A 144,179-nucleotide genomic window follows, 5' to 3' on the forward strand; every position below is an offset into this window, starting at 1 on the left:
TCTACCAGACGCTAGCTCTCGGCCAGCGTGGCGTGAGCACAAAAGTTCCAATGAAGTCCAAAAAAGGGGTGGCCCACCTCAAAATCAGGTATCCGCTGAATCTTCTCTTCTTCACGGATCCGATGATATCAAATTTACACCACTAGGTGACCAAAAAAGGCTCGGAAGTTTCGAAAAAGACGGAAAAGAAGAAGAAACTAAACATCAATACCGACAAAATAACGTTAGCCGCGGACATTCCGCGCTGTTGCCGTCGCGGGAAAGTCGCCTGCCTGTGCGTGGGCCGAACGCGGCCACGATTATTTAACCGGCCGTCATGACGCCGGCCCGGTGTCGTCTGCCGAGCGCTTGCCGGTGGTCGGCAAATGGGCTGGCCATTTGCAAGAACCCGAGCCCAGCCCGACCTAGATGGCCGAGATCGGGCCTTCGTCTTTTTAACTCGCCATGGGCGTCGGCCCGACCTTCCGCCGAGCTCTTTTTTTTTTTTTTTTGCATGGGTAGTGCGATGGTCGGCGGCGTCGGGAGGAGCGCGTGCCACATGGGAACACGTCCCGTACGCACCACCCAGCCACCAACAAGAACTTCAGTATAACGTGCAATTGAATATGTAATACTAAGCGAATTCGCAATTATTACGTGTCATTATTCGCACTCTAAGGTCTCTAAAGCGGCATCTACCTAGCCCCCCCCCCCCCCTCCTGCTCACTTGAGCTTCGCACCGGTGGTTTCGCTCGCCCGAGGGATTGGATAAGGAAACCTACAGTGGAAGTGAAAGCGGGAAATAATATAATGCACAAACATTCAGAAAAGTAAAAAGAAAACTTTATGAAATAAGCGATTCGAACAAATTTTCACAGTTCGAACCGCGTGCTTCGCCGCGTAGTGCAACTCGACTCGGTACTAATGGACTCGGTACTACTCCTCCTCCTCATAATGCGTACGCACAACCTGGTCACGGCGGCTACGTACGAACACGGCGATCTCATCTACCATCAACCTGCTGATCAGCTTCTGTTGCCACCCATCAGACCACCTCATCATACAACGACAGCAAGCACAGAGGGCGCCACGCAGCTTCTGCATGTGGCGACACCGTGCGGATCCAGTATAAAGGGCCACCCATTGGAATACGCGACCACTGGGCACGGTGGCACCGAAAGAATGCGGTTAAACCCTCTGCTGTTCTTTGTGCAGGTGAGAAAGGATTACGGCAAGTGCTACCGTTCAAGCGATCCGTTCCTACTAGTGCTGCCGTGCCCATGGCTGTGTTGCTTGCTTGATGTTTTCTGCCTCCGGAAGTTACTGCTTTTAGGAGGGGACATTGAAACTAACCCCGGGCCCGAAGTTTCTCAAATCTTGAAACAACTTAAGGAAATCGCAGCTGATATTAAGGATATGAAAGAAAACCGCCTGGTAGAAATTGAAAAAAGGTAGACGCTTTATCGAAACTTGAAGACAAGGTCACTTTATGCCAAAATCGGCTTTCACATATTAACGAAGTTGTTCTGACCCTTGAAAAGAAAATAGACGAATTGGAGAACCACAGTAAAAGACCTAATTTGATTATTTTTGGTCTAACAGAACCAGAGAGTGAAAACGGCGAATCATTGGAAACAGCCGTAAATAAAGGTATCTTCCAAGAACTTCTCAAACTGAACCCGATAGCTATTGAGCGAATACATAGATTAGGTCGTCCGTCCACAAATAAGAAACGACCTGTCATCCTGAGGTTGTTCGATACAAGAGACAAAGCGTTAATTTTTAAACAATGCCACAAGCTGAAGAACACTACTATATCAATAAGTGAAGACTATTCGCGAAAAGTTCGAGAAGTTAGAAGGAAGCTGTGGGCAAGTGCGAAAGAAAACCGCGAGAAGGGTGATAAAGTTTCCTTAGCTTTTGACGAATTATACATCAATAGGACAGCTTATATTTGGAGCGAGGAAACAAATGAAAGAATTCCTGTTGTAAAAAACGACGCAGAAAAACCATACCGCCCCACGACCCGTCGTCACGCGCAAGCGCAGAAATAGGCACGAGCGTCGCCGATGATCCAGACAATGCATCAGAACTTTCGCGTTTAGAAATCTTCGAACCTGCCAACCACAGAAATTCAGTTTCAGCCAAGGATAAACGTCTGCGTATCGTGAATTTTAATGCTCGTAGCGTGGTGAACAAGATAGATTCCCTAGAAATTCGCTTGCTACAACACGATCCGCACATCGCAGTCATAACGGAAACCTGGTTGCGCAGCGATATAACAAATGAACTTGTTTTTCCACCCCATTACAAAGTATTTCGTAAGGATAGACTGCGCAGAGGCGGAGGTATAGCGGTTCTAGTTAAAGATCAAATCGGAGCCACGCTTATCGGTGATACTCCCGAACTAGAGTACCTATGCATCAGGTTATCATGCTGGGGTCAATGCTTTGTGCTGTTCGCATTTTATAGACCACCTGATGCTACACCAGAATACTTGAATAAACTTAAACAGCACATGTCTCTCTACCCAAATACGAAAATTTTTCTGATTGGCGATCTTAACTTGCCTGGTATCAATTGGGAGCTCCTCCAAACAAACAATAAGGCCGATGCAAATGCTAACATTATTTTTGACATTATGCTAACACATGATCTTATTCAAGTGGTTAATGAACCCACGCGTGTGCAAGGGTCGTCATGTTCTATATTAGATGTTATTTTTTTAAACCGAACTTTTTCCGAGCATACCGTGTCAATCGAAGATGGCTTATCTGACCATTACCTTATTGCACTTTCCTTGCCCATTGTCAAAACCACTGTTCCTAAAACTTCCTATACCAAATCTTTTAAAGATTACATCAGAGCAGATGACGCCAGCATAGTCGACTACATGGAAACTTGTCTTACGTGCTTTGCAGATAGTGGTAGTGGTGTGTCTGCACTTTGGACCGCGTTTACTACAATGTGCAGGCATTGCATAGATACATTCATACCCACTAAAACTAAGAAAGTCAATAAAAATACGCCTTGGATGACGCGTGGAATAATACAACTAAAGCGCAAAATTAAACGAATAAAAAAGAAGCATCGACGCACAGTCGATATCACGGAACTCCAAAAACAGCTGCCATGCGCCGTGCGCGATTCCAAAAATTTTTATTTTTCCACAACATTGCCCAACTTTATAAAAAACGCACCGGATAAGTTTTGGGGATACCTAGGCAATAGCAAGAAGACTATTACGTAAATTGCAGTTAATGGAACCATTCTTAGCGACTTGAATGCCATCGCACAACATTTTAACACTTATTTTCATAGCGTATTCTCCCGTACACGGTCAGGCCCACCTTTGAGTTCTGTAGTGTTTGAAGAGCATGAGGCGAGCTTTATATCTTACCATGGCATAGTGTCTATGTTACTCAATTTAAAAACCAAAACAACCCCTGGTCCTGACAACCTTCCGAATGTGTTTCTTAGGCGATACGCCGAAACTGTTGCCAAATTCTTAGTTCTATTATTCAGAGCACCTTTGTTAAGCGCGAAAGTGCCTGAAGATTGGAAGATGGCTCGAGTTGTTCCGGTCTTTAAGAAAGACGATCGATTATTGCTCGAGAATTACCGCCCCATATCATTACGTCATCGTGCTGCAAACTTTTCGAGCGCATAATCGCCACTCGCATTAATGAATTTTTAGATGAACACTCCATACTAACAAGTGCTCAACATGGCTTCAGAAAAGGTTGTTCTACTACCACATAATTAGTAACAATAATTGATTCAATTGCCAAAGCTTTGGATGCCAACGGTGCGCTCTGGTGTAATCTTTAAAAGATTTGGTATAGGAAGTTTTAGGAACAGTGTTTTTGGACTTCAGTAAAGCATTCGATAGGGTAATTCACAGAAAACTAATTTTAAAATTAAGGAACATTAATCTTCCGGACATCATAATTACCTGGATTACAGACTATTTGGATAATCGCCAACAGTATGCTTCAGTTGACGATCACAACTCGGGATATCTACCAGTCACTTCAGGTGTTCCCCAAGGCAGTGTCCTGGGTCCATTGCTCTTTCTTTTATATATTAATGACATTGTTACCGTCATCAAACCAGGAACACAAATAAGGCTGTTTGCAGATGACTGCGTTGTATTCCGTACTATTAAGTCCGTGGATGATCAGAAGGAACTTAACTCTGGCTTGAATCATATATTTTTGTGGTGCGAAGAATGGGGCATGGCTGCGAACATAGATAAAACTGTCTCTCTTCGCATAACGCATAAAAAGAATCCCCTGGAATACACGTATCAAATGGGATCTGTTTCATTAAAGCAAGTTGAGAGTTACAAGTACCTTGGCGTAACGTTCACTAATAAATTTTCTTGGAACCTTCACATTGACAACACGTGTTCTTCCGCCTTTCGGAAGCTAACCTATCTGCGACACAAACTAAGAAATGCCCCTTCAAACGTTAAGCTACTCACTTACCTAACCTATATCCGGCCAAAACTTGAATATGCTTGCGTTGCATGGGATCCCTATACTAAAGTCAATGTTAACAAACTTGAGAGAATACAGAGAAAATCTGTCCGTTTTATTTATTCTAAGTTCAAAAGTTCGGATTCCCCGTGAGAGCTGATGTTGGCTAACGATATTCCTTCGCTTGAACAAAGAAGACAAAAACACAGGCTAGACTTTTTACATAATCTAATTAATCACAAATTGGCTTTGGACCCTTCGCTATATGTAAGTCGTCTCTCCACTAGGTATACACGACACCATCGTCCGGATACACTGACACCTATCTATGCTAGGACAGGCAGCTATAAGTTCTCCTTCTTTCCCCGAACTATTTCTGAATGGAATTCGCTGCCCGCCCCTTACAATATGTGACTGTGTTTTTTTTATTTATTTAAAAAACACCTTACAGGCCCTGTCGGGCATTGAGTAAGGGGGGCAATGCAACAAAGAACTGTTAAGTACAATGGAAACAACTCAAAAATAAACCTATGTAAACTAATATAAGTTTTTGTTGTCTTTCTTCTTCTGTATAGAATGTGTTCCTGTTGAATGAGCGGGGCAGGTCCTCGGCTCTCAAATTCCCTTGCCTTTGATGTGCAATTTCCCTTGCCTTTTTTTTTCATCGTTCTGTTTGCACCATTAATTGATTTAGGTATTGTGTTTTGATCCTTTTCACTAAATGTTTGTGAGCAATATATCATTGTAAAGTCTATATATTTTATGAATGTATACGAACGTATCTTGTATATGTCTTGTACTCAATGTCTACCCGTCCTGCAAGGACCACAATGTGGTCTGCAGTATGTACTAAATAAATATAAATAAAATAAATAATCTCTGATGTCATGCTTTTGTATTCTTGAGCAGCGCGGAGGTAAACAGATGGCGCCACGGCGGGAGAAGGCAGAAGAAACGGCCGATTCGTCTCGTGGCGCGTGTGTCTGCCGGCACGAGAAGAAGCAGCTGTGATCTCCTGGTCGGCAGCAGCAACCATGCGTCGGCGTTCGAGCTGCTGCGCCCGACGCAAGCCGTCCTCGCCCCGATCGAGGCGGCTGAGCATGTGGAGCACGAGCTCCTCGTCGTGCACCCCCGTGACCAGCTCGGAAAGCCTGTCGGACGACGCGCCCGAGGCACAAGAGACCACGGAGCACGCGGAGCCACGCAGCGAAATCGAGAAGTACTCGCCCGCTTTTGCTTATCGAGTGAATGTAGTGCTTGTGCGGTGACGTGCATAACTGACGTACCTCATGTTCGTCTATCACGCGTCGTGTTGGTATTGTACTGCAAATAGAAACATGTAAGACCTTTACAAATTTAACCTTTAGCGAATTACGCGTATTATATGTAGCGAGTTGTTTTTCCCTCACACTGCTATCATCTTGGCTTGGATTATCCCCTTTTATATATGTCAACACTTTCTGTCATTATTTTCTAAATATCATTATACTCAATCGGGTGCTATTCTGGACACTGTCAAGTTCTGCCATATTGTCAAATTTTGCAATGGCGGCATCTAGAGCCAATCAGAGAGGCCGTAGCGGCCTTCGGGGCCAATCAGAGCTGACAAGATGGCGAATTCGACAATTTGGCGGAATCTGTCAATGTGCAGAGTAGCCTTCTGCTGGAACGTCTCGCGTGTAGCATCGCTTTTTAGTCTCCTGATGGGGGTTCACATTCTGCGTAGCGCACGCGATGCCCACGCAACTTTAAACCAGAATTTGCAACGCTTGTAGTGCCAGACATCGTTTGTCGTTCAGCCTGTCCTTGTCGCATTCGTGCTGCTAGGGTTCGTTTGTCATGGCCTTGTCGTCAGCTGCCCGGTCATCAAACCCGCGGCTCGCACGCCCAGCGCGGGCAGCGCCAGCAAATGGTAATGACAGTCACATTTTCACGAATCCTTTCCTTCTCTGAGGCATTATGATAGCGTCCGCTGGCAGCGGTGCATTCTATGGAGGGACACCATGACCAACACTAGAGCAGTTAAGACAGGTATAAAGTCTGGTAAAGACTTGTATAGTCCTTTACCGATAAATAATATCGAGTACGCGGTGCTGAAGTTGGTGCGAGAACTTGAGGCCAGTGTCGTCACTTGTCTTTCGCGCCTTTTCTGGCTTACCAAGTCGCTTCGCACGGCAGCAATAGCCGCTTTGGTATTGCAGAGCCCGTAATCTGCTAATACAGTTCAACCTAATATTCTTAGTTAATTTACATTTTTTAGAGATAATCTGGGCGCAAGGAGAACTGTCATGATCGATCAGGCAGCTCCTGCAAGAATGACAATCCAGGATTCCGCATCGTTTGTTCCGAAGACAAGCGCGGACTGGAACCACCTTCCTGCCTCCATCGTGTCCATCGCAGTACCCGAAGTCTTCAAGTCTGCTGTACATGATCATCTTCATTAACCTGCCTACTAAAAATGTATTCGTGTATAGCCATTTGCATTTTTGTATAGCCCCTCTCTCTGTAACGCCGAACGGCCCTGAGAGTAAATAAATGAAATGAAATGAAACACTATGAACCCCCACAATACAGAGGAGCATTCCAAGTCACCTCGAGTGCTCGTTTGGAGGAACCATATGTGACGTCCGTAAGAAAGTATTCTCTGTTCCACGTGTGCTCTGAGCGGCGTTCATAAGCATATTTCATCACTTATTCAGTAGCCAAGTTTTCCACCATTTAGCAATAGCCCGCGTTGATACGGTCGCCACGCGTAGGAGCACAGAAGTTGAAGAGCACCGCATTTTACGACAGGTTCTTGCGTGCCCCTTTCAACATCGAGCCCGAGATGGCTGGGCCGATGCTGCAGTTCCCTCTGGACCTGTATCTGCGCATGCGTCAGGAAGGGGGCAACGTGCTGCTGTCACCCTGGTACCTGGCCTGCATGCTGGTCATGATGTACCACGGCTCGGGTGGAGACACACGACGCCAGATAGCGCGCGTGCTCCACACGGACGACGACGGCGAGATCGTGTCGCGCTTCGACTGCCACGCCAGCCGCCTGTTCTGCCGGGACTACGGCAAAGCCCGACACACACACTCAGGTAACCCGTGCTCGCCTCGGCTGACCGTCAGCATATGTCCAGTGCAGGACGAAAGCCTCTTCCAGAGATCTCCATTTACCCCTGTCTTGCGTGAGCTAAAATATGCCTGTAGGTTACCCGATTTCATCACACCACATATATTTAATTCTCTGCCGTCCTCTACTGTATTAGCCTTCCATTAGTGCCTATTCTGCAACTCTATGTTAGATCAACGGTTAGCTCCTCTACACATTACATGGCCTTCCCAATTCCGTTTCTTCATAACCTGAATTAACTGGAAAATGTCGGCTATGCCTGTTTGCTCTCTAGCTGCTTCTCTTATGGCACATTCGATTGATCGCGTTCGAGCGCTCTCGCGGCGCGGTATACATTCGGCTGGTCGAAATCCAGCGCTCGGAACACATTCACCAGGTTCAGGTAGAGAGCCGCGCTTTATCTCAGAGTGTTCGGAGGCGCTCTCATCTTCGAACTTGGAGCGCGACCGAAATACGACAGAATGCTGATCACGTGGCTCATTTGATTGCTCTGGGAGCAGCTGAATGTTCAGCTGGGAAAGGCTTTCTCATGGCTTCATTCTTGGGTCGGCTCCGCAATGCTTCAGTTGGACCGCGGTAGAAGCCCCAGTCCAATTTACCATTACTCTCTCCCTGGCACGAAGCCTAAAGAAGCGTAAAGCCCGTCGATACGCCGCGCTCCCTCTACTGCGACAGCACCTCGATATAGTCAACGTAATCCTGTGTTACCCCATATATTTTACAAGTGTCCCACCATCGGACTGTCCGAGTTAATTCGCTTACACCGTTTTATGCGCATCCCGTGGACAGGGCTCAGTGTGACCTCGTACGCCGGCCTGTACCACGACTCGCGCGTCAACGTGTCCCAAGAGTTCAAGGCACCGCTATCGAGCCTGGACATGCACGTGCACATCCAGGACTTCGCCGAGAGCCCCGAGCAGAGCCGGCTGGCGCTGGACGGCTTCCTGCGGGCGCTGACGGGCTTCTGCTTCAACCGGGACGTCTTCGCCGGCGACAGCGTCGACCTGGACACGTTCGTGGTGCTGGCCAGCGTGTTCTGCTTCGGCTCACGCTGGTTCGCCGCGGGCGGCGCGACCTGCTCGACGGGTGTGTTCAGCCCCCAGAAGGACAGCCGGCGGAAGGGCTGCTGCGAGCGCGTGCAGACGCTGTCCATGACGGGCAGCTTCCAGTACGCCCAGTTCGCCGAGAGCGAGGGCGGCGCCTTCGAGGGAATCGTGCTGGACCTGCCGTACCAGGATCCGCGGCGGTCGCTCGCCATGTTTATCCCGGCGCAGACGTCCAGCCTCGCGGAGCTCGAGAAGCGGCTCACGGCCGCCATGATCCTCACCTGCTTGGCGCGCCTCGGTCGGCGGGGTCTGGTCGAGGTCACCATGCCCAGGATGAAGGTCAAGTGCCTCACCGACCTGAAGCACTACCTGCCCTCGCTGGGAGTGGTGGACGCGTTCGACGACTCCGCCGACTTCGTCAACATGGCGCGCATTGTGGGCCTCCGGGTGTCAGCGGCCAAGCACCTCGCCGTGTTCCGCGCAGGGCAAAAAGGTCCGAAGACGGCCGAGGCGCAAGCCATCGCCAAGGAGACCACTCACGCCTTGAGCGGCACCGACGTCTTCAAGATCACGGTCGATCGACCGTTCTTGTTTCTGGTGCTCGCACGCGACCCGGACACCGTGCTCATGCTCGGTTCTTTTACGCACGTTATCTAGCGTAACACCTTTGTCGGGGCCGAGACTATCAAAGCGCAGTTATTTAAACGTAGTGATGTATTAAATACGCTATTTTCTCTTTTACGAAACTGAATCATGCACGGTTGCAGAACAAAACCTCAATTCGCATAAAACATTTTATCCGTGGGTTCTCTCATTTTTCCCCATGTGCTAATTTTATTTCCGGTCATCCTTCTATATATGCGCCAATGAAGTGTCGATAATTAACTGTTGCACAAGCATATTTATTGCTTCATGTGCTCGAGATCACTATCGTCGCCACGCACGAAATCGAAAGAAAATACTCGTGCTGTAGCCCAAGATGGTAGCACAAGTAAATCGAAAATGAAATCTTCTAATATGTCAGTGACCAGCCAGATTTTTTTTTTTTCAGTGCGAACAAATTTGAGCTGCTCCGAGAAATTACGCAGAAGTCAGTATACGATAGTATTGTATTAACTCCCAGTCTAGTGGTCTCATCTCTTGCTGTATGTGATAATTAAATTTTCTTAGAGGAACTAATCTGTAATCTGAGGCTCTTATATAATAGACATTTTGTACCCCCGCTGCTCTCTGCTGCTTCAATGTGATCATGTGGCCAGCACATCTGCACTTTTACAAGCATCTAGGCTTTCAAAAGTGGTATTACGCATCCCAAATGCACACCCTAATTACAAGGGGTGTCGTAAATAATGGGTTCCAAATTTTGATCACCTTCATGCAGACAGACATTACGTGGCAGGTTTTTACAGCATTCGCCCATTATGAGCGACAACCAAGTGCTGCCACTGCTAGAACCGCATGACCAGGAACGTTTCCCATGCTTGTACGTGTTCGGTGTGTCCTACGTAGCTCGTGCCAAAATTTTAAAATGTGCAAATACCACGTAGCTGGACCAAACCAAGGTAATCTTTGCCATTACATGGAGCAAGTCTGACTGTTCTTTGTATTTTGCTTAATTGCATAATTATTTATCACCTGTTCAAATATTATATCCGGAGCAAAAGTGTGAATGAGAAAATTGTAGGCCATCTTCAAAAATTCCCCATGTAGCTTTCTGTTGCTACCCGCTACATAATGGTATGCCAATGCACAAAACCATTACTAACGACGCTAACTGAACTTTAGGTTAACTTACGCAGTTCGGTTAACCTTCTATAAGGCTACTAGCTTACAAAATTTTAATCCGACCCAAATTAGGACATAACTCTGTTTGGGTTCCTGCTGAACATGTTCTAACCGATTTTATTGAATCTGCACGAAAGTGTGCGATTAGATTTATATATACTGATTACTTTTGCCCTACTCGTGTAACTTGGCTAAAGGAAAAAAGCATGTCTACCGCGTCTTCAAGTACACCGCAATATTGCAAGGCTTTCACTGTGCCATATTTTATCATGCCTTGCCCAACTGTTCTCCCATCAATCCAGCTCATCGCATCTCTCAACACGTCAGCAATGTTAGAGCTGTAATCCCTGCCCGTGCCCCTACCACCACTCACCTTCAATCTCTCTTCATCAAGGCAGTCATCGACTGGAACAATCGTCCCTCAAAAGTCTTTCTTCATGCCATCCTGGCTTACTTCGAAGCCGCCACTGAGTCACTTTTCCCTAACAACTAATTTTTTCCAGCCATCCCTCATTTAAACCACTGTGTACAGGGTCCTTGAGACCTTGCCAATAATAAAGTTTCTTCCAAGGCTGAAAGGAAGCCCACGATGCACCAAAGTGCTGCACGACTATTCGCGCAGCACATTTGCAACAAAATATACAGATCCAATGCAGCTGTTGGAATCTCTGCGAAGTGAAGCTTTCGTGAAGGAGTTAATAAAATGCTAAACATTTGCCGATTTCGCCCCTCAGACTTTGGCGTAAAGCAAACTGGCACGCACACGTTCTCTCGCACACTACTGCTACGCAATGGGACAAATCTTGTATTGGCGACTGCTGTGGATATGTACAGTCAACCGCAAAAGTTTGCGGGATGTGCGAGCGCGTGGCAAAGCGACCCTCCTCCCCTTCTAGCGGTGACCCCTGGTGTCGAGACCGACGCCTACACGCATGCGCTTCCCTCCCAGACTGCAAGCGTGCATATTTCCGCGCTTCCTCCTTGCGCGCCGGCGATATACGAATGTAGCCGCGAGGTAGCCCTCTTGCGATATGCGCTGTGGCGGCTTCGACGGGCCAAACTGTGTGAAACGTGTTTAGAAGCATGAACTTGCGGCCGCTTTTTGTCGAGTCACGTGCGCTGACGCATAGGGCCGACCCGGTGGCGAACGCAACAAGTCATTTTTCTTTTTCTGGGCTGCACCTTCTCGTGGCTAATTCTCGTTGTTTATTTCTTTTTACGAACGGTGCGTTCTACCGCAGAAGAGCGTGGCAGAAGACGCGCTATATAGAAGGAGACCGGCAAGACAAAAAGTCGACAATTGATTTCCGTTGTATACTAAACGAAGTTCTACCCGTCGAAGCCGCCACGGCGCATATCGCAAGTGGGCTACCCGCGGCTACATTCGGATATCGCCGGCGCGCAAAGAGGAAGCGCGGAAACATGCACGCTTGCACTATCGGAGGGCGCGCATGCGTGCAGGCGTCGGTCTCGACACCTGGGGTTCACCGCTAGGAGGGGAGGAGGGTCGCTTTGCCACGCGCTCGCACATCCCGCAAACTTTTGCTGTTGACTGTACGTTAGTATGAAAAACTAAAATCGGCTTCTTGGCAAATCCGACATTGCGGTTATGTGCCATAGTATGGAAATCGTAATAATCAAGATGCAGTGATGCAGAAGAAGAAGCCGAGGTGCGGACGTCCCTCATTCAAGTAACATTCATGTAACATGTAACAATTCATGTAACAAAATTTTCGATTTTTACCTCCATTTTCTGAACACATAAGCAAAGTCTGCCCGACTCTTGGCCAATCCCCGCGAGTGGGTAAGCGCCAAACTCATCAAGGACATCATCATCATCATCATCATCATCATCATCGTCCCTAACATCGGCTCCGTCGTTTTTGAATGTTTGTGCAGCCATCTTTGCCACCATTACAGATATAAGCACATCGCTGGATTTGTGAAGTCACCGGGAATTCGCGGACACCTTTCTTTAAGGTGGGACATTTTTGGACTTTTACTGGCCTTTCTTGGTGCAAGACCCAAGTAGGCCTACTGGTCCCGCGGGGCCGCGATGGCGGACACGCGCATGGAAGATGAAGACGCTACCGGAATCCCCCACAGTGGGTGTGCGCCATCGCATAAGGAATACCATACCATACCATACCATACCATTAGAAGAGAATTAGGAAGATCTAGGTTGGCAAATTGTGACAAGCCGAAAATTTCGCTCCACCACAAGGATTGCTGGCGATGGGAAAACATCGCCGCAGAGCCAGCAAGAGCAAGGCAACAGCAGCAAGAACAAGGGACCTACAACCACTATGTTCAAAACTCGGATTGTCAAGGCATCAAGGATGCCCCAATTGCCCGAGGAGCACAGCCAAATCATCATCCGCCCACGAGGAGGTCTCAACTTGAGCAAAGTGAGCACCACAGCGATAGGCGTGGCGATTATTGAAGCATCGGGCCTGACTCCGCAACAAGCCCGAGAGGATGTCGTTTGCCCTAACTTCACGCAAAACATTGTGGTGGTTAGTACACCAGATCCCAGTCATGCTGCCAGGTATGTGCGAATCAGGTCAATCGTTATAGTGGAAACCGAATATGAAGTGAACGCCTACGAGACAGCTCCGCATACCACATGTAAAGGGGTGATTCGGAGAGTTGACCTCAGAGACAATCAGGCCACGATAACGAAGAACATTGTGCATGACTTTAACCCATTGGCATTGGCAGCCAAACGTATTAAATCCACGGGCTCGGTCATTGTTCTGTTTGATGGGCTCAAGGTGCTCAATTATGTCAGATAAGGGTCGACTCTTGTAAGGTGCTACCTGTATAGGAAGCAGTTTGATGTCTGTTATGCTTGCGGAAACATTGGACGTCGATCAGATGTATGTCCAACACCGGACGCGGTACAGTGCAGAGGATGTGGAACTCAAAACCCGGAGGACAATCACGTGTGTGCCTAACTGCAAATTATGTGGAGGGGACCACCCAAGTGGGGACAAGACTTGCCGACAGCGGTACCAAATTCCATACGTGGTGTGAATTCGACGACGAGAACGCAACAGATCTGCATCTTGGGCGACATCAGCTCAGCCGCAATGGGATGCCAAAACGGGCACCAGGGGGCGCACGCACTGAAGGAGCCCCACACGGTCAAGACGCCGCTCGCCGTCGAAGGGCGGAAGCCGCTCCAGATCACGTGAAGTGCAGGTGCGCTTCGAAGGAGGAGAGCAGACGCCTGGCGACAAGACTACATCTGGAACAACCTGGGCCGACAAAGTGAAAGGTACTGTGAGGACTGCGGAGAGCGGTGCGGGGCGGCCGGTCGGAGATAATGATGCCAGGGTAGAACAGCTAATTAAAGAAGCAAGGTATCTGAGAAAGGCAAATGAAGAACTTACTAAGCAGGTTGTAGAACTTCGCAAGAACTCGCAGACTAGCTCCACAAAAGTAGCAATAGCCAAACCGGTGAATAATGACAACAGTCAGGATGAAGAAAACACACCAGCTCCAAAGAAGCGGGCAATAAGCCCAGTAGAAACGACATTGTGCTCTGCTTTGGAAGAGATCAAGGGGGCGATTAAGCAACTTAGAGATGTCATAGATAAAACTACCTTCAACGTGGATAAGTTATGGAAATGGAGACTGACGGCTGAAAAGAGGCTTACCAAAGTAGAAGCGCAAGGCGGACGACGAATACCTACCCTCAGAAGCAGAAAGCGTCAGATCGCTCCCTGGTTCGTCGGGGGGTTCTATGAAGCGTACTCTAGCGGGTAGCAGCAGTAAGGTGGGTTCTATAAGCAATGGCTAGCAGTGGGAGCTTTACCGTGTAGCAATGGAATTGCCGAGGATTTTATCACAAAAAAGCAGCTCTCATGCAGGTAATAAAAACCTCTCCAGACAAACCGAAAATAATTATGCTGCAGGAAACCTTGGCGGATGAGATCAGCCTATCCGGATACAAAGCAACATGCAGGGGTAAAGAGCCGGGTAGGGGGCTAGCCATGCTCGTAGATAAGAAAATACCTTACATAGAGCATGATTCACGCCTTGGACTAAACAAATTAGAATACTTACTTGTAGAAATAATTTTGAAAAGGAATAGAAGCAAACCGCAAAGCCTCTTTTGTCTTAATGTTTATAGCAGCCTTAGCGACATGAAACAGTTTCAGGGCACTTCTTAATAAGAATATGGCTGTTACTAAGCACGCTCCACTCATTATTGGAGGAGATTTCAACGCCCCACATCAAACCTGGGGATATCGCTGGAATACTAAGAAAGGGCATGGACTCTGGCACCTAGCTACAGATCTTAATCTCTCCCTCATCACAGACCCAGCTTATCCCACTAGGTGTGGTACATCTACATGCAGGGACTCCACCCCAGACCTTACTTTTGTATCAAATTTAGTGAACGCTGGCTGGAATAACTCCAACATTGACCTAGGTAGTGATCATTACATATTACAAGTACTATTGGAAACACCAAGTAATGAGATAAAGCATTTTAACTACATTGACTGGGATCTTTTTCGGAAAGTGAAGAAAAGCAGAGCTGAGACAGAGACAGGAGAAAAGAAAACACTCCAAACTTGGACCACTCAGCTCAGGGAAGATGTAAAGGTGGCAACGAAGGATATTACCACAGAGGAAGATATCGAAATCATGGACAGTAGGCTGGTGCACTTGATTGAAGCCAAACAATCTACGTTAAGAAAATGGAAAACACAACGGCTGAACAGGAAACTCAGGAAGCTCATAGCATTGTTGAATAAAAAGATTGAAGAACACTCCAAAAATTTACAGAAACAACAATGGGATGAGCTTTGCAATTTCACAGATGGTCGAATCAGACGTGGTGGAAATTGGAACTTACTTAGACATTTGCTTCATGAGAACGACACGAAATCTAATAGGAGAACAGCAGTAGCACGACTCGTCCATCGTGAGAGTCAGGACACAACGGAGGAGGCCATTCTGGATTGGCTTGCAGCTGAGTATTTACCGCTTAAGGATAGCATGAGAGTACAGACCCGCCTGAATATACAGGGGAAGACTGTGAGCCTATGGATCGACTTCACAGAAAGCGAAGCTCGCGCAGCCCTGTACGACCTCAACAGTAGATCTGCTGCCGGTCCAGATGGCATTTCCAATAGGCTGTTGAAAATTTGGACGATGATTCTATAAAATATTTAACAGAGTATTTCAACGAACTCTGGAAAATGGTGATTATCCGAAGGAATGGAGAATTGCTAACACAATTCTTATTCCCAAACCAGGCAAGCAACTAAATCTAGATAGCCTAAGACCCATATCGTTAACATCATGTCTGGGCAACATGGAGCATGTCATACTCAATAGACCGACTAAGTATGTAGAAAACAAAAATGTTCTTCCGCATAACCTGATTGGTTTCCGTCCTGGACTTTCGACTCAAGATGCAATGCTTTTAATCAAACATCACCTTATTCTAGCTAGCCCGCTGCATACGAGAGCTCTTCTAGGCCTAGATGTAGAAAAGGCCTTTGATCGCATCAAGCACAGGGCCATATTGGATATCCTCTTGGAGATGGGATTGGGCAAACGATTGCACATATAGTCAAAGCCTTTCTTGGTGCCCGTTCTGCTTGTCTCAGGTTAGGCGAACTCCAATCGACAACTCTGGAACTTGGGAATCGTGGGACACCACAAGGGTTTGTCCTATCTCCCATGTTATTTAATTTGGCAATGTCAAAAGTGGCTCAAGGTCTCGCACAGATTGAGGGTATCCACTTTGCTATATATGCAGATGACGTAACAATCTGGAGTGCCGAAGGTAATATGGGACAAACAGAGGCCAAACTACAGGAAAGCATTTATGTGGTGGAAACAACACTTGAGGGTATGGGACTGAACTGCTCTGCTAAAAAATCAGAACTATTGGTACTACGGAGCAGTAAGTGTAGGTACAAGCCGAGCAGATATATCCCAGAGGAAGAACCCCGCATTGACATATATGCCAAGAATGGAGAACCAATCAGGCAGGTGGAGACTATTAGAGTGCTAGGACTTCTCCTGCAAGTGAATGGATCTAATTGCAGGATGATACAACACATCTATAACAAGTCAAAAGAAGTCATTAGGCTTCTGCGTAGTTACCAACAAGCATAAGGGGCTAGGAGAAGGCAGTGCCATAAGTTTGGTACATGCATTCACCTTTTGCCACTTCTCGTACGTGGCTGGCATGCTACAATGGACACAGGCTGATAAAAACAAGCTAAACGCTTTAGTCAGACGACTTATAAAGACTGCACTAGGACTTCCCATCAGCAAGGCCAATGATAGCTTATTGCGCCTAGGGCTGCATAACACACTAGAAGAGATAGCTGAGGCTCAACAGGTGGCCCACCAGGAGAGACTAATGGGGACACGACCTTGGAGGGCGCTACTTGAAGAAATTGGCATAGAAATCAACAACCACACCAACGAAGGAGAATTATTAACACAAGTGCAAGCGGGACTAAGAGGAACAATAAAGACGACCCCGTTCCCTAGGAACATGCACCCGACACATAACCTTGAGAGACGGAAGGCAAGGGCGAAGGCACTCCTTCAAGACATAGATCAACATAAGCAGCAGGCAGTGTTCGTTGACGCTGCCTGGGTTAAAAATAAGGATGCGTATACCTCCGTTGTTGTAGACACTCAGGGTAACATACGGGATGCCATCACAAGCTATACCAAGGACCCAACAGTAGCAGAACAAGTAGCAATTGCCTTAGCCATCCGGCTAATCGGTGGACACATATTTACAGCAACTCTAGAACAGCCATACACAACTTTACCAACGGATATGTGAGACGGATAGCAACAAAATTACTAGAGAAGGTCAACAGTGAGAGGATTGAAATCCGCTAGTTTCCTGCACATCTGGGGGTGGTGGACGGAACTCGGAGAAGCCTCAATGAGGTGGCAAATGAAGCAGCATGAGGACTTTCTAGCCGTGCTCTTCAAGACCGAGTAACTTACACTTCACCCGGGGAACACAGGGATCGATTATTAACATATAATGAAATCACGAAGCATAATTATTTAAGCAGGAGGGAATACCCAATGCCACACGGTAAGCTTTGCAGAGCCCAAGCGGTCACATTACGTTTGCTACAGACAAGAACATACCCAAGTCCAGATTTTATTAACAGGATCTATCTGGAGACGGAAACTCAAACCAATTGTAATAAGTGCAATGGCATCATTACTCTTGACCACATGCTTTGGCAGTGCCCCGCGGTCTTCACAGACTGTGACAAGGAAGAAGAATGGTGGCAGCAAATGTTACACAGCGAATCACTCTCTGACCAATTACGGGCAGTCCAGAAGGCCCGCGATGTGGCTGAAGGGCTCGGCCTGACAGTCCCAACGTGGGAGCGGCCCGCGTCAACCTATGGTTGACCTTCAGGTCCCAATAAAGTTCTTCATACCATACTATAGTGATCGAATTGGAGCTGGTTGGTGGCACCATGTGTACCTCTTGCTTCTTGGCCAGTCCCGTTGTGGGCACGTGCCATATAGTATGGAAATCGTCATCATAATCAACATGTGGCAACTGTCTGAAATAGCTAGTTGGTGTTGGCACGAGAGTGGCATATATGTGTTGTGGCTTACTAAAAGTTGCGATTAGTAGTTTCTTTTTTTTTTTTACTTTTGAATCTAGATGTGATAACTAGCATAGCCCAGTCAGTCGGGGCAGGCTGGAAATAGTGCACCTCTATCTATGGCAAAAGGTTTCTCGCTTCTTCTGCTTTTTCAATACTTCGCATCCAATAATTCGGTCAATTTTGCAGGTTACAGTTGTTAATGCTTTACCTAATTTAGTTGTTTCTCCCATGTTTTCTGCACGCCCGTGTTGTGTGGGTAGGTTAGTGTGCATTTCCTCTTCTAGCACAGCTGCTGCGACTGAGTGTAGCTGGCAGGTCCTGTCTTGGAGGCAATCTGCTCTAGATTCGAAGGCTAGCCAGCCAGATATAGTTCATAGCTTCGTGTGCACTATGTTCTAGTAGGCCTAGTTTGCCTTCAAGTGAGAGGCAGCATGAAGGGGAATTCATTCACCGCTCCTGCCACTCTTTATCATGCCAGTGTTCTGACACCAAGTGTCCGCGGTTATCGAGTGAGATGTTCGTGTTTGTCTGTGCACACGTGACAATGTGCTTGTTAATTTAGTTAGTAAGCGAATGTTCATAGTAGTTTATACAGCTGATAAAATGACTAACTTTACTATGTCTAGCTGTTTAATAATTTGCTATCGCAATCAATGCTTCGCTTGTTGGGTGAAACTGTGACCTCTTTCCCTTTTTTTAGAGTAAGTTTAAATCAACTCGGCGAGAACTTGGTTACATTCAATTACAATAACCTGAATGCTATTCTGCCATATTGCACTTCTTGTAGAGTACAAGTATTACGCTTAAGTTTGTGTCAGTACGCAAACCTTTATGCCAGTAGATAAGAGCATGCAGTTTACATGATGCAATGACTCGAACACAGTTGATTTCCTTTCATTCAACCCTGACGGGACTGACAAAACTGACTGAATTTAACATGATGCAGAAAGAATACCAAAACACACTGCTGATTCAATTGGAAGTATTTCCCCAATTCTAATAGGCCCCCAAATCAAACACGATGCCACTTTTTATGTGTCAAAAGTAGAAAACTGAAGTTAAAATCACATTGAAGCTCGTAAACAAAGTATAAATCTAACGCACAACCAAGGTTCTCGCAACAAAAATGGCCAAGGGTCTAATATGTGATGCACAATGACGACCAGTTTCTTGAAGTCAGCTTCGCGGCATGGGTTCGTAAAGCAAGCTTTGCCTTGCCACACTCCCGTTATGCGGTAAAGCACAAGAATGCCGCAAAGGCGGTTAGGTATCCTGTCCGATTACATTGCGCAGGCAATTTTCGGCCCAATTGTCCTTAAAGAAAAAAAAAGCGCATGTTAGTATCGGGTAAATACAGTAATCAGTCATTGTAAACTACGGTTATTGCATGAAAATCTTCCTATGGTAGGTCAAAAATAGGCGTTTTCAACGGGGGATGACGTTTGCTCAGCGCATTCACTGTCCCATAACCTCCACCGAGATAGATGCTGCCTTCAAGGCGTTGCCATTGGGGTCACCACAGGGGTCAGGTACGAGCGTGCCGACCAGCCAAGTTCGAATTACCCGGCGAAGGCTACTTTAAGGATCGAAACAACAAACATCTGAGCCCACAGAAATGCATGGGAGTTGGCCGGGATCAAATTAACCAAAACAGTCACAGTTTCGCCCGAAAGGTGAAGCATCTATTGCGATACCAAATTAATAGACAGCTACAGGAAGTAGGGATAGTAGTTTTATCGGCCGTATAGACCGGTAAACAGTTGCTTACTAGATTAACAAGCGTGGTGTCACGTGCGCTCAAGCAGGTATGAACACACCTCACTCGACGACGGCGGAACCTCACTGTCAAAACGCTCGAGTGAGGAAGCACGGCAGCGGCAGCGGACGAATTGACCTTTGTGCTGCCCCTCACTTCAATGCGAACTAAGCGGCAAAAACACAGCACACACAAAGCTGCCAGCACTCTGCGCCATCTGTCCCCATCAGGTATCAGAATCAGTTTTATTTCCTCAAGGAAAGGAATCGCAGATCAAAGATCAAGGATCTCAGATCAAATTCAAGATAGGGCCCGTGCGGCCGAGCCATACGCAGTAGCTGCCAGAGCAGAACCCCCTTCTCCTTCCCCTGGTATATTAAGCGCAACCGAAGACGGTGAACTTGTTCCCCGTTTTCCTCCCTTGTGCACGTGAGATTGAGCCGCCATCGTCGGCTCACCCTCGCATGCTTTCACTTGCGCATAAAATACAGCATACGGTGCGCGGCGACGATGTTATCGCCGTTGGACTTTGTACTGAACATCACGGTAACACCAACAGCAGATGTGTGCCTGGAGTGTCCATATAATTGCTATCGAAATAAAAAATTGAACTAACCTGAGTTGAATTAACGGAAGTCTACAGTATATGGAAGTTATGAGAAGAGTGCAGTAGGGTGCTCCAAATTAATTTTGATCACCTGAGGCTCTGTAACATGCACATAATGTGTACTAAACAAACTTTTTTTATGTAGAACTTATCAAAATGCAGCCACTGTGGCTGGGAATTGAACTCATAATGTCGTCTGCTGCAGAATGCCATAGCCATTGGTCCACTAGTGTTGGTAATGAACTAACAGGTCAGTATAGTCTGGTAGAATGCAGCATTACAAAATGTCACTTCCAACACTGCTGTCCATGGCTCCGTGCTGGTATTACCGTAAAGCATTATTGCAAATTCATAGATTCAGGCTAAATCCTACCATCACACTTAACAGGCAACAGAGAAAATGGTGATGACTGATCAAACAAAAAATTGGGTCTCAAAATACGCCTTGTGCTGGCAGTTGTACCAGGCTCTATAAATTATGAAAGTTCCTCAATGAGACTATCTACACTTGTCAATGACTACTTAGAGCAGTCACTGAGCTAGGGCTGCAGAATCTGTGCAGCTTTTCTTTATCCTGTTCTTTCCGAACAGGTGAAAGAGGAGAAGTGAATTAGTTTATGCAGGGACAGCTTACACATACAAAAGTACAGTATCATTGGGGTCGTTCAAGAAATAGATAGGAGAATCAACAACTCAAGGCAGGTGTGAACATATATAATTTATGCTTCACTGTACATGCTGGACTGAAATCGCAGATGAAAATGGTGAGCGACTCCTAGCTCTAAGCACAGCAGATGTTAAACTCGAGCTACCATAATGCCGCCTTCTGCTGCAAGCACTACAAAGGCAAAGGGGCTTCACGTGAGGCCTGCGTCAATGTCTGCGATGAGGACAGCTGCTAGATTTTCTGGTGTCACTTCTTTAGAGAGGAAACCTGAAAAATATGAAGTACATAGAGTCAAAATGTTGGCCTTGCCAATCAGCTCAATCTGTTCCCTACAGCCTGTTGTCCAGAACTGGTCAAAACTGGACGAAGACACAAGCAGATATAAAACACATGGATGAGCAGAACCAGAAAATTACATGAAATCAGTACATTAAAAGACAGATCAATGCTGTCTCGACAAAAGCACAGAATAAGTATATCCTTGCCCATGCTTACTAGAAGGCCTCCAAATTAGTGGGTTTGTCTCAAACACAAGAACATTAAAATTTGGTTCCCAAAGGGTGAATGCAGTGAATTAAATAGAAAGATGCTGGATTATAGAACTGTGCTCACTCCAGTCTTCCACTTGACGTACAGAAAAACAAACATCAATTCCTTCCTGCTTCTATCACTGCAACAATATTTGCCACATATGCGCAAATATCGTGCAAGATTATTTTTTACAGAATTGCTGGCCGCAGAGTGGCACTCGTGTTATGCTAGAAACCGTGCTTCTGGAATAAGGACATTTCTGGCAAGAGCTCAGCACACAATCTCGTGCAGAACCTGTGACCTTCTGCTCACTGAGACATCACTATGAATGTGGCTAGCCATGGCAGTTTAGCAGGGGGGCTCCAGGTTGACTTTGATTCAACAGAGTTATTGATGTACTGTGTAATCCACCCTTAAACCAAACACAAAAATTGGCACTCCAGCTCTGCTTAGAAGTCAGATTTCACAAAATTACCTGCCAACAAATTCTTTTTCCAAAAGATGTCTGCTTAGCAAGCATTGCGTCAGCCACATTTTTTTTTCATAAGTAAAAAAACACAAAATGTCGAAATTGTAGTGATCAGGCACACACTACACGTTGACCTTAAGAATGGGCGGCACAAAACTGAATTCTCAGTACAAGTGTGTCTTTATATTCTGCCACCACCATCACAGCAGATAACTGAAGCCACAATGATGTGCTCTCAACAACAATAAAAAAAAAAAAACATTGTTGCAGAGCCATTCTCTTGCAGGATGAGAAAATGAAAGATACAAGTGGGATTGATGTGCTCACTGCTGACTAGCTGGTGTGCGGGCTTTGCGCCGCCGTGTGAGAGCAGCTCGCGGCGGTATCGCTCGCCCGCAGCACGCCGGAAGGGGTCTTCACGAAACAGCTCATGCCAGGTCCATGCAGCAACAGCACGAGACATGAGGTAAGCATAGTACTTGGCTCCGTAGCCCACCAGGTGGCCAAACCGCAGTTGCCAGGCCTGCCAAATAAGGGACATGCAAGTGACTGTTTTAGAAGAAGCCCACCTATGCTATTAGTCTGTATTGAAGCTTTTGAGAAAGACATAGAGGATGACAAAATACACAAGGCATGCGATAAGCCATCTAGCACCAAGCTAACCACCGCCCAAGTAAGGTACTTCGCACTTTTAGTGAATGCTTGCTTCTTATCCTAGATGTCAAGTCAGTGTACACCTTTGGCCATCCGTAGAAGCATGACGATAGTGCTGTATCACTAGAACGTAAATTTGGGTAGTTGATCATCCATGGTGGGCAAAAATGTGTAAAAGAATAAACACTATGAAAATCGACATAAAGCACTGACTCCCGATGAGCTTATTTTGCCGAAGACAGACCCTTATAGACAAGACAAGAAAACCTTAATTTCTTCTTTTTCTTTTTTTTCACAATCATTCAGTTTCCATTATATGCAGAAAGGCCTTATGTGTGCCAATAAAGGATATAGGTGTGCTGACACACTGCTTGCCAAGCCTGTATATCAAACCTGCCTAGGTTATTTCTATTTCAATTCATTTACTGGCCCCCTCAACAAAGCACTTGCCAAACAAGGGAATGCATCCAAGATGCTCGGTGCCCATAAAGAGCCTGCATATCAAAGGGAGTCTGCAAGCCAAAAGGAGTGTCAAAGGGAGTCTGTGTGATTTTTTTTATTATGCCCCGTTTATACACACCGCTTTAATCCTGCAGAGCAAAACGAAAAGGCAATCAGAAACTAGCAGTACTGCTATACGGACATGTGATGTCAACCCATCTTGACAGTGATCACCCAACAGCACTATCAATGATGCATTAATAATGAAAAGATGATGTACCAGGTACATAATCTTTGATCTTTTCTTCTCATGTGGGTGCACGAGTTCAAAGTTTGCACTTCAGGTACAAGTTGCCCAATCAAGAACTATTCCCCTGCCAAGACAGCAAAGAAGCTTCTTTTTTTCTACACACCTGGGCAATAAGCCCACTGGCTAGAACAATATCACAGAAAGGACTCATGATACCTGTATGTCATCCCTTGAAATGTATATTTTGACAGAAGGTTCTAAAGGAACGAATCTGAATCAGATGCAATTCATGCAGGCAGTTCTCTAAAAAGGAAATAAAGTTAAAGGTGACTCAAAGTTTTACACAGAGATGGCATTTCACAGTGTATTTTGCTTGTGCCACTTTTGGATCGAGTGCCTGCAATGAGCGATGAGCAGGTACTCGAAAGCAAGTACACGAACAGCAAGTACTCGAGTAGCTGCAAATAGGTGTGCATCGAATCGGTACAAAAGTGTAACTTAGATCGTTGACACCCGCCGAAGCAGTGCTAGCTAGGCCGAACAGCTAAGGCAGGCATGGTATTGGGAGGCAAACTGTCGCGGAAAGTTTGCCACTCATCGATGATTGGGCCCGAAATCATCCACACGAGCTAGACTGAGGGCTGCAGAAGCGGTGAGTGTGTCTGCTCAATCTCTGCACTTACTGGACGGAACGGATTGAGCTTGCGTGCAGAGGAAAACACCAGCCTAAACTGCTGGCATTTCGCAGTCAAGGTCGTGTTTTGCAATAATGCGCAACGGGCAAATTCAAAATGTTCCTGTGGCCTTGCCCGTCGTGAAATTACAAGTAGACTGAAGCACAACAGTGAGCAAAAGCCTGCAAATGAATTTTCTGTGCTGTACGCATTCTAACAAACGTTGCATTTGCACTTTTCATGAAAATATCTGAGCAACAGCACTTAGAAAATAAACAGATTCCAGAGATGCATTTGTTTCCTTCTTTGCAAGTAAGGAACCTTTTCTTTTCAGTTTTGTCAACAAGGTTTCATGCAAATCACACAACTATTCAAACTCTTTGCTTCAAAATTATTTGATGCTAATAACTATGACCTTCGACTTCACTTCGAACCAAAAAACTGATGCTCGCACAAGCCTACAAGTTCTGTACTTAGCCAAGCACAATCTGATAAAGAAATGTCATAAAAGGTTGTCAAAAAGTAACGCATATTTTGTGTAACATTGCCTCTGAACACAAAGCTTCTATTTCGCAGAACAAACTGGCAGACATTAAATGTGACATATAGCATTCACATGTAAAAGCCGAATTAGCGCCTGATTTTTCAACTTCATAAACACCTTTACGATGCCACACATTTCTCCACCCCCCCCCCCCACTGAGAAGTGCCGACCTTTAATTACTGTCTTCATTCTTGGTCACAGTAATACTTTGCTTTCTGGAAAGCTCCAAGATGTTGAAGCACATTTGCCAAAAGTATGTCCCCGTATTTTATTGTGTACAAGCCGCCACCGCGTATAATTCGCATGTCCAATTACAACAGCTCGAGAAAAAAAAAATTCACATATAACTCACGGATATAACTGGGCACAATAACACTCAAATCAAAGTGAAAACAGCCTCCATTCGCAGATGCACGACTCCTCCACACCATATCTTCAACCAGCGAACCTGTTCTCCCTCTCTTTGACGATGCTGATAACCTTCAGCTTATGCTAAAGGATGGCCGTTGAGTGCAGCTCATCCTGATCCGAGTTCTAGCTTGCCTGAGCCATGTGCACAGTGGAAATGGCGAGCTATAAAGATCAGGAGAATGGCCGACTATGGAGGAGGGGAGAAGGGAGCTTCAACACACAGGGACGGGGAGAGGGTGGGGTTCCCTAGGAGAACCCTTCACTTGACGTGTAGCTTCACGGCAGTGCATCGCATGCTGCCGTAAAGCCCCACCTAAGCCAGTCTCAGCCTTTGGTGGATATATTCCACGATGAGCATACCAAAAACCATTTAGAAGGCCCCACACATTTTTTTTTTTCTGTTCTAATACGAAAGTCAATACTATTTAATGACAAAGGGCACCATAATACATGAAAATAAAATAAACCTCCTAAATTGTGGGATAAAATCTCCGCGAGCGCTCCCGTTGCATCCCACTTTTGATGCACAAGTGACTGCAGCACCGGCACTTCCATTGGTGATGCTCACACTCAACATTAGCTGCAATCAATGACTAAGCTTGATCTAGGTGTTCCTTTTAAGAGTGGACTGCACTGCACATTTGGAGAAGAGCGCTGCAGCCCTTTTGAGCACTTGCAGTAAGCGCTCACCGTGTTGGGCACGTAAGGAACTCCATAGTGCAGCCCTTGCAGCTCTGCCAGGACCTCTGTGGTGCTCTTGCCCAGTGGGTGACGCACGTGGTATCGCTGATCAAGCAACGCGTAGAACACCTGCAGCTGCGTCTCACTGGCCGCAAAGTGGTAGCGCATCTGCCGCAGAGACAGCGCCATGTTGTAGGGCATGGGTTCGCCCGTCTGGTAGTGGCGGGCAAATGTCGACACCACCTGCACCAAACCGCAGCGGAGAATGCCAGGGCAACCCGTGCTTCAATGCGGCATCGTCAAGCATAAACACTGCAACCTGATTAGACAGCGTGACTTCCTGGATCCTTTTTTATTGATCAAAGTTGAATGCACAAAATGAAAGCGTTCTGCATCTGCTATCTCTGGCAGAGGTGTTTTACACCACGCACCCAGTATTTAGAATGTTGGTTCAAGATAAAAAGTGGAAATGCTGAGACAAGTGCCTTTGCCTTCCGCCGTCTGCCTAACAGAACAATATGACAAAGTTTGGCTTGTCCAGCCAGTTGGTTTAGTCTAAATTCATTGCATTCAGTGTACTGCAACTAGAGCACACAGAACAGATAGAAGACAGAACAATGTGCCTGTGGCTTGTATACCTCACGTTTGCTATCTTTATGCCACACTGTGCTATACTCATGGAATTAAGTGTGACAGGGAAACTTTGAAGTCGAACATCCCATAAATGCAATTGCTCGAGAGCGCAATGTCATGGCGCTATGAATCTCGTTACTAAAGATGACGTGGACTCCGATGTGAACCCTCTGCATGCCGTTACTTCAGGTGTACCTGAGGTGCTGCAGGGCACTGTTCTTCACCCACTTTTATTTTTAATATGCACAAATTATCTACCATAGATATACCAAAGATATAGCAAAAACAGAAAACGTGCAAAGACTGGCTGTGCGCTTCATTTACAATAAATTCAAGAGAACTGATTCCCCATCTGCTTTAATGGCCTCCAACGAAATTAAACCTCTTCATATAAGACGGAAAATTGCTCGATTAACGTTTCTTCATTCACTCATCCAGGGTAAGTTTGGAATTTCTTCTTCACCTTATGTTACACCTTCAACTACACGAAAAACCCGTCACCAACATACCCATGCCCTAACACCATATTTTGCGAAAACAAACTTGTTTAAATACTCATACTTTCCGCGTACAATAAACGATTGGAATGCACTGCCTGAACAGATTGTCTCAAGTGACAGTTTTGAAAGAAATCTTACAAATGAATTTTGATGTGCTGATTGATGTGCAATGTATTTCCTTTGACTTGTTTCGCTCATTTGTGTCATGTATCAAACCTTTTGTCTGGGCAATAACTTCATGGCGTTTGTAAATATGCCTTGTTATCTGCCCTTCCTGCTTGGACCACATGAGGTCTGCAGTATTATGTAAATAAAAAAAATATATATATACATTTCCTCTGATATCCAGTTATCTGCAGGTGATTGAGTAATTTATCACTCGATTATTAACCTCGCCGACTTTAAAGCCCTTCAATGCAATCTTTGCTCAGTGGAATATTGGTGTAACACATGGCTCACATCATTAAAGGCTAAAAATACATTGCTAGTTCCATATCATAGGCGTCAGTCTTACACAACATCACAGTACTATTTTATTAATGACCCTCAGATTTACAATGCATGCTGTTAAAAAGTTAGGCATGAGCTTCCCTTCAATTCTTACGTGGTTGCTTCACACAACATGCTTAACTTATGAAGCTAACCATGCACTCAATTTTCTATGACGTAGTCTCCATTTACCTCCCTCTGTAGTGAAACTACTAGCTTGTCAAACTTTAATACAGCCTAAACTGGAGTACGCATGTGCAGCTTAAGACCCTCACCAAGATAACCCGATAAACACCTTAGAATCAACTCAAAACAGCATTGTTTGATTCATCTTCTCTGAATATTCCTCTCATTCAAGCGTTGCTGCCATGAAATTACATGTTAACCTTCCTGATCATTCAACATGTCGCAGTGTAGCTTGCCCTTGCCTTTTTCATAAATTTTATCACACAGCACTGAGAACCCCTGCCATACACTAGCTCATCATCCTTCAAGTTGCCTCAACAATTTAAAGCCAGTATAGCCTCTTTAGCGCATGCTTCCGCATACCAGTCATCCTTTTTCATGCGGACTTCAATGGATTAGAAAGGTCTTCCCAGCGATGCTGTGCACCACTCCGTCACTGCCAAATTCAAAGAAGTCCTTGTAAATATCTTCCACAAATAATTGTGCCCACCCCTCATGTAAAAACTCTTAATTGGGGTCTCTGAGGTATTGAAAATAAATAAATAAATAAATAAATAAATAAATAAATAAATAAATAAATAAACAAATAAATAAATAAATAAATGGTCGAATTTCAATATTATGAAGCAGACTGCCGATGTTACCGACATTTTTATCTATTTATTTATTTATTTTTATTTAAAGATACCTTACAGGCCCCTAGAGGCATTGTGTAAGGGGGGAGAATACACTCAATGATTATACAATAATTAGAATACCATATGTGAATACATATACAAAAAATACAGTGTAAGAAATGCCCTAACATGCACTAATGTGGTGTTAAAAATTGTACAAAAGACAAACCGAATGCTTTTGAACTGGGCTGTGGCTTAATGCCACAGTCAACTGTGGCAACTGTGGCCTAATGCCACAGTATAACAACCAGGCACTTTGGTTGTTCAGTTATAATGAACTTATAATATTGTGGCAAAGCAGTGTCTCAACAAGCCAGTGGATGGGCAAAAACTGCATGGCACATTCGCAGCGCATTCCACACAAATGAAAGCAATCAGAGCAGCGCTGCACCTCAATTTTATTTCTCATTGATATATTTTTAATGCGATTCTTAGGGTACTTCACCCACGTTCTGGGGGCTGTCAGAGGTTCATTTTCCCAACAATTTTGGGTCACTGGATATGTGGTGCGGGATGTGTGCCACTGTTCAACGAACCTCTTCGATGCCAACTTCGAACACTGGGTAGCGCATATGCGCCACCCAGGCTGTTCCATTCATCAATCAACCTGACGACAATTGGGCCCACTGACTATGTGCCACTAGGTATGTGTTGCTCTTCAAGGAATCTTTTTGAGGCCAACTTGGGTGAATGAGCATGCGTGTGTGGTGCACTTCAGTGACATCAGTTAGCCCGCTTCAAGCCAAGTTGTGTTACTGGGTATGTGAAGCTAGGCATGCGCCACCCTTCAATTAACCTTGGGGCACATCTTTCTTCTTCTTCTGCTGGCCCTGGCCCACCACATGAGCTGGTGCGAAGATAGGCTAGAAGGAAGAGGAATGGACGATGGGTGGATCGGCAGTTGGGTCCCTCGCAGCTGTTCAAATAAAGACGCGAAGTTTTTAACTTTTCTTTGTAGCCCACAACTTCTTAGATGTCAATTTGAAGGCGTCGAGCATGTGCAACTAGGTACGTGCCAACTCTTCAATGAACCTCTTTACAACTACTTGGGTCAGTGGGTATGTGCCACTGGGTATGTGTCACCACACTTCAATGAACGCCTTTTATGACTTGAGTCCCTCACTAAGGGTAGCTGGATATGTGCAGCTCTTCAACGAACCTTTTTATGCAAACTGAGGTCCCTGGGTATGTGACACTCTTCAATGAAAAAAAAAATAAACAGCAAAAATTTCTCTGGTGCCGGGTGGAATCGAACCCCCATCATATATAGTGTAGAACCTCATTCATTCATACAGAATTTTCTAAAAAAAAAAAATGTACTAACCAGGAAAACGTATGACCTGAAGTCAATAAAAGATGTGAAAGATGCAACTGTGGTTGACATCTACGTAACGCAAAGCGTTGTGCAATTCGTTACAGCATGAGCGGCCGACGCATGCCCAAGTAGCCCCAGATGTGCATTGTCATTTTTCCTCTTGCAGATTTTGTGGCTTCGGCAAGCTTTTGTTTACACTCCTCAAATTTAGCCTGAGTGAGCAGCTTCTTTTAGCAAGGCATTTTGGTGGCACGTTCTGATGTGACCACTTGGCGCGAATTGTTGCAGCATGAGACGTCAAGGCACATCAAGCGGCCCAAGTGACCCGAGATGTACATTAACGTTTTGCTATTGTAGAGTGTTTAGAGACAGTGACATAAAACCGAAACGAAGTTGAGCTGGTGGGTGACGCTGGAACATGATGCCTATGATGCCACCAGAGTGGACCATGACACTCACTTCAAGCTGCTTGCAGCAGGGGATGGCGGCACGTTTGGGTTATCACTTACTAAATGCATGCAGTATGCTTCCACCAATACCACACCCCACAAGCTGTGAAACAGATAAGTGAAGATAGTTATCGGAATAGAGTTAGTGATGACAGCTGTGAACACAGTGCGCAACGACCTGGGAGGGGATTTGCTCGTACTGGAATAGGAACTAGCATTTTCATGTGAGACAGGTAAGTGAGTATTGCAGGGAAGCTGCTGTGGTGGCCGATTACTGTTCTCAATTGTGCGTGCCTTGCGCCTTTTCTTGTTTACGTGACATCTGGCGGCTGGAAAAAGTATCATACGATCCCAGTTTGGCGATGCACTGAATGATGGCGCTGAAAGATTGTACGAGTTTGGCAGGAACACATGAAGCTATAAAAAGGAAGTGTAACTGTTTTGGGTTATTTCTCTGTGCTCTCAATTGCAAGTGTTGGCGCTGGGAAATGATGTGTAAGGCGTTCATATCAACCAGCCTCTACTGTATTCAGGCAACCTTGTTTGAATATATATATATATATATATTCACACGGTAGCGCTAGTTGACACAGCATGTCTGGTGGGGGAGCACGAGAGAGCAGCCTGGCTGCATGCATGCCTCGTACATGACACGTTTCGTCAGTTGCCATATGAAGTGTTGACACGTTGTTTCAATGCTAATTGCAATAACATCGACATTCATAGAAAGTTGGGCTCTGCCGGATTTTTTCTTTTGGCTGGAACACGCACTGCTGCAATCATGACGTCACAGAGGCAATCATAACTGTGTGACACTTCACCTGCTTTTCTTGTCAGTCATGCTCGTTGGCACAAGTTTGCTTTCTCGAGCGAGCGAAGCAAGCAAGCAAAATAAGTAAGCAAAGGCAAGGTAGGGCAAGGCAATCCAGGAGAATGAAGAACTTGGAAGTAACTGTTTATTGAGTGCACTTATGCTTTGAACCAATGCATTACTCAGGAGTGGCGAAACCAACACGAGCAGCTGCTGGTTGTTGAATTGTATCATGTGACCACTATTCTGCCTCTTATTTATAGCAGCTCTGTCATACATTATAGGTTACTTTGACATAACCGCATCCAGTAAAACCTCATTAAACCATACCCGCTTAAGCAGTAGTTTCGTTTTAAAAGTAGGAGTCAAATCCCTGACACCGCAGCCATTGAACATAATGCATTTTGATTCCGCACAAACTGTACCAGCTTATTGCATACGTATCACTCAACATGTAGTGTATTCACTTTTCGTCGTGAAAACACAGCGGTACATCGGCCCAGCAGAACAACGAGCATCAGAGATTGGAACGGTCTCCAAGCGTAAATGCAGAGGGAGCTTGGAAGGGTGAAGCCACATCAACATCAACATCCTTTCGCCGCCGTGCTAGAGTCGGAGAGCACTGTGGCCCATGTTGTGGCGTTGTGCAAGCCAGGACAAAAACTGGGTGCTCAGCATAGAAGGAAAAGTGGACATCATTCATGCTGTCGAACGTGGCACGAAGAAGTCGGTGCTGGCACGCGAAAGGGATCTACCGTTGACTACGGTGTGTGGCAGTCGGAATATGAACGAGAAGTTGCTAGGCAATGCTGCTGCGAGCACGAAAATACGTCTGCTACGAGGTTCGACTTTTCGAGGTTAGACTTTTTGCCATCCTTGCCTCTGTTATTGCCAAAGTGTTGCCTAGTGACAGCGACGAGGATGACACGGAAAGCGAAAGTACGGGCGATTCAGGCCTGACAGTGGCAGATGCTGCATGTCACGTCAGCCTCATGTAGGTGTTTGCCGAGAAAAGCTTGCTCGTAGCCTAAGTGAGTTTGAGGCCACCATCGTCGCTGCTAGCCTGCCGCAGCATCAAATGAAAATAACAGACTTTTGAAGTGCAATGTGAATAAATACTGCATGTTTTCTGTCCTTTCATTGTAATTTCTTGTAATTTCTTGTAATTTTGTTCTTGATAGGTAAGTGGGCGATCTCATGCTCTTTTGGTTAAGCAGTACTACAGTTTAGTACACACTTTTTCTGAGCTCCAGCAAACTATGGTTTAACGAGGCTTCACTGCAATTTGAAAAACCTACTAAAGGACTACTACACTTCACCCGATGGGCCTCTTTTTCTACATATGGTACAACAGTGAAGAAGTATAAACATTGGTATCGCTAGCATATATTCAGCAACAACACAACTATGATAGTGTAGATCACAAGTAATGTGATAAAACGTATGTGTAACTATGGTACTTGTTCAAACAGGCTGTCTATTCATGGTAGTCAAATAGCACCAAGCTGCCTGCTCAGCAAGTTTCAATAGGTCCACAGTGTTTTACCCTTGGGTCAGAGGAGAAGTACTCCATGAGGATGGAGGGCACTTCGGCCAGGTCAGTGGCACAGCGAGTACCCGTGACATGCTGGTAGCGAGTGCGCGCCAGCATGGAGTGCATGGCATGGCCCATCTCGTGGAACAGGTTGTCCAGGGATGATGGGCTAAGCAGAGGGGGTGCCCCCCATGGTGCACTGGCGAGGTTCAGCATCAGCACCACCACTGGAAGCTGGGAGACAGTGAACAAAATGACACAAATGGGGCAGTACAAAAGTGGCTTGGTGTAGGACGTACATTAGAACACAGTGGCAGGCAATAACCACAAAGCAGTGTTTGTGACTGCAAGATGGTTAAAGGGACTCTCAAGAGAAATACTAAATCAGTTTAGACTGACGACACATTCTTTCAAAACTCAATTGCAGCCCATATGGTAGCAATTGAGGCCAAGCTTTTCTTAGCTCCAATAAGTCAACAGGATATCAAGAACATTAAAGTTATTTTCTCATATTCGGGTTGTTATGGTGCAGGCAAAGATTTTGAAACTTGCTGTACTTCATGTTTGGTTTCTTTAGAATGCGAGGCAGTCCTGAGCAATTAACTAAACCTGAGTTAATGTTGCAAAAGTCTGCAGCATCACGGTGCGCTTGCGAAAAACTTCATAATGGCAGTGCCACCTGTATTTCGTTTATTGTGTGTTTTATAGCTAATCAAGTCTCTTCTAAATTTTCCTACACTTTACTTTGGAGCTTACGACAAGCCCCGTGACTGTCATGCATTTGTGTGCACTTGGCAGTACTGCAGCCATTTTTATTTTGTAGGTTTAAACGGCCCTGAAATTAACATTGCTCTGAGTTTTGAGCCTTTGTCAGCTTGTTCGTTCACCATATTTAAAATTTTGATGCTGTTTGAACTGGGAGGCAAAAGTTAGAAAGCTACCATCGAGCCTCATCGCTGCTGGCGACTGACTGAACCAACAGTCAAGACCTACGGAGGGCTACGGATCAGATAACCACCATGAAAAGACTAAAATTGAAGAGGATCACCTGATGAGTGCAAAACACTCTGATTATTCTGATTCTGATTATTCAGATTAACTGATTATTCAGGTGCCACGTGCAGTATTAGACAACAACACGGCAACAGTGCACCAGCTTGACTCAATCCATGAACGGTTCCAGGATTAAAGACAAGCTTGAGAGAGACACCACTGAAAGAGCATTCGAGGTGTAGTACACAACTCTGAAAGAGTACGAGGTCAACGTGAGCCACATCTAGGCCGAAATCTGCAGCACATGAAACCAGGATGCTTGTCTATTGGTGTTTGGGACACACTGGCTGTCGCAGAACCTTTAAAAGAACCCAAAAAAAGGTTACGGCAAGAACGATTATTCTGCTATAGCAAAAGCAAGGTTTACAGATTCAGTTTAGCTTCCTATTCCAATACCCTCATCAGAGCCAAAGAATTCATAGAGATGCTGTTACAGAGGATTCGTGCACAATACACAGAGGAACATAAAAAGTGGCCTGGCTGCTCATGAGTATGGATGTAGCAGGAATTCAACACGCTATAAGAGCATACAGCCCTAGTGGCATTACGATGCGTGGACAAAGGTGAGGACAGAGGTGAAGAACACACATAGCCAGAATTGGGGTCTGCTGGCCATCACTTCAGAGTCGCAACTACCCTACAAGGTGCAAAGGCATCTAAACACCCTCAATCAAATTTTTTATTTTCGGACCTTTGTATTTTTGCCAATACTGGTGTCAAGAGGCATCAGATGCATCATTCAAAACATAAGCCACCAATAGTAAACATTCTTGATTGGGAGGAATAAAAGTTTTTGACAAGCATCTGTGAAAACAAACATTGAATAGAAGATGCAGCACCCTGCACACGTTTGGCTTGGCCTTGTAATGTGGGCCTTGCACTTTCTACACTGGGCCCAATCCAGTGCACTTTCAATCATGAGAGGAGCGACAAAGCATCAGACACAAAGAAACAGCTGCATCCAAAGGCAGTGACTAATCACTTGGTTTTGGTTAATTAATGTTCTTGTGTTTCAAGTTGTGTATTAATTAGCCCTCACACTGTACAGTGTGGGGGGCCTCATGGTTAGTTCAGTTGGTAGAGCAACTGTTCCAGAATGGCTGTAGTACTGCATTCTGTTCTCAAACCAGGACTTTAACCACAAAACTTTCCAAAAAACTTATGTAGGTTTCCTTTGCAGATTCATGCTACAAAAATGAAATGGCATGTTTTCCTTTCACAAGAACACAGCTACTTTAATGGAAGGTGTTGCAAGGTATTCTTAAGGTATGTACAATCTTACAGAACCAAAATGTGATGACTGCAGCACTAGGTCACTCACAGAAGTATGTAGTACTACAGTTAAACCTCAATATAACGAAGTTCGTAAAATTATCAATTTTCATTGTTATACTGAAATTTTGTTGTATTGAAATTTCACCTTTTACGTACATAAGCACGGTCACCGATAAATATACGGAAGGGGTCGCAAAATTTTCCGAATTATTGGGTGATAGAAAAAAGTAAACTTGAATGAGAAAAAATTCATTTTGTTGAATTTGAGAGTCAGCGATGAAAGATACAGTTTCATGCATTGTTGGCAGCATCTTCAAATCGGATGCAGGGAAGCGAAGCCAGCCACACTTTCGCATCCACTCCACTCCTGCGACTGATGTCGGCCATACTAGGACGACGCTATCATGAAAAAGCACCAGCAGCGGGGAGCGAATTCTTCGTGTGCCTCTCGCTTCAACGCGCCTCCGAAACTTGATTTTACGCAACTTCCAATACTAAACGTGTGGAAGGACAGTGCAAACAATGTCCCGCCATCTTGGCATGCCCACTCTTCGCACACCAGGCAGATTACCTCTAAAATAGGGAACACGGGCTGCTGACAGCGATGCACAGCTGCAATAGAAAAGGATACGTACGCCAACCTGCTTCCCACTCCGCCCCCCCACCCTCTCCCCTCCCCTGAGCGGGCTTGATTGCATTACCATGAGCTTGCTCCTCCCACCCTTCCCCCATGCTTGCAGGGGCAGACGGTGCTTATCAAGCCACCAACTTTTTCAGCTCACCCCCGCATGCTTTCCGCCAAACCGAAGAACACAGACTGTGGGGTGCAATGTTATCTCATCTCACTTGGAGTTCGTCCCAAACATGACGCTGCTTCGCTTCGGAGGTCGCTCTTGGTTGCGTGGTGCGTGATTTGAGAGGTGCGTTTGCATGCAGCCACGTGTAATTCAACCACTTCACTATTTGCGTCCGCATAAGTGGCCATTTATTGTCTCGGTGTTCCTTTGTGGCAGTAGTGAAATTTCATTACATTGAAATTGTGTATAAACACACTTCATTATATTAAGGTTCTAAATACACGGTGTTCCATGGACAAGAAGTTATGAAAATTTAAATATTTCGTTATACAGAGAATATTGTTATATTGAAGTCTGTTATATTGAGGTTTAACTGTACCACATGGTCACGAAATAAGACAATTTTTTTTATACAGCGAGGTCAAACATCACAATTGAACGATTCATTGTGATTGATAAACTAAATGGGCTGTGGATGATTGACGGTCTAGTACTCAGAGGCAACCTGGGACTATGAGATGTCACAGTGGAGGGCTATAGTCAAATTTTGACCACTAGGGGTTCTTAATTTGTTTCTCAGTCTACGTAGATGACAGTTTTTGTATTCCACCTACTCAAAATGCAGCAGTACGGTCTGGGAATCGCATCAGTGAACTTCTGTCCAGCAGCAGAATGACACAACCACCAAACCACAACAACGGATAGAAATGCCTTCAAGAGGTCCACGGACCGTCTTATGAGAGCCACACAACGTCATTACCTGATAAGAGCCGTCCGGCAGCATGCGTCCACCCTGAATGGTGAAATGACAGTCCTGGTTGGGCTTCTCTTGGCGCTCAAAGAAGTCGCAGTAGATGTGGCCCAGTAAAGTTCCACCCTCCTCCTCTTTCACCGCCTGGGCACGGCAGCATCGTAAAAGTTAGCGAGCAGCACACACTTTATATCCATACAGCATATAGCATGGCAAGCTAATGAACTTAATTAATCCTGTGTCTTTCAGTCGCACAGCTAATTAACAGACTTCAAGGCTTATCATGGCACCTCCATGCAGAGGCAATGTTGCTGCGAGAGTAGTTAAAATCTCTAAACTGGGTTTGCTGTGTCCATCCATCTGTTTGTACTTTCTGTTGTGACAATGATGGCAGACAACAGCTGTTGTTGTCATCATTGTCGTGTCACTATTAGGCTATTTCCTCATCACCACCTTCACCCTCACCACAGCACAAAGAAAACAAAGCTTAGGCCACCACAGCAACAGGGATTCAAAATTCTACCCCTGTGGCAACGTGCAGTTGGGAGCTGGACCTGCTGAACCATTGTGCTATCACATCAGTTTGGCTCTTCGTAATTAGGAAGGGTTTTGTGCTCCACACAAACTTGGAGAGTCGTGGCATTTGTGCATGCATTTCAGAGGCCACAATAGGCAATGTCGTTGTAAACGAGGACAGTGTTGTGTACACCTGTGAGCAAAAGTATACGGACCACAGGGTTGCCAAAAACGCAGAATTTCTTTGTAAGACGCATAAGTGGAAGCTGATGAGTGCACTAGAAAATTTGTAATGCCAAGTTTGGACTGCAGTCTTTAATTTCAAGTTGTAACCACAGACAGAGGAGAAAACGAATTTTAGCGCACAATCTTTGGTCCGTATGCTTTTGCTCACGAGTGTGCATGGTAAGGGTGTGCCAATACCTGAATATTTGAATCGAATAGGGAGCATGAGGATAATTCAATTTGTGAATCGATTATCAAAAATTCGAGTTTTCTAATATCAGCACTTTTGGTGAATGACTCGGCCGCAGTCGGTGCCTTCACAAGCACAACGTTCTCCCCGCATGCAATCTTTATCGGTATAAGGTTCGACCAGGTCAACTGGACCGATCAAATCGATTAATGCCATGCGAACACCAAAGCAGCATGTGTGGAAACAGAAGCATGCGAGATAATCGGGCTGATTAGCCACCGGAAGGCACGCTGATCGCATTGAATAGCGCATTCAGTTTTCATGCACCCAGATTCACGGGGATCACAGCTTTCTACTTACATACGAGCACACAGATGAACGTGGCAAGCGTGCTCGCGGTAGTTGACCGCGGACCCAAACGCTGCTTCAAGGGCCACCAGTCTAAATCCTATGCTTGATCTCGCGAAGAATCACTGATAAGCCCCCCATAGGAACAAACGAGCTTTCTGCGACAATGTGCAGCCTGTTGTTGCATTGGCCGGCGGCGAATTTTCATTAGGGCCACACCTTTGGTGACACTGTCTATCCAGTTGTGCCTTATCAGAGCTGTACCGTCAGTTGTCAACGACTAAAGTTATGGCTAATGAATCAATGCAGATCTATTCAACGCTGTCGCATGACCCTCAGAAAGTCAACAAACCGCCTCACCAATGAAAGCTAGAGCACGGGACCACCACTGCACGGTCACAGCTGCCATCTTTGCAATATACCGTAGGGTGGCCCCGCGTTCTGAATGCCGTTCACAGGCGCAAACGGTATCTTTTCGTAGCATTGATTAACCTGCCACAAGACCAACTTGGGGTTTACATAGTGGGCTCGAAAATATCATGTGACAGCACACTGAACCCCTGCTCCAGACGTCTATGCATTTGGCCTCCCAACTTTAGAGCCCTTTACCATTGGCGTCGACCACGGTTGACACGTACAGCGCCAATGACCGTGCGGAGCGGTGCCGAGTGACACAATGTGCATTCCTCGCTCTTGTCTGTCGTGTAGATTGGCCTTAATGAGCTGACCATAACGCACTGACGATGACCCACGGAAACTACCTGCCCTAAAGATGTAAAAGTGTCCGTATTTCCTGGAAGAAAACTGCAAGATAATACTTTCTAAGCAATAGAAGATTGCCATTAAGCGCAGGATGGCCCATTATTAAACTGAAAACCCCATTGGAACTTAGGACAGCTTCACCATTTCTTCAGCTTCAGATGGAAAACAGCACTTAATTCTATTTGACAGAAATTCTATTGATAAAAAATATATTTCAGACCTTCATATATGAAATGAGTTGTGTGTACTGACATACTAATTTGGTGTTCCCTTTATTAAGAGTAGCGCATATTATAGTACATCTCGATTCACATGTACCTAAGTTGCTGATAGCTAGCAAGATTTTTGTTATGTGATTAGCCTCCTGAGCATCTGCAGCACTGTTTTTTGCACAATATTTGGAAGCATAAAGGTTTGTGTTAAATTTTATAATATTCAATATTCGGCCATTGTTTCTTGATTCAATTCGATATTCAATCTGAAATCCACTATTCAGTATTCGCATACCACTAGTGCATGGCAAATAGTAAGTTGTTGTTGAGAAAGCAGCAGTGTCCATCACGACAGCCTGCTTGCTGCCGTGTAAATGAGTTCGTGAAAGAATACAATGTCATCTGTCTGACCACAGCAAGAAGCTACAAAAGAAGTTTATACGGCTTGCTGTATAAACTTCACGTGGCAAATCGCCTATCAAAACAAGAATCACAGCAAGCCTAAGCACCAACTTACTGAAGAAGTTCTTTCGGGAGCCCATATGGGTTTATAAGAAAGAAAGCTTTGCTGTTTAAGAAAAATTCGTCCTGGTTCGGAGGTCAAACTCAAGACCAATGACTTTATGAGGGGGTCATTCTACTCTCATCGCTCTGCTATGGTTAGCTCAGATGGTAGTGTGACCGTCCCAGAAAGGCATTGTTGGTCCCGAGTTCGAATCTCGGACCAAGACAAAATATTTTTCAACTGCTAAGCTATCTCTCAGAGAAACCCATGTGGGTTTTTGTTCTAGCTTCACGCTACAATTGAACGAATGACAATTTTCTCTTTCATTAACTTTCCTCCACCTTGCAAGCTTCCGCAGAAATAATTTTCCATAAATGAGTTCAGCAATAAAGGAATCGCTGAAACCCACAAATTTTTGCCATTTTTTTGCCTTTTTTTTACATGTTGGCAGGCAAATAAAAGTGAAAGAAGTTTTCCTCTTTATAATAGCATGTTTTAGCTGATACATATGTGTTTTGGCAATACAATATCAGCTAGGAGCATGTGAATGCCAAGTAACAGCTCTTTAACTGATTGCCAGATCAAATTAGGAAAGAAAAAGAACTGAAATATCTGGTGTAAGAAAAATGTAACATAAACATGAATGTTTACAAATTTAGTGGAAGAGACAAATACAGCTGCTGAACATCTGGACAGTCAGTCTGCCCTCACTGGCTTGGAATAGTGTTGCCAACAGTCCAGAACTTTAATCATCCCAGCCATTTCTTCTATGGTCAAGGAAGTTTTCTGTTTCTCTTTAACTCCAGAAAGGGCTTTCGCCTTTGTGGCAGAAAACTTTTTCGACCTCAGTTTCGTTGAGATTTATGCAACTTGAGAAAGAATAAAGTGGCAGCTTTATGTAAATAAAGAAGAGAACGAAAGCTACTCAAGGTTGCAGTCACCAAGCAATAAACACAACGGTCAGAAGGCATCTGCTATAGCTAGGCATACTGCGTGAAAACAGAAGACAGACAGGTTAGTGGATAGATGCACTTCTGTCAGCTCTCCCATCTATCATATGTTCTCAAGCCACACACCTAATTATACATCACCAACAAGCCTCACTTCACGCTCTAAGACACATACCAGCTTGATGACATCTGCATGCCAAACCTCTCCTGCCTTGACATCCTCCGTCTCGAGGTAGACGCCATACAGAGCACGAAAGATCTCATTGAGCCCGTCCATGCAGCAGCCGAGGGAGAGGTACGGGGCATAGTCAGAAGCCTTCAGCTGGAACCTGTACACATGTGCAGCAGTAAAACGCTAGTCAACCTTTCCTGTACAAAAGACAAGCTGAACTTGTCAAACATACACTTGCAAAAAAAGACAAAGAATGAGCCCAACTACTCCAGTGTTGTTTTGTTATCATGCAGCTCTCAAATGGTTCGAGCTTGTTCGTTGATGTGTGCTTGTTGTAAATAACAACTGGAAGAAGGAGCCCATTCAACAGTGAACTGAACACGCAGCCAAAATGGGCAGTAAAGCGCACTCTCCTGACAGGGTAAAAACATTTTTTCGAATAAATGTCACCTTCCTGAAGTAAATTTCCACTTTGTCTTATTTTATATGAGCAACAGAATTGTTGATCAACAGAAAAAAAGGACACCTTTTCTGTATGTCCTTTTTTTTTCTTTTTTTTTACCACCCTTAAAGGTTTACCCTCTCTGACATAATGATTGCTCAGGAATCATTATGCATCACAAGATAAGTCTGAGAGAAAGAAATAAGATCCAATTTTTCAAATTTCTTAAATTTTATTAAATTCTGGGGTTTTGCATGCCAAAACCACAATCTGATTATGAGGTAATAATGGGGGAATCTGGGTTAATTTTGACCACCTGGGGTTCTTTAATATGCGCCCAATGCATGGCACACGGGTGTTTTTGCATTTCACCCCCATCAAAATGCGGCCGCGGCGATGCCGATGCTGGCGAAGCTCAATGCCAAAGCCACTAAGCAACGACTGCTGGTCTGTCTCGGTCCATATTCAATTGAGCATGGTGTGTGCTGCGACCTCGTGAAAACGGGACATTGCCATGGTACTCACTTCGCTTGTCGTGCACAGGATGTGAAATATGGGATGTCCCAAGCTTGAAGCACCTGAAGAAAAAAAAAAAAAGACCAAGAGCATCGCGATGGATTAGAAAGATGCAAAAATTATGCGGAACCCACACATAGCGAGAATCAGTTTAAGCTGAACTTCTTCTAGTGTTTGGGAGGAATGCTGTGCTAGTTTAATGACCATTTGCAAGTACAGACGATAAGATAAATTTGGATACATTTTCACAAGGGAACCCACCCCTCACTAAGCATCAACTCCTGGTGCTCAAACACCACAGACATGTCAGACATATACCAGAGTCTAAAACACACACTGAACCAAACTCATCCTCCACAAACAGTTCCTTCAAGTACTTGTTTGCACCCATTAAATACACCGACCTGTTCGGTCAGTGTCTCATATCACTGCATGCAAATAACGCACGGCTTCACGTTTGCAAGCAACCGTGCACTGCGTTCCAAGCTATTTGTCAGACCGACAATTTTGCGATAGATATTGTTGAAAATTGCACAATTTGAAAAAGAAAACTATTATTTTTGCAACTCTGTTACACAACAATGAAAGAGAATATTGCCAATCTATAGACAGCACCTAATAATACATCTAAAGCAGACAAAATTTATGTGTTATACACCGCTGTGATGCATACCATTAATATGAAAGTAGGACCTTTGCAAAACCCTTGCAAACACTGCAACAAAGGCATGTAAGCTGAAAGTACGTATGTGTCCATTCTAGACTCTCTAATGCATGCAGTTTACAGAATTGTGATGTCTGTTTTTGGTGCACAGATACACACGCGTACTACAGTAGACTCCCTTTAAGATGAACTCGAAGGGACCATGAAATTTGTATGTCTTATTAGAAGAATGATTGGCAAGATGACCAGCTGCACCCAAATAGCTTACTTCAAAGCTGTAAATGAAGTAGACTTACAACGGGGGTAAAACGACGTAAAAAGAATTTATTTAGCTTAACATAATAGGAAACTGCCTTGAAGTGGTACTCTTCCTCGGGTACATCCAGTATATGATGGATGTTTGTCGCTTCTGTGCAAACTAGGTGAGCAGCCACGAACGACGCCATCTCACCCAACGACCTTAAAAATCCTCTTATGCCAGGAAAGCTTCTCCACTTTTTTTTTTTAACTCTCTTACATGCAAGCGTAACTGGCCAGCTGGTGCAATCGGCGAATATTTGTTTGAAGTCACAAAGGAAGTGGAGGAGGAAGGTGCCTGGAAGGGAAGAGAATTGCGCGCTGGGGAAGTACAAAGCAGTGCGCTGAGTGCGCGGCAAAGCAACGCCACCTAGAGGAAAGTCTAGGTGACGTTGAGCAACGTAGGGAAGGAGAGACAAGGCGAAGCGTCACGGAGGAGGAAGGTAGGCAGAGGTGTGCTGGGTTGACTTTCTCCAGCAGTCGCGACAAGTTTTGTTGTGATACGGACGTACCAGGGTTTGTCTCGTGACATCGTCCTTGCACGCCATATGCTGTGTGTGGGAGTGAAAATGTGCGATGGTAAACTGACAATTGTGGCTCAAGCTTGTGTACGCAAGGGAGGAAAAGCAGGAGGAAGCTTGCCATTCATCGCACACATGGCACTGGGAGAGGGGAGCGTTGTACTTCGTCCACGCACGGTTGCGTGCGCTTTATCTTGAAAGTGATCTGCTTTGGGGGCACAGAGTAGGTGGGCTGATGGCTCCCAGCTTTGTGTCCGCTGTGTTTTCGTCGCTCAGTTTGCGCTGAAGCGGTACAGACAGCACGGTGACAGCGAGTGTCCGCGGTCACCAAGTGTGATATGTTCATGTTTGCCTATGTGCGCTGGCACTATGCTTGTTAATCTAGTTAGTAAGCGAATGTTTACAAGGGGGCATTCCACTCTGGTGGCTGCTGCATATGGCAGGACCGCACGAATCCTATCTTGAATGCGATATGCGATACGGACAGTACGGGTATATAGTGTGGCTGTCTAGGTGCACTGAGGGCCGTTAGCTTACCCTGCGTTGTAGCACCCATAGGCTTGCACGTTGCCCGTGTTTATGAAGCGAAATGTCACTAACTTTTTTTGTTTCCTCCTCATTTTTGCCTCTGCCCACAGGCGATATGCGCCACAGGCCTCCAGTAAGGTGCCTCAATGCATACGCCCTCGGGAGCGGCAAATCGAGGCACGCTAGCCTCTAGGATCCGTAGCGGTCATGCCGAATGTTCGTCTTAACCGAAGAGTACGTCTGAGGCGGTTAATCTTAAGCAGATTTTTTTTTGCAATAACTCTATGGAAAACTAAACACGTTCCCATGTTGTTCGTCATATGCGAGAGTTCGACTTAACCAAGTTCATCTTAACGAGAGTCCACTGTATATTTTTTTAAACATGCCAATCTTCGGCAATGTTCCTAAATATTTCAGGCCCTAAATCAAAATTAAGCTTTCTACCATATCTATCATTTAATTTTCTCTCTCAAGTGCAACAAATTTAATTCAGACTGGTCCAGGGGTTGCTTTATAAAAGCATTTCTGCATTTTAAGTGTACTCGAATAGGTGGCATTGGTGACGGTTGGCCCCAAATTGAAGCTTCTCCTTGACCACAATTCACTGTGTACGGAAGACATTCCTGCCCTGCTCAACGCTTCTTCAGACACTCTGCCTCCACTGCACTAGGTACACATTTCGGCCCCATTTTGTTTATGTTGCAGCTAACATCTGCACTCACTGTATAATGTGCCCGGTTAACAAGGGTGGCCTCGGTTTCCACCATTTCCGGGATTGGCCCATTGTGCAAGACAGCAGCCAGGACCCAAGAAGTGGTGGGAAGAGGCACAGAACGCTTTGCTTAACACAGCGGCAATAGAACTTTCATACGTTGCACTGATAAGGGCCACATAAATGACTGAGTACGAGACAAAAAGTACTGCTAGGATGTAGTAGACACTGAAAAGACTGGCCCCCACACGACAGCCATATGAAACATGCCACCATGCCCTGCGTGTTTTCCCCGCACAGTGTTTATCGATAGTGTTCGAGTGCGCTGCCTGAACCAGTGGGTGCCGGTGAGGGCAGTTGACCGTGCGGACAGTGCCACCAACTCATGTTTTGTAGGGGTGCAAGATAGAGGGGAGGGGGGCACACGAGGCTGGCAACGCGACGAAGGCAGTCGGTGTGCACAACATGCAGGTGGATGCGGTGGCATGCATCTTCATTTTTTTTTCCAGGATTTCACATTCTTTTTCCTTTTTACACAGATGCCTAGTAGCCAGATTTCATTGTTGTAACCAAAAACGCGACATGAGAATACAACAGAAACCCTCCAACACACTTTCCTCAGGACCGCGAGAAAAAAACATAATACAGTTAAACATCAATATAACGAAGTATTTAACTTCGCATAACCTCTTGTCCATAGAACAGCATGTATTTAGGACCTGAAATTAATGAAGTGTGTTTGTATGTGATTTCAATATAACGAAAGTTTGCTTCCATCACAAAGGAATGCCGAGGCAATAAATGGAAACTTCCGTAGATGCAGATGTTCAAATTGTTGAATTACAAGCTGTTGCTTGCAAACACACCTCTCAAATGGCTCGTGGAGCGACCAGAGTGACCACTGAAATCGAGCCGCATCATATTCTGTAAAAGTCCAAGTGCGATAAGATCCTATCACGCCCTGCACACTTTGTGCTTTAGGTGCAAGTGAAAGTGTGCGAGGGTGAGACAAGAAAGATGGTGGCTTCTCGAGTGCCGCCTTCTCATGCGAGCAAAGGCAAAGAAGAGGAGGGGAGTGATCTCATGGTAATGCGATCAAGCGCACGTGAGGGGCTGGGGGTGGGGGGGTAAGTTGGCGCGCGTCACGATTTCTGGCTCGGCTGTGGCTGCGCGTGGCTGTAAGCATGCCTGAGCGCACACGCATCCATGCAAGCCACATGTGCAAAGAGTGGGCGTGCTGAGACGGCGCGGCATCATGTAAGCTATCTTACCACGTGTTTAGTTTTGGAGGTTGCATAATCTCGACTTTTGGCAACCCGTTGGAGCAAGAGGCAGACGAGGCATTCACTCCCCGCTGTCGGCGCTTTTCATTAGAGCATCCTCTCAGTGCGGATGACGCTATCAACCGTGGGGGCGGAGTGCACGTGAAAGCGTGGCTGGCTTCGTTTCATTCATACCGCTGATGTGAAGATATCGGCAACATGGCATGAAACCATATCATTCGTCGCCGACTCCCAAATTCATCAAAATGAATTGTTTTCTCCTTAAAATTTGCTTTTTTTAGATTGCCCGACAATTCGGAAAATTCTGTGGCCTCTTTCTGTGTCAAAAAATTCGATCAGCGACTGTACTTATTTGCATGAAAGGTTGAATTTCAAAACAACGAAATTTTGATATAACGAAGCAAATTGCCGATTTTACCTACTTCGTTATATTGAGGTTTAACTGTGCCCAGGAAACATAATGTGCTAATATATTGTTAAAATAGCATAAACCTGCTGTTAAATACTAAAACAAACACACCATCTCCAGTTAAACCTCCGAAGAATCCACAATCGCCAACTGATAATGCAGATAGGATGGGGACAGCCTAATAGTCCGAATAATCGGGGTTTGAAGTATCAGATTCAGCAGAGAATAGGTGACTTATTCCACAAATGGCTGAGAAAGGTGTGCCACATTCTCAGATGATTGCTTTCTGGGCTACCTTCACTGTCGCGTGGCTGGTGCTAGACACACCATCGTCTATGAGTGAAGGCAGTCTTGGCACAGAGCGAGAGACTACTCCAGGTGCTGGGTGATGGTTATGATATATGCAGTGATAAACTCTTAACAGCATATACAGTCACACGCACACACACACACACACACACACACACACACACACACACACACACACACACACACACACACACACACACACACACACACACACACACACACACACACACACACACGCACGCATGCACGCACGCACGCACGCACGCACGCGCGCACACACACACACACACACACACACACACTATACAGATATTTGATTATCTTTTATTGCCACTGCACACTACTTAGATCAAATTTGACTTATCATGAAGTTTCACTACTCACGTGCCCCTAGTAATGAGGGCACTTAAACATAAATATATATGTGTGTCCCCTTTTCCCTAATATCGCTGGCACATCAAAGAGCTGACTTACACTTTTGTTGCCGCTACCAGATGTCTTCATGTCCAACATCTCCTTGTAATCATTGTCTGCCCTAGTGAAACAAATAGCATACATGTTTTAGCTTTTATGGACACATGAAGACCGAGCATAAATAATGCAATGAAACTGCCATAAAGGAAAGGAAAAAGGAGGCAGCCTCACATGACAATCCACAAGCCTAGTCATAAAAAATTAAAAAAAATTCACTGATGTTCATGATATTCCCTAATGCAACATTTGAGCAACATCATTTGAGCAACATTTGAGCGATGTGAAAGAAGTATGCGCATCAATATTTTGTATTATGATTATATAGGTACATGGTTTATATTAGGATAGGAACATTGTGAGTAGCTTGGCTGGTGCGGACAATCTGTCTTGTGCGGTACATCGCAAATGCAGCAAAGCGTGGTGCGACTGCCATGCTAATTGGGAGATCGCGAGAGGCAGTCTGTAGGTGACGTGTGGACGTGATTCAGAGCAGCCGCCACAAACAGATCTCCACTCATGCAGCGCTTTGTTTCCATATACGGTATCGCTGAATGTGCTCATAGCATGCCTTATCGATGGTGTCATTGGCGAATAGATGATGGCGCGCTACTCTGACGCCATCTCGTAACGATTGTTGCCAGACAGCCTGTCTTGTGTGGCACTAAGCTTTTCTTCTCACACTTTTGCCATACCCTCCTTCTACACTCTCTTCCTCATGGTTCCGTTGCACCTTCATCCTCCGTTTTCCTTCATGCGCTCGCTTCGCTAATGCCGTCTTTCACCCTCTGCTGTGCTCCACGTTCCCTCAGTCACACCGAGGAATGCTGACACTCAATGCAGGAACGGGTGCCTACGAGCTGCACTCTAAAAGGAGCAATCATGGACAATAGCACCCAAGCATATGATAGACAGCAGTCATTTCTAATCACCAAGGACAGCTACGTTCCATCATCATCTGCTTGTCTGCTGGACAGCTCAAAAGTTTTAACATGTGGCTAATCGTGTGGACACTTCAAAGTAAGCATTGGCAAAAGTGACAATGTTTCCACGTACCAGACCAATAACTACAAGTCATGATACGCAGCGAGCAGAAAATGAGCGTGACGGAGTGAAAAAAGTGGTGGCATGTCTGGCCGCCTGTGGCACTTAAACCTACCAGGAACCAAATCGGCATGCTAATCCTGAGATGTAATGCATAATGCGCACATTTCCCATGTTTTCCCCAGTGAAAGCAGGTGGAGAACGGAAGCAAAGGAGCTTGCCTTGCGAAGGCTGAATGCCTGAAGTCATGGTTAAACCTTCCCATATGCCTTGTGACAGATACTGCCGAAAAAAAAAAAAATTGTTAATTATTTCTATGCTTGCCCAATGAGAAAAACTGTCCGTTCACCTGCCTCTCTATCACGTAAATGATCGTTTTCAAGATAGAGCCCATAGCAGCAAGCGACTTTACCTTCGTGCTACCTGTAGCTTCAACACGAACAAAATGGCCAGATCACAGCACTCACAAAGGTCTCGGCACACACCGCACCCTGCCCCTTTCCCAGATCTTTGCACGTCTCTTTTCAACGCGAAGCAGTGAAAACACAGCATGTGGAGGTATCAGCAATCGGAACTCTCTGTCCGCATTGCAGATCACTTTCAAGATACGATTTGTGCAGCCGTCTCGTATACAGCCACCGGAGCACGGTTGATTATGGTTCATAATGGTTCGACGTGGAAGAATAAGGTGCTAAAGAACGATAATGGCTTAGAATACTCGGAACATCATCAGCGCACCTGGCGCCAACACCTCCACTGTCTGCACCAGTTCGTGTCGCCGCAGCACTATCATTTGTACTGGCTGGATCAAGTTTTGTAACACTGATAATTACACCGGGCTGCGTGGAAATGAGCAAGTGGCACAATGCTTACGCATACTTGGACATCTCCCACAAGAGTTTCCGTGTGAATTTTTTTCTTTCCTTCATAGAAGGTGCCTTGTTCAACAAATTGCAATGTAAGAGAGCTAAGTGTGAGTACCACCCTTAATCTCATCTTCCTTGTCTGTAGATATCATTTTTGGGGGGGGCTGTCTTCTTTGTTGTTTCTGGCATGTAAAGTTCCAGAATGAACGACTATCTCACAGATGTAACATGTTCTACGAATTATCTAATTAGTTAGCTTTAGCATGAACATTGCATTTGTAGAATTGGAGTGAGTCGATGCTTGAGGTATTTCCATTTCAGTAAGATTCCGCAATGCAACACTCATTTTCAAGATAACTACATTTAGAGTGTCCTACAAACCATACTAAATTAGGGGGTGAGCATTTTTCAGTTTTATGGAATTTTAAAGAATTGCCAATGGTAGATAGCCTAATTTTTGTCTTTGAGAGGCGGGCATACTAGCACGAGAAATTGAAACACACGTTCAACTAATGAACAATACACACATTAAGTTCTTAATTACTTACTTTACATCACATTCTAGAACTTACAAATTGTAGCTGTTGAGCTTTCAAGATGTATACACTTCAAATGAATTTCTAGGAGGAGACCAGCTTCGAGATATTATTTCCCAAAGTGTGAGACCAAATACATGGGCATTCCAGTTACTTCTGTGGTTAAATGCATAAAAGGTTTTGTTAAAAAAGTAAGTGGAACAACAGCTCATTTTTAAGGCGAGTTTGAGGGCACATATCTCCAAACTGGCGTCATTGTGCAAATTCATTCCAAATAATACACCTTGCAAACTCATCAGCTATAATTCATATGTTGCAATATGTGAAATAATGTAGTTAGGAGGCTAACAATTTAATGTTATTTTAATTATCTTGAAATGTGTTTCAATTTACTTTGCAAATAATGTCCGCATCTCTGAATAATCAAGGTCAAGGGCTAGAATTAGATTATCTGCAACAGGCAAACTTTAAAAATTACGTAAAACTTAAATATGATACCCCTGTATAAGGAGTGGAATACCAATTTGTTTCATAATATTTTTAGTAAGCAGGTAATACTTCAAAACTGGTGCCGGTCAGAGGACTTCTACTACAAAGTCATAACTTCAGCACTACCCAGCCATAAATTGACAAGACTGCTTTTAGAGCTCTTTCATTTCATTTATTATGATAGAACTTTCTTATGATACAATACAAGTGGTGTAATAATGCAACCTCATTACCCACCACAATAGACAGGACATGAGTTAAAATTTTGTGAATTTTCCTGCAAGTCATGCTTGTTTAGGAAGTCCTCTTTCCCAAAATCCAATTCAAAAGTAGATAAGATTTCTACGTCTTTCTATGTGAATTTTCTGTATTTTGAAGCTACTGCAAATTTCTTTTTCTACCTTACATGTTATGCATATTCCGGAAAAACGGTTCCTTGTACCGTTCAGATTGTTTAAAAGGCTGGTGAATAAAAACATTGCTGCCAAGATTTTTAGCTCTATATGACAGCTGGGGCACCGAAAGTGGTAAATGCAGTGCTGTTTTTGGAAAATAAAATGTGTGGAAAATATGTAATTTAGTTACTTTCTCATAAACTATCGCATCTACCAGACATGACGCAAAATACAGGTTGTGATGTTAACCCTACTGGATACTGCTGTGCTTGCTCTTTTCCCATGAACATTGCCAGCCGTGACCCGCTCGCTCGCATCACACCCATACGAAGCAGCACAGACGATGGCAAATGACATCCAATGCACAGTTATTTTGTGCAGTAATATTGTGGCATACGGTAATTCAAGACACATGAAATGGATGTGTGAACAAGCAAGCAATACATACTCTGTCTAGATCCGGCACCCATACACGTAGGCTCAGAAGATTTCATACCCTCGTTAATAAGCGCAAAAAAAGACATCTCTGGACGACGTTGGCTTGTTTTACATGAACATCGTCAATAAAAGCCTGCGCGAGTGACAAACACTTCACCATGGCACGCCATCAACTGACAGCTCCACTGACACCCGCTGATAGGGTCAGTAGGCTATATATCTCACTGGACACCGTGGCCTACGGTGTGTGAGACCCAGCTCTATTTTGTCATACAGCACTTCTTTTTACCAACACGATTAGTTTGTACAACTATTTCCCACATAAAGAAAAGTTTTTTCTTTTCTTTCTTTCTTTTTTTGATGCTGCCGGTACGACACGCAAACATGCAAACCAAAGAAAACTCCTCACTGAGGCAGTTGGTGCATGCTGCCTGCTTGTGAAATGTCCTCAATTGCAGCTCCCTATCTCACCAGCGGATAAGATTTCTTTGCAGATAAGGTGTAATTTCGACATAATCTCATTTTATTAGTTGCTATTTTGCATTAGAAACAAAGTATAGCTGATTTTGATGTCACTGTGAGCAGTGACAGGAGCAAATGCCTTGTCCGGGGTGATTGGGCTTGTCAGGAGCAGGCCTACCGACGGCGTTCGCTCTGTGATAGGGAATGTTACACACGAGTGTGCTGGGTTTGGCTCCAGCCACCCGATTGCTACCACCATTGTACGACGCTATCCAGGCAGTTTGTAATTTGTTCGCCATCCGATTTGTTGTATCCGAGAATTTGTTGTACATCGCTGGTGTGCTGTTGCTGCTACAAAAGATAGGACGCCAGGTCATACTGTGCGTTGGAGTCACAACCACCACTCGTGCCATCACTTTCGTTAGCACTTTACATACTTATTCATGCACTCACAATTGCGAGCAACTAGAAGACTTCAGCATGAACCTTCTTTTTAGAGCGCAGCTCTTAGGTGCCCGATCCTGTGGTGAGCGTTGGTGTGCCTCGGCATTGTACCTCGGCGTAATCGAGCGAGTGATCAAAGCGAAAGATGAAAGCGAACGCAGAGCACAGTGGGGGATGAAAGATGTGAGGAGGAAAGTGGCGAGGAGGATGCAGTGGAACCATGAGGCGGAAAGCAGAGGAGGGTAAGGCAAAAGTATGAGAACATGAGAAAAAAAGCGTGGTGCGGCGACAATGGGTACGAGATGGCACTAGAGTAGTGAGCGTCATCTGGGAGGTCTGTCAGCAGCGGCTGCTGAGAATTGCGCCCATGCGACACCCACACACTGGCTCTCGCAATATCCAGATTAGCTGCACTTCGCTCCATTTGCAACTTGCCGGACGAGACAGGTTGTCCACGCCAGGCAATATATCGCGAAACGAAAACACGTATAGAGCTGCACTCAAATTCTGCATTAGGTAGTATAGTAATCGTTAATGAATTTCTTCCTGCATGTGTTGCACATCTCAACCTTACCATGTACAGTCGACCGACTCTTTAACAGTTCCACACAAGCGTTGACTGGCCAACCAGCCAGTGCCTTCTAATGGTGTGAAACTACAAGATCAACAAGAGTAGCACATCCGCACCAAGTTCATTCGAAGCGCGAGTTTCGTCTGCTAGGCTCTTCCTACCAGCTCATCACAGCCCCTGGCACGATTAATTCGGTGCAAGCTTCCTGGCCTATTGGAGATAGCAGAAGCATGTGCCCCTGGCTTACATCATTATTATCTTTCTTTAACATGTGCTGCTCTAGCGCACATGCGCAGGAAAATAATAAACAAAATGCGCAAAGCTGCAATGCAGCTATGTCATAGGAACAAGAAAGAGTAGCGCGAGAGGGGATTATCAAATTTTCAATCTAGTTTCAAACGTGCCACAAGCTTCTACTGCGTTGAGCGCACCAGGGGCAGTGGGATGAGCCTAGCAGACGAAACATGCGCTTCGAGTGAACTTTTTGCGCACGCGCTACTCTTGCTGATCTCGTCACTTCGCGCTGTTGGAATACGCTGACCGGCCAGCCAGTCGATACTCATGTGGTACTGTTAAAGAATCAGATGACTGCGCTTTCTCTCTTCTGTTAGTTTTTATGCTCCCTTATTTCCCAGTATGGGGTAGCAAGCTGGATAATTCCATCTGGCTATTTTCCCTGCCTTTCCCTTCATTCCTTTGTATCTCTCTCTCTCTATGCACTCATAAAGCACACTTCAAGACATGTAAACGTGAGCCAAGCTATGCCAAGCGCTGGCTGCCTGCATCTGTTTGCTGCAGCCATAGGTAGGCGTGAATCCACGCCTGTCAGTGTGCAGCCTTGCACAGCATATCTTGCAGCTGGCTTGCACTCATAAACCTATGAAAAGGCAGTCATCTGCTAAAAATTTGTGATATATAGTGGAATATACGAGTTCCTTTTCAAAATGAATCAAATCCAACAAAACAGAATTTCAGAAAAACAAAAAAATTTGTTATGGGACTGAAATGCAATGCAATAAAAGCCATTAATGATATGTTTTATATGTCAGCCAGAGAAACTTTGCAGCGAGAAGTAGTGAAAAATTACGCCGTACATTTGACCAATATTAACAGGTAAATCTTTTCTTTTTTTGTACATACTGCAGACTTATTGCGCTATTGCAAGAGTAGGTGTGAAGAACAGAACAATGACAAAAAATAGAGGCAATATTGACGATACAGACCAAATGAAGGCAGTAAATACCTATCATAAGTTTAGAGGAAGGGAACGAATAGGAATAGGCAATGAATTCCAGTATTCAACTACACGGGGAAAGAAACTATATCTAAAGGGACACTAAAGGCAAATACTAAGTCGAAGTGGACTGTTTAAATACCATTCCAGAAAGCTTGCAATGACCGTTTTGTGCTAAGAAAGGACTTAATTTACGAGAAAATTGCATCTGAAGGTACCAAATACCTTTTTTGAAATTCAAATCTCCCGCCCCCTCATCGGGAGAGTGGTGGCATTGCATATGCCAACAGCACCCTTTGCTGCCGTAGGTGAGTAAAACGGCGTCCAATAAATGGCAGCATTGAGCCAAGACAAAGCGGTAGATTTGTCACTGCAGCTGCTTTTTGGTAAAGTGGCATAGACCATTTGGGTCCCCTGAGACATAACATCGAAGTTGAATTTTCTGCTACTTGCAGTTTGTGCAAGTTTCGCGAGCCAGCAAAATGAGCACTGCACTACGCTGTAATGAAACTACTGAAATGCGAAAGCGTGGGTGGTGCAGAGTCGAGCGGAAAACGAAACCTTTTGACTGCCCGCATTGTTGTCAAGGGTAAATTCAATGAGTTTTTTCTAAAAATGAAATACAGTTAAACCTGCCTACAACGAACCTCCATACAATGAATTCCTCGATATTCCGAAGTTTTTCTACTCGCCACTGTTACTCCATAGAAGCACATGTATTTGTGACCTCTATGTAAAAAGTGGCGGCGGGAGGCACCCTGGAAATAACGAATTTCCTTCACCGACCACCTAGTGGATTTTGCCCCACATTTGGTTATTTTAGCACGAGTAGCAGCCGTATGCATCTCCTGCAGTTGCCCTGCTGACAATGGAGTGCGAAGCGGTGTCATCGTGCTTGGTGCGCACGTAGTAGCTCCAGCGACAGCGAGGCTTCCGCAGAGTGCTGTTGGCGCAGAGTAGGGAGGGACGATGCTTGTCCGCACGTGTCTACACACACATTGAAGCACTCCTTGTTTCCCTAGAGCCGATTGGCAATGCGATTCTTGATGATAGTGATCTAAAGAATGGAAAGACGCTTGATCCTGCAACCCATGAGGGACCACGGCGAAGCGTTGCTGTGGTTCTGTTCTTATTTCCTCCTCCCTTCAAACAACCCGCCGTTCATTCTAAGTAACGTTGCTGCCGCTTGCAGGTTGCCAGTGGCATGTTGGCAGCGCCACTCTTTGGTAGCTACAGAAGTCTCTGCACTTCACTCCGTTAACCTGACACCAGGTGACACTACTAAGAAGAAAAGGACTGCTTTTCGTGTCTTGCGGAGTCGTGGTCACTCTTCGTCACTTCGTTTTTGATGCCGTGCATATGTGCGAGTCGGCTCCTGTGTCCATGGATCTAGTCACTTCGATGTCTCATTCCAAGGATGAGTGCCTCGACAAAGAAACATAAATATTGACTCTTGAAGCAAAATGGCCATCTTGGACATTGTTTCTGGAGGCAAAAAAAAAAAAAGGATGTAGCTGCCAAATTTGGCATCCCAGCTAGTTCTCTGTCTACAATTCTGAAAACAAAGGTGCGATTCGCAATGCAGTGGAGTCAGGTACCGACAGCAAGAAGAAGCTGAAGCGATCAGCATACGCCGACATCGACAAAGTGGTGTTTACTTGGCTCATGGACATGAGAGCACGACATGTTCCCGTCAGCGGTGCTGTTTTGCAGCAAAAAGCAAGAGACTATGCTTGTATCTTGGGCTGCAATGATTTAAAAGCAAGTAACGGGTGGCTTCAAGGCTTCAAATGCAGGTATGGAATCATCGGCAAAGTAATTAGTGGTGAATCCTCCTTTGCAGACAGCGATGGTGCCACTTCTTGGATTGAGAACAAGCTACCAGATATTTCGGAGTGTTACGACGTGTGTGTGATACATACAACGCTGACGAGACGGCCCTTTTTTGAGAGTTGCTCCCAAACCGCACTCTTACGCTAAATGGTCTCATCTGCCACGGCGGCAAGCAGAGTAAACGTCGCTTGACTGTTTTGCTCTCTGTAAATTCAGACGGAAGCGACAAGCGAGTCCCACTGGTTATTGGCAAAAGTGCCCAACCCAGATGCTGTAAAGGGACACACAGAATGCCAGTGAAATATGTGGCAAATGCAAAAGCATGAATGACATGGGGCATATTTAGTGACTGGTTGAGAGATTTCGACAAAGATATCAAGAAACAAGGCTGCAGAATTTGTCTATTCGTGGACAACTGTACTGCGCACTAAGTTGTAGGCCTCGAGCAGCCTAACACTGAACTCCAGTTTTTACCCGCGAACTGTACCTCGATCATTCAGCCCAGAGGAATTATTAACAGTGTGAAGTGTTCCTACCGGTGTCGACTAAACCAAAGGCTGCTTCTGAACATTCATCTTCAGCAGGAAACAAAGGTGGACATTTTTCACGAAGTTGCGATGCTTGAAGCATCCTGGCGGGAAACAAGTGCAGACATTATTATGAACTGCTTCAGCAAGGCTTGGATCACAAAAGAGGTTCAAGCTGCTAAAACTGACAGTGGAGAGGAAGAGCTTTTAGGCCCACCTGATCGCGCCACAGCTTGGGTTTCACTGCATGCGAATGGAGCAGCCCCGGACGACATGTAGCTTTGCGATTTCTTGTATATGGACGACTGCGCTGTCACTGCGGAAGAGATCTTGGATGAGGTGCTGGTAGAAAGTATCCGATATAACAGTGATGACGAGAGATCTTCGGAGGTCGATTCATCACTTGCTTTGCCTTCCGCAAAGGAAGTACTGGATGCCATTGACGTTTTGCAACATGACGCGGGCTCGCCAGGCAATGATGGAATAGTGTTATGTACCTTGATGTCCTACGAGCGTTCAGTGTTGCTGCCCCTCACGAAGATGCAACAGAGCAAAATAACACAGTTTTTTGCCACTAAATAAATGCGTTCTGGGTGAGTACCTCCAGTTCCTCCTTTGTTTGATTTGTGCACTTCTTTTTAACCTCTGTGTAACGAAAATTTTTGAGCATTTGTCAATTTCGTTATATTCAGGTTTAACTGTAGAAATGGATAAGTAGCATTTTATTTCGTCTGACAACATAATGATGTTTTTTGCAACGAGTAGTTGAGTACTAGTGACAGAATTTAACTGAGGAGTGCTTTCGTCATCGGGCAAGTGGTTGAATGTCCCGGGGGAGTCTCTAATCATGTCCTGCATTTACCTCAGTTTCTCAATTATTAAGGCCCTGTTCGCGATAATATTGATGCCTTAGAGATTCTCAAGCATTAATCTATCACTTTAGCTTGACCTAATATTTGCCTAATGTGTCCCTTTAAATGTGTCCGTGCGGGAAATATAAGGCACAATGTTTAGGTGTAGGCGACTTCTAGTATCAGATGGTTTAGCAGAAGTTAGGTAATTATCTGATGCGGACTCTTTTGATGATTTGACTCCTTCTGATTTGAAACACTCAATTTGATGAGGTTCTGGTTAGAAAACATTGTTGAAAACGACTTTTAGAACGGTGTGATGTTATTTTAGTAAAAGCTATTAGAACATTGTCATGAACACTCAGAATAATATTTGGAGAGAGCAAATTCATCTGCTCACTAGCATAGGGAGCCTCATTTGTAATGACCTACAGGACATTTTTCTTGAACAGCACTGAAGACTGTAATAAAATCAGGAACACAACCTGTAAAGAGACCACCATAGCTCCTCGATCACACTATGCGGTAAGTGCTCTCCTACAGGGCAAGTGAATTTGACTCATTTTGATCCGTACACCAGCAGGATCTGGATCATTTTCAATTTGAAATAGCTGGCATTATTCGACCTAATTCATTCTGATAGCTATCTTAGAGGAAAACTGATTATATGTGCTTGCAATTTGAGCATAGCTGACCTAGTTTTGGTTTTTGGATCTGGCTCATTTGAAAAAAAAGAAACCCTCAAGCGTGTGTATGTGTGTGAAATTTGTACTGTATAGGAACAATTGTGTCTTCTTAGTGCAATTCTGATGCATTCTTAATTTTTTCATATTTTTGTTCAGGAGCCCTTTAACAAATTGCTACCCGCTTACTGAATGTGTTTCTAATAACCTGGTTCTAAGTATATAAACTGCAGCATGGGCCCTAAGGTAATTGATTTTAAGATAATTAACTGAACACTTAATTTACTAATCATTCACTGTCATTCACTGTGCAAGTGGTGCTGATCTTTTCAAGTGATCCTGCTGAAGTGGCAAAACTGTGCCACTGGTTACAGGCACGTTTTTTTAAAAACCTACGCAAAAAAAGGTGGGGGGGGGGAAGCAGTGTATGACCTAGCCATGACAGTACTAAATGAATGCTAAAGGTGAGCATACAATGAATTGCAACTCTTGCATTACCCTTCCGGAAACATCTCAACGTTTGTTACATGCTCAATGGTTGCCTTACGTAGGAAGTGTACAACGTGCCAGCAATCTCAGAGGTGATGCTATGTCATGTGCTAATGCATGCTTCGAGCCAGAGGTCCCCACAGGGAAGGCTCCACACTCCCAGAAGAAAGCGCAGACAGAGCTACGCCAAGATAATAACTGCCACTAAGATTTTTGTAGAAAAACCCAATAAATCGTGTAAAATTTTTTTTCTTTCCCACTGAAATGCAGAGGAATAAACTTCATTATTCACTGTTTAACACAAGTTACTGATTAACTAAAACAAAACAAGCTGTTTCGTGGGAACTTGCATGGTGTCTTGAGAGTGGTGGTGCCACTTTCTGTACAAGCTATATTTGCACCATTTTCTCGCTTACATATTTGACGCTATGTTATCAGTAACAGTGATGCTCTGGTCCTCCTGGATGAGCAATCTGCAGCTTTAGCTCGACTTGACATTTGCCTTCAATGCACCTTTAACCAGCATCACTTCTAAAGGGGACAAGTTGCCATCTACCCAAGAGTTGCAACGAGCCCACAACAAACAGAAAGCTTCACAGTTGTAGCTTCCAGCTGTACTCTCAGGTGGATGACCATTCTTCTAAAGAAATTTCCTCCAACATGTGAATTTCTACAGAACTGGCTTGCCTACGTCACCACTCCTGATGAGTGGTTTTAGTTATCGGGTGCTAGTACTGGAGGCAGGGTGGTGCAGAGCACCTTTTCAGGTTTCACATGCCAGCTTGAGCATGGCCAAAAGCAAGACGGCAACTAACCAGCTCATAAAAACAAGCTTTAGACTCGTAAAAAGGGAGCGGGCACTGACACAGGTGCACACGAGGATGCACGCACTGGCTCCGCACTTCTTCACTGCTTCTTTGGATCATCGTGATGAATAGAAAGCTTTTGAATACTCATCACAAAATATCCACATTTGCTTTTCAACAAAAGTCATGTTCATATAGTCTGCAATGACTGTGCAAATATGCCTGTGAGCCCAGGCCCACACTCCCCTCAATAGGGATGGTTATCTCTTTTGCCTACACCAACATAAATGACAGCGTGGCCATGTCGTAATGACACTGCACTCCGCAGCTTTTCTGCAATCCAGAGACATAGTTAGGCTTGTGCAAATAGTAACTATGGAAACCAAACAGAATGTGTATGACATAAACTAAAAGATGCAGTGTCATTCAAACCGGCCACTACTGATCATATTTTGTAAGATCTGCAGCTTTTGTATTTTTATGGTTATTTGTATTGTCTTTTACATTCCTTATGTAAGCATCCCTTGTATCTTCAATTACCAATGCTGCATTCTTCTGTAATATGTTTTAAACCTATGTACCTACTACTCCCTTCTCTAATGCCCATGGGCCTTGAGGATATTGCAGTAAATAAATAAATAAATAAATAAATAAATAAATGAAACTGAATCTTATATGGACTGAACGGATGCAGAGTGAATAGTTTCTAAGCATGATGCAGGCATCTGGGGTACGTTTAAGATTATGCTACTTGGCTCTCGTTCAGCAACGCACCATTTTACAGGAGGGTAACACGTATTAGTTCCAAATCCATTGATCGATCGTTGCTTTATTACAAGAATGAGAGATTGTTTAATGACTGAGGCTGCATGTTAGCTTGTAGTGTGTCAATGATGATCTGCCTTTCACCTTGAAATTGAAGACAGAGCCAAATAATATGCTCAGCCACGTGGGCTGTTTTGCAAATTGAAAAAAAAAAAAAAAAACACCCCAATCGAGTAAGTTACAAAAGTGTGTTGCTTAGCCGGTAAAAAGAATTGGTGAGAGTAATAGGTTTTTTTAGGCTGACTTGCTAAAAGTGACTATCCAATTTTCACCTCGGCTTCAGTTGTGATGAGAGAATGCCCAAGAACTGTTCGACGACGTCGGGGCTGCCCGCTATGCTGCCACGCAGCACGCGGTGCGCAAAGCTGGGGAACCCGCAGAGTTGTGCAAGACGGTGCCGCGCCCCCAGGAGCTCATCCAACAGCTCACTCTGGTGCTTATCCGGATAAAGGTAGGCCCGGTATGCAGCCTCTCGCACCTAGAATCACACGTGCAACAGTTTGGGGAGAACATCTGTTTTGTTGAAAACACACTAAACAGGCACTTTATGTTAGTCTTGTTTGGCAGACTAAACTTCTGGAACACTTGAAATGTTAATCTTACCCTGCGCATAGTCTCGGGAAGCCAGAAAAGACAAAAAGACAAAAGATGAGCTTCTTGTTTCCATGCTAGTTCCTTGCGCCATACTGAGATTTGTAGACTATCTGTTCTACAAATCTCAAACAAGGATTTCGTTACAATCTCACGGAACCTAAGACTCAGCCTAGTGAGTTTTGATCACTTTTTCTCAACGAAAACAGCCCAACCATGCGATAACACTTTTGAAGCTATGATGGCATACTAATATAGCAGCACTGCAGTTCAGACACAAGTACCAGAAAGGAAAACTCAGCCTTTCATATTCTTTGCTAATAACCCAAGCAGTAGAATTAGCTGATGACCAATGATTGACAATAAAGTGAGATACAGGCGGCTTGCTGACTTTCTTGGCCAGTCTTATGTCGGCACTAGTCAGGCCACTACTGGTGGCCAACTATGCTCGCACAGAATTCGTCGGCGACCTTGGTCCAAGGCAGCACACCATTTCCCAATGCCCTGGCAGATCGGCAAGAATGCGGTATTGGAATAATGCTTTGCCATGAAATACGGCCATTGCAGTGAGTTCATTTCAGTACACAATCACGGCACAAAATTGCAGTTTCTGTGCAAGGGAAGCACATGTGTTTTCTGAAGTACTTATAACCGTGTGATAGCAGCTCCGTGGCTTAGGCATACAGAATATCTTATGTAACCAATCTATATTGACGCCACAAACTTTGATTCATCCAGTGGCACCACCAGGGAATTGCAGTGGTTCGAGAAATACAGGGTACATACTTGCTTCACTTCCCATGCAGCATACATGCATGCATGCTGTACAAGTTCTCTTCCCAGCATTGGCAGGTTCTGGCACAGAACTCACATCGAGATTTTGCAGTGGCAGAAGATTTATGCACAATAAAAATACTTTGAGGATGATAATTAAACATTAAATCTACGATGCACTATGCATGGCAAAGCTAGGATTGAGAGCCTACCAAAACAAGCTGTGCAAGTTTACCCGAAATAAATCTAAATTTATGTTGGGCCATGCAAGGCATAACAATGGCCAGTAGTTGGAACAGCATAGGCAGACTGGTAGTTAGCCAATGTGAGGCTCATATATATAGCCATGCTTGTCCCAAGTTAGATTGCCAACGTCGACCCAGGCTGGGCCAGAAGAGTTTTCCCATTGGTACGCCAACATTTCCTGTAAAATAATTGCAAATTATTATTTATGTCTTGAAGTACTGCCCCAGAACACATTAACCCAGTGTCACTCTTTGGCGTCCCTTTTAACATGTGTGCTGATAATTTGTCTCAGGGTAGCACACTTGAGAAACGCCAACACACACAAATAAGGACAGTGACAAAATGGTTAACTGTAAGCTATTCATTTATCCCTGAAAGACATGCTTCAAAAGGACGATTTACCTCACGAGCTCATATTTATGTACCGGGTGTTTCTTTCTATATGGAGCACTTTCTATCAAAGGAAACTGTCATATCTAGGCCCCCGTCATACAGCCAGACAGGCTATGTGGCTAGGTGGACATTAGCAGCAGTTCTTAAGAAAGAGATCGACAGTAATTTCACCAATTACCAAAAAAAATTAATTACCTTTTTCATTATACACTTTAGGGCACATGTAACTGTGAAATTGAAACAATTGGGTAGTGAAGTAATGCATGTTTAGCGGACATCGATCAAAGAGAGCGAAGATGAGTTTACAGTAACACGATCAAGCTTGTGCGATGGAGAGGGAGAGAGCTGGTTGATGCGCACCTCCTTTCCTAGCACGGTTGTGGCAGGACATGATGGCTGTCAGTGTGGCTGAGCGTATACGCAGACCACGCACCCTGCTTTAGAGGAAATCTGCCATGTGCGCAAAGAGCGAGCATGCCAAGATTGCATGGTATTATGTGCGCTGTCTTTCCACGCGTTTAGTACCGAAGGTTGCGTAATCTCAAATTTCGTAGATTGTTGAAGTGAGAGGCAGACGAAACATTTGCACTTCGCTGCCGGCACTATTCATGGTAGCGCCACCCTACTACAGGAGACACCATCAGCCTGGGGTGGAGTGGACGTGAAAGCATGGCTGGCTTCACTTAATTAGTACCGCGGATGTGAAGATATAGTCCACATGGCATGAAACTGTATTGTTGGTAGCCGGCTGTCAAATTCAACAAAATAAATTTTTTTCTCATTCAAATTTGCTTTTGCTTTTTTTTCAACTGCCCGATAATTCAGAAAATCTAGCGGCCTTGTCCGTGTAAAATAACATCAACTGGTGAGTGTACTTATCTGCATAAAAGGCTGAATTTCAGTACAATGAAATTTTGATATAACAAAGCAGAGTGCCGACCTTGCTGACTTCGTTATATCGAGGTTTAACTGTAAGTAAACGCAAGTACAGAGCTTAGCGATTGAAACGCGATGCTCGGACTGCATGGTGGCCGGCGCTCTTTGTGCCACCAGTGAGCACTGGGTGATCACCGAGGGGTCAAATGCAGTCACGATGCATCACGAAGGCTCCCACTTTCATTTGACACCATAATGCATGATCTCGGTGCACCAACACCCACCAGTGGCACGAAAAGTGCCCACAGTCACACAATGCAAGCATTGCATTTCAATTGCTGAGCGTTGTACAGTCACAACGATCAAGTTCAAGAATTCAACCTAGGACCTCGTGCATGGTTTTTGCGGTGGTCTGTGCTTGAGCCACAACAGCAAATGTTTAGGAATGTAAGCGAATGAAAACCATAACAACTCACCAGCTCATTGTCAGCATCTGTGTAGAGACCAGGGACAATAACATGCTCACCATCACTGGCAAAGCTAAGAGGAAAAACAAAAAAATAATTGTTTGAATTAAAATATCACAAATAAAGTGTGGAAACATGGCAGCTGTCATGGCTGAGAAAGATACATTAAAATGCCATCTAAACATAGTAGCTGCAAGATACCTATATATAAAATTTATTTCAGACATTGAGAAAAATTATGCAGATCCAATGCAGATTTTGGAACCTCTGCGAAGTGAAGCTTCCGTAAAAATGGTTAATTAAATCCCATTAACCTGTCTATTTTTTGAACAACACTTTGCAGCATAGCCATTACCTCCTTGCCGAGGAAACCAGCAAGACACACAGGCCCATGCAATGCGACTTGCGTGATCCATGAAACTGTGGATTACAGTTGTTTTCGGGATTAGCCAACATATATTACCATCTCCTGCATCAGTTCACTTCGCACCTGCACTATCCCTAGGCGCTGTACAAGAAGCCAACTGAGCAAATGCGCAAGACCCTGGGAGAGAAGGCACAGAAAGCTTTGCTTTAATAAAGGAATTATGCACTCGGTCTGTATGTGTTGCAGTGAGGATATTTAGGTATTGGTTGTTGTTTCACTGCAAGATCCGCAGAGGACAGAGTGGGTAATTTGCACATCTGTGACGTAGAACAGATGGGGCTACACACAGGCCAATTCGAGTGCTGTCCTGCACGTCCAATATTCAGCAAGATAGCAGCAACCATGGTTAGGAAATTCCAGGAGTATTCACAAAGAAGGCTTCGCTTTAATACGAGATGCACATACATAAATTTTATGCAATAGAGACTCTCTTAATATGATCAGGTGACACATTAAGCTGGTAACCGGAAATTACTAAGGCTAATTTTTACGATAATTTTGGTGGTGGTGATCCCTGTGCAAAAGTAACCACACTATCCAAATTAGTCAGTGATTTGAAGCCCACAGCCAGACAAAGTAGACTGCTTCCACCACGAGGACAGGGCCAAGTTTATCTAAAAAAAGATATTAGAGTTTGAAACTGAGACGGTGAATGCAATGAATTCTATCTGAGGTATTAAGGAACCAATTATTCGCTTTTAATACAATATAACTTGCACTAAGAATTGATAATTCATTCCACAAGGTCTCATTTTATAGTGCACAATAATAACTACAACTTGTATGCACACAAGAGCACTCCTAGTCACTTCCATCTCAAGAGAGTCGCTGCTGTTCCATCTTCCCCTTTTCGCAAACAAAGCAGACAGTGCCCGCTGTTAGATATGAACTGTTTGCATCAGAATGTACACTGAAAAGAGTACAACGGTAAGAAAAATGTGACACATTTTTACATACCATATTTACTCGCATAATGATCGCACTCGCGCAATGATCGCACCCCTGAATCTTGTCGTCGAAATTCAATTTTTTTTCTTTCCCGTGTAATGATCGCACCCTCAACTTGTGCCAAGTCTAGCTAATGATGATCACGCTTACCATCAGTCGAGTGCTATGCAAACGACTCTTGAACACATATCAAGCAGTCCGCACACACCCAAAATTCTTAAGCAGATGCCCTGATGCCCTATTTCATTCCTTTCATCACTTTCCGCACTTTTATGAAAAAGAAAAAGCTACAACCAAACTTGCCTCGGCTTTATTATTTGTAGGCTTCATAATGGTATTGGTCAACAACAACAGCACAAAGGGCGCCTTTCGATTCTTCTCGTCTGCACTCGTGGGCACGCAACAAATCACGAGCGGCAACGATAGTCGCCACGTTTACACTGATACGTTAGAAGTGTGCCTTATTCATGCACCACCGCTTTTAGTGCAGCCAAGATATTCGTCCACCCTTAGTGGAGACGTGCCGTATTAGGATAGCAGTGAAGACAAATGCCGCAGTTTCCGCAGCATGCCCGCCATGTGTTTCCATGTCACTGGCAGCTATGTGCTCCCATCTCTGTTTCTGTCCCCTCAAAGCAGACATGGCTACATATTGTCTAAAACTTGCCGATATTAATGATATTATTCATTACTGATACAGAAGAAACTGTTTTAATGTGCGTAATGTACTCACAAGAAGAAAAATAATCGCGTTCGGTGCATTGAGATTGCTCCACTGGCCGCCATTTTTGTTTTGGTGTCCCGCACTAACAGCGGCAGCCGCCTGCTTGTCATTCCGCAGCGAGTGCGGGATGAAAAAAGAAAATGTTTCCTTTCATGGGGAATTTAACCCGCGTAATGATCGCACCCCTGAATTTGCGTCAATTTTTTTGAGAAAAAAGTGCAATCATTATGCAAGTAAATATGATAATAACCACAATGCAGTGAATGACTGCTGTAAGAGCAAAGTTACATTTACTGACCTGCAATCACACGGAGGCAAACAACGTAAACATAAACATAAAATATTGACCCATGTACTTATTTATCCTTCTTCTGGGGATTGTATTTCATACACTAACTTAAACTTATTGCTCAGCGCAAGATGCGTGTGCATGATTTCGAGCTGATTCGAATGTTACGGACGGTTCCATCCATTGCTTATTAGTCAGTGAACCCTGTGTAATCTAATTGTATGCGCAACACGAATTGACAAGTACCATCTGGAAGTCACACGGGCACCAGCGATTACGCTGGAGCCTTCGACGAGTCAAATATAAAAGCAGACGCACTTGAACCGCAGATCAGATTTCGACAATCACCAACTGTGCTCGCCGCTATCGTTGCACTTCGAGTGCCACCTGCTTTTGGGGGCACAGGCTCGCCAAATAATAAAGTTAGTTTTGTGACTCACAGTTTTGCTATACTGTGTTTTCTACGGTCACTACAAGGTGACAACATTGCATGTATTAGGTCTCCTCGATTTGGCTGCACTTTCTGCACTAGTTCAGGGAGTGCAGCACTCTAGCACTCGATTTGCCAGTGCAGCTAGCGCCACCTGCACTTCGGCACTCGATTTGACGTCGTGCTGCACGAGTTCATGTACACTTCGGCACTAGATTCTCCGCAAGTTCTTTTCTCGTGCACGTAGTGCAAGGCTTTTGATAGCAGACGACACATGCGCCTCCGTGGCCATGCGGGTGTTGGTAGAAGGCATCGACGGCGCCTGTTATTAGTAACGCAGCACGGACGCCAGTTTTCTTCAGGATGTGTACGCAGCATCTTGTTAAGAACGCTTTCCGGCTTCAGCTGCTGCTAAGTGCACTGAAGGCCGGGATTTTCCCTCAGGTCACAGTCGTTTGTATTAATTTTCACGAGCTTACCGCTACCTCGACGTTAAAAACCACATCGGTCAGTCGTTTGAAACGTTGTGCCATATGATTCAGAAATGTGTGGAAGCCGCGCTCGGTCATGCTTTCTGAATAATGATGCCGAAGTTGACCTAATTTCTAGGCACTAATACATAAATTCTTTCCACAGGACCAAAAAGGCCATTGCGCACACGTTTAAGCTCGCGGCACACACCAACAAAAGAAAAGCCACAGCCGCCCAGTCGCAGCAGACGAAGGCCTGTACGTTCTTGCACTTTTGTCCTCGATTTGACCGCTGCACTGAGAGCGCTAGTGCCGCGCTACACTTACACTTGAAGAACTGGCGCTGCACTGGCACGACACTTTTCTGAACTAGTGCAAAAAGTGGAGCCAAATCGAGGAGATCTACTGCTAAGAAATATTGTTCTCAGGCATGGGAGCGGCCAAGGAAGTTTTGAAGCAGCTTTGAGAGCAGCGAATTTGGCACATTGGAGCAGGTTTGGAGCAGGAATTGTTCGTTTTGGAGCAGAATATTCGCATTTTGAAGCATGTGACTTACGCCTAAACATGAGTGAAATACAGACAAATCAAGAAAAGGCGTTTTTTATTTGACTTTGGAGAGCACTGTTAGGTTACCGCGAATCAGTTCTGCGGAAGCCCGCAAGGTGGAGGAAAGTTCGCTAAAGGAAAAAAAAAAAAATTTCATACACCTGACAGAGGAAACCCATATTTGTTCCTCGGAAACGACTTCCGAGGAAACCACGTACCGGGCATGCCAGGTAAATGTAGCCAAGAAAAGAAAATTAACGAAGGGATTTATGCGAACAGTACCCATACTATATTGACAGGCTACATGCTAGTCCAGAGGTTTCCTTTTCGTTGAGCACAAGGAACTTATATTTAATTTTAATTAGTTAACATTATCTACCTCAGTTATTCGATAAAGATATTGGATAATGCAAATCTTAGGTTACTATAATTCTAGTCATCGCTCATGTTTCAACATCAACAGTTTATAAAGTTCAACAGTTTATAAAGTTAGCTAATTAGACGTATTTGTGCACAATGAACAAGAAATACCGACTGTGACAACCACAAACAACACTCATCTAGGTACCGTCAACGCTGTTCACGTAATGCCCTCAGTTACTTTTTAAAATTCTTTGTGGCATTCAGTTGGTATAGCAGAGCGCCACAGAATAAATGCGAAGTTACTTTGTTGGTCATTGCATGTTTGCCAGTATTCCACATAACTTGGCAAGAAGAAAATAAAGAAAAAGCTCTGACATTTACGAAACGAATAAAGGAAAGAACTGTTAAGTGGCTTTCCGATTAACGGTGCCAACCAATATTTTGCACAAGCTCGATTATTAGGGCTTCCCCATAATGTCAATGTAAAACAGCAACCAATATTTTGAATGCCAGACAATGGTTTCTTAAAATTTTGGGATTCTATGTGTGCCCTGAAGACCAGCATTGTCCGGTGAACCGGCCCAGGCTGTCAGCTCAGGCCCATGGCCTCCTGGACTAGGGATGCCGCCCACCTCAGATGACTCCACCGTCAGCTCATTTTTAGAAATAGAGTTTATTCCTCCTCCTCGTGCCGTCGTGTCATTAACATCACTGCTGCGAACGCAATATCTGTTGTTCTCGCATTCTCTGACCCTATGCTACTGCCATTCAGCCACTACGGCAGACTAAAACTGAAACACAACACCATCGGTTTGTGTTTTGTAGCAGCAAAAGTCTGACTTCGTTAGTGCGGTTGGGTAGAATATAGAGTTCCCGGAGTGCAAATTTGAGTGATAATTACGGTTGCCATTGCATATTTCTGGTCAAAAGGTTTCACACACATGTGCGTAATATATTTTAATGTTACATGCATGTGTTTGCCATTAATTGATGCCGCTTTACCAATAGGGCGCACAAGCGAGTCTTAAAATGTATAATGATAGACTGTACAACTTATTCATACAGCTGAGATTGCGGCTTTCGCTCCTGGCTGCCTCATAAAAGAGAGTGCCAGTTCAAGTCATCTTTAGCTGGTCTGCATATTACACAAACATGTAAGACTTATACAGTCGAACCCACTTATAACGATACCAGTTTTAACAACATATAAGTCATAACAATGAAAAGTCGCTGCACCGTTAACTTTTATATGTTTTCTGAGGTGAAATAACCTGTTTACTATAATGTCCCCATGGTGCATTATCAGTTATAACGATGAAGTCTGGCTGCTGGGTGTCCGCGTCGAAAGGTAATGCAATGTGAAATCCTTGAAAAGAAAAAAAAAGTGAAATACGAGCCCCTGCATATCGCCCGCCACCCCAACTACCGCTTCGTGCTTCTCTCCATGGGAGATGCACGCCAGCCTCGTGGGCATCTCTCCTGCTGCCCTTCCACCCCTCCGAACACGAATGGGCTGTGCCCATAGCTCTGTGTCGAGCCACCCTCCGAAACACGAATGGACCCCGCCAACTGCGCTGACAACGCTGCCAGCGCTGCTCCCACATTGCTCGCTGGGTCCTTGCAGTTCTTTCTTTACTCTATGGCCCTCCTTCTGTGCAATTCTGCTAACAGATTAAGTCACTAGTGCTTGTCTTTGTTCACTGCATTGAAGTCTTTCCTGGCCATGTTATTTCTCAGCCTCGTTTTACTCACCACCAAAACAGAAGATGGCTGGTCTGCCCACTGATCATCGGCAATGCACAGCGTTGCTGATGTAAAGAAAGCGCACTGCTATAGATTTGTAAATGAAGTGCTTCTAACCGATGAGGCGATCGTCACGAACGTGCTTGCATCAGATAGCGACAGTGACGGCTATGGCGGCAGTGCTGACGGGGTAGGGAGGCTGCCTCAACATTGTCCCCGCGGGAGGTCCTGTAGATGATTCAGTCTGATTCAGTTATGGGCTTGTTTTCGCGAGGGACCTTATGCTTCACTACGTGGAGCACCTGGATGCCTTGGAGAAGGATGTGAGCAAGCTTTGCGTAAAGCAAGCAAGGCTGATGGACATGCGGTTTTCTTGTGCAAGCCAGTGGGAAGTACATAGGTGGCGAGATGCTTGTGGCGATCACGTCCCAGCATTTCTTCTGGATTTCTCATGCTGAGATGCTGCCGCAGCAACCTTCAAGCATTTTTTTTAAAAGGCACCTTTCGGGGCTACCAAAGTGATGCCTCGGCAGAGCTCATATGTCACTTGCCACCCTCTTTGCAGTTATAGCAGTGCCATTCTTGAACACCAACAGCCGCGGCTTGTTAACAACACGCGAACAGAGTGCGCAGGAGGGAGATTCAAACGGTTAAACAAATCAGCACAATCAGAAGGTGGTGGGGAGGAGAACTGGCCACCCTGCCATCATAGTTTTCTCGGAACAGCAACACCATCCCCCATTTTGATTTTTTTTTTTCGTGCAACCCAGTTATAACAATTATCAGTTATAACAATGGAATTTTCGTGGCACTTGAACATTGTTATAAGTGGGTTCAACTGTATAAAGCAATCATAATGTATTGACAGCACAAAGCATTTTTGTTTTCCTACAGCCAAGTTACAATACGGCCACGGCGGTCGCATTTCGATGGGGGCAAAAAGAGAAAACACCCGTGTACTTAGATTTAGGTGTACGTTTAAGAACCCCAGGTGGGCCAAATTTCCGGAGTCGCCCACTATGGCGTGCGCTATAATCAGAAAGTGGTTTTGGCACGTAAAACCCCATAATTAAAAATAAACATTAAAGTTACAATGCGCCAGCAAACACACCCTCACTCCAAAGACACCAACACTGAAATGGATTGCTTTAGCTTGGCTTATAGGGCAAAATTCTAGCCAACACATGGCTGTGTGACTGCCACTGAACACGAACATCCCGCAAAATTTAGAGATTTATTTTAAGTTGGTGGTTTGGCACAAGTTGGCGCAGCTTGATGGTTTGGCATAAGACAGCACAATTGGTGCAGCACTTCGCTTCTTGTGTTCTGGATTTTGGCTATTAAATTATGGTTGGATTATGCTTGCATAATAACGGTTATATAATGTTTGTTTTTTTTACCAAGGAAAAATGTGTTTGTTAGTCATATTACAGGGGGTTAGTCACATTCTTTCAATTTCATGACCCCTCGAGTGCCCCTCAAATTATATGTGGGGGAGGGGGAGGACTTTACATTACGTCAATGTTTCCCCACAGAATATCACTTTATCCAGTTTTATGTGACCTTTTACCTTATGCCATTCCATAATAAGAATTCCTTATTCAACTGATAAAATTGCATTTCATTACATCGACACAAAACAAGACCTTTGATTTGACTGCACAATTTAACAACATATTTTAGTCAGTCACTAACAGACACACCCATGTTGCAAGCTTTGTATCTGTCATTCATGCTAAATGCTGTTTGCTAGGTGTCAATCTCTGCCCACTCCAAACCTATTCATAGAGGCCTTGGCCATCCGAGCAGGCTGCCATGTCAATAACCAACTGACATGCCACACCAGTCATCAAATCACAACACGTCACTTACCAGCCACGGACACTTTCCGAGAGATGTGCCTTCTTTACAGAACGAGGCTGCAATGCATTGTTGGCAAAGTGGCTCCCCACATGAAGGGCGAAGTCATTGAGAGCCACAACTTCCTTCCGCTGTAAATAAACAAAAATAAGCAACACACACAAAATTAATCAATGTTCTTAAATTAACCTTTGAGCCTGTTTAGCTGGGAATCAGCATGTTCAACAAGGAAACTGATGCAATCAGTTATATGCTTGAGTACTCATGCTCACTCTACATAATCAGCTACAGAAAATGCAAAACAGCATGTATAGCGTGTAACTTGACTCGCACAGAGCATCAGTCTGGTTTTTATTGAAGGCAAACTGAAGAAGGAAGCACAAGTGACAACGCTTGGCAGCATTCGGACAAGATTTCTCTTGGCCTTGAACAGACATTTAACAAGAAATTTATCGAGATTATCTGACGAATTGGTGTTTGAAAATAGCAAGTATACTTCTGTTGCTGAGAAGAGAGCATCCGTAAGTGAGAAAGTGACAAACTTGAAAAAAAAAGTTGCACCATCACTTCGGAAATAGGGAACCATCTCCCCCTGGGACATAACTGATCCTGTAACAACTCGTAAGCTGCAGTCAACAATTGAACACAAAAAGCCCATTACGAAGCACTTGAATATAAAACAAAAAGCCAACTTCCACCTTTTTTGAATTAAAAAGTTTCGAAATGCACATTAGGGATCATAAACGTTTCAGGATTTACTTCAAATTAGCTGAAATTTTGGACTACACAAGCTTGAATAATTGAGATTCGACTGCAGTTCCTTGGGAACATCTTTAACCACTGTTAATTCGACTGTCCAACAGGTATATATCAGATATATAAGAGTGCCGCCTCATCTAACTTCAAAGCTTGCTTTAACCCTTTCAGGGTCAATGATGTAAATATTGTTGCGTTTCGCCTGCGACACGTGGTTTTGCCGGCGCGACTGCGGCAGGGCGGCAGACATTTTGGCCCGATCGTCGTCGCCGCAACACTCATCGCCAGGTGTTTCCAGGCGCGACTGCGGCGATGCGACCGCAAAGGATCACCCTCGCATTCCAGTCATTGTGCCCGAAACAGGCGATGCCAAAGCAGGGATCGTCCCCTCATTACAGCCATTGTGCCCGAAACAGGCGATGCCAAAGCAGGGACCATCCTCTCATTCCAGTCATTGTGCCCGAAACAGGCGATGCCAAAGCAGGGACCATCCTCTCATTACAGTCATTGTGCCCGACCGGCAGCGCTACAACAGGGTGCTACGAGATCGTGCTCGACAGGGTGCTACGAGATCGTGCTCGACATGGTGCTACGGCATCGCTACGACAGTGTGCGTCACCATTAGCCCATTGTACATTCACGTGCTCGTCTTTTGAGGGGTTCCTTCTTGCCCTCAACTGCGAGAGTATAAAAACAGCTGCCCCCGGACGCCAAAAAGAGGGCTCCGATTTCTTCTGTTGAGTGAAGTGCTCTCCCGTCTCTCTACTTCGGTCAAACCTGACCGCCAACTCTTTGCGATGTTAAAATAAACAAGTTGTTTCGTTGTTACCAGTCGACTCATGCTTTGCCGGGACCTTCGGATGCTTCCAGTTGTACCCCAGGCCGCCAGGCCAACGCTACCCTTGGGGCTTGCGACCCAGGTACAACCACGGGCGTCAGCGCCGAGTTCCCAACAGATCGTACCAGCAGGTCGGATCCAAACATCTGGTTGGCAGCGGTGAGATCGCCTCCGACTTCAAACAACTGTCTGCCAGCGGTGAGATCGCGACAACGGAGGCCAGCAGCGAAGAGATGCAGTTGACGGTATGCTGAGCAGCTCAACGACGATCCGGGAGCAGTGCAACGAGCCCTGTGTGACGACTGGTTGCCTGCAGCGGAACGACTGCGCGGAATTCCTGCCTGCGAGGTTTGGTGAGTGCGGGACTTTCTTCTTCTGAGCTTTGCCAGGCTTTTGTTAGTGTCAGAAACAGAGCTGGTAATTGTGGTTGTCGTTGCTGCCGGGTTAGTTTGCGGCAAGACAATAGTAAGCAGTAGAGAAAGCAGCATTCAGAGCAGCCATGGATTTGAAGTCGTTGCGCAAACCGAAATTGTTGGAGCTTGCAAGAGAGTTGGGTCTGGATGTCTCAGACAAACTAAGAAAACCAGAACTGATAAAGGCTATTCTTGAGTTAGAGGCTGAGGATGACGAGCTGTCGGAATGCCTTGAGACCATTGAAGAGAGAGAGACTGCAAAAAGACAGGAGCGCGAACTTAAAGAGCAAAAAGAAAAAGAAGAGCGTGAACGTAAAGAACAGAAAGAGCGAGAGCAACAAGAGAAAAAAGAAGAGCGCGAACACGCTTTGGAAATGAAGCGTCTCGAGATAGAGATGGAACGCGCTCGTAATGGAAGTCAGGCACACGGTGCAGGAGAACGAGTATTGTTCAAAATGACTGACCTGATGCGGCCGTTTAAGCTTGGAGAGGACATTGGTTTGTTCCTGGTTAACTTTGAGCGAACGTGCGAGAAGCAGGGGTTCTCTCGGGAAACGTGGCCACAGCGCTTGCTCACTTTGTTACCCGGCGAGGCGGCCGACGTAGTCGCTCGCTTGGATAGAGAGGAAGCAGAGGATTTCGACAAAGTAAAATCGAGTCTGCTAAAAAAGTACCGGCTGTCTGCGGAGGCGTTCCGTCGGAAGTTTCGGGAAAGTGAGAAAGGCAAGAATGAGTCATATACAGAGTTTGCCTACAAGCTAATGTCAAACATGCAGGAGTGGCTCAAAGAAGAGAAAGCGTTTGGTGACCACGATAAAGTTCTGCAGTGTTTCGGGCTAGAACAGTTTTATAGTCGGTTACCGGAGAACGTGCGATACTGGGTCTTGGATAGGCCAGACGTTTGTACGGTGGCTAAAGCCGCTGAGCTAGCCGAGGAGTTTGTGACGCGTCGGGCTCGCGGAGCTAAGGACGGTCAAAAGGGTGAATTTGGCTCAAAGTTTGAGAGGCCGAAGTTCACACCCATGAGAGCAAAGGGGGACACGCGTAGTGCGGATGCGAGCGAAAGCAGTCCGACCAAACGTAAAGAGACGGCGGCAGCCAAACGCAGAAAGCGGTTCGAGATGAGGCGAGCGCGCTTGTGTTATACGTGCCAGAAGCCGGGTCACTTTTCGGCGCAGTGTCCGGAAACAACACCAAAAGTTGTTTTTTTTTCAATAGGCAGCACTGACGAGAACATGAAGCTTCTCGAGCCTTACATGCGAGACCTCCTCGTGAACGGGAAAGAGTGCCGAGTGCTTCGCGATTCCGCAGCAACGATGGATGTAGTTCACCCGTCTTACGTAGAACCCCATATGTTCACGGGCGAGTGCGCATGGATCAAGCAAGCCGTGGAAGCTCATAGCGTGTGTCTGCCGGTAGCAAAAGTGCTTATTGAAGGACCTTTCGGAGCGCTTGAGACGGAGGCGGCAGTGTCATCTATGCTGCCCCCCCAGTACCCGTACCTATTTTCAAACAGGTCCGATCACCTCCTGCGCGAGAAGGGGCTTTTGTTTGGTGAAGCTAGTGTTCTGGCCTTAACCAGATCGAAGGTTCGGGAGCTCGCTGCAAAGGCGGTAGTTGCGGGGCCGACGTTATCAAACAACGAAAAAGGGTCAGAGGCGCAGCAAGCTGATATTCAGAGCACGCCCGAACAGAATAAAATTGAGTCTGTAGCGTTGAAGGCGCCAGATACTGGAGAGGAAAATCCCGATTCGGGAAAGTTAGAAGAGCTATCTACTGATTTGCTCATCGCGCCTACGTCAGACGGACTTGATAGGTTGCTAAAAGTCAGCCGGTCGGCTTTGATAGCCGAGCAAAAAAAGGATGGCAGCCTGGAAAACGTGCGCTGCAATGTCAAAGAAGGTATCGCCAGGAAAACTGCGCGTTTTGTGGAAAGAGGTGGAGTCCTGTACCGGAAGTATCTAGACCGAAGAGGAGTGGAGTTCGATCAGCTGATCGTGCCTCAATGCTATCGTCAGGATCTGTTGCGCTTGTCGCATGGGGGTTCGTGGTCCGGACACCTAGGAGTTAAGAAAACTAAGGACCGTCTCTTGCAAGAGTACTATTGGCCAGGGTGTTTTCGGGACGCAGACCATTTCGTGAGGACATGTGACACTTGTCAGCGGGTGGGCAAACCAGGGGACAAATCGAGGGCGCCGTTGAAATTGGTACCTATCATTACGGAGCCTTTTAGACGGCTCGTTATTGATACTGTGGGACCTCTGCCGGTAACAGCCACGGGGTACAGACACATTTTGACTGTGATCTGCCCAGCGACAAAGTTCCCTGAAGCAGTGCCGCTTAAAGAACTCAGCTCAGTTGAGATAGTTAATGCACTACTGTCCATATTTGCGCGAGTTGGTTTCCCTGCGGAAATCCAATCAGATCAGGGCACAGTGTTTACTAGCGCTTTGACGACAACTTTTCTCGAAAGGTGTGGGGTAAAGCTGTTACACAGCTCAGTGTACCACCCACAGTCGAATTCCGTTGAGAAGCTCCACTCCGTCATGAAGCGCGTGTTGAGAGCGTTGTGTTTTGAACATCGAACTGACTGGGAGCTGTGTCTGCCTGGGGTGATGTTTGCTTTAAGGACCGCGCCGCATGCGGCTACGGGGTTTTCGCCAGCTGAACTGGTGTACGGTCGCTCGCTTCGATCTCCGCTTCGCATGCTTCGAGAATCATGGGAAGGTAGGGGCGACGACCCAGTCGTGGTGGAGTACGTGCTTAAGCTCCTCGAACGCTTAAGAAGGGCACAGGAGTTGTCAGGTGAAGCAATGACAAAGGCCCAGCAGAGGGCCAAGGTTTATTATGATCGGACAGCCAGGGCCCGTCGTTTTGAGGTTGGCGATGAGGTTATGATATTGCGCACATCGCTAAACAACAAACTAGACGTGCAGTGGGAGGGCCCAGCACGAATTGTTCAGAAACTGTCGGACGTTAACTACGTGGTAAGTCTGCCAGGAAAGCGGAAAGCACAGCAAGTTTACCACTGTAATCTGCTCAAACCTTATAGACAAAGGGAAGCAGTGGTGTGCATGATGATAAACGTTCCTGAAGAGCTTCCGGTCGAGCTTCCAGGACTAGGCTCAGTGACGAACAGGGAAGACACCGGTCAAGTCATTAGTGACCTTATCAGTAAAGCACCGCTGTCGCCCGAGCAGAAAACCGAACTACACCAGCTATTACAAGAGTTTCAAGGTCTGTTCTCTGAGAGGCCTGGTAGGACTTCTGTACTTACTCATGATATAGAACTTACCTCCCCAGAGCCAGTACGATCCAAGGCGTATCGGGTGTCACCCCGCCAGAGCGATATTATGGAGGCTGAGGTAAAGAAAATGCTACAGCTCGGTGTTATTGAGGCAGGTGAGAGTGATTATACCTCCCCTTTGATTTTAGTTGAGGTACCGGGCAAGGAACCTCGTCCTTGCGTCGACTACCGCAGGCTTAATTCCATCACTAAGGATCAAATTTATCCGATCCCTAACATCGAGGAGCGCCTTGAGAAAGTTAGTAGCGCTCAGTTTATTTCCACCCTAGATCTTGTCAGGGGTTATTGGCAGGTTCCACTTACAGAAGAGGCTAGTAGGTATGCGGCGTTCATTTCACCAATGGGAACATTCCGTCCTAAAGTGTTGAGTTTTGGTTTGAAGAACGCGCCATACTGTTTTTCAAGCCTCATGGATAAAGTGTTGCGGGGACAGCAAGAATTCGCTTTACCGTATCTAGACGACGTAGCGATATTCTCCGCATCCTGGTCTGAGCATATGGCACACTTGCGGGCAGTGCTAACCCGCCTGCGCGAAGCGGGCTTGACAGTCAAGGCTCCTAAGTGCCAGTTAGCACAGGCCGAGGTTGTCTACCTCGGTCACGTGATTGGTCAGGGTCGTCGCCGCCCCTCTGAAATAAAAGTGGCCGCTGTGCGAGACTTTCCGCAACCGCGCACAAAGACCGATATTCGGTCGTTCTTAGGTGTCGCCGGCTACTATCAGAGGTACATCCCTAGGTACTCTGATATCGCGGCTCCCCTGACGGATGCTCTAAGAAAGACAGAGCCTCAAACAGTCGTCTGGGACGAGACAAAGGAAAGAGCTTTTAGCGCCCTAAAGAGTGCCCTAACAAGCCAGCCTGTGCTACGATCGCCAGACTATACAAAAGGGTTCATTGTTCAGTGCGATGCTAGTGAGCGAGGCATGGGCGTTGTACTGTGCCAACGGGAAAATGGAGAAGTAGAACACCCCGTCCTGTATGCTAGTCGTAAGCTGTCCAGTCGTGAGCAGGCGTATAGCGCCACCGAGAAAGAGTGTGCGTGTCTCGTGTGGGCCGTTCAGAAATTGTCATGCTATCTAGCCGGCTCGAGGTTTATCATTGAGACGGATCACTGCCCTCTCCAATGGCTGCAGACCATCTCTCCCAAAAATGGCCGCCTCCTGCGCTGGAGCCTCGCTTTACAACAATATTCCTTTGAGGTGCGTTACAAAAAGGGGAGTCTCAACGGTAACGCCGATGGCTTAAGTCGAAGCCCCTAACGTAGGAATCAGCCTCAAAATTGTTGGTTACTGATGTTTTTCTTCCTGAGGCAGGATTTTTTTTTAACATATTGCTTTTGTTTAGTGTTTCAAAGTGATGATATGCTTTCTAGTGCAATTTTTCAATTTGTGGACGCGTTCTGAGTGATGCTAGACTACTGTAAGGAACTAGGCAGTGGTATAAAAAGGGGAAAGAGCCTGGCAGGGCTTAGTGAGGGTTGTGCCGTGCTTGCTGACTGAGCGGTTGAGTTTCAGCGGAGTTCTAACGCTTGCCGGGAACGAGAACAAAAATGTGAACTCTCCCGAAGTCACTTTGCAGTGTCCCGTGCGAACCTGAACTAGAGAACGAGGCCTTCTCTGTGCGCTGCGCTCGAGAAACGTCGAGGGACGCCCGACTTCGGTTATGAGCATCATCGAGCGACTTCCCTCCGGACAGCGGATGCAGTCCCCTGTCCATCGGGATCTCCTTCCCCCGGCGGGGCGGTCTGTTGCGTTTCGCCTGCGACACGTGGTTTTGCCGGCGCGACTGCGGCAGGGCGGCAGACATTTTGGCCCGATCGTCGTCGCCGCAACACTCATCGCCAGGTGTTTCCAGGCGCGACTGCGGCGATGCGACCGCAAAGGATCACCCTCGCATTCCAGTCATTGTGCCCGAAACAGGCGATGCCAAAGCAGGGATCGTCCCCTCATTACAGCCATTGTGCCCGAAACAGGCGATGCCAAAGCAGGGACCATCCTCTCATTCCAGTCATTGTGCCCGAAACAGGCGATGCCAAAGCAGGGACCATCCTCTCATTACAGTCATTGTGCCCGACCGGCAGCGCTACAACAGGGTGCTACGAGATCGTGCTCGACAGGGTGCTACGAGATCGTGCTCGACATGGTGCTACGGCATCGCTACGACAGTGTGCGTCACCATTAGCCCATTGTACATTCACGTGCTCGTCTTTTGAGGGGTTCCTTCTTGCCCTCAACTGCGAGAGTATAAAAACAGCTGCCCCCGGACGCCAAAAAGAGGGCTCCGATTTCTTCTGTTGAGTGAAGTGCTCTCCCGTCTCTCTACTTCGGTCAAACCTGACCGCCAACTCTTTGCGATGTTAAAATAAACAAGTTGTTTCGTTGTTACCAGTCGACTCATGCTTTGCCGGGACCTTCGGATGCTTCCAGTTGTACCCCAGGCCGCCAGGCCAACGCTACCCTTGGGGCTTGCGACCCAGGTACAACCACGGGCGTCAGCGCCGAGTTCCCAACAGATCGTACCAGCAGGTCGGATCCAAACAATATACAGCACCACGAACGAGTACAAAATAGTTGATGTCGCATATTTACATGGCTGTGTGTATGTTTAAAGAGCACACTAATTTCTTAATTTTTTCTTTCCTCGCATGTGCTGCCACTATGTGGGAATATGCAGAATTTTCTTTCTCGTGCCTCCCTCTCTAGGTTTTCGTTGCATGGTTTGTTTTAGAGCTGGTTTGTTTGCTCCAGCGCGACTACAGTCGACGACTGATTTTTCGGACTTTCTCCCGGCCCTAGGACATACCTCATAAAGTGAATGTATTACGTGGCTCAAAATTTCGTACACTCTAGGGAGGGCTGTTCCATTTTTCGGACTTTCCAAGCATCAGCCGGGACAACTGCCGCGCATTTTGAGCTGTGTTACCGTCATGTTGTTTGTTTACATTTTCCTCCTGTAGCCTCGAAACCGGTGTTCATCTTGCATGGCGGTTCCTCAGCTACTCACATAGAGTTTTTCACTATATTACCTAGAGGGAAATATGGCGCTGCTGCGCTGTGGTATGGATGGGAATGCCGGTATATTGTGACTTCAGATTGGCATCATTCTCGGAGAGCCAGGCAAGCAACGTTCCGTCTGGCACAATGATCAATTTTCTACTAAAACGGCACGTAAGAAGCTGTTTTAGCTTTATTATTACGTGAGAACATCTTTTGTTTGACTACGAGAATTTGTTATTGCATGTACATTTATATGATACGTAAAAAGTATCAGCGGGCCGCTAAAGTTGGAGAACAGACGACAAGGTTCACGCTTGTTTTTAAACAGTTTGTCATCTGTTCTTGCTTTTCTTTGCTTGGTCATGCATTGCAAATGAGTAAAGATGTGATACTCGTGAATGGAAACATTTTATGATGATTTTACTTTAAGAACGCGTTATTTGTGCAGATATATCCACACTTTAGACGAAGCCTCTTACAACACCAGCCAACACAAGCATCGCAGACACATATACCGTCATTCCCATGGCGGCACAGCGCCCCTTAGGAAACTCCCATAGACGTTGGCTTCAGATTTCCCTCTAGGTCTTATAATGAGAAACTCTGTGGCTACCCGAACACTGGATTGAGGCTATATGCTAGCAGCTTCCGCTTCAGCAACAGCGTCACTGCTGTAACGCAATGATTTTTTTTTCCTTTCTTCCTTCGACTGCCTGTTTGTGTTTGCCGTGCGTTGACGAGCTAAGCGAGTAGGCCTAGTCGTGGTCGTGCTGCAGGGACGTAAAAACCATGTTCTGTCGCTACTGTGGCTCGCATTTGATTGAATTGGCTTCAGTGCTTCAAGACGCTGTTTCCAGTCTCCGGTGCCCTCCTCAAACAAAGCCGAGACGATGGAGCTCCAGATGAACATTAAAGGATTTAAGGTCCGCGACGGCTGGCTAAGAAACTTCAAAAAGCGTGCTGATCTCAGCTTTTAAAAACTGTGCGGCGAAAGTGCAGCTGTTCACCTGAGCGTCGTTGTGGACTACTGCTGTGAAAAGCTGCAGTTGCTCTTACGGGAGTACTCACTGGACGACATTTTCAGTTGCGACGAGACCTGACTTTTTTTTAAGCTTATGCCAGAGAAGACTCTTGCCTTTGCTGGTGACCCTTGCCATGGTGGAAACCACAGTAAGGAACAAGTTACTATTTTTGGTCGGCAGCAATATGCCGGGGACAGAAAAACTGCCGATGCTCGTCATCGGCAAGTCAAAAGCTACGAGGTGCTTTAAAGGCGTAACGTCCCTGCCCGTCTTGTACGAGGCGAACAAGAAGGCATGGGTAACACAGCAGTTTTTTTAAAGCTATGTGAGAAAACAAGATCGTAAATTTGATCTAGAAGGCCGCAAAGTTTTTTTGTTCGTTGACAACTGCGCTGCACACGGGCACATAAACAACTTGAAGTCTGTGCGAGTCGAGTTCTTGCCACCGAACACGACAAGTATACTACAGCCGACGGACCAAGGCGTGATACGCAACCTGCAGGTGAACTATCGGTCAAGCTTGTTTTCGCGTGTGATGTTGTGCCTCAACAGTAAAAAAGCCTACTCTGTCGATTTGCTTGGAGCACTCAGCATGCTCGCTGATGCGTGGAAGTCGGTGGCACCCACAACACTGAGCAACTGCTTCTGCCAAGCGGAATTTGTGTTGAATGGCGACTCGGCTGTCTTGGACGAGGATAGTGTCGTCGAGCAGCTGTCTGGCAGTGAGCACCTCATTGACGACCTTCGCACTGCAGGTGTCGAAATTCCCTCGACCGTTTCGTTTTTGGAGTTCACGGACGTGGACAGCGAGTTGGAACTGTGCGCCAGGCTCACAGATGTAGAAATCATTCGCCAAGTGCTTGCAGAATCCGAGAGCGATGACGACGACGACGACTCGCCTGCAGCATCGCAGCCGACGCAAGCTGAGCTGATGCAAGCGGTCGCAACTGTTTCGTCGGCTTACGGCGACATGACGACTCTCACCGAGATTCAGGCGGACCTGCTTGCACGCGAGCGAGTCATGGTTCAGAAGACCATTAGTCAGTTTTTCCAGCCTCTAACACAATAGTAGTAAGCAATAAATTGAGTTTTTTGGGGGCACATTTGTTTTTTCTGACTGCCTGATTTTTCTGACATTTTCACAGTCCCTTGAAGGTCCGAAAAATCAGTCGTCGACTGTATATACTACTGCTTGAGCATTGGTGCGCGCATGGGCGGGTGGCGATTAGTCTGGGCTTTGTTCCACGGGTGGTTTCAGCTTCTTGCACTCGAAAAACTGATGGCTATCTCATTACTAATCGCTCAAAAGGTGACCTCTTGTTACTAGCTCATTTATTGCTCATAGAGGTGCAAATACATTTCCTTTTCTTTTTCTGGAGACTTGCGAGAACTGCCTCTGGTTATGCCTCTCATTGGCAATAAGATCAAGATTAGTGGCAGTTTGTCACACATTTTGCTTTTTTTGAAGGGCACACAACTATAGTTTTCTTGAGTGCGCTCACCTATGCAGTTCAATTACGCTACAGACGTAAATATTAGTGTAAGAGCAGGAACAGTTGAGACTTGCAAAATATTCTCGTGTGCACATTTTCTAAGCCTTGAACTACGCATACTACGATGCATCAAATATTTAATTATTATAAGTTTATTTCCTTTTTTTTATTGTTGTTATTCATCAGCAAACAGTACATATATATGCCAATGTAAAATATTTTTTTTTTTTCACTTTACGGTCACCCAAGAAAAATTACGGCAAATTTTTTTCGAAATAGGTGCCTTCTGAAGAGTTTAAATCTCCAATAGAAAAAAATCTATCCTGGGCGCTCGCATATGGTGAAAAAAATCGACTCTCAAAGTGTTTGTTAACCATCCAAGACAAACAGCAGCAGCCGTCTGATTTAGGCCATTTGGTTTTAAAAGACTCCAATAAAGAAGACACACAGAACAGGACAAGCTTGCTTATGCTATACTGGGCATTTTTGCAGAAAACATTAAATGATTATAAAACTCAGAGTAATAGGTATTAAGAGACAACCTTCTTTATTTGCAACATTTTTGGCAGTGGACATTATGATAATGTGTTAATCACCAATCATTCATTCCACTAAAGTACATTGGTTGCAATTTTATTACACAGTAAATTTGGGAACACATTGTAATTGCAAAACTGAAGCTAGCCAGACCATAAAGCCTACCCATTTCCTAGGTGTCTTGATCCTAGTACCAGTATTGAATAATATATCGTCAATATCTCCAGCAAAACGCATTGCTGTTCTAATTAATATTTGTCGGCAATGCACCTCTTCACGGTGCTGAAAACTGTGTCTTTGCAATAAAATTGCAACTGAAAGTCAGAGCTGATCCTGTTCTACATTCGTCTTCTTTCTGATAATTTTTATGCTTTTGTTGAGCTCATTCAAAAGAGAGAAGGGTCTGCACTCACTGTGGCCTCGTCCAAGTGGATGCCGCTCTGCTCAAAGTCAAATAGAAAAAGCTTGGACACATGGTCATCCTCCTCTGTCGTCGGAACAACATCCCCTTTTTGCACCACTTCATTAAGGGCATCATACAGCCTCCTGTCTGTGTTGAGCCTGCAAAAACGGAGTGAAACATTAATGGCATCGCGTGCAGTCTGACTGCCACTAGAGCATACGCAGCTTCACATGGGAACATACAGGGCCTCCAACACAGATGGAAACCCCTCAGCAATGTTGAAGAATGACAACTGCATAAGCACAATTTGGAACATTACTGGCAACTACACGCAAAGTAGATATCATTCTTTCATTCTGTCTGACTTTCCTTCTTGTGTCCTCGTTTTTGCGCTTTTAGTCAAGTATGAATTTTTACAAGTTCGGCCAAATTTCATTTCTTGTAGAGACCACACTTGAGAAAGTGAAATGTGGCATTCCAATGGAAAAAAGGTTACCCACAATCTGCCAAAGACAAAAATCAAAGTAAACAAAGTTTCCCATTCGGCTGTCTTTGTTGCTTCTTGCCACCAGTGAATTCATCTTTTGGTTAACGAAGCCTCGCAAGTTACCTCACTTTTTACTCACTGACGGGCGACTTCAATTGGAACCACTTCTGTAGTGTTGCACAGCACACCAACACAGAGCACCGGTGCAATACCTGCCACTGCGGCACATCTCTTCTGCTGCAACCGAGTGCAGGTGCACATCTATCGCGACAAGAATATGTCATCGCTGCTACAACCAATCAAGTGGCACCACGCTCTGCACATACCCTCCCTTCAGGTCTCCATGTCACCCCTCTAACAGCCTCCCCCTTCTGCACATATGCTGCTCTTGAGAGTCCAACGTCCACAGCATCAAAATCAGTCTGTATTCACAAAGAAAGTTTCTCTTTACAAGGACATTTAGCAGTATGGGACACTAGTCAGGCAGTCCATTTCATACTAGTATGCCATGTACAGACTCTGACACTTCTTTATATACTGCCCTAAGTCACGTACTGTCTAGAAAAGATGGCTTGATCAGCAGATGTTATTGGGGCTAAAGAACACGTGCGCAAGCACAGGTGACGTATGCATCCATGAGACTGCTCCCATTTCTAAGCATTCTCTCATATCAGGGAGCTCAAACGTCAGTCACTCAGGGACTCAATCCACACATACTTTCCGTGGCTCTCTTTACAGCATAGCAAATATAAATGAATTAACTGGGAACGAAAAATAGCAATTGCAGCTTTCTTTTTTTTTCTGCTTAATTTATTTATTTACATAAACTGTGGGCAGAAATTCCGTCCTCGCAGGAGAAAGGAGTACATGTTGGTAGACTATGTTTGAAAAGCATTAAACACAACCATATTACCCCCACAACATTACAGAAACTTCCAAAGCTGACTTCTCCTATTGCTCCTTTAACAATAATATTTAAAACATGCAAACCCAAAAGATTTTCAGACAAATCTATTTGCAAAGGTTTACAATTTTAAATGGACTGTGAAAAAAAATAGCATTTCATATCTTTCAGTATGTGCAAATTGTGGCACATAAGTTTAATGTGATCAGTTGTTTAACGAGAATGCTATTATCAACATTATTCAACAAGAACAATGTAGAGCTCTTTTTACATGCTTATTCTGACGAGACATTTCGGCTGCCTGAAAAGGTGCACCTATATACGAGATCCTCTCCCATGAATGACATGTGATAAATGGTCTGGCATTATTACATGGCCTTAAACAATACCAAAGACAAGCACTGAACAGTCAAGCTAGGTTGTTAAGTAAGCCTTCTAGAAATCTCACAACATGTATGACACGATACAAGAGCTGTGTCCATGTGGCATGGGCACAGGAAATTGCATTAATTATTGCCGCCTATCGCCTCTTGTGGTGCTTCCTCAGCACAGTACTTCCTCACAACGCATTCAGTAATCGAATGCATACTCTCACAGATAACACAGCTACACACGAAACATATTTTTCAATTAAACTAGAATTATTCTATATAAAATACGACTATTCATGTTTTAGTGGCATTTCTTACACTTTTACCTGTTAAATGTTTCACTGAAACAGCAGCAAAATTCTTGAAACTGTGTTTGCCTTGTGTATCCATCCATCCATCCATCCATCGAATCTATTATGCTGACAACCATTGCTCGCATCGAAGTGTTCTTGTCAGTCAAGCTGCCTCATCATTTCCAGCTTCACCATCGCCACATAGGAAAGAAAAATTAATATTTGTCCCCAACTGCCACTACAGGGATTCAAACCCCATGTCATGCTCCAATGTGAAAATCAGATTTTTTGCTGCCTGCTCGCAAATAAAACTTATCTGCATGAGTGTGTTTGAGTTATGAGTAAGACTTTTTTTTTTGGCCCGTAAGTCTATAGCCGCTCATCTGTGACTGTCGGTTAATTAGTACATGGTTTAGTGCCTACCTGATCCACATTCCCTGCCACCTACGCATTAATGAGGTTTTGCTATAGTGGCGCTGCGAATGTAGAGGAAAAAAATGAAACATTCTCACTCAAATCTTGCATGTGACATGGCATCATTTTGCTCATGGCAAAATTATCATTGAAGGATTATATTAAATATTGCACTTCTTAAAAGTCTTACCTAGAACTAATACATTATCCTATGACAGCACCCATCCCTTACCTCAACCAAGAACCCTGAAACTGTTGGCTTCTTGCCCTTTCCCCTGTAGTGGGTGAGCACAAATATTTGTGTAAAATGCAGGCAAGTGAAAATAACATAGTGGTCGTCACTGTGGAAGAATGCTGCTGTTGCACTAAACGAGTTCAGGGCCTAAAAAATCGTGAAGTTGGCTTCTTTTTTTTTTATTATACTACGACTGCAAACAAATTTGCTGCATTCACTGCTTCTTAAATTGTGTAGCGACAACTTGTAGCACTAACTTTAGAGATATTGCAATTAAGAGACACTTCATGGTATTAACTATGCCCCTGTGGCATGGATATTTGTAAAAGGAAAAATGGTGATGGAAAAGGCCCCGCAATTCCCTCACACTACAAATCACCTGCATGAAACAGGGTGTTCTGTATGACTGAACCAGCAATATCTGAGGACATGTTCTGCTGGCAGTTACAATCTTAATTTAAATCAAAGGAATACAAGAAGAGTATGCTACATTACCACAAACAGAGCTGACAGAACATTGTGAAGGGCCAGCATCTGTGAGTTTTTCTGAAAGATCCATTATCAGACTTTGACATCGTACAAATCATAAACAGGGCATGCCATGTCACGGAAGTTAGTAATGTATTTTCACAGTGATGGCACTAATAGTGTTTTATGTTTACATCATTTTCTTGCCCACAAAATCTACGTTGTTGGTAAGAGGGACAATCTCGACAGTCCACATCATTTTGAGCCTATCAATGATGGCAATTAGTCCAACACTAAGAATAATTATCTCTTTAACTTAAAGCGACGCTTGCTTTTATGTCCGTCTAGGGATGCCTATGCATTGTGCTGCAATTTGATGATGTGGTTGTCAAGGCCCTTGAAAGTCCTAGGTACTGTCACGTTGTAGTGACGGTGAAGAACACAGTACCAAAACTGTGAATCACGAAACTGCATATTCATTGGGGGAACCTGTGCCCACAAAACAAGTGACACTCGAAGCACAACGATAGCAGTAAACACAGTCAGCGATTGCTGAAACCTGATCAGTGGGTGAAGTGCGTTAGCTTTTATACGTGACTTGTCGAAGGTTTCAGCGTAATCGTTGATGTCCGCCTGCTTTCCAGAAAATACTACACAATTCACATAGCGCATATAATCAGATTACACAAGGTTCGCTGACAACAGACAACGGATAGAACCATTAATTACATTTCAGAAACTTCTCATACAGGCAGGTGCAGCTTGCACTAAGCGATAACGTTTAACATTTGTAGGCTGGTGAAAAGCAGTTACGAAAGAAGGCTAAACAAATATATGTGTCAGTATTTTCCTTCTGCAGTCCTTCAGTGTTGTTTACTTTCGAGTGGGAATAGTGCCAAGAACACGGACGAAGGTAAGGGCACACAGAAAATGACACAATGCATATTTTTTTAATAATATAGTACTATACATTTGACGTAATAGTTCTATGGAAACTCGAACAGTGGAGAGAAGTAATTAATTAAGGGAAAATGAGACATCCACCCAAACGTAGCTAATTGCTACAAAGAAAATGAATACGAGTTCCTCGAAAGAAAAGCCTCACAGTTGAAGAAAAATCCGTCCTGGTTCAAGACTCAAATCTGGGACCACCACCTTTCTGGGGCAGTCGCTCTACTATCTGAGCTAACCAGGCGTCTAGCTGAATGCAGACCTTGATTTACTTGTTTTGCTTCTTTTATGCACATTTACACAATTACAGTATCAGTCCTACCATAATTCTAGTCCTTTTTATTTGTCTACCTTTGTAAAAGATTATTCTCTTTTTTTTTGTATATATTTGAGGACATGGATCTTCTCTTTGCATTGATTCACAAAATATGAAAATTATTATTGATCTTTTAACAAGTATTGCTGTGTTTGCTGCATTACGAATAACACACCACGGGCATCCATTAGCCCAGCAGTAATTTTTGGTAACGTCAATGGGTGCTATATTGATAAATGAACATTTGGCATGATACAATTTGGCAAGCTGTGTTGTGTGTCTTTTCTGTGTTAATATTTTTTTTTTCTGCTGAATTCCAGTATTTCAATCCAAATGCACCAGCCTAGCCCAATATTTTGCCCAATATCTAGTTCTCCCACGGACGTTGAATTTTAATGAAGCTGGACATGCACACAATATACCAAAGCTAACTTTTCAATAGAAGAAACTAACCTTTCCAAAGTATTTGTTGTAATTTTGTTACACACCAGTTTTGGCGTTCTAAATCCTAATAAGACACTTTAAGTGAGAGAAAGCAGAGTTATGACATCTTGCATAGCTGTCAAACAACAGTATGTTGTTGTGTAACTATCTGAAAAACAATGCTCTCTACATTGTGTTTACAACAAAGCTGAACATTCGAAGAAATTCACATGGCTGCATCTATTCAACTGCACAAGAAGAAATCATCCAATCTGCGACGAGAAATGTTTTACAGAGTGCCATAACATGTGTGACTGTTCACCTTCCAAGTGAAAAAGATGTGCAGTGAGAAAATGTGCATAAATAAAGGCATTTTTTCACACTAGACATCAATTTCAGTTTTCCATAGGAAGCCCAGAAATTTCACAGTGCCTTAACAGCCAGCACGAGACTAATTTACTTGTTCTAACCTCACATACAAGTATTGTTAAGGTCTACTTAAAAGTAATTTTTTTCTTATAACAACAAAAGATTTAATGGCCCCTGAATATGTGCATGACAGAAAGAATTGATTATGACAGAAGAACAATGCCAAATTAGCTGGCCAGTGCACAAGCATAATGTGTCTTCAGAGATAAAAGCAGGCATGCTGAAGCAGGTAGACATACTTCTCAACAAGGTTGTTGATGGAAACAGATGCATCCATCGCTGCTGAGGAAAATCTCCCTTCTGGATGACCGATTCGGACAAATTCAGCCTGGCAGAAATACAAGAAATAAGTAAATGATACTTGCAAATAAGTAACGAAACAACAACCCAAGACAAGTGCCAGACTTCTCTTACTTGAATATGAGCAGTTTGTCTGGCAAATGCAAATGTCTTAATGTTCTTTTTTTATTGATTAAGACACTACACTCGCACACCTTGCGTAAATCCTCCAAAAAAATTTGACACTGTGATCTCACACTTGCTTATGCTTACACATACGTTGACATGTTGATAAGATTAAAAATACGAATCTGAAGTGTCACAAACTGCACGCATAAAATTAATCTTGATGAGTAATATATATACTTGCTGACGTTTACAAACAACTTATTAATATACTTTCTATAAAAGAATAGAAGTGCATCAGCAGCCAGAAGCACAGAAAAGTAAGCGTCATCCAGAACATGCTTTCATGGTTAGCCCAGAGACTTTTAAGCTTTCGCTGCTCTGTGATGCAGAATATAAACAAAGGTACTGAAATAAGGAGTGACAACGAACCATGTCTGCCACACGGCAGAGGGCGTCTGACAAGTCGTCGAAGATCTGAACCATTTTGCGCCTTCGATTGGGGTCCGTGGCTTCTCTGACATACTGCTCGGCATCGCTAACAGCCTGCTCTTTCAAGAGATAGAAACCTGACGGCTCCTGCAGCACTGGATGGCCGAACAATCCCTGGGAATAATGAACAGAAGGAAGAATGGCTGACGAAGGCCGAAGTTGGTTAAGCATTTCATAAAGGCAAACGAACTAGTGAATCAACAGTCTAGGTATGATTGGGTTAATGCATTCAGACCTGGGTCCTCAAAGGCACCAGCGTTTTTTGCACGATTGCATGATCGTTACACGTTATTAATGCAGTTCTTCATTCTCGTTTTTTTTTTTTTTTCGTGGCTTTGTCACAAACCGACCCTCTACGCTTCAAGCGCTTTCTGTTGTTTCGGATACAGCGATAGCAAATATATTACCTAGTATAATTAATGGGGAAATATGAAGTGCCCTAGTGTTTTTTTTACAGGGTGACCTATGACACCATAAGTAACGCTTTCAATTTTATGTTCAAATAAAGCGCAAGTAGCAGGTCGAAGGTTGTAAAACACGCCGCAAGAAACGAGCAAGTGCCTCTCCGAGGGTTTTCAAGGACAACACGCAGTACACTCACCGAACGTTCGCCAAATCCGAATTGAAAGTTAGGTCTTCTTTTACCAATGCTATTGAAACGCGAAGCCAAACGCGACCAGGTAGTCAAAGATCGCTTGATTCTCGACGAGAAACCAACGCGAACGAAGGCTGGTTTCACTGCGGGAAAAATTATGCCTCCACTAGACATTGTTTAGCTAGAGTCAGCCAACTGCAAGTTTACATGTGATAACGTTAGGTCATCATCATCCGCTTCTCATTGGTGTATATTTAAAATTTCGTTGCTTTTTCTCGCAAACGCAAGATTATTTTAACATCGACACTGAAAGCATTAGAGAGTCACAGGGCGCCGCCATGTTGGTTTGTTCGTGTGGACAAATGACACAAGTTCAGTCAGTACTCTGATGCGCACCAGAATTTAAGTGAATATAAACATAACAATATAGACTTTCTAAAGAACTAAAACGCACTATACAAAATAAATTTGTGTTTATTTAAGTATTTTGCATTCAAGTTGTAGCTGCCCTCGGTCAATGCCTCGGTCTTCGTTACTCTCCGCATTGTGTACATCTTTTTAAAAATGGCGGCCCGCATCTTCGCATTGGTTCACAATCGTTGCCTGAGTGTGTTGCGTAACGATTCCGTGTTGCATCGCAGCGCTCGGTTGTCGCACGCTTGGAACCGTCGAGGCTTCAGGACATCATGGGTGTCGCACATGTTCATCCAGACCCAAGACACTCCAAACCCGAACTGCCTCAAGTTCCTGCCCAATGTGAAGGTACTCGAGCAGGGCACTCGAGATTTTCCCAACATCGCGAGCGCGAAGGACTCTCCGCTGGCGCGTCATCTGCTTCGTGTAGAAGGCGTCAGAGCTGTATTTCTGGGGCCGGACTTCATCACGGTGACGAAAGGGGACGATGAAACCGAGTGGAAAGTGATCAAGCCGCACATCTTCGCGGCCATCATGGACTTCTTCGCTACCGGACTGCCCGTGTTGGACGACGGTAGTGCCGCGACCCAGGTGTCCGACGACACACAGCCGAAAGAAGGCGACAGCGAGACGGTGCTGACCATCAAGGAGCTGATCGAGACGCGGATCAGGCCAACGGTGCAGGAGGACGGCGGCGACATCCTCTACATGGGCTTCGAAGACGGCGTCGTCAAGCTGAAGCTGCAAGGTTCCTGCACGGGCTGCCCGAGTTCCTCGGTTACACTCAAGGCGGGCATTCAAAATATGCTGCAGTTCTATGTTCCCGAGGTGAAGAGCGTCGAGCAAGTCGTGGATGAGGCGGAGAAAGTCTCGAACAAAGAATTTGAAAAGCTAGAGCATACGATACGGAGGAAGGGAGTAGATCCGTAGCGCTGCAGTTGTTTGTGAGCGACTTTAGCTAGGACACACAATTTCCGAAGTTGTCTTTTTTTGTTGATGGTGCAATGGGCTGCGTTCCATGGAGGATTGTTTCTTTGGTATAAGTTTAGTTAAACTGGCATTGGGGACTGCAGGCTGACATTTTCATGTTCCGCTCCAGCTTGTGTGCCTGCATACGTGCTGTTTACTAGTGTGCTTGTATATGTGTGGATGTGCTGTGCATAGTGATGTTGTAGATGTATTTATGCATCTTATAAAATGAAAGGAAACTGAAGGTGTGAAAAAGGGAACAATTTTACTGTTTATAAAATGTGTACGAGAAGTGGGCTGACAAGTAGAGAGGCTATATATAAAAAGATTAGTATTTCACAGTAAAAGTAGAAGCGTTAAAGCGTCATTGTAATTTACACAAATTATGGCATGAAAATAACCTTTCACTCCAAGCACTGAGGAATACGTGAGTCAACAGGACAACACAGTGGAGAACTAATAGGCCATCATTCGGTACCTGTACTGAAAGGTTTGTCTTGGAAATATATTCGTGACAAGATGTTGCAAAAACTAAGGGAGGAAGCATTATCATATGTGCAACATTAAAGTGATAAGGCATCGACATCAAGCAAAGTTGATGTCAAACCAGATCTAATGCAACCAGCAGCAGTAACTAGCGATGGTAATTGCAACGACCAAAAAGTGTGCTTGCTTACCATATTGGTGCATTATGACTTGAGAAGTGATGGGAATGCTACGATACACTGTAGGGGTCTGCGTTGAAAATTTTCATTGCTGTGTCATCTCTCTCATGTGGCAGGCACACTACTTGTAAGCTGGCCCCTCAAAATGCAGTATGCACCTTTGTGGCCAGAGTGCACAGTCACCTTATGCTGGTTGCATATTGATTGTAAACAAACAAATCACTGCCACATTACTTAGCACCATTCATGGATGCAAAGTACATAAGGGAACATGAAACATAGAGGATCTCAGTGCAGTGTATAGGTCCTGTGCTAGTGTGCAGAATGCCATCTGTCATCTATGTTTTTTTTTTATTCATAGCTGCATGCCACTGGGACTGATGAGGAAACAGTTGCGGCATACCAAAAGCCACTTCTTTTTCCCCTTATGTATTACTGGTGCGCATCGCGTTTCTATGACAGCTGTCTCAGATTAACAAAAATAGATTTTGAGACAAGACAATAATTTTTTCTGACAAAGCTTCATGGCAGAGGTGAAAATCAGTGTGTACAATAATTTCTATATAATTATCAAGATTTCACTGATTAACATCGTAATATATTGCTTTTAGGGGAGGTGTCGTATAATTGCAGAATTGAAGTCGGCTGTAGTGTAACCGTTTACCCAAAATTTCGGGCCTTGCAACAATTTTGAGAAACGTGCTCAGAGCTTTGCAGTAAAATGCACTGCTGTTCCTGTTAATAAGTTTCTACACTTTGGAAAGACGCTGTGCAGAAATCTGTTAACCTAGACAGCAATGCATTTAATGGTACAGCTACTGTGGAAAATGATTAGCAGAAGTGATCGACGACTGGAGCAGAAAAATTGCGGCCTTGATATTCACAAGCAGGCCGGTAACGTGTGTCAGCACGATCCATGTTTAAAGGTGGGGATGCCTGGCGTTCTTGTTATTGGTGTGCTAGGGAACAAGGGCGGCGCATGCCGCAATTTCTCCACTTGGGTCATTGGTTACTTGTGCTAATATTTTTTCATCGCAGCTGCACATTTTGAGGACACATTTCTCAAAACTGGTGGCTGGCGCAAAGTTTCTAGCAGAAGGTTATGCTTGGAATAGAACTAGTTTACTCTATTCCGGCAATTGCAACGCACCTCTTTGAGCCATTAAAATAAGTTAATTAGGAAATTTTATGCATAATAATTGTAATGGCAATTATCGTGCAAATTATGATGTTTGCTACTGCTATGAAGTTTGGACAGTGAAAATTCATTTTATCTCACATCATTTATTAATAATCAAAAACATTCGTCATTGAAATATGGGGTATAGTGAGTGTTAGCAGTGTGTGCTTAATTAATATGATATATACAAAATACCCCTAAGGAATAACTGCTGGTGAACTAGTCCTGAATGGCTAACAGCATGTCCTTTTAATATCATGCAAAGATGACTTCGTAGCACACATACAGTGGCCACGAAAGGAATTCTCACAGCCCAATATGTGCTGTCCATTTCATAAGCTTACTATATTCACAAAAGGTGATATTTTATCTGTAAGTGCACCTGAGGTGGCACAAGACATCCTTTGGAATAAGCCTTGAAGGAGGTGGAATGTGGAATTTCGATAATGAAAGAAAGAAACACTGCAGTAGTTCTGTTGAAGCACTACACAATGCCTGTTGTGTATCAACAGGCAGTCCATCGCCTTGAATAAGGTGACATCTTCGAGCTCATACAAATTAGATGCTACATCTACCTAAAAGGTGGATGTAGTTACACTGAAGCTTATCTCATGTACAGATTGGACAGAAACAACTGATATGCTTTATGGCGACTTCTTACTTCATGCGGCACCAGCAGGGCTTATGCAGAGCGAACCGGAGGGCGCGCAGTTGGGGAGAAGTCACAACTGCTCATTTTGCATGACCGCAACCCAAGGAAGGAGTTGGATGCATCACCTCCCATCAGTCTATGTCACTTCACACCAAAACCATGGTGCTTCTCTTCGGTATCTACAGCACCAGAACAAAGGTGTTGCCAGAGCATTTGTCAAGGGCTCAAGGCGTCAAGAAAAGCGCAAGGGCCACCTTGGTAAAAAAATTTCCTTTGCATATTGCATAGGAGGGAAATGAATAGAAATAAGTGAAACTCTGTGCAAACTGACCAAGTTGGCTGACACATGCATTTTTAAAGAATCTGTTTTGGACTTACGCTTGGATAAATATACCCATCCTTGGATAAATATACCCATCCCATTCGAAGCAGTTTTAGTGGTAGCCAGTTGAACAGTTATTTCTGAAGTAGTATTACCATAGGTGAAATTTTATTTTGCAAAAATGGAAAAGATTTCAGCAAATGAAGCGTCAGTCTCTCAATAAATGCTTCCCACCTTGTCAGCTACCTTTCATTACAGTATACCTACAAGCCAGGTACCAATTAGTAAGCCTCCCGACTGTGTGAGTTTCCTCCCTAGCTTTCTAAAAATATTATTGGATGTCCATAGCGAATACACAAGTGCAGCATGTGCCTACTGGCTTAGGTCGGCAGAGTAAGTGGATAGTCGTACTCACTCAAATATCTTTGCAGGCTATGTATGCACTCACGTGCACTCACAGCTGTCGGTCCTCACTCATGTTCCTGCTCATGCTAATCAAAACTCACTCGTGATCATAGTCTTTTCCATTCACACTTACCTGCACCCACTCACGCCCACACTCCAGTCCACTCCCACACACTGGTACACACTCGCATCCACTTACACTTGCCAACATTCACCAACATTCATATTACGTCCACTCAAAATCACCGTTGCTGACTTTTCTTTGTACTTATGCTGACCATCACTCGATCCTGTTCATGTGCAAGTCTACTCACATCCTTCGTCACTCATTTTAACACTTTATTGGATGCCTGTGAAGTAAGTGGAGTCTACTCATGAGTGAGTATGCCGACCCATGCCTACTGGCAGATTCATTCTCGCCATGCAAATTGTGCGTATTGTCACTTGTTTATCTTTTTCGAGGCAGGGCCTTTCACCGTTTAACAAATGTTATCACTCAGCTCAGCTCTACTATAAACCCGAGAGCAGCTGCGTAATGAGACCGTCGCGATCTTCACGGAGGAGATGAGCCGTCTATTCCGCCACGCCGACCTGGAAATGCCCGAGGAGACGAAAGTTCGCCTACTGATGCGTGGTGTGACGGAGGAACTTTTCACCGGAATTATACGAAGCCCACCATTGGCGCGTTCACACTGAGACATTCGGCGTCTGGAGCGGCGCGAAACGCAGGCCAGCTCCGCCGGAATAACCCCTTCTGCGCCGTAGCTCCTGGACCGATTTTTGCGGCAGCTGCCGCCGGATTCCCTCACCGCGGACCAATCGGAGCGCGTCTCAGCAATTCGAAAGATGGGGGCCAAGCCCGACGCGCTCGTTATATCGCAGTCTTGGAACGCGTCGCGACGTCGGAAATGTTCATAGAATTGGTGCGTAACCGCCCCTTCCTTTTCGACAAGTACCACGCGATGCAAAAGGACTGCAAGTACCCTAGATTTTTTTCTAGCGGCGGGGGGGGGGGGGGGAGGGGGCAATCCAAGGTAACAACCCAAGGTAACTTCTATACAAATTTATTTATTTATTTATTTATTTATTTATTTATTTATTTATACATACTGCAGCGCAATTTGCGCTATAGCAGGAGTGGGTTAAGAAAAGGCACAGAAAATGCATTGGAGTATACAGCGGTAAACACAAGTGAACACTTTTACAAAAGAGCACTGATGAAAGAAAAATACACAAGAAGTTATACAAATGCTGCCAGGCATGGGTGAGCACGATTATGCATCTGGGATGGCGGTTGCAAAAATTTGGGATGAGCATGAGCGAATGGACCCAGGTAATGAATTCCAGTCTTCGATTGAGCGGGGAAAAAAGCTGAATTTAAACATGTTACTACGTGCGTAGTAGGGTATCATGTTTAGGCCATGGTGTCTTCTCGTAGATGATCCCGGCGCGAAGTTAGTGTAGTTATCATTTGAGAGCCTAACTAAGGAATTGACAATGCAATGCAAGAATTTTAATGATTCGACACGGCGACGAGAAGAGAGCGTGTTTAGGTTCAAGGAAGAAAGTGTTGAAGAGGGCGAAAAGTCGCGATCGTAACGATGACATATAAATCGCACAGCTTTTTTCTGTATAGCCTCTAGTTTATTAATCTCTAACTGCTTATGCGGGCTCCAAACTACAGATGCATAATCAAGAACAGGGCGGATTAGAGATTTCTACATTAGTAACTTTGTGTCTTTAGGGGATCGGGTTAGCGTTCGCCTCAAGTAACCTAATTTTTTTAGTGCTTTACTGCATATGTAATCAATGTGTTTGGACCATGACATGTTATGCGTAAAAATAATACCAATATACTTATACTCAGAAACCTTATCTACAGTCCGGCCATTGAACGAGTAACTGAAAATGGAGGGGGTAGATTTATTGCAGAAAGACATCAGAACGGTTTTATTGAAATTAATGTTCATTTGCCATGTGTTACACCAATCGCAAAACCTAGAAAACGACTCTTGAAGGCGATAATGATCATTAGAAGATTTAATCATTTCATATAGAACGCAGTCATCAGCATAGAGACGGATGTTAGAAGAGCAGTGTAGTGGCAAATCGTCTATGTATAATAAAAAAGAAGCGGCCCCAGGACGGAGCCTTGGGGCACACCTGATGTCACGTCAACAGTAGCGGAGTCAGTCGAACTGTAAGAGACGAACTGGGAGCGAAATGAGAGAAAGCTTAAAACCCAGTTAACCAAATGAGGATTCTTCAGTACAGCATTAAGTTTAGCAATAATTTTAGAATGTAAAACAGTGTCAAATGCCTTTGAGAAATCTATAAAAATGGCATCAACCTGGTTGCCTACGTCAAGGTTAAATGAAATGTCATGCGTGAACTCAACTAGCTGCGTTAACGTGCTAAAACCGCGCCTAAACCTATGTTGCATGTTAGACAGTAAATTATTTGATTCCAGAAAGAGCGTGATGTACTTATGAATGATGTGTTCCAACATTTTGCATGACTGTGACGTCAGTGAAATTGGCCTGTAGTTTGACAAACACTGCTTATCTCCAGATTTATTAAGAGGGAGCACTTTGGCTAACTTCCATGAAGAATGTACAGTAGAGGATGATAACGACTTTCTGAATATGACTGACAGATATTTTGATGACCACAACGAATAACGAACAAGGAACGCGTTGTGTATCCCGTCCGGACCGGTGCATTTCTTAACATCCAGGTTTAATATAAGGTTTAGGATGCCTTCGCAGTTTATCTCAATGTCACTGATTGCTTCAGAAGAAACTATATTGGTAAGTGTCGGGATAAAGTTGTTATCAGAAACAAACACGGATTGGAAATACTTGTTGAATGCATCGGATATCAACGCCGGGTCGTTGGTGACGTCATTATCTATTCTGAAAGAAGTGGATGAAGCATCGCGAGGTAAGATAGAAGACCAAATTTTCGTGGGTTAGTTCTTAACAAATTGTGCAGGCGAACGCGAAAAAAGAAATTCTTGGCATTTTGCAACTTAAGATTGAGTTCTTTCTTTGCCTTAACAAATCTATCTAGCGCCATGGGATCAGTGCCTTTTCTGGAACGCCTTAACCTTCGAACGCGACGGGACAAGTGCAAGGTATCACGCGTCATCCATGGAATGTTAGAATCTTTTTTCTTAGTTTTAATGGGTACAAAACGTTCGATACATGATTTGACAAGACGCTCAAAGTAATTAGCAAGGCAGTTGACGTCTTGGGGGGGGGGGGGGTACTTAAATAGTACAATTGTGAATAGCGTCCACCATTCACCATAAAAACGCGTAAACCCACAAAAGAGAAATGAAATAAGGTGTATTTTACAGGTACACATGTGCGATACACCTCTCCTTTACTTGGCAAACAGACCCGCCGTGGTTGCTCAGTGGCTATGGTGTTGGGCTGCTGAGCACGAGGTCGCGGGATCGAATCCCGGCCACGGCGGCCGCATTTCGATGGGGGCGAAATGCGAAAACACCCGTGTGCTTAGATTTAGGTGCACGTTAAAGAACCCCAGGTGGTCAAAATTTCCGGAGTCCTCCACTACGGCGTGCCTCATAATCAGGAAGTGGTTTTGGCACGTAAAACCCCAAATATTATTATTATTATTATTATTATTACTTGGCAAACAAGGAACTACGTCAAATGGACTTGCGCAGGAAAGAAACGCAGGAAGAACACTGCCAAGAACAAGTAAAGAAGCCAAAGTGTAAAATAGATTACTTTAGTAGAATACAACTTAAAAAAAAACAGCAGTTGGCAACCAAGGCACAGAAACCGCACGGAGTTGTGTTACTTCGCCAGCCAATCACAGAAACAAACAAAATAGTCGTCATGCGGCCTTTTCAAAATGGCGTCGTACTTGATACCTCCGGAGCGTCTGCTGTTATTAGAGTTTTCATCGGCGGAAGCAATGATGTGTGCAACAGACATGGGCAAAGTGTATGGAATCTGAGCATTTCTCTGAGCACTCTTCAAAAGGCTGTGGTGCCGTTCATTTCACTGCTGAACCCGTTTTACTCATGAAACTTCACTGCCAACTGAAGTGAAACTTGACAATAAATAGTTGCAGCAAAGCAGTCATGTTATTTCAGTTCAATAAAGAATTAGGTTTCGGTCATTTCACTATAATAGGCGAGACAAAAGGTATAAAATTACGCGCTAATAATATTATTTTTGTGGTTACCGCCTTACTTGGGTAACAGGAAAAGTGTGAAGTACGAATTATTTGCAGCCTCGCGGAGGAACAGTGGCTGGCGGTTATGAGGGCGTGGGCGGGGCTTCACTGCAGACTTAATTTGTATCCGACTATGGTAGCGTTTTTTGAATTAGCTCTGGAAGAATTACAGAGAAATGTATATTTGTGGAACAATCATAGTTTTTTTCGATCCCTCATTTATGCTCTACCAAGTGAAGTGCCGCAACCGACTCATATTGTTAATTGGGAAGTTGCGTAACGATGCGTGGCTGCTAGTCCCGTACAACCGCGTAGGGCGCAGGACGCTGCGATACTAGACGTACTATGCCCATCGCGGAATGTTAGGAAAATACCTACATAAGCACAGCAGAGAAGTGGCTACGTTAGGCAGCTCGAATGATAACTGTAGAAGCGTCATTCAGAACACACGGAACTGTTCTCCACTTTCTTTTTCTGTTCTACTTCCTTTATAAATAAAAACATGTTGATCCCTAAATATTTTCATAAACAACGGTTAAATTTGTTAATTTTCGCTTTTCCTTCTTGTTTGGCTGTTGCCTTGGCTCTCTCCCGTAGTAGATCGCCTCATTTCTCAACTCCTTGCGGCTCTTGTTTCCAGTTGGCAATTTTGCACTAAAAGAGCTCTACAATAAAAACCAGACGAGTTAACGGGTGACAGTAATATTTCCAATGACTTTAAGGGGTATTGCAGGGTTTGATGATGGACGCTATCTCGTATTGTTTTATTTTCCGCCTTATCTAACCTATATCGCGGGTATATGGTTCCGAGAATCTGTCAGCGTCGCGGCGAGCCGTTACTCGAGGAAGTAATGAAGCAAAAGGAAAAGTTAAACGCAATTGGCATTTTCTCTGGCCGCAACTTGTTCCACGTGCATACAGACCAGCTGACCACAAACAGAATCCCTTTCCTGGTCCCTGGATAAGTCTAAAACAAAGAAGGTTGAACTAACGAAGCAACAGCGATGCGCGTGACCGTCAAAAAGACGGTGACAGCTGAATGCATCTCCAGTTAATCGCGTGGGCACCGAATCGATGAGGAAACTGGCCTTCACACCCCAGGAGATGCCGATAACTACCGCTATCCAAAAGGAGTGAAAAGGCAGCAAAATGTTGACCGCCGAATATATCTGTCAAGTTTCAACATTGATTTGGCGGCGCTTTTGGAATGTGTGTGAGAAGTGGTCGCGTAAGCGGGGAGGGGGGGGCCCTTCGCCCCCCCCCCTTTGGGTACGTGCTTGGCTCGGGCTGACGTCAAGAACAGGTAACGGTGCCGAAGCGTCTTGCTCTCCTTGTTGTAATGCGAAGCATTCGCCGAATTCCGCAGTCTCGTCGAGGTCAGCAACTGCTGCGCCTTTTGCAATGTGTTGTCGTTGCTTGCTCAAGTTTGTCAGCAGTAGTTCTCCCATGCATTACTTTGACGAGATTTCTGGGCGTGGCACTACTTTGAGTGAGCAAAAGCGTAATTATCTGCTCGGCAATGCCTTCCCCATAGTACTCTGTGTCGCACCTGACGGAAACAAGACGGCAAGATAACGGTGGTACGGTCACTAATAATATAATAATATTTGGGGTTTTACGTGCCAAAACCACTTTCTGATTATGAGGCACGCCGTAGTGGAGCACTCCGGAAATTTTGACCACCTGGGGTTCTTTAACGTGCACCTAAATCTAAGCACACGGGTGTTTTCGCATTTCGCCCCCATCGAAATGCGGCCGCCGTGGCCGGGATTCGATCCCGCGACCTCGTGCTCAGCAGCCCAACACCATAGCCACTGAGCAACCACGGCGGGTGGTGGTACGGTCACGTCGTCTATGATGCGCAAGGACTTGCGTTGTAGTTCTGCACTTTCGTACCCAGAAAAGGTTAGTATACCTTCTGGTATGTTGATCACGGGGCCGTACTCGCGTAAGAAATCCATAACTAAGATTACATCTTTGCAACAGTCGGGGAGAATAACAAAATTTTCGACGAATGACGAATCCCCTATGTTGACCCTTGCAGTACACATGCCAGTCGTTGTGTAGCTGGCCTGCAGCACCCCTAATGTGCGGACCTGACCATTCCATTTTCACTTTGCGAAGTCTGTACGCCAGTTTTTCAGTTACGATTGAAAAGTCCGCGGCAGTGTCTACTAGCGCCGTCACGTCGTGGCCGTCAATTGATACAGTAACATTGCAATGGTGCTAACAATCTCGTCTGTCGTCAAATCATCCGGCTGTATCGGCTTCTCGTACAACGGCAATGGGGGATTTTCGGCACTTCGGCGTGCGGCAACCTTCCCCCCTGAGGTCGCGGCCTTCAGTTTCCCCGGCGTGGGCTGAGAGATCGCCCTCGGGCCACGTCGGTGGAACTGCGTCTTGCAGCTGGAAAACGATGTCCCGGAATAGGGAAGCGCGACCGGTAACCGGGAGAATCGGCTTTCCAGCTCGTCGAATTCGCGTTGATATTCGCTCGGCTGCCGTCAAAAGCACGACGAGAAGCGATGGATGGAAACCCTTAGTACTCTTCGACGCGATAAGGGCAATGGCGGCAGATGTGGCCAGCTTCCCCACAGTGGAAGCACAAGGGCCTGTAGTCAGCTGTGCGCCAAATGTCGGTTCTGCGAAGCGGTAGTCGCGTCGGTTGTTCCCTATGGTACTAAGGCGATGCCGATTCTGACTGCTGCTGATACTGCGGCGTCGGCATCGGAGGTGGCGGTCGACGGACAACGTCTGCGTAGCTGGGCTGCCACGTCTGGGAATTTGGCTCGGGAGCCGCAAACGCTTGCTTTATTTCTTGGCGCACAAATTCAGCCACCGACGCAGCTGTGCATTCATTAGGCTTGGCAGTGAGCTTCTTAATTTCTTCCTGTACAATTTCGCGTATCAGCCGGCGCAAGGAACCCTCGTCTGTGACCGTCACTGCTACGGCGCTTGCCAGTCTAGTGCTGGTCAGGTGATCATACTGGCGGCTGCGCAGGTGTAACGCGCGCTCTATGGCCGTCGATTCTTTAATTCATCGACGCTCGTCGACGGGTTCCGCACAAGACCGGTAAACAGCTGCTCCTTTGCGCTGTACATGAGGTGGCTGAGCTTTTTTGCCTCGGGCATATCGGGGTCTACACGACGACAAAGACGAGCCATGTCCTCAGCGAACATGGCAACAGTTTCATTCGGCTTTTGAATTCGTGATCCGAGAAGACGCTGCGCGTGGTCTCGCCTTTCAGCGTTCCCGAACGTATGGCGGAACTGGCGGCGGAACTCATCCAAGCTTGGCCAGATTCCCTCACGATTTACGAACCATGTGCGGGCTCCATCTTCAAGTAAGAAATACACATGGCATAGCTTCTGCGCAGCGTGTCACTCATTATACTTGGCTACGCGCGTATTCCTCGAGCCAGTCTTCTGCATCCTCGTAGGCATTGCCGTGGAATATCACGGGAGATCAAGGAATCAAGAGAGTCACCTGTGCAGGACCTGGGTCTGCCATGGCTCGGGCACTCGTGGTAACAGGCAGACTTTGTTAGGGGACCAAATTCTGGGCTTAGGCCTAGTAGGCGACGGCTATATATATATATATATATATATATATATATATATATATATATATATATATATATATATATATATATATATATATATATATATTGTTGCAGGACGAAAGCAGGTCCATGAGTGTAAAATAATGTGTATGTACAACTGAGGCACATGGCGTTAAGACGATGATGATGATGATGATGATGATGATGATGATGATGATGGCCTCAAGTTATGGCTCATACCCACACTGGGGGATTGGCCAAGAATTGCGTGCTGTCTCCCGATGAAATGAGAAAATCTCTTGAACTCCTTGCTAAAGGCTTGGAGAGTAGATTCACGTCATCGATGTCGTATAATTTGCAAAACGTAGCCACATCCTTAGTGTATATTGAAGTTACATTGCCTGAATTATCTCAAGTGATTCGAAACTTACCTTTGTCAGCCCCTGGTCCTGATGGAATTACCGTTCACATGATAAAAATTTTATTTGATATATCTCCTGGAGACCTTCTAAACGTAATAAACTATTCCTTACAAAAAGCCTGGATACCTTACGATAGGAAAGTAGCTAAAGTAATCCCGATACCTAAAAACAAGGACTAGGTTATAAAATAGAAAACATCAGACCTATTTCTCTTACTTCTAATATGGTCAAACTCATAGAGAGGGTCGCACTGCCAGACTTCGTCTTCCTCTAGTCCAATTCAACTTCTTCCTCTTCTTCACCGTAACATCACCCTCCCGGCGGAGTAGCTCCGTCTCGGTGCAAGTTATAGAGCCTCACTTAATGGGGGGACATAGGGCTTGAGCCTGGCGACGTGAACAACATTGCTGGTGACGTTGGAAGGCACTGAAGGCTGACCGACTGGGGCGATCTCGTATGTCACGTCGGACAGTTGGCGTAAGATCTGGTACGGATCAGAATAACGGGAAAGTAGTTTTTCCGACAAGCCGACGCGACGTGAAGGCGTCCAGAGAAGGACAAGGGAACCAGGTGAAAAGTGGGAGTCTCGGTGCCGAAGGTCGTAGCGTCGCTTTTGAGAAGCTTGCGAGACTGTGAGGCGATGACGGGCGACTTCTCGGGCCTGGACGGCTAAGTCAATAGCATCGCGAGCGTAACCAGTGCTGGGTGATTGTACTGCGGAAGGTAGCAACGTGTCAAAGGGCAAGGTGGGGTCGCGGCCATACAACAGGTAAAATGGTGAAAATCCGGCAGTGTCGTGACGGGACGAGTTGTATGCGAAAGTGATGTATGGTAAAGCGACGTCCCAGTCGCGGTGATCGTCGGAAACGTACATGGCCAGCATTTCAGTTAGCGTGCGGTTGAGTCGCTCGGTGAGGACGTTCGTTTGAGGGTGGTAGGCGGTAGCAATCTGGTGTACTGTAGAACAGGAGCGGAGCAGATCATCGACGACCTTCGATAGAAAGTAGCGGCCGCGATCCGTCAGCAACTGGCGAGGGGCGCCGTCGTGCAGGATGACGTCGTGTAGTAAGAAGTCAGCGACATCTGTAGCGCAGCTGGTTGGTAGCGCTCGTGCGATGGCATATCTCGTGGCATAATCGGTTGCTACAGCAATCCATTTGTTTCGTTTGATGGAAATTGGAAAGGGGCCCAGGAGGTCTAGGCCCACACGGAAGAAGGGCTCTGTAGGGATATCAATTGGTTGCAGCAAACCAGCGGGAGGCATAGCAGGCGTCTTCCGGCGCTGACACAGGTCGCAAGAAGCGACATAACGGCGCACATAGCGATTAATGCCGGGCCAGAAGAAGCGGCGCCGCAGGCGGCCGTATGTACGAGTGATGCCCAGATTCCCAGCAGTATAGGAGCGTCGTGAAGTTGCTGGAGCACGGCAAGTCGAAGGTGCTTGGGAACGACTAGGAGGATCTCTGGGCCGTCAGGACGAACGCTACGACGGTATAAAGTTCCATCGCGCAAGGTGAACATCCGGAGGGACGGGTCATTGGGCGAGGCGCTTAGGCGTTCCAAAAGCGTTCGAAGAACAGCATCTTTGTGCTGCTCGTCGCCAATATGGAGGAAGCCGGAGAGGGATAGAACACTGATGTCCGAGTCTGCATCGGTATCGTCCGGTTTATCCACGGGATTGCGGGACAGGCAGTCAGCGTCTTTATGCAGGCGCCCTGACTTATACATAATAGAAAATGTATATTCTTGTAGACGCAATGCCCAACGTGCAAGTCGTCCTGTTGGGTCCTTCAAGGAGGAGAGCCAGCAGAGGGCGTGATGATCGGTTACGACGCAGAAGCTCCGACCGAAAAGGTACGGCCGAAATTTCGCGACCGCCCATACGAGCGCGAGACATTCTCTCTCAGTAATGGAGTAATTTCGCTCGGGTGTGGAAAGAAGGCGGCTGGCGTAAGCGATGACACGGTCTTGGCCCTGTTGACGCTGAGCGAGGACAGCGCCGATGCCATGACCACTCGCGTCAGCTCGTACTTCAGTGGGCGCAGAAGGGTCAAAGTGTGACAGAATTGGGGACGTTGTAAGCAGCTCAATCAGGGTAGAGAAGGCTTTCTCCTGCGGTGGTCCCCAAGAGAAAGAGACGTCTTTCTTAAGAAGGTCAGTGAGAGGGTGAGCGATGTCGGCAAAATTTTTCACAAATCGCCGGAAATTAGAGCATAAGCCCAGAAAACTACGGACATCGTTTGTTGAACAAGGTACAGGAAAATTTCGCACGGCTTGAACTCTATCTCGATCTATTACTATCTCGATCTATCTCGATCTTTATCTAAATGGGGATTAGAAGGCGTTATACATCAAGCAACGCGTGAAGAATTTCTGTGTGGAAAGTTGGTTAAATCCTGCATTGACCATATTAATGTTCGGGGCTCCAATTATGCGATGCAGGCAGCCGTTGTTGAAACCAAGGTCGCTGATCATTACTTCGTCTGTTGTCGCCTTGTAGACAATGCCACGCCTTTGAAAGTCAACAGCATGAAAAAGAAAATTTGCATTGTTGATCCTAAGCTCTTTGACGAATGCGTCACAAAGCATGACTGGCAGTCCATGTTATATACACTCTCTCCAGCTGATTTATGCGACCGTTTTGTTCAGATTCTCCACAATTACAGAAACAAATGTACCCGCTTTGTAAAAGTGAGATTACGTCGAGAAGAGAACAAATGGCTATCGCCACAAATATTAGCGGCAAATAAGGAAAAAGACCTTATGTGGGCCCAAGCTAAACGGGCTCCAAATTGTCCGGAGCTACTACTGAAATTTAAAACATGTAGAAATCGAGTGATGTCCATGATTCGGCTAGCAAAGCGAAATCATATGCGCCGAAAATTTAAAGAACCTCGTTCTGACGTGAAAAAGACGTGGTATCTTGCAAATGAATTAAGAGGTAAATTCAAACGTGGTGGCCGCCTGTTACCACTTGAGTCCCATTTTTCTGCAGATGGAGCAACTGTTTCAAATGAATTTAGTACATACTTCTCGCAGGTTTCTGGTACTGCTAAACCACACCCTGATCACTGTACTTTAAGGAACAGCGTATATAAATCTGCACACCTTCCTCCTCTATCAGAACTTGATCTCAGATCAATTCTTTTTAACCTAAAAACTGGTAAATCACCGGGCGTTGATGGCATTTCTGTGGACGAGTTACGCAGAAATTTCGACGCTGTTAAGTATGTGCTGTTATCACTGCTGAATCACATTTTAACCAATGGTATTATACCTACAGAAATGAAAAAGGTCATAGTCATACCGCTCTTCAAGAGTGGTGCACGAAATAGATACGAAAATTATCGCCCGATTTCAATTTTGCCGTGTATCTCTCAAATATTAGAAAAACACCTGCTGCAAGTCATGTCGGCGTACCTCGACGCCAGTAGCATTATTTCAAGTACGCAGTATGGTTTTGTTCCAGGCAGAGGCACACAGGCTCTCGTTGAGGATATTTCAGACATTATAAATTCAGCTTTTGATGCCAACTAGGTCGTATGTGCTCTTTTTCTTGATGTTAGCAAAGCTTTCGACAGTGTTTGCTATAGTCTTTTGTTATATAAACTTTCCTTGATGGGATTTCGTGGGCCTTTCCTAAAACTACTCTCTAACTTTTTGGAGGATAGAACGCAGTTATATAGTCTCCATTGGGCAGTACCGGAGTAATACAACTTCAATAAAAGCCGGAGTACCTCAGGGATCTATATTAAGTCTTCTTTTCAATCTATATGTGAATGACCTCGCCGCTGCTAACCCTACTTTTACGTTTCAGTACGCAGACGACACAGTTATCTTGTCTCAAGCTCCCCGTTTTTCAGATGCAATCTCCCTTTTACAAGATGCAACGATTAACGTTATGAACTGGTTCACTAACAATGGCATTAAAGTAAACGTCTCGAAAACACAGCTTATATGTTTTCATAATCCTATGAAGAAAGTCAGTTTAAACCTTCCATTACTGGCACACTCTTCATCTTGCTCCCCCTGCACCTGCTCACCCGTTCCATATGTTTCAACAGTGAAATACCTCGGCGTTTTCCTCGACAGTGACTTCACATGGAATACGCATCTGGCCCATATATGCTCAAGATTACGTGCAGTTTCGGGTACATTATACCATATCAGATATTACATGCCACTCTCCGTTCGTAAAATGGTTTTGCAAGCTTTGGGTTACGGTATGCTTCGCTATGGGATTACGGTGTACGGTCACTGCGCGATTTGATGGAAAAATAGAGTCAGCTCTATCCTTCGATCTATTCTGAAAATTATTGGTTATGATTTAGGTTTAACCACCGGCATCGACCTTTTCAAAGCCTTAAGGTTGCCAGATTTTAACGCCCTTCTAGCGGAAACGGCCATCCTGAGGCATTTCTGGCCGCACAAATACAAGGTCGAATATGTTCCTGCTCGTTGTCTCCGGCCGAAACACCGTTTTCGGGTGCCTCGCTGCTCTACCAAGTACGGTCAGCGCACTCGTAATTACTTCATCCCTTCCTCTCTCAATAAACTACCAGCAAGTGCCTTTCGCGCGAAATCAAAGTATAAATTAAAACAAATTCTTCGTCGCATTAACCTCTAATCCATAACACGGTTGGTTCTTTCATGTGTGTTAAAACCATACATAACTTTAGGGTACTGAAGCAAATACATCAATTTGTTTCATTTTACACCTACTGATGTGTGTGAATATAGCGTGTAAAGAGTAATTTTGTTTTGTTTCAGTGCCCTGCTCCCTGCAGATCTCATAATTATGTATATTCCTGTCTCCTTTTTGGTTCCTATTTTGATTGTTTTTGTTGGCTGTTGTCAATAGGATAATTGATGGTTTTTAAGTGACATACAAATGCCTGATGTATGTTTTCTTGCTCTGTATTAAGAATGGTGGGTTATGTTACTTTTCATCGCAGGATACGTGGTTTGTTTTCATTTTATGCCTCCTCATTGCTGTTTGTGTTTTTCTTCTGTGTCCGTGCCTGTTAACAATGTTTCTGCGTATCTTGTGTTATCCGCGATATTACATTGAGTTAAACGCTGTCTGTCGGCTCTGCCCTTCAAGCCCAATGCGGCTTTGGCAGTCCTATTATGTATTAGTGTTGGCGGAATTCCTGTGTCAATAAAGTATTATTATTATTATTATTATTATTATTATTATTATTATTATTATTATTATTATTATTATTATTATTATTATTATTATTATTATTATTATTCTGTGCATCAGGTTGGATTCCGGCGGCGTTTACGAGATGGCCAAGCATGTTAATTTCACGGCGACCGAAATGGCACTTGGAGGAGTTTAGCTGAAGGCCAGCGCTGCGAAACACGCAGAGTATGGTTGTGAGGCGCCGCAGGTGGCTCTCAAAGTTCGGCGAAAACGCAATCACATCGTCGAGGTAATAGAGGCACGTAGACCACTTCAAGCCGCGCAAGAGAGAGTCCATCGTGCGCTCGAATGTAACTGGCGCATTGCATAATCTAATGGGCATGACTTTAAATTGGTACAGACCGTCCGGTGTGACGAAGGCGGTTTTCTCGCGGTCCATCTCATCGACACTAATCTGCCGATAGCCGGAGCGGAGGTCAATTGATGAAAAGTGTTGGGATCCGTGAAGGCAGTCAAGAGCGTCATCAGTGCGAGGCAGGGGATAAACATCCTTCTTTATTATCCTCTTGAGGTGACGGTAGTCAACGCAGAAGCGCCACGAGTTGTCTTTCTTCTTTACTAAGACAACTGATGATGCCCACGGGCTACTTGAAGGTTCAATGATGCCCTTGTCCATCATCCTGTCTACCTCTTTCTGTATGATGACCCTTTCTGTTGCGGAGACGCGATATGGCCGCCTATGAATGGGGCTGGCGTCACCGGTGTTGATGCGATGCGTGACAACAGACGTCTGGCCAAGTGGACGGTCGTTGAAATCAAAGATGTCCCGATAAGATGACAGGTGGTGACGAAGAGCTGCTGTTTACTTGGAAGGAAGGTCAGGGGCGATCATCTTAGACACATCGTCCGCAGGCGTCGAGTACGGAGGAGTGGGTGACAAAGGTCCGTTGGAACTGAGGAAGGATTGCGAGGTCAACGAAGAAACCTCAAATTCTTCCAAAGGAGTGATATGCGCTATGGCGATACCGTGTGGCAGCACATGCGACGAAAATCCAAAATTGAGGATGGGCATGCGAGTGCAGTTTTCGCGGATCCGGATTAAGGTGCTCGGCAGGGCAATATTGCGCGACAAAACCACGTCAGTAAGCGGCGACACGACGTACTCGCCATGAGGTACGGGAGGACAGGGCGTCAGGAGGACATTTATAGCCGCCTGTGGAGACAGCCTTGCAAACTCAGCAGAACATAAGCGGTGTGAAGCACAAGTTGTTGCGTCGGCAGGAAGCGGAAGATCCAACTGTACAACACCTGCGGAGCAGTCAATTTGGGCAGAGTGTTTCGAAAGGAAGTCGAGGCCGATAATTAGGTCGTGCGGACAGTGTTCAAGGACGATAAATATAACAACAGTATAATGGCCCCCAATGGCCACACGGGCTGTGCACATTCCAAGGACAGGTGAAGTACTCCCATCGGCGACTCGCACAGTGCCCGGTACGGCGGATGTCAGAACCTTTTTGAGCCTTCGGCGGAGAGCAGCGCTCATAAGTGAAAGCTGCGCTCCTGTATCGACGAGAGATCTAACAGGAACGTCATCAACTTCAATGTCCAGTAGGTTTTCACATGTAGGCAGGGTCAACAGAGGATTTGTGGGCCGGGTCGGCGTTGCAGCTTCACCTCCGGGAGCTGCACCGCCTAGTTTCCCGAAGCGAAGCGACCGGTTGCAGAAGGGGACGAAGAGCGGTGAACGAGAGGGGAACGGGACCTACGACCTTGCAGAGACGGGGAGCGGCTGGATCTTGGTGGAGCACTGTCGGTGTTGATGTTCCTAGTCGGCGTATAGGGCGAGAAAGTACGATTGTCTGGTACTTGGCGGTAGTGACTCGGAGACGACCACCAAGGAGGCGACGACCAGTAGTTGCGGCAATTACGGGCGATGTGTCCAATACCGGAGCAATTAAAACAGATGGGTTTATCATCCGCTGTGCGCCAGTCAGCTGGGTTGCGACGGAGTGGCGGACAGCTTTGCGTCTGGGAGCGAGCGGCCGGAGAAACCTGGTAGGTGTTTCTATGGCGGATCGAGCAGAGAGATGGAATGCCCATACTTGCTATTTCCTCCCGAACGACCGCTTGTATAAGGGAGATAGCAGGCACGCTTTCCCGACAGTCGGAACGAACTGGAGCCGGAGCCATGGCTTCAAGCTCACGGCGAACGATGCGCGTGATATCTTCCGGTCCTGTGGGCTGAACGAACCGCGGCGGGTCTTCGCAAGAAGATGTCGCGGCGGTATTGGGCAATCGGTCGAAAGTTTGGGCGACGCGGCGGCCCTTCGCTTCTTCTAAGCGCCTGCACTCCTTTATAATTGCATCCACAGTGGCACAATCCTTACACATCAGGAGATTGAAGGCATTGTCTGCAATACCTTTCAGTATGTGACCAATCTTGTCTGCCTCGGTCATGTTATCAGCCTTGCGACAGAGGGCCAGCACATCCTGTATCTACATGACATAGGATTCTGTGGACGTCTGAGCGCGGCACGCAAGTTTTTTTGCTGCCAGCTGACGACCGACAGGTCTGCCAAACAGGTCTCGCATTTTTTCTTTGCAGACATCCCAGCTTGTTAGGTCAGCTTCGTGTGTGTCGTACCATTGCTTCGCAGTTCCTCTTAGATAAAATATTACGTTTGCTAGCATCATTGTTGGATCCCACCTGTTGTAGTCGCACACTCGCTCGTACATCGTAAGCCAGTCCTCGACGTCGGCGTTGTCCGTGCCACAAAATGTCCCTGGGTCCCGCGGATGAGTGAGGATGACCGTTGGCACGGGCTGCTGAGGCGTCGTCGCTTGTGTCGTTTGATTTGCCATTGTAGAGACAGGTAGATGACGTCCGCTGCGAAGTTCCGTGATTGTACCCCGCCCCTTCCACCAAAATTTTGCAGGAAGAAAGCAGGCCCACGAGTGTAAAATAATGTATATTTACAACTGAGGCATATGGCGTTCAGACGATGATGATGATGATGATGGCCTCATGTTATGGCTCATACCCACACTGGGGGATTGGCCAAGAATTGGGTGCTGAAACGTTCACCTATTCTTTTGAAGTGCCACTTATTCGATGAGAACAAAAAAGAAAATTTAACGAAAGAGAGAAGAAAACATACAAAAACAAACAAAATACAAGACAAAGTTAAAAAGTTATTCGTTTTGTTGACTGGATGTAACTGCAAACGGCATCAAAAACGTCCCTGTGGCTGCCCCCTGTAACTGACGCACCGAAAGATAGTATAATTTCTGTTGATAACATTAACCCTAATTTTGCGAACGGAAGTTCTAGATGTCTTTTTCTTAACAATTTGTATCGTCGACATACCAAAAAATAATGATCTAGTGATTCTGTTTCTTGGCAGTATGGACACAGAGGTGATAGCGTCAGACCAGTCCTGTGTAAATATAGGTTTAATGGAGGGACACGGCAGCGTAATCTCGTGATTGCTACTTCTGATTGTCTTGATGGACACCACTGGATTTTCCACGGAAATTTGAGGTGCTGATATTCTGTCCATGTTGTTATTGATTCAATGATATCTCTATGAAATGAATATTTTCTATATCTGATTGCTGTTATGTGAGCCACCAAAGGAAGAACGGGCAGTACAGGTCCACTCAGGGATGCTCGCGCTAATGCGTCTGCCATTTCATTTGAATGTAAGCCACAATGTCCAGGTACCCATAATAGTTTTAGAGAATTCAACTGTGGAGGAACTAATGTTAGAAACGTCTTTAGTGGTGGCGACTTGGGTGAAGCCGTAAGCGAAGTACAGACCGAAAGGGAATCTGTCATAATAACCGCACTTATTGAGTTCGACGGGAGTTTCCGAAGCGCTAAAAGAATTGCTAAAAGCTCGGCTTCAAAGACAGGTGTGAAGTCTGGCAGTCTCAAGGAGAATGACCAGCCAAGCGGAAGCGAGAAGATGCCTACGCCCGCCTTTTCGTTGTTCACTGAAGCGTCTGTAGCTATTATGTTATTTGTTTGCACGTGTGCTAGGTAATCTTGCAACAGGTTATTTAATAAAGTGGCAGATTGAAACTTGGAGTTGGGGGGGAAAATGTCATCAAAATCTATCTTAATATTCTGATGTGAGTCGGTTGACGGAATTACCTCTCGAATGTTCACATTCAGGCTATCTAATTGTTTTTGAACAAATATGATCTGTGGAGTGTGAAATCGAGGCCAGTGAGCAAGGAAGAAGGAATTTGGATCATTAATGAATGCGTATTCAGATCGTCTAAGCTGCAAGCTGTAAAATTTCAGAAATGTTTGAACTGTTAAGATGCGAAATCTGCAGGGCAATGTTGGAAGGCGTGCTTCTTGGTAGATAACATTAATAGCCACAAACCTGGGGAGTCCCAGACACAGGCGTAGGGCCTCACGCTCCAAAAGAACCAGAGGCTTTATTTTATAAGCAGGGCCGCCTGAGAACAAGACACACCCAAATTCCAATATGGGGCGCATATACATTTTATAAATCATCAACAGTGAATCCCTACGTAGTCCATATTTTCGGTTACTCATTCTGCGCAGAATACCTAAAGCACGTTGTGCCTTACCCGCTACACTCTCTATGTGCGGACTCCAGTTGAGTTTGCCATTATATGTGATTCCCAAATATTTTAGAGACTCAACCTGTGGGATGGGTTCTTGCTTATAAGTTAGAGAAATTGAAACCGGGTCCATGACCGAGAACACTAAAAGGGCGCTTTTGCTTACATTTAAGGACATACAAATTGTCTGAAGCCATACCTCTAGCATGCTCATGTATCTTTGTAATTTTTGGTATAATGTGTTAATGTCAGTGTCGGCAGAAAAGAATGCAATGTCATCTGCATACACGTAAACGTGCACGTTCTGACAAGTTGGGATAGAGCTCATTAATATATTAAATAATATTGGGGATAGGACAGATCCTTGGGGAACTCCGCGAGTTTGTCTGAATTTAGACGAAGAACATCCGTCCTTGAAGCAATAAAATTCTCTTGATCGCAAAAATTCTGCCACCCACGCGGTTATATAATTGGGGAAATTACGACGCTGCAGAATATCCAGTAGAATTGGATGTTCGACGCTGTCATAAGCTTTAGCTATATCTAATTTCATCAAAGCAGAATATTCTCTCCTTTTCCGGGCAAGTTGGATGCGGCTCTCTAAATCAGCATGGGCACACCATATTGAGCAATTAGCTCTAAAGCCTATTTGATTTGGACTTAACATTAAATTGTCTGTCATCCAGACAGTAATTCGGCAGTGTAATACCCTCTCTATGAGTTTGACCATATTAGAAGTAAGAGCAATAGGTCTGATATTGTCTATGTTATAACCTAGTCCTTGTTTTTTAGGTATTGGGATTACTTTTGCTACTTTCCAATCGTAAGGTATCCAGGCTTTGTGTAAGGAATAGTTTATAATGTTTAGAAGATCTCCAGGAGATAGATCAAATAAAATTTTTATCATGTGAACGGTAATTCCATCAGGACCAGGGGCTGACAAAGGTAAGTTTCGAATCACTTGAGATAATTCAGGCAATGTAACCTCAGTGTACACTAAGGATGGGGCAACTTTTTGCAAATTATACGACATCGATGACGAGAATCTACTCTCCAAGCCTTTAGCAAGGAGTTCAAGAGATTTTCTCATTTCATCGGGAGACAGATTGACATAATCAATATTAGCTGGCGATGGCAGAATTTTCCGATATCTCATATATCTAAACAACGGTTTTTTGTTTTTAGATTTGGAAAGGAAATCATAGTGTTTCCTATCATAATCCTCTTTGGCTTTAGCAACTGTATGTTTAAAGACAGCAGCATGAAACTTGTAATCAGACCAATTTTTGGGGCACTGGTTGTAGAGGAGCTGCTTCCAAGCTGCCTGTCGGCGTCGGTGGTCTCGCGTGCAGTCTGTATTCCACCAAGGGTTATAAGATGATTGCTTTGCAGATGTAACACTGAATTCAGCCTTTTTGTATGTTCTTTTAATTACCGCACAAAGTTTCATAGCCTTGGTGTCTTCCTGCTCTTCGGAATGAGAAGCCAAATGTACCTTAAGATCGGATTTAAATTTATTATAATCTACAAATACGCGTACCTGGGAGCACGATGGCCTAATCGGGCAAGCAATTTCAACCATTATTGGTAAGTGGTCACTGTTGGTTGCACAGTCCAAGGCTGTCCAGGATGAGTTAGTGAAGGACGAACTAACGAAACTTAAATCCAATGCGGAGCGGGACTGTTTACAAATGTATGTAGGAATTCTAGAGTTCAGGCAAGTCAGATTATTATCTATTGTCCAATCCCACAAGCGTTTTCCACATTGGTCAGTCCGAAAGCCCCAGCCCGTGTGATGTGAGTTGAAATCTCCAACGAGAATTTTGTCCTTACACCATGAAGTCACTGCAGAATTCAAACATCGAGTGTTCTGTACACCCGCCGGAAAGTATACGTTTACTAACGAGAAAGGTGGACACCCTGGTATAGTTATATCTAATGAGAGAATTTCATTTTCGGGGGACATAAGTTTATATGAAATCTTTGCCTTAAGGCTGATTCTGTTATTGATAAAGAAAGCTAAACCTCCGCCCTTCGATGGACGGTCCAGTCGGAAAGATCGATAGTTCGTCAATTGAAAACATTGATGTACTGAAAGCCATGTTTCTTGCAAAGCAATGATATCCGGGGAGAATTTCGCGGATAGATACAATAAATCTGTTGCTGCAGAGTAAATTGATCGGCAATTCCAATGAATAATTTTAAGGAGACCTATGGTTGCGTAAGTATGGACTCAGTAACTGCTTTACCTAAAATGTTTTCCTTTAAGAAATCTTCCTTTGTAAGGCTGTCTTTCTGATACTTTTTTGTCTTTGCCTGAGTTATAGTCGTAGCTTTTCTAGACAAAGGGGACCTACATCGTTTTAATGATCGAGGATCCATGTCCATTTCATCTGCGCCCTCTGTGTTATCGTTGGAGCCTGTGCATTGGGTCTGGTTAGCATCGACTGGTGGGATTACAATTTGGGCATCTTGCGACGTGCAATTGGCGGTTACTTCCTCATTTGAAGTACGTGGACACTCAGTAGTTCGCGAAGTTATACCAACTGCTGTTGCTGTTGCGAATATCTGGGCCATCTGGCTAGTTAGAATTTGTGTCAGGGACTCACAAAGGTTTCCAGCTAGACGCTCCATAGACTTTTCCATTGCCCTTTCGATGGCATTAGCAATAGAAATTGAAACAGACGCATCCGTTGCTGTCACCTGGCGGGCTGTGACGCCGGCGTATCCTTGTGTCCTAGAATGAATTTCCGCTACGGCTTCTCTACGCGAACAACGTCTTCGTTCAACTATTTCCAGAATTTCAATTTCCCGTGTCTTTGCTGAGCAATTAGAATAATCTGCAGAGTGCGCGTCATTGCAGAGGCAGCATCTTTCTTCCTTGCTTTTGCATTCGCTAGCATTGTGCTCTTCACCACAAATTCGGCATCTGGAAGCAGATCTACATCCTTTTAACGTGTGTCCGTAGCGCCAGCATTTCACACATTGCAGGGGACGAGGGGACAGAGGTTCCACTCTGTAGATTAGAGGCCATGCCTTTATCTCTGAGGGTCGAATTATCCCTGCGAATGTGGCTATGATCGACTCAGTAGGGACCCTGTTTTTCTCGACCACACGTCCACACCGATAAACTGAAATTACACCCGCGGGTGAAAGCATCTCTAATACCTCTGTCGGTGTCATGTTCACGTCGACGCCGCGGACAAGCCCTTTCACACATGCCAAGTGGGGAGGAATAAATGCGCTCACCGGAGTGGCGGCAAACAGCGAACACTTTAACAGGTCTTGTACACAGGACTGGTCTGCCGAAAAGCAGAGGATTCCACCTCTGCCAAACTGGCGGACCTCAGTGATGGTCTGGAACTGGGCCGTCGCCGATCGCAATTCCGCCTGAATTGCTTTCGGATTCTTCATCCGTATGACTGCGTTATTGGTTGGAACTAGAGCCACAGGAACTGATGTGATGCCGTTGCGTAGAAACAGATCCACAGGTAACTCCTGCGGAGGAACAGAAGCGGACCAGGGGTAGGCCCCCGGCCCCGGCGAAGAAAAGGACATCTGCGTGGTCCGACTAGCCAAACAATAGTGAGGCCAGAAAAACTGTTGATAAGCGACAAAATAGATAAAAAAAACAGCCACTCAATCCTTGGCCAATACCGACAGTGAGTGCTTCGTCAGCGAGCAAGTGGAACGCTCGCTGCTCAAAGATGCATGCATCAAAGATGCTTCTTCTTCTTCTTCTTCTTCTGCTTCCAACTGCCAGACTTTGTCTTCCTCTAGTCCAATTCAACTTCCTCCTCCTCTTCACCATAATAATATGTACTTAGCGGCCCAAGTTCGTAGACAACTTGGGCCATTGGGTTTGTTAAGAATGGCCCGCTGAGGTGCAAGTTTTGCCAGCCAGTTGCGACAGCGGCGTCAACTTTTCCCGGAAAGCCACCATCATCCTCTAGCCAAACGGCGTCACTAAGTCTACTGTGTCCGCAGGACAATGCGCCACGTCCGCCACTCTGCGTCGCGGGATTGCCGAGATGAGTTCGACGAACCAGGCTTTGTGACGGAACGCGCCATCGCCCACCCGGTCTGCTGTGAACAAGGGAGTGCCCGAGGAAACGTAATTGACGGCCCCTTCCCACGCGCCTTTCAAGACGCAAGACAATGGACAACCGGCGGCCGCGCTGCGGGGAATAAGATGCGCCTTTCCTGACGTAAGTCCTGAGTTCTGCGAAGACCGTCTGACGTCGGTGGGGTTGTGAACCTGTGCGGAAGTGTGTGTGTGTGTAAGCCCTCCCGCACAGACGCGGCTCGTCTACGGTGCCTGGTCGAACGTTTTCCTCACCTTGGGATCGAGGGAGGACCGAGTGTTTATAAACCGCTGTTGTGCGGCTGCTCAGCTACTTTCTCTCGCAGTCATGCTAGACTGATGAACTGCAACGTCCTTATGTAGATACTGTAAATAAACCCATATTCCTTGTTCTCGATGAGAAGCAGTCTTTCCCTTCAACATCGTCCTCAGCGTGGATAAGTTGGACGACGGCATGGGCCAGCTATATACCATCTAATTCATGCCCGACTCCAATCTTGACAAGTGGTTACGAGCGGTGGGATTGACCTCCCAATCCTCACAGTTGGCATAAGAGGATGGATGGATGAATGGATGGATGGATCGATGGATGGATGGATGGATGGATGGATGGATGGATGGATGGATGGATGGATGGATGGACGGACGGACGGACGGACGGACGGATAGATAGATAGATAGATAGATAGATAGATAGATAGATAGATAGATAGATAGATAGATAGATAGATAGATAGATAGATACGCTCGAAATGGCTGAGGTAGGCAAATAATGCTAATCACATTAAAATATTTTGCGACATCATACTGACGTATAAGAGCTTTATGAAACATCGTTCCAGCGCACAAATAAACACGGATGAGCAGGGAAGGACAACAACTGCACCGGACTTCAACTGAGGGACAACAAGAACGCTGAACTTCCATTGTGTGTACTTTGGCTGCTACTACAAGGTAAACAACACCTGGTTCAGAAATAAATATGCTTGATGTATGTTGTATTGGCTTGCTAGTCTGAGATACATCTAATTTATTTGCAGATATGAATGTTTGTAATTCTTGTTGTCCCTCTCTGTTCGTACATGTTTATTTCTGCGCTGGAGCGTTTCATAATGCTATTCACAACCAACTTGCCCAGCTGTCTACGCTTAGTACGAGAGCTGTTGTTCAGGTACGAAATTTAAAATAAAATTGGAGATTCAATTTCTAGTCAAATAATAAACATGCATATTTACTGTGAAGTTAAAGAAAATAATTGCAAAATAATAATTATCAGACTGCACTAACTTACTGTTCCTCTTCTAGTGTAATAGTTGGGATGAACTTAAATGAGTCGCCTGTGTTTAAGCGTCCTATATTAACTCTTTCTAATCCAATCTCATTATACGCTTTACAGCAAATATGCGACATACAGAACAACACCAAAACAAATCTAGCGAAGCATATAGCTTAACAATATTGTGCCCCATATAGCTTAACAATCTTGTGCCGCAAATCAACGTGGTTTACCTGGTAGTTCTCAAGTGCCCATGAGCCACATCACGCTGAGATTAGGCCTCCATGCTGTATCTTCTTACTTTGGGTGGCACAGAAATAGCTTTCAAATACATTTCACACAGGCATGATAGTGAAATATGAAGTTCGAAAAACCATATACTAAAATAGCAGGCGAGTAGTGTACTAAACAGGTATCTAGACCCAAGATTTTTCTAAGAAATACGCAGTTTTATGTTTTCACACGCCATTTTTTGCTTTATTTCCACGATCCCGAAATCCTTTCTCGGGGTTTCTTTTGCTTCTTCGTCATCCTTTGCACCGCTCTGAACAGCAGCAGAAGGATTGCCTTATCAACCTGCTTATTTAGATATGCCGATGGCTCTCAAAACAGCATTTCATGGCGCGTTCCGATCATTGTCCACCTCGCATGAGATTTTCCCCATTCTGGGTCATACCAACGTATATGAAAATGCACGATCAACGAGACAGTCGAGCTGGTGGTGCGCGCACTATGAAAATTTGCTGCAACAACTGACAAGCACGTCATAATCTGAATATATTTTGCAGATTAAGTAGTATTATTCAATAAAACAAACAAATGCACCGACCAGAACAGCCAACCCAACAAATGAGAACAAGCCACGACTTATCATCGTTATTTTTCAAGCTAGGGTGCGCGGATTTGGCACCATTTTTAAAAGGTTGGGAGCGCTCGCTCATGGACCGCCGTTGCAACTGCCGAGTGTTAGAATCGCTCCGCTGGCACGAGTTGTTGGGAACTCGGCGCTGACGCCCGTTGATGCACCTGGGTCGCAAGCCACAAGGGTAGCGTTGGCCTGGCGGCCTGGGGTACAACTGGAAGCATCCGAAGGTCCCGGCAAAGCATGAGTCGACTGGTAACAACAAAACAACTTGTTTATTCTAACATCGCAAAGAGTTGGCGGTCAGGTTGACCGAAGTAGAGAGACGGGAGAGCACGTTACTCAACAGAAGAAATCGGAGCCTCTTCTTGGCGTCCGGGGGCAGCTGCTTTTATACTCTCGCAGTTGAGGGCAAGAAGGAACCCCTCTATAGACGAGCACGTGACTGTGCCGCTCGGGCACAAAGGGATAAGGTGGCGCAGCCGTCGTGTCGGCGCCACTCGGGCACAATGGGAAGAGAAGGAGGCTCATACGTCGTGTCGGCGCCTGTCAGACCCCCTCGCTTCACAGTTGTTGGGAGCTCCTCTCCCCGGCTGCCGCGCTTCGACAAGCGTGGGCACCAACATGCACATACACGCACACACACGCACATGAAGACACGTGGCATTGGAACATGCCTGGACGCGCTTGGCAGGGAGGCGTAGCGGCGGCGCCGAACGGGCCAAAATGTCTGCCGCTTTGAACGAAGCCCTGGCGTCTGTTGCATCCTCGCCGGCTTTACCGCGCGTCGTAGGCGAAACGTAACACGAGGCAGTTTTCAAGCTGCGTATCCAGCTGCCTGCAGGTAATCGACCCAGATGGGAAATTCCGTATGCTCCCGATCCCGAAGGTTATTTCGATCGGAGCCAGGTGTCTTTGCTACGCACGATTCGGCTAGACGGTGCTTTCACACGCCGCTGCGCACTACTCATCGTCCGGTCGAATAGCCCCGATAGCGAACGCTATAGCTGCGAGACGCCTGAAACGCTGGAACACATGTCACGTGATTGCCCAGCATGTATGCCAGAGGCAGACGCTGGACAGTTTCCTATAGCCAATATTGACAGGTAACCATTGTCGGAGGGGGCTGTTCTCTACCCAAGGCCTTATACTGCAACTAGCTGCGTAGGTAGGCAGCGAAAGCGCTGCTGAAGTTCCCACACGCCGCGAAACTATACCAGCGGCTCTAGTGCGGCCGCTGTCTAACGCACAGTGCTCATCGATTAAAATGCGATACTCGGACAGTATGGCGGCCGGTGACTCCTGCGCCACCGGGGAGCGCTGTGTGATCGCAGAGGGTGCTCAATAGCGTCACGATGCATCAAAGTGACTTGTTTTCTTAAGATGCAAAAGTGCATCACCTCAATGTCTCCAGTGTCCAACGGTGGCGCAAGAAAGTGCCGGCCGCCATGTTGTCTGAGTATAGCGTTTCAGTCGCTGAATTACGAGTACTTGTGCTGAGTACATAAGCAATCGGCACTTCTCATCATCATCCATCCTAATAATTTGACTTCCCTTTCTTCTTCCCCAGTGCAGAGTAGCAGACCAGAGCGCATTAGGTTAGGTCCACTACTCTGTCTTTAGTGCAAAGAAAATTTCTCTCTCCCAGGCTGTGTATTATTTTTCGGTGCTAAAACCTAAAAGTGCAGTTTTTAATGATGAAAGTAAAGTGTGCTATTCCGGCGCTGTATTTTTCCAGCATTCCTACAGGAATGCTGGGAAAGGAAGGCTGGCTATAGGAATGCGAGCCACACACATATGTGTGACCATGCTAGAACAAAGAAATAAAATATCCTGGGGTTTTCCGAGCCAAACATATTATCTGATTATTAGGCATGCCATCGGGGGGGGGCGCTCTGGATTAATTTTGACACCCTAATATTATTTAACATGCACCTAAATCTGAATACGCCAGCGTTTTTACGTGCCCCCCCCCCTTTCCCCACCCCCACCCGCTCCTTATAAATGTGGCCGCCGTGGCCTGAACAAAGTATTATTGTTGCGATAGCAATTATGTGGACACTCCAAGCGCACTTTTGCTGTCGCCGTCGGCGTGATGTTCCGTATAGGCACCGGGCGGCCGTCGAAAGGCGCCAGCGGCGCGTCAGCGACGGGCTGGAGAAGAGCGCCGCAAGTGGCAGAAGTCAGAGCATTGGCATGTGTAGTAGACCACGGTGAAGCTCACGGTGCTTCCAGTGATTTTGCACTGCGGGTTTTCGGGGCCTGATGTACCGGAAAACGCATTTTCGTGTGTCTGCTTTTGAGAAAAGTAGCCACTTGTATGAGGCAGGCCACATTCATGGCACCCGGTCATATCTAAAGTAGAAAATTAGTGCAAGTTGCGATGCAAATGCACCCCGCCAACAGAGCTCGCCGTGGTAAGCCGGGACATGTGTACAGCACCAGCTGTACACATGTTATTTTACTGTGCACGGTAACATTGTCGTGTACCTAATCATGTAAATAGCGGAAGAGCTCAATAAAAAATCACAGACAATGTATCAAAAATGTATAAAATGCATAGAACTGGGTATGTATCCATGGGGCCGCTGGGCGTGTGCCACTGGGTATGTGCCCCAGGGCCCAACGGGCACCTGTCGCTCTGCTACGAACCTTTTTAGAACGAATGCTCTACTACGTCTTATCTCGCAAGGTAATTCATCGCGTCCCAATGACTTTGAGCCGCCGCAGCGCAAATGTGGCAGGTGTGACATCACGCCACGTGATACGCTGCGGAGAGGCGTTGCAGCTGCCTTCGCTCGGAGGCTTGCCGCTGCGGTACCCCGTGACTGGATGAAGTTTCAAAGGCTGCTTCGCCGGCGCTTGGTCGCTCAGTCTCGCCATGGATAGCCGCAGGCTGGCCGTCTGTGCGTGCGCTTCAGCGCAAGCCACAGACTGAATCCTTTCATTCAGAAGATATAGATAGATGGCAGGCTGCGAAATCTCCAGCAAAGGCAAAGTTGCCTGCTGAAATACCGGAGCAAAGGGAGAGCAGATAGCACGTTATAGAGACGCGTACGAAGCGCGGAAGCGTGCCAAGATCGAAGCCACTGCAACCGCCGCCGTCGTTCAGCAATACGAACAACTAGGAGTAGGAGACGAAGCCGTGGATACAAGCAATGGCACCCACACCGAACGCTTGACGAACCGCACCCTTCGGCTGGCCGAAAGCTCGACTGTTACGGTCAGGTTTCACCACGACTTCACGGACAACCCGTTCGGCAGCGTTTGCAACGTGTGTGAAAGGCTGTGGCCTAACTTTAATGAAACTTTGTGTACATAGTATTTGCAAATCCAAGCCAAACAGACCTTTTGCTCGTGATAACTAGGCTTAGAAGAGTTAATCCTCAGTCAATTTTTTGAGTCAGATTGGGTCACTGCAAGTACTGTATCACAACATCACACTTACACGGTGACATTCACGTAGTTTTTCTCCGATTTTTCTTGCAAATGAGGATCGGCGTCGACTTTGTTTTTTTTTTGTTCGGCTCTCAAACAGCGTGTTCTTGCTAATAATGACCTTCAACATCGCGCATGTGCTCTTTAAGCGCTTTGCATGGTAGATATTGAGCTAAGAGGCTTTTGCTGCTACCGAACCGGTTCCCGAAGACTTTCTGGTTTTCTCGTTAATCACACAATGACGAAGTATTTAGCAGAAGACTCCAGAGGTTACCAGGGTGAAGGCAGTGGTTATGAGCGATAGTACGTAGGCTTGCCTGTCTATTACTTGGCTCCAATGACCACACGCCCCTAAATCTTCGCCTCCGAAACGTACTTTGTTCACAACAGTGCGATGTTCAAACCGTACACATGCTTCTCTCATTCCGACGCCAACTACAGTCGAGCACCTATACCACGAACTCCTCTAGAACGGAATGGCCTGTATAACGAAGCAATAACTCTCCCTGAACCCGCCGTGGTTGCTCAGTGGCTATGGTGTTGGGCTGCTGAGCAAGAGGTGTCAGAGTTGTCGGACGATCCCACCGCTGTCAACCAGATGTAGGAGTCGTCGGACGATCTCGCCGCTGCCACCATTTGAAGGAGTTGAAGGTCGTAGAGAGGAACTCGGTGAACAGGATTTATTTACATTATTTACATCTTAGACAAGACATATATCGACAGTCTAGCGTGACTCCCATATGGAGCCCGCAAGACTAACATACAGCAAACACCTTACGAGCACACAGCTCACGAGTACATTTCGAGCACGACAACGAGCACTCAGCTCACTAGTACATCTTGAGCACGACAACGAGCACCCTCTAGCAGCCGACAATCGCTGCTTATAAGCTCTCTGCTCGACGTCATAGTTCGACGTCATTCAAGATGACCTGCCCTTTTGGAGGAGGATGAGGGCTGTCGACTTGGAGGAGGATGAGGACTCACATACACGTGCCGCACACACACACAGGTGTAATGGTCCGGAGCCGACGTCAGAGGGGCTTCGTAGAACTCTGAGCCGTTCCGGGTAGCACATTGTCTTTCGTCTTGGTCGGAACGCGGGAACGAGCCCCTGTCGGCGTTCCCGCGGCAACTCGCCCACTCATAGCAGAACAGGGCGGCGTTGTCGTGTTGCGCACAAAGCCTGCTTCGTATAACACGGAGCCGTCCCAGGTGGCGCGTCCGGTTAACACATTGTCTGGCGTCTCGAAAAGCTCATGGGGAGGTTCCGCCAACTACCTCCCCTCGAGAACACCCCTGAGCTGACCTCGCGCCACGTGGCTGCCGGTTATCCGCAGTTCTCTGAAGTGCGCCCCGTGTCCCGGTTGGATCGGAACATGTGCAGCTGGCTGAAATAGCTGCAGGCCGATCCTAACAGAGGTCGCGGGAACGAATACCGGCCACGGCGGACGCATTTAGATGGTGGCGAAATGCGAAAACACCCGTGTACTAAGATTTAGGCGCACGTTAAAAAACCCCAGGCGGTAGAAATTTCCGGAGTCCTTCACTACGGCGTGCCTCATAATCAGAAAGAGGTTTTGGCACGTAAAACCCCATAATTTAATTTAACTCTCTCCCTGTTCTTTTGTGAGCTGTGCGCTGCGCGACTTCTACAATATGAAGTAACCTGTATAACGAAGGATTCCGGAGGCCCCAAGCACTCCGTTATGCAGGCGTTCGACTGTGTTACACTTCTTTGACACGACGGACACGCATACGTCATGTCCCACATAGCACGAGCACTTGTGTGCGCTCTAGCTTCCATACGGCCACTAGAATTACTTTGTTCCTTGCGTCACCAGCGGGAGCGTGTCACTTTGTACGATTCTTGCTTCGTGGCAGCTAACGCTTTCGGATTGTTTGGATCCCACCGATGGCAACGGTTGTTGGGAACTCGGCGCTGACGCCCGTGGTTGCACCTGGGTCGCAAGCCCCAAGGGTAGCGTTGGCCTGGCGGCATGAGGTACAACTGGAAGCATCCGAAGGTCCCGGCAAACCATGAGTCGACTGGTAACAACAAAACAACTTGTTTATTTTAACATCGCAAAGAGTTGGCGGTCAGGTTGACCGAAGTAGAGAGACGGGAGTACACTTTACTCAACAGAAGAAATCGGAGCCCTCCTCTGGCGTCCGGGGGCAGCTGCTTTTATACTCTCGCAGTTGAGGGCAAGAAGGAACCCCTCAATAGACGAGCACGTGATTGTACAATGAGATAAGGTGACGCATACTGTCGTAGCGCCGCTGGTCGGGCACAAAGACTGGGAGGAGAAGGTAACTTCTACTCTCGTAGCGCCTCTGGTCGGGCACAATGGCTGGAAGGAGAAGGTGACTTCTGCTCTCGTAGCGCCTCTGGTCGGGCACAATGACTGGGAGGAGAAGGTAACTTCTACTCTCGTAGCGCCTCTGGTCGGGCACAATGGCACATACACTCACACACGCACATGAAGACACGTGGCATCGGAACATGCCTGGACGCGCTTGGCGGGGAGCGTAGCGGCGACGCCGAACGGGCCAAAATGTCTGCCGCTTTGTTGCAGTCGCGCCGGCTAAACCGCGCGTCGTAGGCGAAACGTAACAGACCGCCCCGCCGGGGAAAGGAGATCCCGATGGACAGGGGACTGCATCCGCTGTCCGGAGGGATGTCGCTCGATGATGCTCATAACCGAAGTCGGGCGTCCCTCGACGTTTCTTGAGCGCAGCGCACAGAGAAGGCCTCGTTCTCTCGTTCCGGTTCGCACAGGACACTGCAAAGTGACTTCGGGAGAGTTCACATTCTTGTTCTCGTTCCCGGCAAGCGTTAGAACTACGCTGAAACTCAACCGCTCAGTCAGCAAGCACGGCACAACCCTCACTAAGCCCTGCCAGGCTCTTTCCCCTTTTTATACCACTGCCTAGTTCCTTACAGTAGTCTAGCATCACTCAGAACGCGTCCACAAATTGGAAAATTGCACTAGAAAGCATATCATCACTTTGAAACACTAAACAAAAGCAATATGTTAAAAAAATCCTGCCTCAGGAAGAAAAACATCAGTAACAAACAATTTCGAGGCTGATTCCTACGTTAGGGGCTTCGACTTAAGCCATCGGCGTTACCGTTGAGACTCCCCTTTTTGTAACGCACCTCAAAGGAATATTGTTGCAAAGCGAGGCTCCAGCGCAGGAGGCGGCCATTTTTGGGAGAGATGGTCTGCAGCCATTGGAGAGGGCAGTGATCCGTCTCAATGATAAACCTCGAGCCGGCTAGATAGCATGACAATTTCTGAACGGCCCACACGAGACATGCACACTCTTTCTCGGTGGCGCTATACGCCTGCTCACGACTGGTTAGCTTACGACTAGCATACAGGACGGGGTGTTCTACTTCTCCATTTTCCCGTTGGCACAGTACAACGCCCATGCCTCGCTCACTAGCATCGCACTGAACAACGAACCCTTTTGTATAGTCTGGCGATCGTAGCACAGGCTGGCTTGTTAGGGCACTCTTTAGGGCGCTAAAAGCTCTTTCCTTTGTCTCGTCCCAGACGACTGTTTGAGGCTCTGTTTTTCTTAGAGCATCCGTCAGGGGAGCCGCGATATCAGAGTACCTGGCGATGTACCTCTGATAGTAGCCGGCGACACCTAAGAACGACCGAATATCGGTCTTCGTGCGCGGTTGCGGGAAGTCTCGCACAGCGGCCACCTTTATTTCAGAGGGGCGGCGACGACCCTGACCAATCACGTGACCGAGGTAGACAACCTCGGCCTGTGCTAACTGGCACTTAGGAGCCTTGACTGTCAAGCCCGCTTCGCGCAGGCGGGTTAGCACTGCCCGCAAGTGTGCCATATGCTCAGACCAGGATGCGGAGAATATCGCTACGTCGTCTAGATACGGTAAAGCGAATTCTTGCTGTCCCCGCAACACTTTATCCATGAGGCTTGAAAAACAGTATGGCGCGTTCTTCAAACCAAAACTCAACACTTTAGGACGGAATGTTCCCATTGGTGAAACGAACGCCGCATACCTACTAACCTCTTCTGTAAGTGGAACCTGCCAATAACCCCTGACAAGATCTAGGGTGGAAATAAACTGAGCGCTACTAACTTTCTCAAGGCGCTCCTCGATGTTAGGGATCGGATAAATTTGATCCTTAGTGATGGAATTAAGCCTGCGGTAGTCGACGCAAGGACGAGGTTCCTTGCCCGGTACCTCAACTAAAATCAAAGGGGAGGTATAATCACTCTCACCTGCCTCAATAACACCGAGCTGTAGCATTTTCTTTACCTCAGCCTCCATAATATCGCTCTGGCGGGGTGACACCCGGTACGCCTTGGATCGTACTGGCTCTGGGGAAGTAAGTTCTATGTCATGAGTAAGGACAGAAGTCCTACCAGGCCTCTCAGAGAACAGACCTTGAAACTCTTGTAATAGCTGGTGTAGTTCGGTTTTCTGCTCAGGCGACAGCGGTGCTTTACTGATAAGGTCACTAATGACTTGACCGGTGTCTGCCCTGTTCGTCACTGAGCCTAGTCCTGGAAGCTCGACCGGAAGCTCTTCAGGAACGTTTACCATCATGCACACCACTGCTTCCCTTTGTCTATAAGGTTTGAGCAGATTACAGTGGTAAACTTGCTGTGCTTTCCGCTTTCCTGGCAGACTTACCACGTAGTTAACGTCCGACAGTTTCTGAACAATTCGCGCTGGGCCCTCCCACTGCACGTCTAGTTTGTTGTTTAGCGATGTGCGCAATATCATGACCTCATCGCCCACCTCAAAACGACGGGCCCTGGCTGTCCGATCATAATAAACCTTGGCCCTCTGCTGGGCCTTTGCCATTGCTTCACCTGACAACTCCTGTGCCCTTCTTAAGCGTTCGAGGAGCTTAAGCACGTACTCCACCACGACTGGGTCGTCGCCCCTGCCTTCCCACGATTCTCGAAGCATGCGAAGCGGAGACCGAAGCGAGCGACCGTACACCAGCTCAGCTGGCGAAAACCCCGTAGCCGCATGCGGCGCGGTCCTTAATGCAAACATCACCCCAGGCAGACACAGCTCCCAGTCAGTTCGATGTTCAAAACACAATGCTCTCAACACGCGCTTCATGACGGAGTGGAGCTTCTCAACGGAATTCGACTGTGGGTGGTACACTGAGCTGTGTAGCAGCTTTACCCCACACCTTTCGAGAAAAGTTGTCGTCAAAGCGCTAGTAAACACTGTGCCCTGATCTGATTGGATTTCCGCAGGAAAACCAACTCGCGCAAATATGGACAGTAGTGCATTGACTATCTCAACTGAGCTGAGTTCTTTAAGCGGCACTGCTTCAGGGAACTTTGTCGCTGGGCAGATCACAGTCAAAATGTGTCTGTACCCCGTGGCTGTTACCGGCAGAGGTCCCGCTGTATCAATAACGAGCCGTATAAAAGGCTCCGTAATGATAGGTACCAATTTCAACGGCGCCCTTGATTTGCCCCCTGGTTTGCCCACCCGCTGACAGGTGTCACATGACCTCACGAAGTGGTCTGCGTCCCGAAAACACCCTGGCCAATAGTACTCTTGCAAGAGACTTTTTCTTAACTCCTAGGTGTCCGGACCACGAACCCCCATGCGTCAAGCGCAACAGATCCTGACGATAGCATTGAGGAACGATCAGCTGATCGAACTCCACTCCTCTGCGGTCTAGATACTTCCGGTACAGGACTCCACCTCTTTCCACAAAACGCGCATTTTTCCTGGCGATACCTTCCTTGACATTGCAGCGTATGTTTTCTAGGCTACCATCCTTCTTTTGCTCGGCTATCAAAGCCGACCGGCTGACTTTTAGCAACCTATCAAGTCCGTCTGACGTAGGCGCGATGAGCAAATCAGTAGATAGCTCTTCTAACTTTCCCGTATCGGGCATTTCCTCTCCAGTATCTGGCGCCTTCAACGCTACAGACTCAATTTTATTCAGTTCGGGCGTGCTCTGAATATCAGCTTGCTGCGCCTCTGACCCTTTTTCGTTGTTTGATAACGTCGGCCCCGCAACTACCGCCTTTGCAGCGAGCTCCCGAACCTTCGATCTGGTTAAGGCCTGAACACTAGCTTCACCAAACAAAAGCCCCTTCTCGCGCAGGAGGTGATCGGACCTGTTCGAAAATAGGTACGGGTACTGGGGTGGCAGCATAGATGACACTAACGCCTCCGTCTCAAGCGCTCCGAAAGGTCCTTCAATACGCACTTTTGCTACCGGCAGACACACGCTATGAGCTTCCACGGCTTGCTTGATCCATGCGCACTCGCCCGTGAACATATCGGGTTCTACGTAGGACGGGTGAACTACATCCATCGTAGCTGCGGAATCGCGAAGCACTCGGCACTCTTTCCCGTTCACGAGGAGGTCTCGCATGTAAGGCTCGAGAAGCTTCATGTTCTCGTCAGTGCTGCCTAATGAAAAAAACACAACTTTTGGTGTTGTTTCCGGACACTGCGCCGAAAAGTGACCCGGCTTCTGGCACGTATAACACACGCGCGCTTGCCTCATCTCGAACCGCTTTCTGCGTTCGGCTTCGGCTGCCGCCGTCTCCTTAGGTTCGGTCGCACTGCTTCCACTCGCATCCGCACTACGTGTGTTCCCCTTTGCTCTCATGGGTGTGAACTTCGGCCTCTCAAACTTCGATCCAAATTCACCCTTTTGACCGTCCTTAGCTCCGCGAGCCCGACGCGTCACAAACTCCTCGGCTAGCTCAGCGGCTTTAGCCACCGTACAAACGTCTGGCCTATCCAAGACCCAGTACCGCACGTTCTCAGGTAGCCGACTATAAAACTGTTCTAGCCCGAAACACTGCAGAACTTTATCGTGGTCACCAAACGCTTTCTCTTCTTTGAGCCACTCCTGCATGTTTGACATAAGCCTATACGCAAACTCTGTATATGACTCACTTTTGCCTTTCTCATTTTCCCGAAACTTCCGACGGAACGCCTCCGCAGACAGCCGGTACTTTTTTAGCAGACTCGATTTTACTTTGTCGAAATCCTCTGCCTCCTCTCTATCCAAGCGAGCGACTACGTCGGCCGCCTCGCCGGGTAACAAAGTGAGCAAGCGCTGTGGCCACGTTTCCCGAGAGAACCCCTGCTTCTCGCACGTTCGCTCAAAGTTAACCAGGAACAAACCAATGTCCTCTCCAAGCTTAAACGGCCGCATCAGGTCAGTCATTTTGAACAATACGCGTTCTCCTGCACCGTGTGCCTGACTTCCATTAGGAGCGCGTTCCATCTCAATCTCGAGACGCTTCATTTCCAAAGCGTGTTGACGGTCACGCTCTTCTTTTTTCTCTTGTTGCTCTCGCTCTTTCTGTTCTTTACGTTCACGCTCTTCTTTTTCTTTCTGTTCTTTAATTTCGCGCTCCTGTCTTTTTGCCGTCTCCCTCTCCTCAATGGTCTCAAGGCATTCCGACAGCTCGTCATCCTCAGCTTCTAACTCCAGAATAGCCTTTAGCAGTTCAGGTTTTCTGAGTTTGTCTGAGACATCCAGACCCAACTCTCTTGCAAGCTCCAGCAATTTCGGTTTGCGCAACGACTTCAAATCCATGGCTGCTCTGAATGCTGCTTTCTCTACTGCTTACTATTGTCTTGCCGCAAACTAACCCGGCAGCAACGACAACCACAATTACCAGCTCTGTTTCTAACACTAACAAAAGCCTGGCAAAGCTCAGAAGAAGAAAGTCCCGCACTCACCAAACCTCGCAGTCAAGAGTTCAGCGCAGTCGTTCCGCTGCAGGCAACCAGTCATCACACAGGGCTCGTTGCACTGCTCCCGGATCGTTGTTGAGCTGCTCAGCATACAGTCAACTGTATCTCTTCGCTGCTGGCCTCCGTTGTCGCGATCTCACCGCTGGCAGACAGTTGTTTGGATCCCACCGATGGCAACGGTTGTTGGGAACTCGGCGCTGACGCCCGTGGTTGCACCTGGGTCGCAAGCCCCAAGGGTAGCGTTGGCCTGGCGGCCTGAGGTACAACTGGAAGCATCCGAAGGTCCCGGCAAAGCATGAGTCGACTGGTAACAACAAAACAACGTGTTTATTTTAACATCGCAAAGAGTTGGCGGTCAGGTTGACCGAAGTAGAGAGACGGGAGTACACTTTACTCAACAGAAGAAATCGGAGCCCTCCTCTGGCGTCCGGGGGCAGCTGCTTTTATACTCTCGCAGTTGAGGGCAAGAAGGAACCCCTCAATAGACGAGCACGTGATTGTACAATGAGATAAGGTGACGCATACTGTCGTAGCGCCGCTGGTCGGGCACAAAGACTGGGAGGAGAAGGTAACTTCTACTCTCGTAGCGCCTCTGGTCGGGCACAATGGCTGGAAGGAGAAGGTGACTTCTGCTCTCGTAGCGCCTCTGGTCGGGCACAATGACTGGGAGGAGAAGGTAACTTCTACTCTCGTAGCGCCTCTGGTCGGGCACAATGGCACATACACTCACACACGCACATGAAGACACGTGGCATCGGAACATGCCTGGACGCGCTTGGCGGGGAGCGTAGCGGCGACGCCGAACGGGCCAAAATGTCTGCCGCTTTGTTGCAGTCGCGCCGGCTAAACCGCGCGTCGTAGGCGAAACGTAACAGGATGCTGTGTTAAACAGCCCCCCCCCCCACTCGCCTTCGGGGTCGGCCCTCATTCCCCATTCATTCCCCCTCGTAGCAGAATCATATACGAAGCCAATGTGAGACATTGTACCGTCGTCGTGTTCGCCCCAGGTTGTACGTACCGTTTCCTGCTGGAGTAAAAGAAATCGCATACGATTACGCTACTCCCTAATGCGAAATATATACGTGCTTTCATTTCGCGATATATTGGCTGGCGCGGACAATCTGGCTTGTGCAGCAAATTGCAAACGGAGCGAAGTGTAGCGTAGTCACTTCGTTAAACGGCAGATCGCGAGAGGCAGCGAGCGCGTGGGTCACACGTTGGCGCGATTCACAGCAGCCGCCCAGACATACCTCCGCTCATGCAGCGCTTTGTTTCCATATATGGTATCGGTGGACGTGCTCTCCGGAAGCTATCGGTGAACAGATGACGGATGGATGGATGTATGTTATAAACGTCCCCTTTGGAAAGGGGCGGTGGGTTGCGCCACCAAGCTCTTGCTATTATACTGCCTACTGTCCTACCTAGGTTAAACAATAAAAAAGGAAAAACAAACACTATGGACTTCCACAACCAAATTTTCTGATCCCCTATTGCGAACTGTGCTTTTGTACGTCACCGTTTCTTCCTTTTTTTTTTTTTCGTGTCCCTGCTTTTCTTCCACCAATTCTCCAATCGCATCTTACTAATCCCTATTGCGGTCATGTTTACTTTCCCACTGGTCTCGCTGAGTCCAAAGGCTTCAAGGAGGCGGGTGGTGCCTAAATCGACAGCTGGGTAGACGTCTTCACATTCTAATAAAACATGCTCCATAGTTTCCTCAGCTTTATCGCAGCAAGCACATGCTTCTTCTTCCTTCTTATATCTCGCTTTATAGATGCGTGTTCTAAGGCTTACCGATCTCGCTTCGAAAAGTAATGAGCTTCCGTTTGAGTTATCTAAAATTGTTTCTTTCCAGATTTCGTTTTTTCCTCTTAAGTAGTTACTCACGGCAGGTTTCTTTTTCATTGCCGACACCCATGAGATTATTTCAGCTTCTCTGACTTTCCGCTTGACGTTCTTTGTTGCTGTGTTGCCCACCCTACAGGCCGCATACTTGCTGGTAAGCTTCTAGTTCTTTTCCTCCACTGTGAATCAATGTTTTTCCTGTACAGATAACTCAACACTCTCCCAGCCCATTTACTTTCTTCCATATTCCTCAGCCGTTCTTCATACTCAATTTTACTGCGAGCTTCCCTCACTTCCAAACTAGTCCAGCCCATATCACCCTGCACAGCTTCATTTGTAGTCTTCCCGTGAGCGCTTAATGTGAGGCGACCCACTGACCTTTGATTCCCATCGAGTCCTGATTGTACCTCTGATTTAAAGCAAACAACCGCATTTCCAAAAGTGAGCCCTGGAACCATTACACCTTTCCAAATACCTCGGAGGGCCTCGTACCTATTGTATCCCCATAGCGCTCTGTGCTTCATTATGGCTGCATTTCTCTTCCCCTTCACTTTAGAAAACCCCGGCCGATAATGGCTTCATTTGTTGGCCCGTGAACCAACGTTCTCTATGCACACACTTGCTTCGTTTACATGCCGCGTAAATTTATAGTAGGTTCATTCTGGACTCGCTCTTGGCTTTCGCCAAGGACGCGCAGCTTCTAGGACGGCTCTGAATAAGCCTCCCCCCTCCTCTTCCTATTCCCCATTATAGTCCTCCGCGCCACCCCTTAATAAATACATTTTGTCATCATCATCATAGTAGGTTGAGGGAGCGCCGTCGCGTCTTCGAATGCATGGTTCGTACATAGGCGCGTCCACGTGAGAAGTCAGCGACGGTAAAACTTGCATAGCAGCACGATGAGCTTGGGAAAAATAGCAGATATAAGAGTCTGGCAATAATTAAAAGTTGATTGCTTTTATGCTTGCGTCTTACCACTGTCTGCACAGCATGAATTTCACATGTTCCATCGATAAACAAGCACAGCGTTTCGATGAATTCACTGGAGGACGCGAGTGAGGTACCAAAATTAAGAGACGCCATAGCTGAAAATTTGCCTCTCTGGTCAGTATGAGAGCGTATTGCTTTTATATTTTTGTTGTGGCGCAAGTTTTGGTTTCGATAACCCGTCTGCAAACCCTGTGAACGACTGTGGCGCTGTTGCCCCATGTGTATACTTGGGTGTCATAAAATAAAGGGGACCATTCGTAGGGTTACGACTGGTTGGCTCTCTTCTTCGTCGGCCCGTAGGCCGACGAAGAAGAGGCGTTCAAATTAAGGCATTCATTAAGAGGCCTTGGAAACGAGGTTGAACGGCCTGTCAAAAGCCTTTAAAGCTCACAGACGCCAGATTGCATGCACAGTCAACATGCAGATAGGTGGGGCGAGCGTGCAGCGAACGTTCTACGCCGCAGGTCGCATTTCAGTGCCATCGATAGGTGGAGCAACAGCCGATTCCGTGCAACGCATGGGAGATTGCGTGACGCTTTCTTGAAGGCGCCGTCATTTGCTTATTAATACGGAGCCCTTTGTTCAAAGCGGCTAAATGCAAGAGCGCTGTCAGTGCAATGTCAAATGCAATGTCAGTGCCCGCGGTACAGTGCGCTGAGACAATCGCTTTCCGTCGTGCTGGACCAGTTCGAGGACCAGCCTTTGTCGGAAGAAATAATTTTACAACATCGACGCGACTTAACATCGTATCAGAAGGCCGTGCAAGTGCTACTGTGTTTCTTGAGATCGATCGGCCTGTGGGAACGCCTGTGACTTGAACGCCTTTTCTGTTACCTGTTTCATTTTTTTCTTCTTTTCTCTTACTTTTTTATGCTCTCGCTCTTTGTCTTCTTTACAAAGCCTATATCACCTAACCCAGTGCAGTGTAGCAAACCGGAAGCTCGCCTCGGGTCAACCTCCCTGCCTCTCCTCTCTCTCTGTCTCCACAGCTCCGCTCCGCATTCTCTGGCTTAAATTTTCGCATCTTTTTTTTTTTTTTTACTCAAAGAGGCGCATCCCGTATCATCAGTAACAACCTAATGTTTATTGTCTCTTCTGGAGCGTAGACGAGGCGACCAAGTTAAAATGACCCGCCGTGGTTGCTTAGTGGCTATGGTGCTGGGTTGCTAAGCACGAGGTCGCGGCATCGAATGCCGGCCCTGGCGGCCGCATTTCGATAGGGGCGAAATGCGAAAACACCCGTGGTGCTTAGATTAAGGTGCACGTTAAAGAACCCCGGGTGGTCCGAATTTCCGGAGTCCCCCCACAACGGCGTGCCTCATGAACGGATCGTGGTCTTGGCACGTGAAACCCCATAATCTAATAATCTGATCTAATTTTAAACCTGGAAGCGTTCACTAAAGGCGCGACGACATCGTGCAAAAAATTAAAAACATATTAATCGCCCTAAAACTGCAGCAAACAAAGAGCGATACACCGCCGCCGCCGTCACTCTTGCTGGTGAAGCAGCACCGGAAACTAAGTGTGTGCCTGGCGAGATTTTGTACTTTTTAAAGCACCCAACTACGAAACAGTTGTTTCAAGGACGCTGACAGAAGCGTTAAATCAAGAACGCAAACATGACAGCACGCGCATAGGCGCTTACGGGAACAGTGCTCGCCCGGGCCCGCTTACGATTAGCAGCCTTGGCGACAGGAGGCGTTGTCGGCGGTTCGAGCATTTGTTGCCTTCTGGTGCCAAAACCGTACTCCAAGATCATCTGCTCAGAAAGCGGCCGGTCGCCGAGGCGTGCCAACGCCGCCCGAGACGAGTTACGCTCGAGCCGCCCATCGCCGCAAGCCGCACCACACGCTTGCGGTGGCGCGAATTGCACGTATCCAGCAGTTGTGCACAAATTACCGCTTACACTGTGCACACAGTGTATACCTTACACATTGTAAACCGAAATTTGTGCACCTGTGTTTGATACGTGCAATCTTTCGCAGGACCGCACGTGTGCGGTGTGGCTTGCGGCGATGGGCGGTTGGAGCGTAAAGCGGGAGACACACGGTCCGATTCGGTGTCCGATCCGGCGTCCGACGCGCCGTAATCGAAGTGTTTTGCCGTGCCGAAGCGCTGGATCGGACGTCCGGCGTGCGACAAACCGGGTAGATTTTCATCGTTCGACGCGTCCGACAACCGCACCGTCGTCTCGCTGCAGCCAATGACAGCGCGGCTGGCATGTGACGTCCTCTGACATTCCCTCCACGGACGCGGCGCTGGCTGGCCGGTTTCTCGCAGTCTTTTTTTTTTTTCCTTGCCTGCTGCAGTTTGTATCCGACACGAAATAGTTATCAGTTCAGTAAAATTATCTCGAACGTGTGCCTGTTATGCAAAGCAGTGCCTAGTACACTAGCACTAAGCTACTGGCGAGGTCGGGAGCCGCGACGCCAGGGCATTTCGCGGGCAGACAGCTCACACCGACCGTCTGAGCGAGGCTGCTGGCTTCGCCTGCACGCTTGCCCTTCGCAACGGCTGCGTCGAGTAAACCAATTGCATTTAATTACGGGTGACCTAAGTGCACAGTGTTAATTGTTTTGGCAAATAGAAGCGCTCTTCGCAGGCACGTACCCAGGGGGGGGCCCGGGCCCCCCCCCCCGAAATCATGTGGCATACCCCCCCCCTCCCCACCCACGCCACCACTCCTCACACATTCCTAAAGTGCCGCCAGATCAATGTTGAGACTTGGCAGCTGTTCATCGGTCAGCATTATGCTGCCTTGTTCACTCCTTTTAGATGGCGGTAGTTATCGGCCTCTCTTGTAATGTGAAGGACAGTTTTCTCATAGATTCCGCACCCGCGCAATTAACTCGAGATGCGTTCAGTTGTCACCATCTGTTCAACCATCACGCCCATAGCTGTTGCTTTTGTTAGTTCAACCTTCTTTGTTTAGGCTGATCCTGGGACCAGGAAGGGGATGCGGCTGTTACTCAGCTGGTCTATACTCTCATGGAACGAGTTGCGGCCAGAGAAAACGCCAATTGCGTTTAACTTTTCCCTTTGCTTCATTATTTCCTTGAGTTACGGCTCGCCGCGACGCTGGCAGATGCCCGGGACCATCTACACGTGATATGGGTTAGATAAGGTGGGAAATAAAATAATGTGAAAGAGAGTCCATCATGAAACCCTGCAATAACCCTTAACCCATAAGCAAGATGACTGTCGCCCGTTACCACGTCTGTTTTTCCCTAATTGTATAGCACTTTTCGTGCAAAATTGGCAACTGGAAACAAGGAGTTGAGAAATTAAGCGATCTACTAAGGGAGAGAGCCAAGGCAACAACCAAACTGCAAGCAAAAGCAAATAATAAAAAAGTTAACCGTTGTTTATGAGAATATTTATGGATCAACATCTTTTTATTTAAAAAGGAAGTAGAGAGAACGCCGCCGGAAGTGAAGAACAATTACTTGTTTTGAATGATGCTTCTACAGTTATCGGTCGAACCGCCTCACCTAGCCACTTCTCTGCTGTGCTTATGTGGGTGTTTTTCTAACCTTTCGCGGTGAGCGCAGTACGTCTAGAATAGCAGAGTCCTGCGCTCTACGCGGTTGTATGGGACTGGCGGCCGCACAGCGTTACGCAATTCGCGGAACTGTCAAAACTGATCAACAAGGCGAAAATAACTGATATTCGAAACTATAACATGAGAAACACTGAAGAAGCTGTAAAAAATGAACGCAGCCTGAAATCAGTAAAAAAGAAACCTGGCTTAGGACACACCATGATGTATGCACTAAAAGATAAGAAGGATAATATCATCAGCAATCTCGAAGATATAGTAAAAGCAGCGGAAAAATTTTAAGCTGACCTGTATACAGTACCCAGAGGAGTCACGATACCTCACTTAGAAACAGTAATGAACAGGATACAGAAACTCTTCTATAACTAGCGATGAGGTCAGAAGGGCCCTGCAAGACATGAAATGATGAAGATCGGGTGGAGAAGGTGGAATAACAGTCGACTTAATCAAAGATGGAGGAGACATAATGCTTGGAAAACTGGCGGCTCTCTATACGAAGTGTCTATAGACTGCAAGGGTCCCAGAAAACTGGAAGAATGCAGACATTATACTAATCCACAAAAAAGGAGACGTTAAAGAATTGAAAAATTATAGGTCTGTTAGCTTGCTCCCAGTATTATAAAAAATATTTACCAAAATAATCTCCAATCGAATAAGGGCAACACTGGATTTTGTCAACCAAGGGAACAGGCTGGCTTCAGGAAGAGATACATTACAATGGATAACATCCATGTCATCAATCAGGTTATCGCGAAATCTGCAGAGTAAATAAGCCTCTCTATGTGGCTTATATAGATTACGCAAATGCATTTGATTCAGTAGAGATACCAGCAGTCATAGAGGCACTACGTAATCAAGGAGTACAGAACGCTTACGTAAAAAGCTTGGAAAATATTGCTACATGCGTGTGGTATTTGTTTGTTTGAACGAGGCGCGTGGGCGCCATCACTCCAGAAAAGAGGAGGAAGAACGAACTGGGCTCGCGCTGTGAATCTAACCGGTCAGCGCTGCAACCGTTGTTGTAAATGTAATCTGTAAATAGCTTCTCGTCTTACTGACTCGTCCTTCGCGTAAGAATATCTACAGAGGTTCTACAGCTACCGTAATTCTACACAAGAAAAGCAGGGAGATACCTATAGAGAAAGGGGTCAGACAGGGAGACACAATTTCTCCAAAGCTATTCACTGCGTGCTTAGAATTCAAGCTATTAAACTGGGAAGGCCTAGGAGTAAAGGTCGACTGCAAATATCACAGCAACCTTTGGTTTGCCGATGATATTGTTCTATTCAACAACAATGCAGACGAGTTACAACAAATGATTGGATACCTTAACAGAGAGAGTCTAAGAGTGGGGTAGAATATTAATACGCAGAAGATGAAGATAATGATAAATAGCCGGGCAAAGGAACAAGAGATCAGGATCGCCAGTCGGCCACTAAAGACTGTGAAGGGCAACACTGGATGTTGTCAACCAAGGGAACAGGCTGGCTTCAGGAAGAGATACTTTACAATGGATCGCATCCATGTCATCAATCAGGTTATCGCGAAATCTGCAGAGTACTACTGCAATGTGTACGTGTACCTAGGTCAATTAATCACAGGGATCCCTGATCATGAGAAGGAAATTCACAGAAGAATAAAAATAGGTTGGATCGCATACGGCAGAAATTGCCAGCTCCTGACTGGAAGCTTACCATTATTACTGAAAAGTAAGGTGTGCAATCAGTGCATTTTGCCAGTGCTGACATATGGGGCAGAGTCTTGAGAGCCAGTTAAGGACCGCGCAAAGAGCGATCGAACGAAGATTGCTAGGCATAACGTTAAGAGAGAGAAAGAGAGCGGTTTGGGGATCAGAAAGCGAACGGGTATAGACGATATTCTAATTGACATCAAGAGGAAAAAAATGTACCTGGGCAGGTCATGTAATGCGCCGGTTAGATAACCGTTGGACCATTAGGGTTACAGAATGGGTACCAAGAGAAGGAAAACGCAATCGAGGATGACAAAACACTAGGTGGAGCGATGAAATTAGGAAATTTGCGGGTGCTTGTTGGAATGGGTTGGCGCAGGACAGGGGTAATTGGAGATCGCAGAGAGAGGCCTTCGTCCTGCAGTGGACATAAAACAGGATGATGATGATGATGATGATGATGATGATGATGATGATGATGATGATGGAGTTGTTGGCCCACCCCACCCCACCCCCCCCACCCCCACCCCCCCGAAAAAAAATCCTGGGTACGTGCCTGGCTCTTCGACGAGCTCAGGTTGGATCGTAAGAGCCGTCGGCCGCGGCGTCCGCCTAGCTAGGCCTACCGGCCCTACCGGTGGCTGTAAGCGGAATCGCCAGTGGACAACGCGCCGTCGTCAAGTGTTCGGTCACTCGCTGGGGCATAATTTTATTCACTGTTCGCGTAAAGCGAAGCAGTGTTGTGCAGAGTTGTTTTTATTGTGTCTCTCGACGTGGATATGAAGTCAAGCTGGGGAGCTGGGTCTGGGCGGACCTTACGCGTCGCTCGATCGTTCGGATGTACGCACCGTGTGCCCCGAATTGTCGTATGCCACATGCCGGAGCATGCAGCGCCGCACGTCGGATCGAACGCCGAATCGTAACGTGTGTCTCCTGCTTAAATCGGGCCTTATAGGTTCTATAAACGTTGGTCACGAGCGTCTGTCTCTGAGAGCGGTAGCGGGGACAATAACAAAGGTTATCCGCGACTGTCACAGGCAGCACTATTTGCCATCCCGAAGCGGCTAGCAAATACATTCGTAAAATACACTCCAAGCTATAGTGGACATAGAACCGTAGTCCTTATTCGGCATAGTCTAGATAGAATGAACGCTATGGAGACACTAAAGCAGTTGAGACAGAGAAAGTATTATTTGAAAACTATGTTGTTAATTTCTCCATAGTACGTTGATTATTAGAAGATAAAATGAAGGTCAAAGTTCAATTTCGTGAATTTCGTGCCAGAACCCCACGCCGATGTTGTAAGTCCGTGTCACTGTGACGCCGTGAATTTTCTAATACCTTTTCTTGTTTGCGCTGCGTTCGCTCAGTAAAGATACAGAAATTTGCGGTGTCTAACCTCTGGGTCTTTTAGAAGACACGGCAGTCCATTTTTTACCGATAGACAACTCAGTGTAGGCGGGCGCCGTCAAAATCCATGCGCGTCACGGTTAGCTGGTGCGGGAACTTCAAGGCGGCGTCACCACCCGTATTTCTGTTTTGCGCCTTTCCTGGAATTTTTACCACGCCTCTTGTCACGGTAGTTAGAGGGGCCTTTCCTTCTTTTTTTTTGGGGGGGGGGGGGAGCGGTGATGTTGGATGTAGAAGGGTAATTTACTAATACAGGAGAAATCGTTTTACTCTTCTATTAGACCACGCGTACTGATGCGAGTGCGTAAAGCGGACGAATGGGCAGAACGGGAGTAACAATGATTCGAGATGAAACTGAAGGGCGCACGCTTATTGAGCGGGGACATTCCATGCACGCAGTGCGCGCAAACGCAATGGCTTCCGAGAAAATTCGGAAAGCGCAGTCGTAGCGAAACTGCTGCACGCGAAAACTTTTCAGCACGGAGTGGTCTCGCTTGGCGAAGGACAGGCGCAGATTCGGTGCACTTAATTCTCACGGAAATGTATTAGGATACGGATGATGACGATTACAGGTTGTTGAGACCTCGCACTGGAAATCCTGATTGCGTGCTGAAGACTATAGATCACATAATTTTCCAGCTTGCAACTGTACGCCAGTCGAAAGAGTTACATAGCCGATGCAATATTTTACAGCGCTTTATTACTTGCTAATAGGATTTTCAACAGCGCATTTTTTCAAACGGTTGTACGACGTGTAGAGAGCTAACCATGTATAGAGGCTACACAGCTGCAATGTTAATTGCACCAGAAATATCATTCGCCATTATTAGCAACATTATTATTAACACGTTCAGACATTATGTGCGGCAGGATAAGTAAGAAAGATGGCTTATTATGCACCAATGATTTCATCTGTTCTGTTTTGTCGTGCGACATTGAACATTGCAATTTACTACCGCTCAATGACGTTTGTATACTCGTGATTCAGAAAAAAAAATTAGATGTTAACTGTTTCTCCTACTGTATAACGCTTTGTTTACTATAATGTCAACCTGCTTTTTTTATGCGGTAACTCTTATTCCGACTATAATAACGCAAATACCGCAAATGTCTTGACACCGAAAGGACAATATTTAAAGGTAGCTGCGTACCTGTCGGATCCAACAAAAGTCGCGGCATGCTCAATATTGTGTCTTGGGCTTCTGGCTCTGCAATGTCACAGAAGTCTGCCGTGGTTATTTTTTTATGCACTTTCAGGCAACTGGGTGCGGTGGGAAATGCTCTTTACAAACGTCCACTAAAATGTAATCAGAGAATTATTCGAGCAATCGCGCAATCTAATTTGAAAGCGTTCTGTGAGCAAAGCTTGAAGAGTCAGTAATAATTAGTCGTGTGATCAGAAAAATACTAATATCCTGTTACTTGTGCCCTGTGTGGCGATCCATTATTTTATGCGTGTCGTTTAAGAACTATTTGGCATATAAAAATTAGATTTAGTAGCGACAAGGTGTGTCTTAGGCGCAACAAGCTGGAGAAATTTCAGTCTCGTGGGTGTTTTGGCGGCGCGTCGGGGTATTTCCAAACTGTTATCGGAGCCTTTAAAAAGCTCCTCGGAATGGTCAATCAAACTTTAGAATTGTCGCTGTGAGCTCATGGCACAACACCTGTGCTTGAAGCCTTGTACATTTATACGGCCCTTTGCAGAATCAACCGTTGAAAGCGTTTTCCTAAGTTCAAAGGTGTCAAGGGACAATAAAGAGAAAAACTTAGTTTAAACCGATAAGGTTTTTTTTTTTAACTCGATATGGTTCGCTAATTTTGCGATAACACGTTGACTATTGGAGGAGAAAGAGAAGATAAATGCATCATTTTTTGCCGCTTCGCTCCAGAACCCCAGTGGAACTAGTACATCACTGTGACGTCAGTAATTTCAATTTAGCTGTCTCGTATTTGGGTCGTCGTAACTCACTAAACATTCTCGAAACTTGCTAAGTCCTTGGCTCCATTAGAATACGACGCAGCCCGTCCTTACGGACAGGAAATGGGCCGGAGCAGGCGCGCTCGAGATCCGTGACGTCACGGCGTGCGGGTGCGGGAACATCGAGGCGGCGGCGCCACCTGCCTTTCGGTCTTTCCTGCACGTCTTACGCAGCCTCGGCTCGCGGTAAGAGCGTCTGTCTGTTTTTTTTTTGTATTGTATAAGGACAATTTACGAATATGGCTAGGCCTATTTTTCTCTTTACACGGCCCGCTTAATTTGCGCGCAGCATTTGTAAGCGGTCGCGCGTCGAACGCCGCCAGCTCGACAGGTGTGACTCGGAGCTCGATGTGGAACCGGTGAGGAGAGCTCGTGACGTCGGGCGGAACGCGGTCACTTTGTCTCCAACTCTGCGTCACTGGAATATGGATTGCGCTACCGCAAAAGCGCTGAAGAGGGTCGTTTTTTTTTCTTTTTGGTTAACTGCTGTACATAACTCAAAACTTCTTTTTGTATGAACTTCTCGAATCACCCTCCCCTCCCCCGAATTTTATGCGATACTGCAACCGTGGAGCACTTGACGTATATAAATAAATAAATAAATAAATAAATAAATAAATAAATAAATAAATAAGGATGATACGCCATGAAATATGGCTATGCTCCATAGTTCAGTCCCGCAAAAAACATTCTTCCGCGCACTTTATTGCCCAAACTTCACCTGGAGGCATCTTCCTAGCAACATCCTCTTTCTTTCCCTCTCTATCACGACCGAGCAGGGAGCGAGGACCATTGGATGAACTTAGATTTGCACAGAAATAAATCGGAGCTAGAAAGGAAGCGGATCGATCAGCAGAGCGACAGCGACAGCGAGGACACCCATGTTTACTCTCTCAGCAGTGAGGACACTTCCGATGACGACTTCCAGCTTGTACAGAGCCGCAGAGTGAAGAGAAGGAACACCAGGACGTCCTCATCGTCAAGCACGCAAACTGTAAACACGCAGAAGCCAGAAGCCAATACAATCATATTTGTGCCCCTGCTTCCCACCGTCAACATGAAGCTACTTAACACGCAATCTGTGTCGATGTCAGCGGAAGCCCTCGTGCCAAACGAAATATCGCACATTCGAGTGAACACCCGAAAAAATCTACTGGCGGTTGATGTCCATGCATGCGGCTGCTATGTCCACTCTACGCAGCGTAACGGACCTCGATGGCATTCAGGTGCGCCCTTACATCCCTCTGGGATCTGACGTAGCCACCGGCGCTTTCTACGACGTAGACGTCGCCATCCTTAATAACGACTTGACGATTCTTATGAAGCCAGCCAATGATGAGGTCATCGTTGATGCTAAGCGGCTAGGCAAGTCACGCTGCGTGAAAATTGCATTCAAGGGTAGATATATACCCTCGCATGTTAAGGTGGGACACTTCAGACATGCAGTGCGGCCTTTCATTGCGAAGCCTCTTCAGTGCCGCAAATGCATGAAACTGGGACACGGGAGCAGCGTCTGCGAAAATCAGGCAGCATGCCCCGCTGCGCCGAGCCCAACGCTGCAGATAAATGTGGCGCGACTGTAATGAAGTGTTCAAACTGCGGAGGGTCACACGAAGCTTCATCGAAGAAAGGCCCACATATCAAGAAGGAAACGGCCATCTTGAAAGAGATGGCGAGAGATCATTCATCGCATAAGGAAGCGACGTTCCCGTCGCCAGCGCTCCTCAAGGAAGGATGCTGCCTCTGCGACGCGCATGCCACTTCCTACAACCCCACCTCCACCTCTACCGTCGAGGCCAGACACTGTGAAAAAGACCGAGAAGAACAAGGTCACTGAGAAGACCACATCTGCCGTATATTGGCCGGCTCTACCGAAACGACAGCATCCACCAACAGACTCGCAGCAAACTTTTGCTGGACAACCCCCGCCGTCTACTGTCGGCGATTTGTGTGACTAAGACAGGCAGGTGGCTGATATGCCGCAATCGCTAATTAATACAATGCGCATCATACTGAACAAGCTGGAAACACCAGCAGCTCGAAGTGCTCTGCAAATATTGGATGCACTAAATCCAGTGCTTGCTAGCATCGTTTAAGCATCGTGGCTCGACCAATAGTCCCATTCCGCACTGAAGTTAAAAGTGCGTCGATCTTTCAGTGCAATGCCAGGGGTCTAAGGACACGTAAAGCAGACCTTCGTCAATTCATTTTTACAAATCGCTTTCCCATCCATCAAATACATCCACTCCACTCAGACATGTGGACGAGATGAATCTTTCGTCTCGTCCACATGCGGTGCGAGCACGAAAGTAATCATCTACATCCGCACGGGCTTTACGCATGTCGCTAACGCGGTAGAGAGCCTCATAACAACCAATATGTCTGCCTGAATGTCCAAAAGAAGGATGTGTCATTTACTCTAATTGGAGCGTACATATCCGCAGCAGGTCACTTCGACGGCGAACGACTTAAGAAAATATTACTAATGAACAATGTCCCCTGGGTTATCACAGGTGACTTCAACGTGCATCACCAGCTATGGGGAAGCACTAAAATTGACTCCAAAGGCAGGATTCTTGCCTCCTTTGCTGCCGAACATGATTTGTGCGGTGCGAAAGACAGCAGCCCTACATTTCTGCGAGGCACGACCTATAGTAGCTGCTTGGACTGAACTTTGGTGTCACGGCGCTTTGCCTCGAGCGTCCCATGGTTTACGGACATAGAAATACATGGAAGCGACCATATTTCAACATACATAAAGATTAGAGGAGGTGAGCTACGCTCCTCTACTGTCTTGAGTACAGTTGATTGGCCAAAATTTAAGAAGGATATGGATGACGCATGTCGGGAAGGCCTCTCACACACTATCGCAGAGGCATTGAAAACATCCATCTGCTCGCTTACAAAATCAGCTAGGTGAACAGACTTGGACATGGAACTGAAGAGCCTGCGTGCGGCACGCCGACAGGCGGAGAGGAGGTATCGGCGCACGAAGTCCGTCTTGGATCTGAGGGCTTCACGACTCATACAAAAGAAAGTCCAGAGTCCTATCGATAAATTAATAGACAAGCGATGGAAAACTTTCTGTCAGTCGCTTGATCCTAGAAAATCGCTCTCGCACATATGGAGAACGGTTAGGGGTCTTCGCTCTTTTCCGCATCAAAGGAAGCCCTTTACCGCTCTGGCCCTCTACCAACTCCGCTCGGAACTTCAAGTGACTGAAGAGTTCTGTGCACGGGTTGTTGGGTCCATGGCCTTCATTACTGACGCAGCATTGAATGACAACCCTGAGGCACGTGTACCAGAAATGAACGTGCCCTTTTCACTCGAAGAGCTCGATGCTTCGTTGGCGACTTGCAGGCGTTCTTCGCCACCAGGACCTGATGGCATCACGTATGCTGCCCTACGCCACCTTGGACATGACGCACGTGATGAGCTGCTCAACTACTACAATGAGTCTTGGCAGAACGGCGCTGCTCCTAAACAATGAGAATCGAGTCGCTTGATCCCCGTTCTGAAACCTGGAAAGTCTCTACTTGAGCTCTCATCATATCGTCCGATTGCGCTTTCGAGCTGCGTCGGCAAAGGGATGAAAAGATTGATTCTTGCCCGCTTGGAATGGTACCTAGAGCGATTCAACATCTATCCGGACGCAATGACGGGCTTTCGTCGAGGTCGCTCGTCCATTGACAACGTCATTGACATCGTAACCTGGGTCCAAAAACAAAAAAAGCCTACAGCGCCTGTCACTGGCACTTTTTCTAGATATAAAAGGAGCATACGACAACGTCGCCCATGAGGCCACACTAAACTCACTTGAGACTGTGTGAGTTGGTGTCCGGATGTACAAGTGGCTTCAGGACTTTTTCTTTATTGATATGATATAAGGAGATGCTGGCGCACAATTTAAGGCGCCGGCTACTCCTCATCTCTTGAGTGGTTCCGTTTTTCATCGTACAGGGTTCAAGGTTACATATCACATAGTCTTTTCACACAAGCACCAGGACTTATCACGCAACGTTTGCACAGGGTTCAAGGTTACATATCAAATAGTCTTTTCACACAAGCACCAGGACTTATCACGCAACGTTTCCACAGGAAGACTATGACGTAAGGAACACATGGTACATACAATATACAATGTAAATGTCTCCACATTTATGTAGATGAAAGTCTCAAAATTACAAAAGATATTGTCGCCTAATAACACATTGTCTAGTCAGCGGGTGGTACATAGATCGTGTAAATGCATTATCACATACAGTCACAACAGAACAGTCAACATAATTCACAAACAGATGGATGTATACAGTGACAATGAAATGAAGGGA

At 46.0% G+C, this 144,179-nt stretch overlaps 3 protein-coding genes across 3 annotated transcripts; 2 read left to right on the plus strand and 1 right to left on the minus strand.

Annotated features, from left to right (window-relative positions):
- The first annotated feature begins 5,494 nt into the window (after nucleotides 1-5,494).
- LOC142570677 (iris-like) lies at nucleotides 5,495-9,281 on the plus strand. Its single transcript, XM_075679028.1, has 3 exons — nucleotides 5,495-5,679; nucleotides 7,254-7,543; nucleotides 8,368-9,281. Exons 1-3 carry the CDS (start codon nucleotides 5,495-5,497, stop codon nucleotides 9,279-9,281), a joined length of 1,389 nt encoding a protein of 462 aa, XP_075535143.1.
- Nucleotides 9,282-21,101: 11,820 nt separating this feature from the next.
- Nucleotides 21,102-88,763, minus strand: LOC142573088 (mitochondrial intermediate peptidase). The gene is made up of 15 exons (XM_075682600.1): nucleotides 88,421-88,763; nucleotides 87,760-87,933; nucleotides 87,162-87,250; nucleotides 81,642-81,789; nucleotides 69,880-69,998; nucleotides 62,077-62,140; nucleotides 58,993-59,198; nucleotides 46,231-46,291; nucleotides 41,043-41,095; nucleotides 40,079-40,232; nucleotides 36,205-36,339; nucleotides 32,332-32,553; nucleotides 25,735-25,968; nucleotides 22,398-22,593; nucleotides 21,102-21,337 (listed from the first exon to the last, which is right to left on the minus strand). Exons 1-15 carry the CDS (start codon nucleotides 88,586-88,588, stop codon nucleotides 21,261-21,263), a joined length of 2,100 nt encoding a protein of 699 aa, XP_075538715.1. The 5' UTR covers nucleotides 88,589-88,763; the 3' UTR covers nucleotides 21,102-21,260.
- Nucleotides 88,764-88,973: 210 nt separating this feature from the next.
- LOC142573089 (NFU1 iron-sulfur cluster scaffold homolog, mitochondrial-like) lies at nucleotides 88,974-90,041 on the plus strand. Its single transcript, XM_075682601.1, has one exon. It carries the CDS (start codon nucleotides 88,979-88,981, stop codon nucleotides 89,756-89,758), a length of 780 nt encoding a protein of 259 aa, XP_075538716.1. The 5' UTR covers nucleotides 88,974-88,978; the 3' UTR covers nucleotides 89,759-90,041.
- The last annotated feature ends 54,138 nt before the right edge of the window (nucleotides 90,042-144,179 follow it).

Source organism: Dermacentor variabilis, chromosome 2, assembly GCF_050947875.1.
Source record: "Dermacentor variabilis isolate Ectoservices chromosome 2, ASM5094787v1, whole genome shotgun sequence".
NCBI classification, from domain to species: domain Eukaryota; kingdom Metazoa; phylum Arthropoda; class Arachnida; order Ixodida; family Ixodidae; genus Dermacentor; species Dermacentor variabilis.

Bases quoted from the DNA above. Each gene is read 5' to 3' on its own strand.
- LOC142573088 (XM_075682600.1), bottom strand. From the start codon at position 88,588: ATGTCTAGTGGAGGCATAATTTTTCCCGCAGTGAAACCAGCCTTCGTT. The intron at 87,934-88,420 runs GTGAGTGTACTG...CATTATTCCCAG, and splicing joins TCGGATTTGGCGAACGTTCG to GGATTGTTCGGCCATCCAGT. The intron at 87,251-87,759 runs GTTCGTTGTCAC...TATTTCTGCCAG, and splicing joins TCTGCCGTGTGGCAGACATG to GCTGAATTTGTCCGAATCGG.
- LOC142573089 (XM_075682601.1), top strand. From the start codon at position 88,979: ATGGCGGCCCGCATCTTCGCATTGGTTCACAATCGTTGCCTGAGTGTG.
- LOC142570677 (XM_075679028.1), top strand. From the start codon at position 5,495: ATGCGTCGGCGTTCGAGCTGCTGCGCCCGACGCAAGCCGTCCTCGCCC. The intron at 5,680-7,253 runs GTACTCGCCCGC...ATTTTACGACAG, and splicing joins CCACGCAGCGAAATCGAGAA to GTTCTTGCGTGCCCCTTTCA. The intron at 7,544-8,367 runs GTAACCCGTGCT...TCCCGTGGACAG, and splicing joins AGCCCGACACACACACTCAG to GGCTCAGTGTGACCTCGTAC.